The sequence below is a fragment of the Acomys russatus genome, chromosome 3 (genome assembly GCF_903995435.1).
Source record: "Acomys russatus chromosome 3, mAcoRus1.1, whole genome shotgun sequence".
NCBI lineage: Eukaryota > Metazoa > Chordata > Mammalia > Rodentia > Muridae > Acomys > Acomys russatus.
This window is the reverse complement of record NC_067139.1, coordinates 69,347,557-69,480,481: the sequence shown is the minus strand read 5'-3', so window position 1 is coordinate 69,480,481 and position 132,925 is coordinate 69,347,557. Positions and strand designations below refer to the sequence as shown.

At 49.7% G+C, this 132,925-nt stretch overlaps 2 protein-coding genes across 2 annotated transcripts; one reads left to right on the top strand and one right to left on the bottom strand.

Moving 5' to 3' along the window:
* The first annotated feature begins 24,789 nt into the window (after positions 1-24,789).
* Ppif (peptidylprolyl isomerase F) lies at positions 24,790-30,300 on the top strand. Its single transcript, XM_051142459.1, has 6 exons — positions 24,790-25,078; positions 26,203-26,233; positions 26,756-26,844; positions 28,191-28,287; positions 28,740-28,815; positions 29,946-30,300. The coding sequence occupies exons 1-6, from the start codon at positions 24,887-24,889 to the stop codon at positions 30,079-30,081; spliced, it is 621 nt and encodes a 206-aa protein (XP_050998416.1). The 5' UTR covers positions 24,790-24,886; the 3' UTR covers positions 30,082-30,300.
* A 14,076-nt stretch (positions 30,301-44,376) lies between these two features.
* Positions 44,377-94,571, bottom strand: Zcchc24 (zinc finger CCHC-type containing 24). The gene is made up of 4 exons (XM_051142316.1): positions 94,198-94,571; positions 82,938-83,138; positions 48,927-49,091; positions 44,377-45,165 (listed from the first exon to the last, which is right to left on the bottom strand). Exons 1-4 carry the CDS (start codon positions 94,441-94,443, stop codon positions 45,052-45,054), a joined length of 726 nt encoding a protein of 241 aa, XP_050998273.1. The 5' UTR covers positions 94,444-94,571; the 3' UTR covers positions 44,377-45,051.
* Positions 94,572-132,925: the final 38,354 nt, after the last annotated feature.

Genomic DNA, 132,925 nt, shown 5'->3' with positions numbered 1-132,925 from the left:
ATGTATTCAGATGAAACCTGTATATTAGGTGTTCATGTGGTTATTTTGTATTTAAAGATCAAATTATTTGATTATTGCTAGGCATTTCTATACTCTGTTGTAACACTGAGGTATCTCATTTGCTCATGTTAATTTTTTTCTAAATAAATTGACAAAAACGAAGGTTCTGGTGAGTTAGCTATTTTGTGGGTGTTAAGGACTGGTCTGAGGGAACGGGCTCTGGTTTTAAACCACCACCCTATTCTGTTGGTCTGTGCACAAACAGAAGCAATGAATGCTTCGGGTGTTGGCTTGGAAGAATTTTGCCCTAGTGCCCCTATCTGAGGTCCAGGAACCCATGTGAATATAAAGAGCCCCAGGCATTGGTCCCTCCTGCTGTGACCCTATCTCCATCTAGCCCTGCTGAGAGCTTGTGGGACAAAAATCCGTGATGACTGGCTAAATATGGGACCCTAGACAGAGCCAGGTCCTGGAAGGGTGCTACGTCCTTAGGCCATCTGTGAGTCAGGCTGCCTAAGAGCCCTTCCAGAGTCTCTGAAAGACCAGGAACAGGAGCCTGTCCATGTCAAGTCAGAAGTTCTGCCCACAGTATCTAGGCATGGCCATACTTCATAAATGCCTTAATAACCACTCTCCCAGAAGGCTGCAGAGCCCAGCTTGGCCACCTGGCTTCTCCCCACTAGTGGTTTCCCTGCTCTACTGCAAACAGACTTGAGTTTACTTTGTGACTGCGCTTTACATGGGTTCCCACCTCTTCCAGGCCACAGTTCTAACACCCAGCACAGACTGTACTTCTGTGTATGCAACTTAAGTTTTAAGGAAGTAGATCTGATTGGCAGGACCAGTAGCTATCGTTGCCCTTAGCCTCCACACATCCCCCCCACCCCACCCCCTGCAAAGACTGGAAGTGACAGCTCAGCAGGCTCCCCAAATAGATCCACTAGTGTAAATCAGGTGTCTGAGAACGGTGGGGTGGCACGGGTGGGTGTTCACAAAAGCCAGGGAGGCTGAAGGGCTGGCTGGCTGCCTGTGGGGACCTGCGGCGCTAAGAAGCACCACCTCCAAGGAAGACAAGGACTGATAAGGTGGCCAGAGTTTGGGAGATGAGATTAGAAGAGAAAGCCAGGTGTGGTAGCACACCCCTTTAGTCCCAGCACTCGGGAGGCAGAAGCAGGTGGATCTCTGTGAGTTCAAAGCCAGCCTGGTCTACAAAGGGAGTTCAGGACAGCCAAGGCTACACAGAGAAACCCTGTCTCAAAAACAAAAACAAAACAAAACAAAAAAGAACCAAACCAAACCAAACAAACAAAAAAAAACAAAGATTAAAAGAGAGTTGCATTAAAAGTGAAGTCCTAGTTGCTGCTAAGCTGCAGCCTTCTGGCAGCATCTGGCAGCCTTGTCCTTAGCAGCCTGAAATATCTGGAGAGTTTCCTGGGTATAAGGGGAGCTCTGCACCGGGCATCCCTTAGATGCCTTAGATCAGTGACTTTACAAGGAGTTGAGAAATAAGCACATTGGAGCATGACAGGCCCTTTAAATAAAACGGACAAGAAAGAGGGTCCCTACAGGGAAAGAAAGGATGTCAGGCAGCTATGAGGGTGGGGATGGGAGCCTCTGCATACTTGCCTCTTCAGGTTGTGTTAGAGAGATGGCTCAGTGGTTGAGAGCACTTGCTGCTCTTCTTGTGGGTTGTGGTTAAAAACAAAACTTGTGAGCCCTATGGCCTTCATGACAGGAAGTGAGCAGAGAAGTAGGAGACTGCCTTCGCTTTAAAGACAAGACTCGCCTTTTTAGCTTAACAGTCTGCTGTCAGAGACACACAGGCCTGTGGCTTCCCCAAGCCCTCACGGCAGACTTGGCCCAGCCTATGCCTGGGGAGACAGGCAGCCTTCTTGTGGAATGGGAGGCCTAAGAGTGAGGTGAGAAAAATCATCCAAGGCAAAGCTAAAAATAATCAATCTAATGAGGAGGGGAGCAAAAGGGCCAGTCTCTAGCAACAGAGGCTCAACTTCCATTCCCCTTGTGGCCATCCTCCACACACCTAGTCCTAGAGTGGAACTCTTTTTTTTTTTTAAATCCAAAGATAAGCTCTCTCTATGTAGCCCTGGCTAGCCTGAAACTTTCAATGTATGTCAGGCTGGCCTCAAGCTCAGAGATCTGCCTGCACCTGCCTCTTGAGTGTGGGGATGAAGGACTTTGGCCACCATTATTTGGTCTGGTGAGACTTTTAAAAAATTCTTTTATGTCTCTGAGTGTTTTGCCTGCATGTATTTTATATGCACCATGTGTGCTCATGAAAGCCAGAAGATGGCCTTGGATCCCCTGGAACTGGGGTTATAAACAGTTGTAAGCCACTGTGTGTGCCAGGAATTGAACCCAGGTTCTCTGCAAGAGCAACAAGCTCTCCCAACTGCTGAGCCATCTCTCCAGCCCAGTGAGACTTTCGTTACTGTGACCCTCCTGTTCTCCACTGTTGGGAGCCCACCAGGACCCTGTATAGCACAGTCACCCTGTGTAGTACAGACAGGGAGTGCCTGGAGGGTTGCTGCCTTCCATCACCCCACCCGCCCACACCTAGCAACTGACTGCAAAAAGGAACCAAAGGGTGACCCCTCAACAGGGTGAGCTCAGTCCCCCAGCAGACCTTCCTGAGACTCACCAAGGCAGAGCTTCACCAAAACCCTGTGCCTGCTCCCCTCTCCTCTGCCTACTCTGCCTTCCTCCTAGGTGTCTCCCAACTCCCTCCCCCACTCCTTCCTTTTCCCCCCCCCCCCCCCCCCCCCCCCCCGCCCCTGATAAAGCATAAACACCTGTAGGGAGGGAGTGGAGTTCTGAGTGAATGTGTATGGTTTTACGTGAGACAGCCATGTCAACGACCAGGAAATGGACTCAGGAGAAGTAATTAGCCAAGCCTTTTCCCTGGGTCATTTGGAAAGGCAAAGGCTTGTGTTGTTTTACGAGTGTGCATGGAAACTAGCAACTGCCACTTCCTCCTGTCTACAGCCTGAGACTTCAGAGGCCTCCTACTAACACTAGCTAACCCAGCCCTCTGTGCTGTGCATAATAAATGGCTGAGGGTCCCTGTGGTTGGTTGCAGTCGTTAGTGCACTCAGAATGCACATAGCCCACCTGATCCTAGGATTTCTGTATCCATGTGTATCTCATTTCTTTAGTGTCTAGCCTTTCTTCACTCCCTGGCCTCCTCAGTCAGGGTTACAGACCCACCCTTCTCAAGATCTCAGCAAATACCTTCATGTCTGCATAGTGAGATCTTACTATGTTGCCTTGGCACCCATTTAGAATATTAATTCAGCAAGGTGTGGTGGTACACATCTTTAATCCCAGCAGTCAAGAGAGGTAGGCAGATATGTGTGGGTTTGTTTTTTGTTTGTTTGTTTGGTTGGTTTTTTTATTCTTGTTTGGTTTGGGTTTTGGTTTTTTGGTTTGTTTGTTTGTTTGTTTTTGAGACAAGGTTTCTCTGTGTAGTCCTGGCTATCCTGGACTTGCTTTGTAGACCAGGCTGGCCTGGAATTCACAGTGATCTGCCTGCCTCTGCCTCCCAAGTGCTGGGATTAAGGCATGTGCCACCATGCCTGGCTCTGTGTGGATTTGAAGCCAGCCTGGTCTACAAAGTGAGTCCAGGATAGCCAGAGCTACACAAAGAAACCCTGTCTCAAACAAAAGAAAACAAAACAAAAACATACATATATAAATATATATATATATACACACATACATACATACATACATACATACATACATACATACATAAGTTCAGTGCTCATCCTCAAAGTGAGTTCAGTTCCATTTGGAACCATTTCTCGTATTTCACCTCCTCCTCAGACATCAGTGTGATCACCTTATTATACAACACTTTGGGGTGGGGTTTGGCAGGAGGTGGGGGGGGGGATGACAGTAGATAAACCCTGCTGGCCCAATCCACAGGGACTCTGTAGACAGACACAATGGCTCTCGTCTCACAGTCACAGCTTGACCTCCTGGAGCTCTCCCACACTTCTTTTAACCCAACTAGAACTTCCTGAGGGAGACCTGTTTGGGTAATGCCTAGACCCAGTGAAGGAGGCATGCAATCAATGCCATTTCTATTCCCATCTATTTCCTTTTCAGTCAACAAAGGGTGTCCCAACCTAAAGACCGTGAATTAAACACCTGCTTCAGTTCTGCTCCTAGGGGGCCATAGGTAAGAGAGGTGACACTGTGATCGTCCCTCAGAAGCAGGCTCTGATCCCAGAGATGAACCACCAACCCAGTGACAATGAAGACACAGCATCAGTAGCAGATAGAAGTTGGCAGCCCCCAGGCATTGGGTGGCAGCCTGTCCCTGAGGTAAACTGAGATGGAAAGCGGAGCAGCTGCCCCTGCTGCAGCCATGTCCCTACTTATTCCCATTCGTGTCTTCTTCAGTGACAGGAGCCAGTGGTGTCCCTTTTCTATAAACAAGGATGGCCTGAGCCTCTGCCGTAGTCTGTTTCACCCACTGGAGAGACAATTGTACAAATAGACCCCTCATTATTCAGTCAGGCTGAGCCCATGGATGATGCAGTGGTGTCATCCCACCTCAGTAAGAAGGATGAGTTTCCTGGGGCCACCCACGCACTCAAGTAATCCCAGGCCAAATTGAGGAGGGTCTCAGGTCCTGGGACCACAGCAACTATCCCAGGAAAAGAGAGTGTGGAAATCCAGAATCCTGAGATTGACTGGGATGGACAAGTGAATCTCCTATGCTGTCCATCAATCAAGGAGCTCTGGGAGGCAGCAACTGAAAACAGCTGTAATTACCTTGAGGAAAAGAGATATGTGATAGTTAATGAGCTGACAGGCTGTGAAGGAGAATTAGAAAACAAGCTTGGAAAGTAAGCAGGACCCACACAGGCTCAGGACTGGTACAGGAGAGATGAATGTCAGCTCCATCCTTCTACCCCCACTGCACCCCGCAGTACAGTTCTGACCTCACCTCCTACTGAAAGCCATCAATTAGTCTTGTTAAAGGTAAAGATAAAGCTGTTCCCCACCACCATAGACCTCCATCACTGTGGTAAAAAGCAGGCCTACCAGAAGATGCCTCAAGGACCCTCTTGGTGGGTGGCAAGAACCACCACCACCAACAAAAAACGTCTAGGCTCCACATCTAGCCAGATTTCTAGCATTGGCATCCACACATTAGAAATACTTTTTATGGGGGCTGGAAGAATGACGTAGCAGTTAAGAGCCCTGGCTGCTCGCTCTTCCAAAGGTCCTGAGTTCAATTCCCAGCAACCACATGGTGGCTCACAACCATCTGTAATGGGATCTGATCCCTCTTCTGACATTAAGATAGAGCACTTATATGCATAAAAATACATAAACAATTTTTTAAAAAGAAAAAAGTGGTGCTTATGGGGCTGATAAGATGGGCCAGTGGTGAAAGTGCTTGCCTTACAAGCCTGAAGACCAGAGTTCTCAGGCCAGGATGGAGCCCAAGGTAGGGGGAGAAAATCAGCTCCTGAAAATATTCCTCTGACCTCCACAAGCATGCCATGACATGCATTCATACATATATCACACACATGAACATGCAGGCACACACAGAGAAAAACAATAACAAAGGTTTTGCTTTTAAGCTGTTCTGTTATTAATAAGTATATAAGTGCCTATGTAATGCTTTCAATTTGTCCTTTGGCCCATAGGTAAGAACTGACTTCAGAAAGAAAAGGCTACCAGCTCTTGGCTTACGGAGCAGGGCTTGACCACCTGGATACACTGGCCACCAGAAACAGATATGAGAATCAGAAAAGTTCTGAGTGACCGTAATAACAGAGGGGAGTGTGTGTGTGTGTGTGTGTGTGTGTGTGTGTGTGTGTGTGTGTGTGTAGGTACACATATGTATCTTCATACTGAGCTGTCTCTCCATCAGCTGTCACCTAGGAGGAAACCCAAGAATTAAGCAAAGTATTTGTCTAGGATGCGCCCCCTCCCCCCCGTTTCATTTTTTGATTCAAGGGGAAGAGTCCTTACAATTTGATTCAGAGCAGACAGAAGTGGAAATTCTCTAAGCACAGCCACTCAAACTCATCCTCAGAAAAGGGGTTACCCTTGTGTGGAGCGGAGAAAGGAAATGTCTCGTTTTCAGCCCTGCCCCGCCTCAATGTTTAAGTTCAGGTGTCTGAAGCTGTCACGTGGCAAGACCCCAAAGAAAGAGTGTGATGCCTGTGGATCCTGTAGTCTTTTCACTAGCCAAGTGTGAGAGGTCACCTGCGTGTGAGTCACCTGCATATGGCTGATCTCATATGAAACCTCAAAAGAGAGCCACTAGCTGAATCAGTCTCGGTGCCCGGCCACACACGCAGCAGTAGTTACTGCTTGAAGCTCTGACTGCAGAGAAACAAGCCCTTCCCTAGAGGGGAGACCATCTTTGCCATGCTAGATGTGGCAGCAGTCTCAAAAGGGCACAGTTCAAAGAAGTTGGGGGGAACTTCCTCCTGTCCTCCCCTCTCCTCCCCTCCCCTCCCCAGGTACAGTCCAGGTTAGATGCTTGAGCCCAATGGCAGAGTGCATACCCAGAAGGGCACCAGGTTTTGATATGCTTTTGAAGAAAGATGGAATGTCCCAGAAGCAGGCAGGGCATGAGTGGGATGGTGGGAGGAGAAGGTGGCAGGAAGTGGTTGTGGACGCTTTCAGAGACCCCTGGAAGCATGTGATACTTTCCATGGGCTGTGTCTGTTCCCTCTCCTTAACCTACCATCTCTGAGACTACACTGGCATCCACCCTCTCCAGCACAGGGTCTGCACTCAAAGGCAGGTAGGGAAGAGACTGGAGCTTTAGGCTCAGAGAGCTGTCTCCTGCAAGCCAAGCAGGCCTGTTTGACCCATCCATCCCTGGGATGACAAGTGTGCTGTTCAGATTTACATCAACTGGACACAAACTATAGTTGTCTCAGTGGAGTAAACTTCAATTGAGAAAATGCCTCCATATGATTGGGCTGAAGCTCAGGCTATCATGATTGATCAGGGATGGCCAGCCCATTGTGGGTGCCCCACCCCAGGCTGGTGGTCCTGGCTTCTGGAAGAAAGAAGGCTGAGAAGCCAGGCAGTGTTGGTGCACACCTTTATTTGATTCCAGCACTCAGGAGGCAGAGGCAAAGCAGATCTCTCTGAATTCAAGGCTAGCCTGCTCTACAGAGCCAGTTCCAGGACATCCAGGGCTACATAGAGAAATCTTGTCTCAAAACACCAAAAAACCAAACCAAACCAAACCAAACAAACAAACAAAAAACAAAAGTGGACGCTGACCAGACCATGAAGAACGAGCAACAACCCCCCATGACCTCTGCATCAGTTCCTGCCTCCAGGTTCCTGCCGCGCTTGAGTGCCTGCTGTGGTTTCCTTCAATGACTGACTATGTTATGGAAGTGTAAACAAAATAACACTTGCTTTTTGGTCATGGTGCTTTGTCACAGCAATAGAAACTCTAAGACAACCAGCTTTGCAAAGAAAGAGTTTATTCACAAGCAACTGGCTACACAGAGACAGGAGTTCAAGTCTCAAGTCACCGATTGAGGAATGGGGTAGAAAACTCCAGTCCTCAGCTTCCAGAGGGAGCCAGGCTACCGAGAGCTAACTGCCCATGTCAGACAATGAGCTAAGTCATCTTCTTGTCCCAGCTCTTCAGTTCTATGGCCTTGTGGACTCTAGTCATTCTCAAGGCCTCTGAACCTTTCCAGGCAGCCATCATCCTGTGTTCTCAGCTTCTCTCCACGGCTTCAGCACTTGCTGAAGAGGGGAAGTATACAAATAGGTGAACCAGAGCCATGGCAGGGCTCTGTACCTGTGTGGGTTGACATTGCCCCTGCTCTCATGCCCAGGAGACCTGGGCCTGTTCTTACCCCCAGGGAGCCCTCAGCCATGGCACAGAGACCCACTGCTGACTTACACACATCCAGAGGAGGTAGAAAGGAGATAAGATACACACAGAGCCACGTGGGAGAGCGGAGAGACTTGGGTGCCAGGCATGTTACTAAGTATGTAGTCACTATCTGTTCAACGCATCAGTTCATGAGACGCTTAGTCTGTTTTATTTCCTGGTGCCTAAACTAGAACCCAACACGTGGCAGGTGCCTGAAAATTGCGTGTCATCCAAATGAAGCAAGAAGAGAAGGCTGTCAGGGGACTTGGGTCATCAAGTATGAGTCAGAGATGAGGTGAACAGCATTCCTGGAGAAGAAACCATGTGGGCAAGTGCTCGGAGCTATGATGGTACATAGAGTATTTGAAGGTGGCAGGAAGCCTGCTCTGCCTGTAGACGAGGACAATGATGGTGATGAATCCGGCTTGGGGAATCGTTTTGTTTTGTTTTGTTGAGACAGGATTTCACTCTGTATCCTTGGCTGTCCTGGAACTCACTCTGTATACCAGGCTGGCTTCGAACTCACATCGATCCACATGCCTCTGCCTCCCTGAGTACTGGGATTACAGGCATTTGCCACTGACCCTGGCTAAGGGCCCATTTTTGGTTTTTTTAGTAGTACTTACAAACAAGCTAAATTAATCTGTGGGGTGAAAGTCAACACAGAAGTTGTTGAGGGTACAGGGTGCATGCTTAAAAGAGGGCACAGGGCCTCTTCCCTGTCCCAGAAGCAGTCTGGGCTTGGACTGATTGGCCAAGAGTATGCACTTGTTAAAAGCTCCGCTATTAAGCTTTTTACATGTCCCGACTGTCAATTTTCCCTGAACAAAGGAAGGGGGATGATCCCATGAGAGCACTGAGAAGCTAGGGCTGGGTACAGCAAAGGACCTCCTGCAGTCCAATGCGCAGAGCTGGCTGCAACCTGGACTGGTTTGTGGGTGTGATGGGGAGAAAGGATGGACGAGAGGCTGCTGTGGAGGTTTGGGGACAGTATAGGCTCTAGTCTGATCAGCTGAAGAAGGAAGTTGGGGTTCCAAACCTTCCCTCTTAGCACCCATAAAAATCCCTCAGCCAGTCCTTTACTATTGTGGCTTCTTGCCAAAAGAAACCAGGCCCTCTGCTCTTTTAACAGGGAAGTTTTACAGGCTGCCACCTGGGTCAGCATCCTGTGACACAACCTGATTCATGAGAAGAACAGCCCAGGTGGCCTCCATGACATCATCAGAGTTTCCAAGATGTGCCTCCTGCTGGGAGAAGCAGCATGGACTTGCCAGGGCCCTGGGATAACTGATAGTTGGGGTCCCTAGAGCCTGTGAATGGAGCCCCTTGGATCTATGTCTCATCCTTGGCGTCCTAAGACAGCCTGTGGTAGGAGAGAGACACCTGGCCTTTATTCCAACCTGCCGACACAGTAGCCAGCATAGATCTAGAGTCCCAGGAGAGAAGCGGAAGCTCATGAGGCCTCTGGGGCAGGGCAAGGTGGGGCATGAGGTGCCCAGTTCTATGTGCATGCCTCTACAAGTGAGGTGAGCATCCCTGGGGCGTAGACCTCAGGAAAGTCTCAAGTGTGATGACATTTCCCCATCCCATAGGCTTTCCTACAGGACCTTAGCATCTGTCCAGCCCTCTGGCCTCCAACAAAACTCAATCTCTTCTCATACAATAGACCTTGTGTCAAGATGCCCTGGGTTCCTTTCTGAGAACCACAAGTCTTTGGAGGGTAAGAGAGCGTTTAGGCTCCACTATCTTTCCCCCTTTCCACACCACACACTGAATTCCCCTAGGATAAAGGAAGAGTTTGAGGTCTAGTATGAAAATACAGAGAGGACACAGATCTTCAGGGCCAAGTCTGATAAACACATACACACACACACTCCCCAATATGGAGACAATCCCAAGATTCCGGAAGTGTCCCCTGTGACACTTCTAGGCAGCCCCCAACCCATTATTTCTGACTTATGTTGCCACAGGTTAGTGTTTGCTCCTGTACTTCTCAAGATGAACACACAAGTTTTGTTTTGGGGGGGAGGGTTTGTTTGGTTGGTTTGGTTTGGTTTGGTTTGGTTTGGTTTGGTTTTTTTGGTTTTTGGTTTTTCCAGGCAAAGTTTCTCTATGCAGCCCTGGTTGTCCGGGAACTTGCTCTGTAGAGCAGGCTTGCCTGGAACGCACAGAGATCCAACACAGGCTATTTTTTCTTCCCTAATAGTTCTTATATGGATCTCATCCATGCTGCTGTGTCTCAGTGCATCCCTTCTCCTTGCTGAGCAGTAGTCTGTTGTGTGGAAGTGATAGCACCATGCTATTCATGGGCATTTGGGCTGATCCCCGTTTGGGGCTCTTATTAACTTTATGTAGAGACACTTGTCTACATAAAGACACTTCTCTTGATGTGTGCCTAGGAGTGGGATTTCTGGGACTTACATGAGCACATTTTCTGGCTGTACTAGATAACTCTAAGGGTTTCCTATCGTAACTGTACCTGTGCATACTCACACTTATGATGTAGGGTAGTCCCAGCTATACACAGCCCACCAGCATTTGTCCATTCTGGCGGTTGTGCAGGTGTCTAAGGTGACCTCAGTGGGCCTCGCTTTGCTTTGCTTGATGACTAAGGATGCTGTGTGGCTTCCTCCCATGTGTTTAAGAGTCACCTAAGTGCTTTTTGTGAGCAGTCATTAGAGACTCGAGTCTTTCTGCATGGCTCCTTGCTTTTCTTTTTTCTTTTTTCTTTTCTTTTTTTTTTTTTTCTTTTCATATTTTGCTTTGTTTTTCCAGACAGAGTTTCTCTGTGTAACAGCCCTGGATGTCCTGAAATGCACTGTGTAGACCAGGCTGGCCTAAAACTCACAGAGATCTGCCTGCCTCTGCCTCTGGAGTGCTAGCATTAAAGGTGTGTGCCACCACCAACCTGATCTTTTCTTGATACCCTCCTAGTTGATTCATAGTTCTTTATTTATACTGCATAGGCCTTTGGTCGGACAGAAGGATGGATCTTGAATATCCATCTCCTCCCTTGTGGCTTTCTTTCTTAACTTCATTGGTTTCTTCTTCTTCTTCTTCTTCCTCTTCTTCTTCTTCTTCTTCTTCTTCTTCTTCTTCTTCTTCTTCTTCTTCTTCTTCTTTTTATTCATTACCCTAACCCTGACCCCACCTCTAATAGCGTCTCAGGCAACCCAAACTGGCCTCAGACTGCTCCATAGTCAAAAGTGACCTTGCCTCCACCTCCCGAGAGCTAAGATATGCACTACCGTGCCAACTTGTGCGGTGCTGGGGAACAACTCAGGCCTTTGTGCGTACTAGGCAAACGCTCAACAAACTGAGCTACACCCCCAACCCCTAACCTCAGTTTCTGACTGAGTCTTTTGATAATGGAAGTCACTGGTGTCAGGAGTCTAAGCTGCCCATCTTGCCTTTTTTAGTGTCTTTTGCACCCTCAGTAGATAATCTTCGAGAAGCCTAGGCTTTATGTTGGCTAGGTTGACTCTAGTTTCCATCCTTCCTTCCATCCTTTCGTCCTTCCTTCCTTCTTTCTGTACCTGAGACACTTCTTTATCCAAGCTGACCCATGCATCCTTCTGCCCATCAGTTTACCTGCCCACTCATCCATCCACCCCCCCCCATTCCATTCACCTCCATTGCCATCCATCCATCCTTCCATCCATTGGTTTATCTGGCTGTGTATTATATCCCACCCTGAGGTGAATGATGGCCAGAGGTAAGCTCGAGATGGTAGAGGAGTTAGTAAGATAAACACAGCTTCAAGGAGCTTACGACGTACTGGGGGTGAAATACAACATCAACAAAATTCTGGACAGATTTTGATCCTGTCATGTTGTCCTGAAGTCTGTGACTATCAGTCACTACTCTTTGAAAGATCCGTTTATTTGTCCTTGATTTGTGACATTGCTCCCAATATTTGTAAAGTCCAATTCCCACAGGTCTGAGCTTCACACAGAAAAACCGATCCCTACGGCTATCATTTTAGATGCTTAGCCTTTATTGATGTGACCTGAAGTAAGTGGGTAGCACTACCCAAACATTGAGCTAAGCCTGGCTGCGACCAGGCTGTATTTAGAGAAGTATTTCCCAGTGTGGCACAGAGATAGACCACTTGTGAACATTTGAAGGCTGGTCCTGTGGGACCCATTGTAGTAGCAGAAAAGGCTCAGGAGTTTCAGCAAACAAACAGAGAAAGCTGATGAAGGAAACAAGAAGGAGCGGAGAGAACAAATGGGGACCATCTGCCATGAGGGTATGGGGTCTCCTTCCTGGCTAAAAAATAGGGTGTCCTTCTCAGTTCTTTGCTTCTAGTCTCAGGTCATAGTAGATCTTGGAGGCTTGAGAAAGGGCCCTGGGCCCAAGGTGCTACTCCCAGAAGGCTCTGGACACCAATTTGGCAGATACAGCTCAATGGCCCAGCCATAGCCCCTGCCCCCACATTATGACCTCTTCCTAGGGACAGAGGCTTAAAGTCAAGAAACCCATAAATAACACACAGGCCTCATCTTCTACCAGTCAGGTCCTGTTGCCACTCTCGTCTCACCTGGGTGGCACCTGCCCTCTGAGGACACTGGCCCTTTGTTGGAGAGATGGCTTGTGGGAACAGCCCTAGGCAGCAGCTGAACCCAATGGCCAGGCTGGTGCCAAGCAGAACAGGAGTCTTGGTACACAGTGATCAGTGTGACAAGTAGGTGGGGGTAGGGCGGACTGAGCGACAGTCCAACACCTCAGTGCCTTGTGAGATGAGGACAAGTCAACACCGGGGAAGCTGAGCTGGCTGCTTATACCTCAGACTCTACAATTCTTCCCTCTCCCCTTGCCCGGCTATCTACACCAGGAGTGGGATAGGGTGGGGGTGGGGGGGTGGAACAGCTTTCTACATAGGCCCTCTCACTCTGGTCCTGCCAGCTCTGAGCCACATCCACTCATGTCATTGGTGACTGGATGCCTCAAACAAGCAGATCACCTGAGAGTGAGCCCTGCTCACTCTTTCAGAGCATCGGGATAACAAAGCCTCCTTGGCTTGCTGCCAGACCCTTTACAAGTCCATGGCTGACTGAGAGATGTGTTGGACCAGAGCAAGAATCAAGGATCATTCCTAACCTTTCTCTAAACAGGCTTCAAATTGAATGCTTGACTCGTAGCCTCCCCATCACCCCAGCAACCTTAAAAGGATGGCCTGATTCTAGGATGATTAAGGCAATATAAACTGACTCTCAGCAAGTCACCAAGGGAACCAGGAAGGGCCCAGGTGTGCATCAGGCCATCTGATCCCCTAACCCATGCCTTTCCGTGGTCCCTGCAGTGGAAGGACAATATCCAAGAAGGGACCCATCTGCCCCCATCCCACAGATGTGTATCATAGTCACAGGGAGCTAATTGTGTTTTAGGACCATCTTTCTTGATGCAGAGTTTTACCCAAGGGCTGTTCCCACAGGTACAGGGACCACAGAGAAGACTCATCGGATAGTCCAGGTGGCAATCACAGTGGGTGGTCCTGGGGGTCTCACTTCAGGACCTTAGCTTTGTGGTGACCCTTCAGCGTGTCAGGTGAGCTGTCACCCCCACCACAAAAAAACCATACGACCTATCTTCTGGATCCCACAAGGTGCTTCCAACACAATTTATGCTGGGATTGCTGCGGGCAACAGGGGCAGCCCCACTTCCTGTCTCAGCTGTCCTTTCTACCTCACAGACAGCTGCCCCTGCCATTCTCTTGGATTCCCAGCTCAGTCCCAGCCTCTGTTCCCTGCTCCCTGGCATAGAGCCCAAGTACAGCAATAGAGGAGGAAAGGACTAGGACATCAAGGCTAACCTAGGTGACTCAGTTTCTTCATCTTTACAATGGAGCTGGTGAACTTTGGAACTAATTATCTTTTCTACAAATGGGGCACCAGTATTCAGTGAATGGGGAATACCTCAACTGGTGTCTAATTAACACCTTCTGTTATTAGGGTTTAACATCCCTTTAATCAGCACATCCCTCTTGCTTTCACTATAAGCTTTCTGGGAGCAGGGACCTGGCCTGTCTCGCTTAGTGGCATGTGTAGAACCTGGCACAAAGCCTGACACCAAAGAGAGGGGGGAAATGGGCTAGAGTGAGTTGGATGAAGTCTGGTCAGAGAGAGGGAGGAGCCAAAGGCCAAGCCCGGTTTGAGGCTGGACCTGGGCTATGGCAATGCCTTCTTTGTGTCTTGTTTTACCCTTTGATAGAAAAGACCATACATTTCACTTACATTTCACACATTTACAAATGGCATCTTCCCGGGGAGCTAAGGAACCTCCTGAGCAAAGACTTAAGGCCAGACTGGCCCATGAATGAATCTGTCATCAGAAGGAAGGCTACTTCTGAAAGGAGACAAAGACAAATCCCAGGGGCCTGTCTCATGACCAAATAGAGATAAATTAAGAAGAGGAAATTTGGACCTTAGGTCAGGCTGGCATGCAGAAAGAGATGTAAAGAGATACTAGGAGAGACGTTGGGGCAGGGCCCTCACTCCCAGCCCCCCAGCACTGGGCAACAATATGCTTCTGAGGTTTAAACCTCCTCCCATGTGTCACTCAGTTATAGCATTACAGCACTCCAGCAAGACGATCCAGACCTCCAAAGACTGACAGGGAACTCTTCGCAGGCCTGTGGGGGCACCCCAGCAGAGAAGAACCAGCTGGTGCAGGTGGGATGGTGGTGAGGGTGGGGGACAGAGCAGTTTGGGGTGAGCATAAGGCAGGAAGGCTAGCACCTCTCAGGTCAGCAAGTAAGGCAGAACCTGAAATGTCTTTCATATCATGATGCTGCTCACGAGCCAATTCACCGGGGTCCATTTCAGTGTGGCCCTGCCTCTGGCAGGGCCCATTAGGCAAGAATCCCTTGTGAGCAGTAGCCAGGGCTGAGTGGTAGCCAGCCTTCTCCAGGGTCAACCTGAGGGAAATTTACATAAGAGGAAGAGGTAGGTGGGAGAAGGAGAGTTGGGGAGAGGCCAGGCCGTGAGTCAAGGCTGACACTGAGTGGCAGGAATGGGAAGAGAAGGCCAGGGTAGGAGGAAGGAGGAAGGGAAAGAGGAAGAAGCAGGCTCTTCTGCCTGTGGAGCTGATCCTAATCTTCACAGTCCAGAATGTCATAATCTCAGAAATTGAAAGCCTTTGAAATAAAAATGCCTAAATCCCGAGAAACCACAATTCCTGCAGGGAAAGAAAAAGGAGTGGATAAAAGGGCAAAAAAGCTGCATTCTGAGGATGGGGTTGGTTATGCAACAAGGCAACTAAAAAAACTTCAATCTAAAAAATGTACCATCTAGAGGCATGAGAGATTTATCAATTATGAGAGCTTGGCATTCAGGGGTTAAGAGTACTAACTGTTCTTTTGGGGAGGGGGGGAGAGAGCGAGAGACAGAGACAGAGACAGACAGACAGACAGACAGACCGAGACAGAGAGACAGAGAGAGAGATCTTGGTGTTCTTGCAGAGGACCCCACTTCTACTCCCAGAACCTATGTCAGTTTGCTCATAACCACCAGCAACTCCAATTCTGGAGAGTCTTGTGCTTCCTGATCTCTATGGGAAACCAACAATCACATATAAAAACCTACACACAAGCACACACATACATAGAATTTTTTCAATGGCCTTTAAAAGTGCTGTTTGGAGCCAGCATGGTCGCCCACATTTGTAATCCCCAGTACTACAAAAGATTAAGTTCCAGGCCACCCCAGCCTGCATATTAGAGTCTATCTCAAACACCCCACCCCATCCCTGCCCCAAAGTCTCTCTTGTCCTTCCAGCAGATGGAATTCTAGAAGCTTCTGACTGGCTGGAACATAGCCATGTACACAGGCAGTGATGGCACATGTGCCGTGTTCCCTCTGTCAGCAGCAATGCCTCTGCCACCTCTGTGGTCTTCATGTAAGGGCCAGGGCAGGGATGTCCACACGACCTAAACAACATGGCATGGGAGATGGAAAAATGTCACAGAGAATGCTCCTGTCAACGTACGTCAAATCACAGAGGAGTTTCAAAAACAACAGTCACATAGACAGTGAGTGTAAACGTGCCATCTGTGGGGAGTTGAGCCCTAAAACAGTAGTAAAACAACTACCCAGCAATACTACAAAATCTGACCATGAAGTCAGGCAGCTGTCAGCAACTGACTCTACATCTGTTTGTAACTTGTTCCTGTAACGCACTGTGTCATGTGGCTAATTTCCATTTTAGTTTTTTGCTATTTTTATGATTTTGTTTCCCTACTGCTTTAACCATCAACATTCAGTTTCACAAGTCACTATGCTATTTATTTATCTCTGAAGCATTTCTAATACTCAAGTTACAAATTATAGAATGATTTTAGAGAAGTTGATTCATTTTGTTGAAAGGTCATCCATACAGGAAAAAGAAGTTCCTGGTGTAGGCAGCATTTATCAAAGATCTCAGCTCTTTAATGATCCTTTTACACAGTCTACTCAGAGTTTTCTTGGACCATTTGGGAAACTATTCCATCCTCCTCTGCCACACCATGGTGGGGTGTGGGAGCTTGACTGGCCTCCATATTTGAACACTTGGTCCTAGTTGGGGTACTGCTTTTGTTTGTTTGAGGCAGGGTCTCAACTGTCTTAATTCATTGTGTAGACCAGACTGGCTTCAAACTTAGAGAGATCTGCCTGCCTTCCCAGTAATGGGATTAAAGTTGTGCACTATCATACCTGATAGCCTTGTTGGGAAAGCACATCACTAGCGGTGAGCTTTGAGAGTTTAAAACCTTGTGTCACACATCTCTCCTCTCTCTCTCTCTCTCTCTCTCTCTCTCTCTCTCTCTCTCTCTCTCTTTCTCTCTCTCTCTCTCTCTCTCTCTCTCTCTTTCTCTCTCTCTCTCTCTTGCTCTGTGCTTCTGTTAGCAGACAGGAACTCTCTCAGCTTCCTGCTCCTGCTGCTGTGCCTTCTGCTTGGTGTTCTGTGTCCCCACCACATGGCCACTAATCCCTCTGAAAACCCTAAACCCAAATAAAATACACCCCTCCTTTATAAACGGATTCTGATCATGGTGTTTTATCCCCGCGACAAAAAAGTAACGAATACACCAGGGAAGTATTGGATGCCTACATGGCCGGATACACAGGGAAGGGTACGCTGCAACTTTGGCCTACCTAGGATCTGCACAGAAACAAGGCTATGGATGTTTCTGTTTGGGGTTCTCTTGGCACTCTTTCCCATGGGTCAAATGCACTCTCTTCCCTTCCACCCCCTTCTTTCTTCCACCTGAGAGTCTTCTGCAGGTCTAGGGTGGATGAAGATGCAAGTCAGCCAGGAAAGGTGGCCGAGCAATCACAACTAATTTTCAAACCGATTATCTGGATCCTGAAGTTTTATTCAAATCTCAATACTATACACTGGCATCCTTGGCATTGTTCTGAAGGGTGTTGACTCCTAACACGGAGGGACTGGAAAACAAGAAAGAGAGAAACCCAGGTTTGCTCTGCCCCTGCCGTGCCTGTGGCACCTGTTGCAACACAGATGTTTTGAAAAGGTGTGCCACTATTAGGGTTGGGCCTGAAATGTCCCGTACAGCCTGATGGGTTTGAACACTTAGTTACTAGATGGTGACCCTGTTTTGGGGAGGTCCTGGCTGGTGAAAGTAGACACTGAAGGTGACCCTGCTTCCAGTCTTATTCTGTTTTCTGATCAACCAAGATATAAGACTTGCCACCAAGTCTCCTTTTGCCTTGGCCAGCATTGTCCCTGCAGCCATGGCTTCCTGTCATAAAGGGCTGTACCTAGAACAAGCCCCTTTCCCTTAAGCTGTGTCTGTTAGGTGTTCTGCCACAGTTGTGAGACGGGAAACTAACAGTGTCTCCAAACAGCCCCCATGCTTATACCTCATGCTTCGAAAGCACAGGCTCTTTAGAAACCGGCAACTGGACCAGCATCTCCTCCCAGCTTTTATGGTTTCATATTGCCCTTTGTTGGCCAATCTGCCAGTAGAAGGCTTTAAGCACGCACTTGGAGGCCATACTCTGCACTTGATGCTCCTCCAGGGAACCTTCATTGAACTGGAACTTCCCAGATCACCTTGGACCACTCCACACCCTGGACAAGCATCCGATCTGTAGTATTTCTTGCACACCTTCAGCCATGGGGAGCTTACAATTGCAAAGTGCGGCAGTACGGCCAATTGATGCGAAGCTCTTTCAGCTAAATTAATGCAAACTTAATCGTCGGGTCTATGGTGGACCACTGTGGCTCTATCTCCTTGTAGCTCTTGTCTCTCTGGAGGTGGCAGCCCCACCCCCCCCCCCCTTCAGCAAATAGATAAGTGCAGCCTGCTCTCCACACCCGTATTCACAGGGTCCCTGTTTCCTTCCCCTGGGGACTTCGGCTGAAGTATTGGACAGCCCTCATGGAGCTGAGGCCTCTATGTGGTCTCCCGAGGTACCTGGGTGAGCTCAGGACCTGTGATATACACATTCTATCTTAGGAATATAGCCCGTGATAGGTAAATATTAGAGATGTCTGTCACAGAGATTGAGATTCAACTAAAATTCAACACCAACAGCATTAGCAGGAGGAGTAAAGTTCAGGCCCTAGGCAGAACTGGCCTAGACACAGACTGTTAGGAAAAGCCAGTTAGCCTTGGCTGGCTCATGTCAGTCCCATACGTTTTAGAAGCCACATTTAGAAAGCTTGTCATTGCACTAGTATGTGTTCTCTGGGGCCAGGCAGGGGTTGAGAAAAAGTGCAAGTGCTTGTGGTGTACACTTTGTGAAGCTATATACAATGGGCACCTATTATTATTTTTACCCAGACCTTAGCCTGCAGAGCTTATTCTAATTGGAAGAAAAGACAGATACTGGTGGCCAAAGGTGGGTAGTAGTGATTTGAAAGTAGACAATACTCTCCACATTGTGGAGAGAAGGGGGGTTATTCTAGCAGAGTAAGGAAAGGCCTCCAGTGTTGCTATTAGTAAGCTACACTGAGAGGACCAAGCCTGGAGACTGAAGAAAACCGCATGTGCCAGCAGACCATAGGGAGGGAGGGAGGGAGGCTGCAGAATTGCAGGCTGTGGATTTCTGTGGTACTGGGCAGAGCTCAGGCAAATTCTGACGACGTAGCACTGGCAAAGGCCCAAGCCTCATACCTAGGCAACCTGGCAGTGGGACCCTTGTTTTGGGATACCGGTGCACTGAAAGAGAGACTATAAAGCATAAAAAGTAAATAAAGGTAGAGATGTTGCCTGCGAAGAATAAATCTGGGCTGGCTCTTTCTGTTGGCTCTGGGTGTGAACTGTGTGTATCCAGGGCAGCAGGCTTATGTGTTGTGTAGTTGTTGGAGGCCACACGGCAGAGAACTGGTAATATACATTCTCGAGGACAAGAAAGTGTGGCCCTAAGAGGAGCATGCACTGAACTGGGCCTGGGTTCAAGTCTAACCCAACCTCCTGGAACCCCTCATTACAGAGCTATCAAGACTAGTTGGGCTAGGTGTGGTACACAGCTTTTATCCCAGCACTTGGGAGTCAGAGGCAAGTGCATCTCTGTGTGTTTAGTAAGTTTCAAGTAAGTTCCAGGACAATCAGAGCTGCATAGAGAAACCCTGTCCCCCACAACCACCACCACCACTTCCCCCGAAAAGACTAACCGGGACCATGAATCTATGTGACTAAGTTTTGCCAAGCTATATGGAGCAAGGGCATCTGACATCCTGTACCTCAGAGGAGTCACCAGCTCTCCAGAAAGACACGCAATTGAGACAAGCTGGGAAGAACTCCGCTTTCCACTTCATCCCAGTGAGACTTTGAATAAATAGCTAACCCTCTCTGGGCCTCCATTCCTTCACTTGTAGGACAGGGACAGTACTCTCCAAGGCTGTTCTGTGGCTTCGGATGACATCTTGTTCCAAAGCCCAGCATGGTGTCAAGAGATTAGGTCCTACCCCAAACAGTTCAGCTTAGCCTCCTTAAGCCTTCCTGCAGCACTCTCCCTTTCCCCACCCCCTGCTCATTTCCTGTAGAAAAACAAGACAAATGGGCTCCATGCTTTCCCAGAGATAAGCAAGTCTTGTCTTGCTGAGCCTGTGCCCATGTGCTCTCTGTCAAGAGCAGTTGGTGACAGCACCTGCTGAGGTGGCAGGTATGGAGCAATGGGATCCTCCAAGGGCTGTGGCTGGGTAGGATGCTTTGGAGATTAGCTGCCTTCGCTGCAGAGCAAGTGACCTAACACTTGGTGGCTTCAAGTAATAAATATGCTTTATTCCAGTTTCTGCAGCTCACGAGTCCAGCTATGGGTCAGCTGGGGGCTTTCGCTCAGGAGGCTATAGGACAGAGGGCCCTGGGGCTCCAGTGACCCCAAGGCTCTTCTGGAGTGGAGGATCAACTTCCAAACACACATGATAGTTGGAAGGCCGCCGAAGATACAAGGATTGTGTGTAAATCCTGTAAGGCTTTGGCCCCCCTGCGCAGGGCCTCCTGCTAGGGTGCTTTTGTCCACCACCCCATGGGGTGTGTGTGTGTGTGTGTGTGTGTGTGTGTGTGTGTGTGTGTGTGTAAGAGAAAGATACACTCAGAAGGGAGACAGTGAAAGAAGGTGGGTAGGCAAAACACAAGGTCAGAGAAGAAATCACAGATTCACAGATGAACTTGGGTAATCCTTTTCCATAGGCTGTGTTCTGTTCATTACAATTAGGTCATTAGATAAGGCATATGCATTAGATTAGATAAGATATACATTATGCATCATACAATATATATAATATACACTATATATTAAATAAGATATAACAGAGAGATGTGTATATCTCCCAGAGATTAGCCGGACTAGTGATCCGCCTGCCTCTGCCTCCCAAGTGCTGGGCTTAAAGGCGTGCGCCACCATGCCCGGCTAACATCATGTTTTCAAATCCACCTCCTATCCACATGGTGGGACACCCTATGAGTCCAGTGCTCAAGGGACAGGAGGACCATAGGTTTGGAGCTGGCAAGGGCTACATAATGGGATGAGACTCTCAAACACCAAGAAGCAATGAAACCCCACCCTTATCTAATTCTTCCCCTGGCCTGGACAGAAAGGTATTCACTCGTTTACTCATTCATTTCTCACGTATCCCTTCACCGAGCCCCTCATCTGTTCAAGTTCCATTCTCTTTAACAGGGATGATCCTCTGAGATCAGTATTACTAACTCTTCTGTACAGATGAGGAAACGGAGGCTCAAAGGAGCAAAAGCAAGCAAACGCCTCTATGAACATACACAGCCTTCAGGACAAAACCAGACCCTGTGCCCACATCGGGCACCTGTTGCCACCCTAGAGCCTTCTTTCACAGCCTCTCTAGACAACCCCAAGTCATGTGATAGCTGTAGCATTCACCTGTGCCGCACACCCCTGCACACACCGCACTGCACTGCACCTGCCTCATGAATATGTGCTGGCTCCGTTTTTCATGGCTCATTGTGTGTGTAATCTTACTTTAAAATTAATTCTCAAGCTAAGCAAAGTGGCAAACGCCTGAAGTCCCTGTACTTGGGAGGCACAGGCAGGAGAATTTATATATGTTCAAGACCAGCCTGATATACTTAGTGAGTTCTTGGCCATTCAGGACTGTACAGCAGGAACCTGTATGAAATGACCAAAGAAAAAGAAAATAAAGGAAGGAAAAAGAAAATAGTTTCCAACATCCTTAAAAATAGATTTTGAGCCTGGAAATGTGGCTCAATTGTCACAATGTTTGCCTAGCATCCATGAAGCCTGGGTTTGGTCCCCAACACAATTTGAACTAGGTGTGATGGTACATAATTTTAATCCCAACATTGATCAGAGAGACAGGATGGTCTGAAATGCAAGGTCATCATTGGTTACATAGAGCCTGATTCAAAAGGTGAGAGGTTCAGGAGAGATGGCTCAATCATTAAGGGCATTTGCTGTTCTTCCAAAGGACCCAAGTTCAGTTTCCAGCACCTAAATTAGGTTGCTTACAACTGTTGGGGATTTGATGCCCTTTTTTGGTCACTATGGGTACCTGCACTCATATGTGCATGCCACACAGAGATATACACATACATATACATTTTTACTTTTTTTATTTTATTTATTTTTGGTTTTTTGAGACAGGGTTTCTCTGTGTAGCCTTGGCTGTCCTGGACTCACTTTGTAGACCAGGCTATCCTCAAACTCACAGTGATTCACCTACATAAAAAATTTTAAAAAGAGATTTGTTGGAACATGAAATGTTCCGCTCTTCCTGGACAATGTGAAGGCCTAGTTGGCCGTGCTGCTCCCATAGTTCTACCTATGAAGCCTCTTGAGTTGGAGCATGCCTCAGCCACTCGTTTCTTGGTTTTCCCAGCTCCCATTACTCCTGGCTCCCATGGGCACCCGAGTTTGTAACTCTAGAAGACAAATTTGACCCCAGGCTCTCCTGATTGTTTTTTGGCTCCATGAGATCCAAGCATGTTGTTGTTACAGGGTCCCTGGGACCATCAGCTGTCAGCACTCTTGAATAAGAAGCCACTTGGGCAGTCTGGGGAGAAACTTCTAAAGATGGCCTAGTCTATAAGCAACTAGGGAGCCAGCAGAGTATGTCATCTCAGCTGGGCCTATTTTCTTCAGGGCTGGGCATGTCCTTAACCACACCTCAGCTTAGGGACTGCCTCTCCTGATACCACCGAGGGCAGGACAGGCAGGAATGAAATCAGAGCCCAGCCTGTGGTGACAATGGAAGTTTTCTCTGGCACACACAAGGGGAGTGATATGTTTGCCAACGAGTGTGAAGGAGTAGCACAAATGAAAGAAGGTAGAAGTGGGAGCATTGTCCCATCTGGGGCTCTCCAGTGTCACCCACAACATCCAGCCTCAGCCTGGCCTTTAGAGACCTCCACGATTAGCCTCTCATGGCATTTTCAGTTCATGTTTAAGATCACAGCCTTTTCTCAAAGATGCCCTGACTAACCCCAGCCTGGGCTGTTGCTGCCTCATTCCCCCACCCCGGAATGATGTCTTCACGTTCTTGTGCCTCCCCTCTCCCCGCCCCCACCCCCCGCCCCCACTCAGAGGTGGTCATGTCCAGGCTGATCCTCCAAGGTGGAAATCACCTCCCTTGTCCTCTGGGCTTTACAGCTCCTGGTTATCTCATTTTCTGTCTTCCTGCACTGTCCCTCCAAGGCTTCTCTCTCTCCCTGTCCTAGTCTAGCTCCCTGATGACAGTCAGGAGGGCTTGGCATGCAATAACGCTGACCTAGAAGTCACACAGACTGGTCTCAGAGGCCCAACACACTGCCACAGTGTGGGGCCTGGGAAAGGGCTCCTCTTCCCAGGCCGCATGCTAAGCTGGTGGGTGAGGTCTAGGCTGGGGGAGGCTGTGCGAGAGGAAGGAGTCATGCGAATGAAGGCTTGCTCTCTTCTGGGATGGGCTTGTACATACTTTATCACAGTAGGAGATAGATTGAGCCCCATCCCCACCTCTGCAGACTTGAAAGACAACTAGTTTCCATGGTTCCCGTTTTTGTGTGTGTTAAAGGCTATAGGAGTCAATTGGCTACAGGAAGCCTGGGGACTTTAGGATACTGTCTAGCAGGGCAAGTGTGGTGATCCCTCTGCACGCTTTTCAAGTCTAAGTGTGCACTGCTGTTGCCTAGATGTAGGAAATGTGCCAATGACTCAAGCAGAGCAGAGAGCCAGTGCAGAGAACCATGAAGGCAGCTAATATTGATATACACACTGACAAGAAGAGACAGGCACTCTGTGGGGTCGACTGAGGCCCTGCCTAGACTAGGGCCTGGCAAAGAACCCATCAGGTCGGTAGCACAAAGCAGAGGGCTGTGAACCCTCACAAGGGGGGTCAGGCTGGCATGTGTGTGAGGCAGGGAGCATGTTCTGACTTCATGGACTTGCTTGGACCAGCCTGGCTCCTGCACACCTTCCCACACGTTGACTCTTGGATGGGGCAGGCCAGGTTCCCCCATTCCCAAGGCTCAGTTCCTCTCCTCTCCTCTCCTAGGCCTTTGAGACCTTGCAGTGGAAATTCCCCCCCCAGGCCCCTCCCTCCCTCCCCACCCCACCCCCCTTAATACATACCCTCTGCATTCAGTCTAGGTTAGGCCCATCACTGTTGTCCATGGCACATCATTTAACAGTTAACCGTTACCTAGAACAGGTGTGACTAGAAAGCAGGGTATATTGCTCCCTTGATAGAAGTGCGGAGGGACTGGTGCAAGCCAAAGGCAGGGAACTAGGGTTTGCTGTTATGCCCAATAAGCAAAGGGTTAAATGCCTGGCTGTGGCTCTGCTGCAGGCTCCTTGCCTGTGTACTGCCGACTTCCTGGCATCTCTTAAGAATGGTTGCTTAAGACATTTACCTAAGAAGTTGCCTGCAGGTGTGGTGCAGCTGACAAGGAGGCGTATTCCCAGTGAGTGCTAGTGGGTGTAGATCTAGCCCAGCACTTTCCTGGCCTGGCTAGAGATAGTGGGGACAACAAGGGTTGTCAGTGTGGGCCGGGGAGGAGGAGTCACCCTGGGAACGAGGCCTGGCAGATAAATCTGGCAAATTGGGCAAACTGCATTTTCAGTCCTACTGGCCAAAGAGGGTCAGGTCTCAAGCAACAAATGGAGACAGACTCAGGCCAGGAACAGGAGACCTGAGGCCACCTTGTGCGTGTCTTGGAAGGTATCTCTGCTTCTCTGCTCTTTCTGTTATCTCTCCCTTTCTAATCCACCTCATATCCCCCAGTCTTTCAGTGGAGAGGTGCTTTGAAAGGACTTTCCGCTCTGTGTGTTGGAGTAGGGCACAACGCACGAGCTAATTGCTGCCGCCTTCTGCAACCAGCAGGGGACGCTAGCGAACAGGCTCTTAGGGGGCGTGGCGGAGGCGTGGAGTGAAGGCGTGGTCCCGAAGACAGCCTACCAATAAAGGCGGCGGCGCAGGGCCTTCGTAACGCTTCCTGGGTCGTACGACCTTGGTTGTGGCTCCAGTGAGTTCTTCCGCGCGCCCTCGCCCGGACCTGCTACTGCGATGTTGGCTCTGCGTTGTGGCCCCCGCTTGTTCGGTCTACTCACCGGCCCGCGCTCCGCGCCGCTGCTTCTCTCCGCGACCCGCGCCTGCAGCGACGGCGGAGCCCGCGACCCGAACTCATCCTCCCGGAACCCGCTTGTGTACTTGGACGTGGGCGCCGATGGGCAGCCACTCGGCCGCGTGGTTCTGGAGGTGAGGCTTGGGTGTAGGGCATACATGGGACTTACTTTGTGTACTGTGCCTGGCACACCGGGTGACCTTGGGTCTCACACTTCCAAACCTTGGCCCTCAGTTTCCCTGTCTCAGAGAAGGAGCCCCAGCTTGGTGTGTTCCAGGGTTCTTCAAAACCCTGGGGAGTGTGGAAGTGAGAGGGTGGGCTGGTGCGGAGGAAAAGGTCAAGGTCAGATCGCACTGCGTGACAGCCCACAGGGTGGACGGTAGGTTTTCTAGCCCCTCTGGGTCCCAGGCTGTACCCACAGCTCTGAGGTGGGTGTCAAGGTCCAGGTGTTGCCCGGGTGCTCACGTGGTGGCTTGAGCTTGGCCAGTGCACTCCGGATCCGCCCCCAAGGCCTGGCTACATTGGAGGAGAGGTACCAGGGAATGCAAGAGTGAAGGTTCTGGACTGTGAGCCCAACCCTTTCCATACTTTGAGGTTAGGTTGGACACTCAGCACTAGGTACCTGTTCCACCGTTAAAAAGAAAAGCAGGAAACAGTCGCCAAGGTATCAGGGGGGAGGCCCTAGAGTTGCCTTTAGGACCAGTTAGTGTTGATTGACTGATTTATTTAGGGGGCGCTGATATGTATTATTATGCCTCAGTTTCCCCATATGGAAAAAAAGAGGAGCACTCCCCAGCCTCATATGGTGAAGAAGAATTCTTAAGAGAAGCTGAGAGAAAGAGGCAGGCTTAGATGAAGCTGTAAATGTCCCTTAACTGTCTCCTCTTCCCTCCTGTGAGGTTCCTCTGTGCTGAGGAACGTCAGCTGGTTCTGATATAATACTCTTGGCCCCGGGGACTCATACTTAGGGCCTCCAGCTGCCAATTCTGTCCCAGAAGTGGGCCAGGATGACACTGGTCTCTTTTGATAGATAAGAAACTGAGGCAAGCCTTGGGTTCAGGAAGCAGCTGCCAGAAATGATAGCTGCCTTGGCTGCTCCTAGGAGGGTTGGTGGTCACAGGAAAGGAATGGGCCTATGGTTTGTTCTCATGATGCCTTGGCCACTGGGTGGTCATGGTGAGGGAGCTCTTGCCTGTACCTGCTTCCGGACTAACCATCCTTTTTTTTTGTTATTGTTGTTCCTTTTCCTTCCCCGTAGCTAAAGGCAGATGTCGTGCCAAAGACAGCAGGTAAGTAAGGCTGAGGTGGAAAGTGAGCAAGGCTGATGGGCTTAGGGGAGGGAGGGGCAGTTAGAGCTCAGGCTATGACAATGGACGTTTCAACGTAAGCACAGCTGCTGGGTGTCCCAAGACAGCCTTTTGTCCCTCTCTGGACCTTGCTGTCAGCTCTGCTAGCCAGTTTGAGAGTTGCTAGACATCTCAGAACCAGAAGACCCGTGTAAACTCCCAGAGATAGCCGCCTCCTCCTCCTCCTCCTCCTCCTCCTCCTCCTCCTCCTCCTCCTCCTTCACGACAGCACAGCATAGGGCAGGGCAGGTACATAGTCTTTGGGCTCCTAGCCCTGTTATCCTGGCTAGCACAGCTTAGAGCTTGTGTTCTAGTCACAGTGGTTGCTGCTGGCTCAAGGCAGGGAAGCGTGTGCTCAGGAACAGACTCCGGAGGAACGGCAGGGTCATTCCACACACCCCTCACCTGGGGCACTGGCAGGGAGAGGGCTGGCCTACCGTTAACTGCCTCTCCCTCTTTCTTCAGAGAACTTCAGAGCCCTGTGCACTGGTGAGAAGGGCTTCGGCTACAAAGGCTCCACCTTCCACAGGGTGATCCCAGCTTTCATGTGCCAGGTAATAGGAACACAGCCTCCACTGTGAGTGCAGCTAGCAGTGGAGATGAAGGGAGCTTGGGATCACTGATAAGCCTGGCCCTGGGAAGGGGCACAGCAGAGGGCTGCTGGTAGGGTAGGCCTTGAGGCTTTGAAGGGTTGGACAGCCTCTAATCTTGGCATTCTGTGGTGCCCTTGAGTGCTGGGCATAGGACAAGATAGAGTGTGGGGAGAATATAGCTAAGGCAGCGTTACACATGCCCAGACTTTGAAGATGTCTTTTCTTGGCTAAATGAGCATGTTGCTTAGTTCATCTGCTCTTCTTGTTTTATAAACATATAAATATTGCTGTATCCGGTTTGGGGATAGGTTTGGCAATACGAACTTCACATGCAGACTCAAGGTGAGAGGTTGACGTGTGGAAACCAGGAGAGCTACAGGCGGACATAGATGCCATGGTCTCTCTGAAATCTATCTGCCTATTCCCTCCACTGTACCCAAGTAGCAGTGGCTTGGGACTGTGCCTACTGTCACTCTACAGTGCTTGGGTGTGATGATGTGAAGGAGGAGAGGCGGACAGGGCTGTGGCTGAACCCGCCCAAGCCCTGTGACCTTTCTGCTACAGGGGCTCTCAGCTCTACTTGGGGTTGGTAGGTGAGGTAGGGCACTAAGGTGGGCAACTGGGGTCAGGAAGGGGCTTGGAGGTTGGGAAAGCCCATTATGGCTTCGAGTGGTGGCCTCTGGAAGCACAGGCAAGGTGACTGGGGACACCTTATTTGATGTTTTAGCTGGACAGGGCAGTTTGCACCTCTCACTTAAGGGTCCCATCTCAAAGAAACCACAGTGTGGTCATGGCCAGCGCGTCACAGGACTGCTCCTGTACTCTTTTGGGCAGGATCTCCATGCAGCTCCTTCCCAGGCTGCTGGGACCTTGGGCAGGCTCTGAGGAAAGTTCCCAGCCCCTATGAACCCAACCCTTGGGCTTGGAGAGGGTGATGCTGGGGCAAAGAAAGGGAACTGGTCTTCTCCTCCAGCCCAGGCTCTGAGAACAGGAGCCCTGGTCACGTGCTTGTGGCCCCCTTAGGAATTGTGGGTTGAAAATCAGAACACCTCAGGCTTGATTCTTGAGGTTTACCAAAAAACCAGCTCAGGCAAGAAACGTATTGTTCGGAAGCCAGACTCATTATGGCATGGTTCCAGATAAGGGAGCTTGGCTTCAGTTTTGCCCATTTTGTTTCAGTCACTGGATGGCTGTTGGCCCTTTTGCCTGTGGTAGACCTTGAGTGGGTTGGAGGGCTGCCTTCTTAGGGGACTCACTGTCCCTCTGCCAGCCGTCTGGTAACCAGTTACAAGGTATTCTGTGCACAGGCTGGCGACTTCACCAACCACAATGGCACAGGAGGCAAGTCCATCTATGGGAGCCGCTTTCCTGACGAGAACTTCACGCTGAAGCATGTGGGGCCAGGTACGTGAGGCTGAGCCCCTCTCCACTGCTCTCTGCAGTTCCGGGAAGCTGAGGCAAGAGACTCCAAAGGTTAAGGCCATCTTGGGCTACATAGCGACACTTGTCTCCACAAACAAAAACCAGACAGATGTCCCTATGGGGACTTGGTCGGGGAATCCTTAAGCAGAACCCAAGGTGGAGTGTAGGAGAGTCTAGAGACCATAGCTGGGGTTCCAGTCAGCTCCCCCACTGAGATTCCCTGAAGTCCCTTTCACCCCAGCCTCCCTCGTTGAAAGCTACCTGGAAGTGAAGGCACAGGAGCTCCAGGGACTGATGTCAGCACTGGTTCTCTCGGGTCCCAAGATCTGCAGGTTCATCTGTCCTTGATGGAGTGCGAGCCACCTGCTATTCCGAGCAGCCTCTCAGGTGAGATGCCTGCGGAGTGACACAGCTCCCCTCTGCCTGTCTTACAGGTGTCCTGTCCATGGCAAATGCAGGCCCCAACACCAATGGCTCTCAGTTCTTCATCTGCACGATAAAGACAGACTGGTGAGTACTTCCTGGTACAGGACCTCCGAGAACGAAGCTACAGGAAGTCTGTGCGTAGACGGGAGGGCAACATGTAGCTGGATCAGCTGCTCTTGGCCAGCAGCTTTCTTCTTACTGTGTGTCTGTCTGAGAGATAGGGGAAGAATTGGAGGGACAGTTTGAGTTGCTCTGTGGCTCTGTCATACCTTTGCTTCCCAGTGGTGCTGTGGCTAGAATTGGATTGGTGTCGCACCTGCAGGCGCATTTGGGACATGTCTCAGTAGGTGACCCCTGGTGGTCCCAGCAGAAGCTGCTTTGCCTGGCGTAGTGTTTTTGTGGCTCACCTCCACAGAATGTGCTTATAAAGTCCTGGGTATTGCGGCAGGTTTTCCTCACATACCGCTAGCATGGCTGCACATGGCTCCCAGCCCCTTTCCCACAGGCCTGTGTTGTCTAGGAATGCCGCTTCCACTAAGCAGCACCTTTCTCTGCGTAGAGTCCTCAGTGTTCCAGACCTCAGGCCCCTGGAGTTCAGAAGCATCAGCTGATCCTAAGTGATAGGATGACATTTGCTAGCCTCCGTCTTCCAAGCCACACAAAGCTGTCAGGGCTGGGCGTGCGGTTGCTGGCTCCATCTTCTTTGCTCTTTCTGTGGAAGCTTTAATGGACCTTGCGATCTGCCCCCCACCCCCGCTCTCACCCCCGGCCATTGTCATTCTTGGCTTTGCTGGAGCTGAGCTAAGTCTCTTTTGTGTTCTTGGAGCTCACAAATCAGGAGCTGCCCAACACCTTCAGGCTTCCCACACGTGTCCTAGTGCCCAGCCTGCCTGCTGAAGCCTTGTGTCCATTACACAAAAGTCTTGCTTCTTTGAATGTCCATACCTGTCATTTTCCTGGGTAGCGAGAATAGCCCACTTCTCACCAGTAAGGTCACCAAGATTCAGACCAATCTGCCAGGTCTAAGCCCAGGGTGACAGAGCTTGTCTTGGGAGCCAGGCATCCACTGGAGTGCAGTTAGGGAGCTCACAAAGTTTGACTAAGCTTTTGGGGGGTGGGCTATTCCTTTGGGAATTAGTACCTTTGGCAAATACCTCTGTGCTGAGTGGCCAGGGCGCTGGGTGTCTCCTTATTTGGCTCAACTTTCCCCACAGGCTGGATGGCAAGCACGTCGTGTTCGGCCATGTCAAAGAGGGCATGGATGTTGTAAAGAAAATAGAATCTTTCGGCTCAAAAAGTGGAAAGACATCTAAGAAGATTGTCATCATGGACTGTGGCCAGTTAAGCTAACTTACAGCCAAGGTGCTAGGACAGTAGCAGCCAAGCAGCCACCCGTGTGTCAATTCATCCGGGTACTCCAAAGAACTGTTTGTGCCCACACCCCCTTACTGAGTATGAGGAAGGCCACATGGTCCTCCACAGGACCAACTGCTCTCAACTCTCTGTCCTTCCTCAGATCCCATATCTGAGCATCAGTGTGGCCATCGGGCCATGTACCCTCAACAAGTGTCCCTCTATTGCAGTTCATGTGTGCCTTGGACACTGGCATCACTGACCAGTTAGGATCTTGACTTTTCCTAGACCAGTGTGAACAGTGGTTGCTATTTATTGTTGTCTTCCTCGTTGCAATAATTTAATAAGAACTCACAGAAACAAAGCTGTGACACTAACTGCACTGTGTCGTGTGTGACTTGAGTTGGCGCAAGCCACAACCCCCTGAGCCTGGCTTCTGAAACATAACTCAGGGCTCTTGTGAAAGTTCCTCCCGGCTACTGTGAATCCTGCTGGTTGGCTGCTGTGATTTTTGGAGGGAGTCTGAGGAATGGAAACAGCTGGACCTGGGAACAGACCTGTGATCCGGATTTGTCTGCTCAATGTGAATTTCCATGTTGAAAACTTACAGAAACTGCCCATGTCCATGCTGTTCTCAAGAAGAAAGGTTTTGCTTTTTCTGTACGTTGAATAAACCTAATCTATCAATAATATATGCAAAGGATTTCTGGAACAATCCTTTGTGTTCATTTCAAATGTGATAATAAATCCTATTTTCTATTAAAAAAAAAGTTGTCTCTGGTTTTAGAAGGTAATCAGAAACCTAAGTATTTGGGGCTTGTTTGGTTTTTCGTGTTTTGAAACAGGGTCTTGCTGTGGTCTAGACTGGCCTAGAACTTTCTGTGTAGCCTTGGTTAACCTCAATGTCTCCTGATCCTCCTGCTCGTTGCTGGGATTCCAGGTATGCACCATTGTATCCAGTGGGAGCTAACCCCTGAGTCGCCACGTATAAAGTTCTGGGCTTTGAACGATTTGTTTTGTTGTTTTATGGTGTTAGGGCCTTTGTGTATATAAGCCACACCCTCAGCCCTGTGCTAAGGAGTTCCGTGTAGAACATTCTGTGTAGTGATCCCAGCTACTGGATTGGAGACCAGTGAGAGCATCCCGGTTGCCATCTTGTTGGAGGGAGGATCCGGACGCAGCCCCCACAGTCCCCCACCATGAACGCTACCTCCTGGCAGAGTCCCAGTTCTGCCCATCGAACAAGCTTCAGTTTCCCTCAGCTGCAGAATGTGCGCAGACTCATGTCAGGTGCATGGATGTGTCATCATAGCAAGCTCTGGGTAATGACAAGAGGATGACATCTCCCATGTGTCAGAGATCCTTAGGGAAGGGTGCTGGCCTAAGCAAGGAGCTGAGCTCACCAAAGGTTAGGCATGAGTTTCCCTGGCCATTCTTGGACCAGGCCACTGAAACTTGGACTTCTTCATATTGCTGAAGTCTCGGGGAAGGCAGGCTTGGAGCAAGTCCATGACTAAGAGTTTACGTAAGTAGGCAGGGACATGGCAAGTCAGGAGCTCCTGGACGAGGGATTTGGGCTGTGGCTGGGGTGAGTGATGCGTTCATTCATATAGAATCCCTGAGTCAGGTGATGTGCAGTTATGGGTGGGTGTGGTCACTCTGAGGTCATGGTTGCTAGGCTGAGTTCCTCGGAATCATGGAGTTTCCATGAAGTCAACTCAGCTACATGGGTTGGGAGCTTGGCTGGACTAGTAGTTTCAAAGCAATTCTGAGAGTATCAGGCATCCTCAGAACACCTGGATGTGATGGTGTGACCCAAGGCCCATGTCCTCGTGTTGCTCTCCAGTTCTTTCTACGCTGATGCTGCCAGGGGTTCCATTCGAGAAGCAGGTCTCTGCTGAATAATAGCTGATAAATGCTCATGTCACACAGCAGCTGACAGGTGAGTAAAGGGAGGCTGCAGGTTGGATTGTGGCTGCCAGACAGCTGGCAAAGGGCAGAACTCTTGAGTTCTTAGTAGTATAGAAAGTGCACATGAACCTTTTAAAAAATATTTATTTTTTATTATGTATACAGCATTTTGACTGTATGTATGCTTGCAAGCCAGAAGAGGGCACTAGATCTCATTATAGATGGTTGTGAGCCACCATGTGATTTCTGGGGACTGAACTCAGGACTTTTGGAAGAACAGAGGCTCTTAACTTCTGAGCCATCTCTCCAGCCCACACATGGGCTTCTTAGAGGAATTACTACAAAAAGTCTTCAGGTCTCACAGGCACTTTACCACTGACCTGTGACCCCCAATACTCCTCCTCTCCCCTTTCTGTTTATTTTTAGGCTGGGTCTACATTGTCCACAGTGGCCTTGAAGTTGCTCAGGCCAACTTTGAACTTGTGATTCTTCTGCTTCAGCTTCTTGAGTAGCTGGCATTGTAGGTCCGTCTCCAGTCTCCAGCCCCGTTAAGCAATGTACTTTAAAAATACAGTGTTTTTAAAAAACTATCTATTTATTTATTTATAAATCTATGTGTTTACTCACTTTAAAATGTATGGGCTTTTTTCCCTCATACTTTGGAGTGAAGTCCAGGCCTTGCCGATGCTAGGTGGGTGGTCTGTTGCTGAGGCTACTGTTTCCCAGAGCACAGGTCAAAGGTGTGCTGTTGCTGTCTCTAGAGTTGTCTGCTGACCTGGGCCGCCCCAGGTAACCAGTGATGAGTTAAAGGGAAAGCCAGTGCTCCTTGAGCTGTGACCTGCCTGTTGTCAATTTCTGAGCAGTCTCAGAGTTAGAAGATGGGAGAGTTTGTGTTTCCTGAGGATATACGGGCTGTATCTCCATCCAGTGAAATCTAGGGACCTAGCAAGCATACAAGAATTTTCTAAAGCCAGGTGTGGTGGCGCATGCCTTTAATCCCAGCACTCAGGAGGCAGAGGCAGGCGGATCGCTGTGGGTTCGAGGCCAGCCTGGTCTACAAAGCGAGTTCAGGACTGCCAAGATAAAACAGGGGGCAGGAGGCGCGGAGATTTTTCTAGAAACCATTCTCTAAAGGCAAAAGCAAGGTCATCCTCTGCAGTTCTCTTGGCACTCTGCAGAGGTCATGTATGTGTACCTCTGTGTGTATGTGTGTGTGTGTGTGTGTGTGTGTGTGTGTGTGTGTGTGTGTGTGTTACCATTATAAGTAACACAGAAAACCCTGGCTTGTTGCTGGCCGGTAAGCCGTCAGTACCTAATGCATGTATCGAGTAGTGAGCCTGCATGTGATACCTTATGTTTCCCAAAACTCCAAAACATCAGTTTCCTGAGATGCACGGTAGCTTTTCATAATGACTTCACTGAGGTAACATTTGCATAGAGTAAAACTCACACCTTTTAATTGTACCATCAGTGAATTTTGAAGACTACATCTATCCACTGACAAATGAGCATCAGGTAAGACACAAAGCATCACCATCTTTTCAGACCCTAGACATCTAGGTAGCCACTGAGTTCTGTCACCACACAATGACCTTTGCCTGTTTCCAGACTTTGAGTGGAAATGGGTTAAACAGGAGCCTGGCATCTCGAGTACAGTGCAGGTGAGACTCTAACACAGCCTCCTACACCTGTGAGTCACGACCCTTTCACAGGGGTCACATGTCAGATATTTGCATTATGATTCATAACAGTAGGGAAATGTTATGGTTGGGGCTCACTATCACATGAGGAACTGTATTAAAGGGTCACAGCATTTACAAAGGTTGAGAACCACTGCTCTAACACATTTCTGGATTCTTCGGGATTTTGCTCCATGAAAAACCATTTTAGTAAATGTTTCCTAAATGTAACAAAGTTTAAAACCTGTGACTCAGGATCCTGGGAGAGTATGCAGATCCTGAACAGGCTTTCTTTTTCTTTCTTTTCTTTTCCTTTCTTTCTTTCTTTCTTTCTTTCTTTTCTTTCTTTCTTTCTTTCTTTCTTTCTTTCTTTCTTTCTTTCTTTCTTTCTTTCTTTCTTTCTTTCTTTTCCGAGGCTGTCCTGGACTTGCTTTGTAGACCAGGTTGGCCTCGAACTCACAGAGGTCCACTTGCCTCTACTTCCCCAAGTGCTAGGATGGGGTCTCACTCTGTTGCCTCAGCTAGTTTTGAACTCATGCCCTCAGATCAGTTTGCCTCAGCTTTCCAAATAGCAGGGACTATGGGTGCGTGCCATGGGACACAGTAAAAGGCACTTTGCTCTTGAGTCATTTATTTATTTGTGGTGGTGTGTGTGTATTTTGTGGTACTGGGGGTCAAACTCAAGGCCTTATACAAGCATTCTGCCACTGAACTATAACTTAGCCCAGCTGGAGCCTACTAAAGGCAAAACCAACTGTGATTTAACTCAGGGATGCTAAGCTGGCTTAACATCAGAAAGATCAATTAATATTACATTGTATTTTACACACACACACTTGTGTGTGTGTGTATGTGTTTTGCAGGATTTTGACACAACAGAAGAAACACTTGCAAAACACAGAAACATAGTATCAAGCTGCCTTCTAAATACATGTTAGACACATAGACTAGTGCAACCCTCACCCCTCATCAGAGAAGCTTCTTTTTCTTTTTTCAAGACAGGGTTCCTCTGTGTAGCCTTGGCTGTCCTGGACTTGCTTTGTAGACCAGGCTGGCCTCAAACCCACGGAGATCCACTTGCCTCTGCCTCTAGAGTGTTGGGATTAAAGGTGAGCACTGCCACCGCCCGGCTTAGAAGCATCTTTATACAGTCATAAAGGATGTCAGTTAATTCCGACCACAGTTGGTCAAAGCACAGAGACTAGGTGACTGTGGAGCGCTCAGCCTTAAATGGTACATCTGCATTGCACTCCCTCCCCACAAGGCTCAGGGAACAAGTGGAAGATGGGATGGAAGGATTCCAAGAGGCAGAGATGTGTGTGTTGGAATAGGGCATCGTTTGGAGCTCAGAGGGAAACCTGGCTCTGCAGGTGAAGCCTTGTTCTCACACCTGATGATAGTTTGACTCCCTGGGACCTGTATGAAGGAAGGAAAGGACTAACTCCTGAAAGTTGTCTTCTGCCCTCCACACATTTGTGTGCTTATAATACATACATACAACAGATAAATGTTTTTTAAAAAGATATATAAGTGGCCGTAAGCCCATGAGAAGACACGGCACATCATTAGTCATCAGGGAAATGCAATCAAAACTACAATGAGATGCTTCACACCCACTGGGATGGGTAATAGAAAAGGTCAGAGAGTAGCAAGTGTCTGGAAGGATGTGGGTACATTCAGGCACTGATGGTCCCTTGGATGATTAAACAGGGTCATCATTTACCCAAGAGAAATGCCAACCCATACTAAAAGTTGTGTGGATGTTCAGGCACAGTTACTAATTCCAACCAGAAATTGAAGACACCCAAAAATGAGTTCAGCTGTACCTGTTTAGGAAAGATTATCACAGCTGGGCTTGTTGACTGTTGACAGTCTGTTTATAGAAGGAGAGTCAGGGGACCCCTTTCCTGAGTTCCAGTCACTTTCTCTAACTGTGTGAAGCTCCACCCTAAACTGTACATGGCCTTGGGGGGTCTCAGGAAAGGGCTGGGGTATAGGCTGGGGAGGATTAGAAGGAGGGAGTCTCCATCTGTGAAGCCACAGGGAAGCTATCAACCTATGTTAGACACAGACCTTCCAGTGCAGCTCCTTTAGATCCCCCCTACTCCAGCCCATAAGCTCTCTCCTGCACTCTATAAATAACCCTAATAAACTTGCTGGCTCCCCCAGGGGGGGTTCTTTGGTGGAATCAAACTCTGGTTTGTCATTAGGATTATAGAAGGATAGGAGAAGTGAGGTGAGGCATGACTTAGTTATTCCCAGGGCAAAACTTCTCACAACAGCATATAGGGGCTGAGTATCTTCGCAGGCAAAAGAGGGGTGTCAGATCCCCAGCAATTAGAGTTGCATGTGGTTGTGAGCCACCAGACATGGGTGTTGGGAACCGAACTTGGGTCCTCTGCGAGAGCAGCAAGCACAATGAGCTTTCTTTATACAATGTGGGAATGTTCAACAATTAGTTCTTGCATATGACCGTGACCATATTAACAACCATTTGATGTGTGAATTGTATGGAATGTGAACTGTTTCTTACCAAGTCTGCTAAAAATAAGTCTTAGCAGGGTCTTCTAATATTTTTGGTATGCAAAATGCTTCCTCTGGGATCCTTCTGCACTTCTGGAAGATGCTAACTTTTGACCAACTTATGAGCTCTGTGGAGGGTCTTCGGCATCCTCTTTCAAAGTGTCTGGCCCACATAAGTTTATCATGGGATTTTTAGAAAAAGATTTATGTGGTGATGGTGGTAGAACTGTGTGTATGTACGTATATTGTGTGTATGAAATTCCTGCAGAGGCCAGAAGAAGGCATCGGATCCCCCTGGAACTAGAGCTACAAATAGTTGTAAGCTGCATGGTATTGGTGCGGGGAACCGAACCTGGGTTCTCCCCCTGTAAGAGCAGCAAGGGCTCCTAGCTGCTGAGCCATCTCTCCAGCCCTAATTATGGTGTTTTTACACAAAGCAATCGGTTCTCCTCCAACACAGATGAGCAAGGGTGGGACAGGTCCTTGAGAGTTCAGGTTGTTGGTTTTGTTAGGATCCATCCACATGTCCCCATTCCAAAATTCAGGACTCCATTCGTCATGGTCTTTCACATGAAAATCTTGATGAGACCATGACTTCAAAAGGCATCGATGGTTCAGCCACCTACACAGTTACGACTGTGTTTCATGTTTAGTGAAATCAGCCCAGTGTGCACAAGAGAGTCTTTTCCTGTTACAGAAGACTTTGAGTCCTCAGTCTGAAGTTATGCTGAGAACTGAAGGGTAAAAAAATGCTTCCGTTTCTATCAGTAATCAACCAAGCATCCTCAAAAGAACTCACCCATCACAGCCCTTATGGTCATCCTTACTGTCATATGGTCAGCTGCCATAGACAGCTGGCCTCTCAAGGTACATTCTTCTCCTGTCACCTGATCATAGGCGATCCCATGGTTAATTGTGATGTCACTGAGTGCCATGGATTGCTAGCATGCCATTTCCCACTGGCAGGTTAGTCCAGCTATTCCGCCAAGTCCCAGATCCAGTTTCTGGAGGGTTTTCCTGGTACCACTCCTCCTAGTGGTGAGCCTACAAGATGGAACCCCCATCAGGAGGTGGAAAGAGCACAGTTGTTTGCACAGGGAAAGCGATATCTGAGGGGGGAAGTGAATGCTGAAGGTTCTCTCCTGAGGTCCTGTTGATAGAGTAGCTGTCAAAGAGACGCTGCCGGCGGCTAGACGAGTGACATAGATCTGTGTGCTGGGGACAGATAAGGAAGAAGATAATGAGGTTACAAATGAGCCAGTCAGGATCAACCTGTTAGCACTTACCTGCACATGCACACATTTCCCTAAACAAGAGAGGAAATTCCCTTTTGTCTTGTACAGATTAAATTTGCCTGCCAGCAGGAAATGGCAGCTCTTAGATTTAGCCACCAGAGGGCAGCAAAGGACTAGCTAGTTGGTACAAAAGGGGATGGGGGAGAGGGAGGGAGGGAGGGAGAGAGAGAGAGGGGGGGGGGGCTCAACTCCCAAAGCAGGGGAAATTCTGGTCTGGCATGTGTGTGGTGAAAGAGCAAGGAACACATGGAAGTCCCCATGACATGCTGGGCAAAGGTTCTTTGCCAAACACCAACAGGGAAATAGGCAGAAGAATGGAACTAACAGGGTGTGTGCCTGGCGAAGAGAGAACAGCCTGTGGGCCAAAGGGGGCTGACAGGTCCAAGGCTCTTTCTTCCCTGAGCAAGGCAGGAAGTCAGCCTCCCAGTGAACAGGGTGAGTGAAGGAGTGTGGGATCAGGACAGGGTGCAGGGGGCTGGAGGAAGGCCAGTGGAATTCAGGACCACCTGGGAAGAAGCCTTGGGCTCTGCTGTTTCCTGGAGGTAGAGGTGAAGGTGGAGAAACAATTTTGAGAGGTTGTAGAAAGGGGCTTTTCAAGTCCCCCAACCCCTTTGAACCTTAGCTTTTCCACCCCTATCCTCCCCTCCCCCCCCCCCTATCCACAAGTTACTACAAGAACCAAAAGAGATGATATGTATGAATTGGGTAGCCCGGTATCTGGCCCACCTCACTTCCTGCTCCTTGGCCACTTTGGACCTAGTTGGCTTGGCTTGCCTTGGGTTCACCTCTGACCCAGGAATGGCAACAGAGATGGTGAGGACAGCACAACCAACCTGTTACCAGACCGGCTCTGAGTCACTGCCATCTGTTTGCCAGTCTCTTTTCAGAGCTCCCTGGCATCGAAGAACAAGGCAAGGAGTTGTCTCATTTCAGCTAGGACACTCCAGTATCCAGTAGATGTGACCCCAGTGACATCACAGCCTCCCAAAGACGATTCCTTCAACTGTGGAGGAGATTTCTCCCTCTGCTGGGCTCAGGGCCTGGCCCTGGCTTTCCTCCCTATCTCAGATCTTCCACTGCTGCCGAGGGACTTGCAGCCTGTGGGAACAGAGGTAGCTGGGTCCACAGGAAGTTCATTTCCCTTATGCTCCGAAGCTTCCTTACTCCTGAGAGAAAGCATTGGCTAGGAGGGGAAGCGGAAGGCTTGTTTGGGCATACTAGCTGGTAGTCTCCCCCATCAGTTAGAGCCCCGCCACCAGGGAAGCACAGCACCCCAACCCCCACCTCCCAAGGGCTCTCAGACTGTTGCAGGAGGCTAGCTGGCCTGCAGTGTGAGTTTGTGTGCTTATGCACACAAGTGGGGGAGGGGTGAGAGTGAGGGTAGAGGATGGGAGCCAAGACCTCTAACACCTCCCTTGGGATTCCAGCATCAGGATAGATGAAGGGGGAAGTGCTAAGGGGCCCTGAGCCTAGGACAGGCTGTTCCTAGCTGTGGCCAGAGCTCTGAGGGAACAGCCAGAAGGCCTGACTCCTGAGAAGCAAGCCCACCCCCAGCCATCACCCGCCTCCAGCTCAGCCTCTCTTCTACCAGCCAGGGGGGACAGGCTCAGTCACTCTGGCCAGCCAGTAGCTGCTTGGATGCTCAACCCTGGTGCCTCCAGGTCATAAAGAACTGGGTTCAGGATACCTGGACACCAGTGGGTCCTGGCTGCTCATCTTACGGTGGATCCAGCTCAATTCTGGGGTACCAAGCCTGGCCCCAAAGAAGCTGATGATAATTCGAGACCCCACTACAGTTGTAGGCATCAGGACTCTCCAGCCTCAGTTTTTCCACCTGCCCCACTGGCATATTTCCCCCTTTTATGGCACCAGATAGCTGCCAGAACCTGGGAGGGAGGGGACAACTAGAGGGTCAACTCCTGCTTCTGCCACAAGCCCAGTCAGTGTGTGACATCAGGAAGGATTGTCTTTTCTGGGCACCCTAGCTTGTCCTTAGAGCTGAGCTGGCTTCTCACATCCCTCCAAGGCCCCTTCTTTGGTGGCTGCTGCTCTCTTCTAGGCCTGTGGTGGCTGTTGCCTCTGGACATGAACATTAAGTCCAGCCGGAAATCCTTCCTATCCAGGGGAATTATTGGTTTCCACAGCTTCGGAAGTGTCGAAATCCAGCCTGTGTTTGCTTTGGGTTTGTTTTCTTTCCATGGAGCACAAAGCACCCTCGAGTGCATGTATACACAAGTGTGTACACACACACACACACACACACACACACACACACACACACACACACACTCATGCATGTGCACACATGCACATACACATGCTTGAGCACTGAGTGCACTTGCAAATACTCACATACAGACACATACATGGGGCATGGCTGGAACAGATAGGGAGGAGGCTGGGCACCCAGTGAGCAGAAATCACAGGGGTCCTGGGTTCAAGGTTCACTCTCCTTCCCACTCCCTCGTACAGCCTTGAGCTAAATGTTGCTGGCTAAGCTGCAGACAGGGGGGCTGAGAGGTCACCTCCCCTAGGCCTGTCCTGCTGCCTAGCAGCTGTTGGAACTCATGTTCCCTGGCCTCTTTTATCTGCATAGTATGCTGAGGGAGTGGCGCCTCAGAGAGATGGGTGATGGGGGAGACAGGCCTGGCCTAGAAGGCAGCCCTGCAGAGCATAGGGTGCTCTCAGACAGACATCACGTGTGCTCCGCTGGGCACCCCTCTAGGTGCTAGCTGAGGCTCCAGCAGTTGGCAAGTGACGAGCTGCAGAGTTGTTCACACAAGAGTCATTCAGTCCTTTGTTCGCTCTGCACTGTCGGGTCCCCTCCACTTCCCTACATGGCTAAACTGAGCAGACCCCAGCCTGCCTGACATTTACACATCCGAGGATGAGTGGTAATCCTCTTCTTGTCACTCTGAAGAAAAGGCCTTGGGGACTTCCAGGGCTCACCCTACAACCCAAATCAGACAAGGGCCTTGCTTCTGGAGTTAGTTGTCTCTGCTCTTGCTGGTCCTGTCCCCTTGTCTCCTCTGGTTTTCTCAGCTCCCTCTGGAGGCTATGTATAGTCTGGAGGCAGGAGCTTGCCCACACACATGCTCTGTGACCTGTTTAAATTTAGTCATCTGGATACTAAAACTCAGAACTGGGATTTCCAATTTTCCTCCCCAACCCTCTGTGACCACCAGGAAGCAGTAGTCCTAGATGGTGAGTTGCCTCCAACCAGGGACTAGATGCCCCTGCAGCCAGGGATTGGAGGCCCCTCCTCACTAGCCCCTCACTGATAGTACCAAGAGCCCCCCTCCCCCAGGGCCATAAGGGGACGCCTCAAACCAAGCGATGCTCAAGGTGCACAGTGCACCCAGGAAGTCTTTAAGAATCCAAGGACATGTTCAGACCAATTTCTTAGCACTGCTGCCTCTGGGGTGACTAGCGAGCAGCAAAACTGAAGGGCAATACTGGTCCTTGGCCAGGCGACTTCATGGACGGACAAGTTGTCTCTCATGGTGTTGCTTTACACCTACAGAGGCCAACTTGTGACAGCCCTATCCAGCCCTGCCCTTGCTCAATTCCCTCTCCCCTGGAGCCTTCCATTTGCTTGTGCATAATAGCCAGTACCTTAGACCCCAATCCTGGGCTCACATTCAAGCATGCGCAGCTGCTCTGGAGCCCAGGGCTGTGGTCTGAGACGGAGATACTCCTATATATGGTTACCGGGGAGTGAGCGCATCTGAGCTTAAGTGTGACTTAATCTGCTGACAATCTCACCCACTTGGGGCCCCACTTAGGGAGAGCCTTTGCTCTGGAAGGAGTTTTCCCATGAGGGCAAAGGGGCTGGGAGGACTCAGGTCAGTGATGGAGGCAGGACAAAGACAATGTGACCGCCTTGGCACTAAATGCCACCCCAAGTTCTTCCCACCCCTGCCTTGTCTGTGAAAATGCCCAGCTTTCCCCATGCTCCTTGTAAACAAACTCACAAGCCTCCTTCTTTCCAAAGTCTTTTTAATACAGCACGGAAAGGCTATATTTTCACAGGCAAGCTGTATAGAGAGGAATAAGGCACACAACGGAATGCCACCCCGAGGCCGGCCCTTCAGGGAAGTCAGGAACCTTCTCCATGTACCCTCCAGGCGGGGCTCCCGGGTTCTGTTTGTCTTTTTAGCTGAATGCACACACATGAACAGATACAGACATGGACAGGGTAACCACATGGGGGTGCAGGGGTTGGTACAGGGAAGCTAGCCGTGAGAGCAAATAGTGATCCTCACTGCACCACCCCTGACTGCAGTATTAGTTGTTGCACTGGCTACAATGTAGTGAGGTTGGGTTAGACTTTTGTTTAGAGTACATTCAAGTCCGTTAGGTGCTAGAGGGCAGGTGTGAGGGCTCAGGTGGACAGATCCACTTTCAAAGAGGATGAGGCTGTGAGGCAGGGCTCGGGCGAGGAGGAAGCCTGCCTGCTGATTTCGTGTACCTCCTTGGGTCTTGCTGACAAGGCCAGCGGGTGGGCAAACAAAAGGACCTGTTCATCCGACGTGTCTTCCTCTCTAGTCCATTCCCTGCTCCACCCACTAAAGAGTTAACAACACTGTAAGAACAAGATGGCAACACAGAGATGCAAAGCCACCTGTCCACCTGAGGAGTAGGCACAAAGGATCGCTGTTCCCTTTTTACCATGTTGTTCACGATAACTCCCCTTAAAAATGCAATACTTCCAAGATACACAAATGTATAAATACAGGCCAAGAGCATATTAATAATTCTAAACACTTGAATAATATTCTGGTTGCTTAATACTGATATTTTCACCCAAGGAAAACAAAATAGAAAAAACAACAACAACAACAACAACATAGCTTAAAGGATTGCAGAGATTTTTTTCCTCATTAGAATTATGTACCAACTTCACATAATAATTCTATGTAGATAATATTTCCTTCTTAATGTAGTTCAGTTGTATACTTTTTACAGACCAAAGCATAGAAAAAAAAGGAAAAGTCCTCACCATAAATATCTTCTTATAGCTCAACCAGACTTGCAAAATACATCTAAAAATCTGTTTGATACGGATTGCACTTTCAAAAGCACTAACGTTTAAAAAATGCCTTTTTGTTGTTTTCAATTTCAATAATATAAAGCAATCCCATTTTTCTTTTTTTAAAAAAGACCCTCAAATATATACAAACAAAAATCACTATGAAGAATTTGGGGGGGGGGGAGGCTACCAAGTTCTGTATTATATGAAAAACTGGTAACCATGCAGAAATGTTAACACCTATGACTTTTTTCCCAAAATACACACATAGCATTTTTAAAAAAAGAATTCTGTGTCAAGTATAACTCAAAATAAATACAAATTCACAAGTAGAGCTATTGAATACTTCATGTGGGGTAAACACCATTCTCTCTCGACTAGACGGCTACATCTGCTTACTGCAAGCGATTGTCCCTTTTGAATGTACTAAAACCACACACTTTCCTGTCCACTGGGCTCCCAGGCCCTCTGAGCATCAAAGCTTCCAGCACCCAGCCTAGATAGTGGTATCTTCTACCAGCCTCAGAAAGATCACAGGGTCTGCCTGAGGTGAGAAGGCCTGGCTGGGCATGCACATCAGTGCCAGAACGGTCTTTTTAGGCTGATAACACACCTTCTACTGGCCCTGGCTTTCTGAAGACTGTCGCTGAGCTCTTTGCATCTCTGACTCAGTTTACCTAGTCCCAAATTGTCCGCATTTGGGACACAGGTGCAAGGCCCCCTGCTGTGAACATTCTTTTTAGGGGATGCCTGACAGAAAAAGCCTAGTGACAGGAAGCTTGGCACGAGGCAACTCTAGTGCAGGAACAAGACTGGAGAGTGCTTGGCGCTGGGTGCTCACAGTCTGCAGGCCAGCATGCCACCATTCGAGGGCAGCAGGATGGCAGTCAGTAGTCTGGACTGCCACAGACACACCTTTGTCAAGTGCTCAGAGGGTGTGTTCTCCCAAAATCTACCCCACAGCTAGCTGGCTGCAGACACCCATCTCTTCCACTTACTCCCTGGACCCTTGCTTAACACTTCACTGTGATTCCTCAGTCGTACAAAACATTTTCATTTGAAAACAAAGGGCAACTGGGCACCATGTGTAAACACTGAATTTCAGGCCTATTTCATGGTCTGACTTTTTTTTTCTCCATAGAGGCTAGGTATTGGGGTAAAGTCAAGCAACTCAGTCTTGGCAGCTGGTGAAGAGAGAAGAAAGACAAGAGAATTCTGGCTTGTCACAGGGTATGGGATGCACTGCTGACCTTGGTCAGGACAACACCTGCCCCCATCCCAGATTATGTGACATGCCAGGAGATCTCTCTGCCTCCTTAAGAAGTAAGAAATCATTACCCCCAGTTTCCAAAGGAGAGGTTCTGTGGCTCATTTTAGGCTCGCCCAGTGTGAGGGGCTGAGGAGACCTAAGAGAGGAGGGGAATCATCTTCCATCTTCTCGGGTGAATGGGAAGACCAAGCAAAAAGAGGTACAGGAGAGGGCCTGGCACCACTCAGCCTGACTTCCTAAGTGGCTGTGGTGGGCAGGGCATTCCCCTCCCCTCCTCCACCCTCACCCATGACAGTCTGTGTTCCAGAGGCAGCCAGCTTTCTTCTAGAACACCAGAGAGATCACTGGGGCCTCTTGGCTTTCTGGTGGCACTTTGTCACTTAACCAATGGGGACACCGAGGCTGGAGATGACCTGTCCTTGCCCTAGGTGGCATAAAGTGGCTCCAGAACACCAGGGTCTGCATCCTTCAAGCCAGAACAGGCTTTTGTGGGGTGGCTTCCTAGATGTGGGTGAGAGGCTGAGGGTGAAGAGAAAGCATCTGACTGAGCCCAAATCTACAGGACAGTCTTGGGGAGGGAGGTCATGAGAGGTGGTGATGCCTGATGCTCCTAGGAGGTCTTGAAACACTGTTCACTGTTCAGTGTGCCCCCTGCCTCACCCTCTGCCTGCCAGTCTTATTGACAGAAGAAGGCTGTTTTTAGCTACCAGGGGCAATGCAGTGGTGTCAGGGGCTGGGCAGATTTGGGACTCAGTGTGGGCAGGGACAGAGGACCACTCCTCAGCTGCTGCTAGAACAAGTGGCTGCCCACTGTAGCTGCAGACTGGGAACAAATCAGGACTTCCCTAAGTGGTTTTTCATAGGAGGCAAGCTGCAAGGTTCTGGCTGGTCTTGGAGGGGAGGGACGGCTTCTCACAGGCCTCAGGAGTCACAGTTCACCTAGTGTACTTGTGGCAGATACAAGGTCTCTCAGCCCCAAAGACACTCAGGAACTGAGAGCCTGCAGGGGCACCAAGACCTCTGCTGGCCTCTGTCCCCCTACAGAGCCTAGGCCTATGGTGAAGAGTCCCAGGAGCCTCCTGTCTCTGCACCCTGTCCAGGGCATGTCAGGCACTCTGTCAACACATGAGATAAGGCCACGAGCTTCCTCTGCTTAAGCTCACAGGCCTGTGGAGTCTCCTCAAATAGAGGAGACATTCATCCCTTGGGGAAGCACAGGGAGGTGGCAGCTGAGGGGTGCTGCCGTGGTGGCCAAGTTCACTGCACACGACGACAGTAGTAGCCCAGGACCTTGCACTTTTCACAGAGGTGCTGTGGGTGCTCCTTGCTCTGGTCAGACACATCCAGACCATCAGGCTTCTCCAGGGGTCTCTGCAGAAGGAGAGAAGGAGCGGGGGGGGGGGGGGGGCAGGGCAAGAACCTGCAGTTACAGAGCTAGCTCAGCCAATGCTTTGGCACCCACCTTTTGCCTGTTTGCAGACATGTGTGTCCAGGAGGCTCGGGTAAAATACCTGGGCTGGCTAGAGCCACAGCAGGGATCATAGACCCAGAACCATGGGCAGATATGTTGCTTAACCCACGGTCCTCTCAGACAACTGCCCGCTCCCCAGTGAAGCTCAGAGAGCTCCCAAATCTAGCCCAGAAGCAGTGCAGGACAGGGGCGCAAAGACATCTGCCAGATGAAGAAACGAGTGTCCGGCAAGGGAGACCTCAGCTCACACCTGTTCCCATCACTCCAGTGGCCTTGAGAGTCAGTTATCCTGGACATAGCTACAGATTTTCAGCCTAAGAGGCAACAGGACTCTTAGTTCGATGAAGCCAGTGTGGGGTCAGGGGTCAACCCCAGCCTAGCATTTGGCCCAGTTCCTGAGCATTTATTGAGTGACTACATGAACAGAGCCTCGTTGTTTTCTAACAGGGAAACAGGCCCAGAGAAAGGAGGAACTTCCTGGGCCTATTGTGCCACTTAGGTACACCTTCCCCATCTGTAAAGCATGCTGTCACAGTGCTCATTTGCAGTGTTTGAAAGGATGCTGGCTGTTCGTAATCTGGGCAGCATCAGGCACACATAAGTACCTATCTAAAACATTATATGTGGAATGTGTGTGTGTGTGTGTGTGTGTGTGTGTGTGTGTTCAAATGTGTGCAGGTGTGTACAGCATGAGTGTGGACACAGGGCAACTTGTAGGAGTCAGTTCTCTTCTTCCACTATGTAGGTTTGAACTCAGGTCATCAAGCTTGGTAGCAAGGCTCTTCTCCTGAGGCATCTAACCGGCCATCAAGTTTTTTTGTACTTTAGATGGCTTGGGTTTCCCTGCCTGCTCCCACTCCTTGACCTACCCACAGTAGCCAGCAAAGACCTGTAAGCATTATGGAGGTGATGCAGAGTGGCTCCAAAGTGGACAGTACTTCAGTTAGCCATAAAGACTCTGCTCTCCTCCAATCCCAGCATACTAGCCTGTCTTCAGAAGGGTCCTTTGAACAGACTCAGGAACTCTGAGGAAGCTGGTCAGGGTGGGCCAGCTGGGAGCCATCTGCCAAGCAAAGGGCATCAGAAACTATCAGCAGACATGGGATTTGGGGCAGAGACCCTTGGATACCAGCAAAGGGCCCCAGAAGATCAGCAGGCCGCTTTTCTACCTAGTCCAGACCTTGACGTATGCTGACACAGTTGGGCAAATGGAAGAGGGGAGGGGTTCTAAAAGGTGAAAGTTTATGTTGCCAGTAGGCAGGGCTCTACCACTTAGCTGCCCTGGAAGGGGGTGTTACATAACTCAGCCCTCTTAAGCTTTAGCTACAAAGGAATGGCCTGGAAGGAGGAGAGCCTGGCCTTGGAGCTGAGAGCCTTCCAGAGGACTGGCCTCACTGCTCCCATTCTATCCCAGCAGGACAGAGGAACAGCAGGAAGGACTTCCCTGCAAACCAGGTCCCGGATGGCAGCTCAGCCTGTGCAGCCTTGGCCTGGCCACCGACCCCTTCGAGACACCATCTCATCCCCTTCTGTTCTCAGCAAACCCAGTGAAGACAAAGACTAGATAGAAGAATGGTATTGTTTGTACTGGTAAGGACAGAGCCAATGAACAGAGTTGGCTTGGAGAGTGTTCTGGAAAACTGTTCTGCCCATACCTCCACAGTGTGTCCACAGCACATGGTATCACAAGTTAGACAGCCGCTACCCATTGGCTACGCTTCAGCCTACCTTTCTGCAGCTTGGGTTAGGGGTTCATGACAGATGCTATCTTTTTTGGTTTAGCTGTGTGTGTGTATGTGTGTGTTGCATGTATTCTGTGTATTTGTGAGCATGTGAGTACACACATGTGTATATGTGTGTACCTGTGTGTGTGTGTGTGTACATGCATGTGTGTACTAGAGTAAATGACTGTCTTAAGCTACTTTTTAAAAAAGATTTTAAAAAACAGATTTATTTATTATTATATATACAGTGCTCTGCCTGCGTGTACACCTGCAGGACAAAAGAGGGCACCAGATATATTACAGATGGTTGTGAGGCACCGTGTGGTTGCTGGAAATTGAACTCAGGACCTCTGGAAGAGCAGTCAGTGCTTTTAACCTCTGAGCCATCTCTCCAGTCCCAAAGGACTATCTTAAAGGATTCTATAACCACAGAGCTCCACAAAGGCTTCATAATATCTGTGTGGACAGTCAGCAAGTCATTTAGCCTCTCCTTGCATGATTTTCTCCTCAAAAAACAAAAAACAACAACAACAAAAAAAACCATACCTAGTAAAAAAAACCTGTCTCTGGGGTTGTTGTGAAGAGGGTGATTAGATGGCCCCTGGCTCACGTGGAACCTTGTATGCATTGGCCAGTCTTAATACTGAATGTGATCAGTAATGTTTTGAAAGGGCAGGACCATCAGCTGAATCCTTGGGAAATGCTCTTGCCCAACACTTGTCAGCCCTAACCCCAGGTTCCTTTAAACTACTTTTCTCCTTGGCCTTGGTCAGTGCTCTTGGCTGGCTGCTAAGCCTTGCTCCTCAGCCTGCAGCCTTAGGCTGTCAGTGAGGAGCCTGGGGGAGCTGTCAGGATGACTCCCCTCTGTGGAAGGAAACTCCCAGCAGCTGGGAATGATCTGTGAGCACCCGGCCCCTGCCCCCAGCAGGGAGGCAAAGACCATTAGTGTTTTCTTCTCTTGCCGGGAGGGGGCTGGGTTGTCTGGGGTAGACACAGTTGGAACCTGACAGGAAACAGATGTAGTGGGGGCAGGGCTTCTCAGAGGGATGAGGTGGCCCAGGTCAGCCTTGGAGGAGGGGCTTCGTCTCCATGGGGCCTGGGGATGGGCTCCACTGCCTCACTAGGAGGGCAAGGGGGCTGTGCTCACAATTCTCAAGCCACAGAGAGAAGCACAAGGGCCCAGGAACCCCAGAACTTGGCGTGTGTGTGTGTGTGTGTGTGTGTGTGTGTGTGTGTGTGTGTGTTTCAGGGCTGGGAGGTGGAGATTGTTCAAATCCAATTGCCTTTGTGTACTTCAGTTTCCCCAATGCACATATCAGGAGCTCAATATATATTAGCTGGATGATGGTGAGCGGAAGAATGGAGCCTTCAAGCTCTTGAAAGATTCTTCTAGATTGGGGTCCTCTGAGTAGAACCAGGCTAGCAGGCCAGCAGGCTACATTTTGGCTATGCTGGTACGATATGGGCAGAGGGAAGGCAGTGAAAGCCATCAGTGACCAAGGGGTGGCTTGGCAAGACAGGGGGGACCCAGTAAATAGCCAGACACTGGGTTACACAGGAACACTGCTGGGTGTCGGGGGTGGGGGTCGGGTGTCCCTGCCTTGAGTGGTGAGCTGGCTCTGCCTCTCTGCCTAGGTGAGTTCCCCAGACCTACAACCCAGATTCTTGGAACCCAGACACTGGAGGCCTTGTAGATACTGCTGTCCTCTTTGTCCCAAGGCTACCAAGGCCTACTCTTTCTGCCTACCCAACCCACAGGCCTCAGCTTCAGGTTCCATATTATGGAGTCTGTTAAAGCTCTCAGTACAGGGTGGGGATGGCGTGAGAGAACGCCCTATGCCCCGCCCCAAGCCCCACCCTCTGCAGGCTGCCCAAAAGCATCCATGCCTCAGTCCCACACCTATCTCCGCCCCCACGCAGAGGCCCCGCCTACCCACCTGTTTGTGCGGGTACACGTTGATGTGGCACTTAATGCACTCCTGTCCCATGTTGGCCCAGGAGTTCCCACTCATCCATTTTCTCTTGCATTTCGGACACTTGTACTCGCCAAAGCAGCGCTTCTTGCCTTGGTACGGTGTCAGACCCTCACCTTTGGGGCGTGCCTGGAAGGATAGGAAGTAAATACAGGGAAATGAGGCCTCAGTCTTCAGCTCTGCATCATGCCCCTGTGTGCTAGCCCTTTTGTCACCAATCTAGAAAGTAAGCCGGTCGCCTCCAGAGCACACATGAGAATCCGGTAGGAGTCCCCCAGTTATCCCAGGGCAGGGACAGTAGGGTGCAGGGCTTCTGAGGGTTACTTCGTTATCTTAGATGCCACAGGGGCAGCTGGATGGGCACAGGTCCTTTGTCCCACCAAGGATGCGACAACACAAGAACGGAAGCCAGTGCCCAGTGGAAAGGATTGCCTTGGCCGTCCTCTGTTCCAACTTTGGGCTCCCCTAGCTGGAAGCAGTCATTTTTTTTTTTTAGGCTAGTCTTGAACTCAGACCTCCTGCCTCAGCTCCCAGGGTGTTGGAAGGACAGAAAAACAGCCTCTTGTCCAGTCCCTGAGTTATCCCTATGTCCCATGCCACCCCAAAGGTGGCTCCATGTTGACAAACACATTCCGTTCATCCATGTCCAGGCCTCCTGTCACTGCCCAGACAGAAACACATAACACCTTGGCTCATCATGGCCTTGCTGCTTGCTTTTGAAATACAAGGTCTCATGTATCCAGCCCCGCCTCACTCGTGCTGGGATTACAGGCAGGCACCGCTATACGTGCTTTAGGGTATGCTGGGAATCAAACCCGGGCCCTTGTGTGCGCTGGACAAGCACTCTACCAGCTGAGCTACATCTCCAATCCAATTGATCCTCGTGTTTCTCTCACTTCGGTCCCAGTAGCTACCTTATTCTCCTTCACGGCGGCATGGTGGCAGAGTTCACGAAAGCTCAGTGTCTGCTCCCATGAGTGCTTGGCACACGTGTCAGCTTACATGCCTGGGAGTTTATTTGTAGAGTAAATTTCCAGAAGGGAAACTTCTGGAGCAAAGGTTATGCGCACTATGCTTAGTGATAACACCTATTGCTGCCCCCTCCGCTCCCACAATGTTTCACCAGCTTTGGATTCCAGAGTCTCGGGAGCAGAGTTGTTTTTTTGTTTGGTTTGTTTGTTTTTTTGTTTTTTGTGTTTTCCAGGAGCAGAGTTTTAGCTAATGCCCCATTTATTTGCAGCTGCAGTGTTTTCCTCAGTAGTCGTTACCTGTGTTCAGCTGATTGGAGAGTCCCAGAAATAAACAATTCGTAAGCTTTAAGCTGTGCACAATTCTGAGGAACAAGATGAGCGCTCTCTCCACGTGCCTGGGACATCAGTGGTCTCACTGCCCTGTGTCTCCATGCTATATATGCGCCCTGCCCACTAGCTCTTCAGTGCCTACCCATTATCAGAGGAACTGTAGCATCTACTGTGATTATGCTCAAGTGCCCCTCCTTTTACATAGTAATTGACCTAGAGCACAGGAGTAGGGTAGCAGAAAACTCATATGCCAAGGAGAAATTGTACCCAGAAAGGGGGCATCTGCCAATATCATAAAGAAAGAGAAAAAATTCTGAGCTTGCTAAAAAACTTGTGGTGAGAACAAAGCCTCTGCTGGGAAATCAAAGAAAGAGAGAACCCTCATAGTTTTGATCTTTCCATTTCAACCCCTAGTTTACAGCCCCAGAACAGGAGTCCCCCGAGGGTCCTCGAACGCGCCTTTCCACGTTAGGGGAAGCCACAGTGCCACAGTATCACTAGCCTAAAAGGCCCGAGGGTCCTCTCAGAGGAGGTTTGACGTCTTTCAAAATGAGCAAGAGGCATTTTGGCATGTATTTAAGAATGGTTTGCTCATATTCCATGGACTGTTTTCTGTGGGGGTCTATTGTGTGTACGCGCCTGTGACTGTGCATGCAGGTGCCTGCCGCAGTCAGAAGAGGGTGTCGGAGCCTCTGGAGCTGGAGTTACAGGCAGCTGTGAGCCACCGGATGAGAGTGATAAGGACTGTACTCTGGTCCTGGGAAACAGCTGCAGATGCTCTTACCACCGAGCCATCTTCTCAACCTTACCTGTTTTCTTATTGATTTGCAATTGCATTTTATACATGAAAGAAGCGTGTGCTCTCCTGCACAGCTTGATGCCTTTATCGAAACATGATGCAAATAATGCAAACCTCACTCGTTGAAAATGGCCAACTCAGTGGTTCTTAGTACATTCAGACTTGTGCAACCATCAGCACAATCTAATATTTTTTGAGGGGGAGGGGTTGGTTTTTCGAGACAGGGTTTCTCTGTGCAGCCCTGGCTGTCCTGGGCTCACTCTGTAGACCAGGCTAGCCTCTGTCTCATGAGTGCTGGGATTAAAGGCGTGTGCCACCATGCCTGGCTCAGCAAATCTAATTTTAGGACATACTTGTTACCCTCCAAAAGCCACTCTGCACTCACTAATACTTACTCCCTTTCCTACTTATCTGCTCATGTGATGTATTTCCTTCCTGACTCTAGGTTTCCCTGGCTTAGATTTAGCCTTCTGTCTGGCTTCTTTCACTTAACATAATGTTTTTGAGGCTCAGCCATGCTTGAGCACGTGTCCATACTTCACCCTCTCTTGCTGCCAATCAATAACCACTGTACTCCAATGCCATGCCGCAGGGCACTCTGGGCTGCTTCTCAGTTGGGGTTGTCATAAGGAAAGCTGCTGTGAGCCTACAGGTGCACATGGAAACTGGTTTGTAAACGTTGGATTTGTTACCATAGAATTTAAAACTGAGAGACTGCCCACAGCTTCGGACCAGCCTTGGGTTTTCACCAGCTGAGGCCGAGGAGCAGCTGCCTGTCAGAGCCAGCGTTCACTCTCTCCAAGTCACCTCTTCCTGCCACAGCTCCTTCCACGTATCTCAGCTGCTTGGTTTTTACGGGTTTGATTTTGAGAGGCCTGAGCAAGGTTCTGTGTGCCATCGTCAAGTGTGGTACCTAACCTGGCTGGGACCAGATTATCTGACAACGTGTAAGGGATGAAGAATCTTATGTGTGTGTGTCTATGTATGTGTATGGTGCACTGTGTGTATGGTGTGTGTGTGTGTGTATGGTGTACTATGTGTCTGTGTGATGTGTGTGTGGTGTGCTATATGTGTGTGTGGTGTGTGTATATGTGTGTGTGGTGTGCCATATGTGTGTGTGGTGTGTGTATTTGTGTGTGTGGTATACATGCATACCTGTACACATGCATGTGGAAGCTGGAAGTCAAACACAAGTGCCTTCCTCAATGGCTCTCCACTTTTAAAAAAATATTTATTCATTTATTTATTTACTTATTTATTATGTAGACAATGTTCTGCCTTCATGTACACCTGCACGCCAGAAGACGATACCATATCTCATAGATGGTTGTGAGCCACCATCTGGTTGCTGGGAATTGAACTCTGAAATTTTTTAATAACAGCCAAGGCTCTTAACCTCTGAGACATCTCTCCAGCCCTCTTTTAAAGGCAGTTTCTCACTGAACGTGGGGCTGACCAATTTGGCTAGGATGGCTGTCCAGAAAGCTCCTGTGCTCCATCTTCCCTGTGCTGGTCTTACAGACAGGTGCTCCCACACCCAGATTTTTCTGTGGGTGCCAGAGATTAAACTCAGGTCATCAAGTTTGTGCAGCAAGCACTTTACCCATTGAGCCATCTCCCTGGCCCAGAACTTTCATGTTGACAACCTCCACCAGGTTCAGAAAGCTTGGGCTGAGGGATGATCGTTGCCATGGTAACCCCCACCCCCAATGGGTGACTGCCCACTTAGGAAATAGGGTATAGAGGTCAGGTGCAGACTCTGACCCAAATCCTAGCTCTGTGACCTTGGACAAGGCTAGAGAAAGTGACTCCATCTAAGAGTGTTTAGAGCCAGTGAGAGGGCTCAGCATATAAAGGCACTTGCTGCTAACTCTGATGGCCTGAGTTCAAACCTTGGGACCCACATGGTGGAGAGAACTGAATCCTACAAGTTGACCTTTGACCCCCATTTGCATGCTGTGTACACACCTAAGTAATTAATATCTACAATAGAAACTTTAAAAAGAGTATTCTGTCCTGAAATTTGTGGACAAATGGATGGGACTAGAAATGATCATACTGAGTGAGTTAACCCAGAAGCAGAAAGACTCAATGGTATATACTCACTTATAATTGGATACTAGCCCAAGGGGCATGTCCCATGAAAGTCTTCACTTACCAGGAGATTGGGATAGATGTAAGGACATCCCCCTGGGACTCTAGGTAAGAGAAATATAGGAGATGGCAAAAATAGAAGGATCCATAGGGTCCTAGAAACCTACAAGAAGAACATCGTGATGGGTGGATCAGGGCCCAGGGGGGTCTGCTCAAACTATTACACTAACCAAGGACAATAAAAGTAGTAAACATCAAATCCCTACTCTGATCTAGGCAATGAACAGGACATTCTCCACAGTTATGTGGAGAGCAGGGACTGGCTCTGACATGAACTCTGGTGCCCCATATTTGACCACTTCCCTTGGTGGGGAGGCCTGGTAGCACTCAAAGAAAGGATAAGCAGGCTACCAAGATGAGACATGATAGCCTATGACCATATAGGGAGGAGGTCCCCCTCAGTCATAGACCTGGAGGAGGGGAATAGGGTGAAAGGAGGGAGGGAGGAACAGGAGGACACAAGTGATGGGATAACAATTGAGTTGTAATCTGAATAAATTAATTAAATAAAAAAATTACAAAAAGAGCATTCTGAGCACTAAGTGAGGTGACACAGGTAAACCCTGAGAACAGTACCTGGCACACAAGATAAAATAGGATTATTGGCATCACTATTTACTAATGTGAAATAGTATGGATATGTAATATACTGATTTCTATTAACTGTGTATTTGATGTTTTTCTCCCCAGAAGCCACTCACACCAATGGGTGATGGCTAACTAGAGTTATAATAACAAGGGAGGGATGTTCTCAGTGTGAAAATCAAAACTTGGAAAGCAAGCATGACACAGTCCTGAGTTTTGGGTCCCCTGCTTGATATTACTGGACTGGTTAGCAACTGTGATGTCTCAGGGGCAGGTTCAGCAGCATGAGCACTAGGAAGGGCAGAGAAAGGCCATGCTGTGAGAGATGACCCCCTCCCCCCACAGTCAAGACCTGGTGTACTCACTTGGGACAAGAGGGTTTGTCTGAGGCTGAGCTTTTTGGGAATCCAGTTGGCAGGTTTTCTGAATCCTTCTAAGGCCAGTTTCTTCACTGCCATCCAGCACCCAGGACCCCAGCTCTGGGTAGCCTGTGCCATAGGACCTTTGGTTCTGTCATCCCGAAATAAGGTACCATATGCATATGCTCTGTTTCCAAAGGTGAGTCTGACTATGATGTTGAAGGGGCGAGGCGATGGAGCTGAGAGGTGGCTCCACTGATAAAATGCCTGCTCTGTAAGCACACAAACCTAAGTTTGCCCCCCAGAACCCATGTTAGTTAATCTGGTATGGTAGTATATGCTGGTAATCCCAGTAATGGTGAGATGACAGGCGGAGACAGGCAGAGCCCTGGAGGCTCTGGCTCTCTGGTGTACTGGGTGAAGTTCTAGTCCAATTAAAGGCAGCATATCTCAAAAGAAAGGTGGATGACACCTGGCTTGCCTCTGACTTCCACATACTTGCACACCACAATGCATGCACAAAGTCATATGTACATGCACACACACACACACACACACACACACACACACACACACACACATCTTTGCCACAGTTGGCTCTGAGATTTTCCTTAGCTGATGGGGGGACTTGGGGCCTGTCCCCAGCAGGCTGGCTCTGGAGTCTGGTTCTGCAGACCTCTTCCTGCTCAGAGGGCCCTCAAGACCTGGAGCTTGCCTGCCACATCTAGGGCAAGTGACAGAAGGGGGTGGGTTAAATTCATCCCAGCCCATTTGGAGCAAAACATGGGGTCCTAGTCAGGATTAGAAATGAACTGTGAATTTAGGCCCCAGGGTATCTGGTTCAGAACTAGGGGTGCTGGGAGCCCATGCAGGTAATGAGGTGTGGGTTGTAAGCTAAGAGAGAAGACAGACGGTTGGACAGAAGTGAACGAGGATCAGAGCCACAGCTCAGAATTAGAACACAGTCCTTGTGGAGCAGGCTGCCGAGACACAGGGTTGGGGAGCCTGGCCTCCTAGAGGCCCAGATCTCCCACCATGCAATGCTATACTTATAGGCCAGACTCTGGCAATCCCCTGATGCGTCAGTCTCACAGGACAAGCTCAGATTCTGGATTCCAGGCTCGGATTCCTAAAGAACAAGCTGGCTCTGCATGTTGCTACCTGGGGACCCTCAACAAGCCGCTCAGCATTTCTGCCGGTGTCCGCATCTGGACACCAGATGCCGATCAAGGGTCTGAGCTGTAGACCTTATAACCTGATACCCTCGCAGGTGCCTTAGCTCAGTCCAGGCGCACGCAGCCTGCTCTCACTCGGTGACTACTTGTGTGTGGGGTACGGCTCTTCCCTGTGCAGAGGGCAACTCAGATGCCGCAGAGGAAGGGGCTGGGGCCTGGGCAAAAATATGAAGAATATTTTAGAAACGGGATGACAGCCTGGTAGCTGGTGTAGTCCTCTATCTCAAAAAAGGCTAGCAAGGCAAAGAAGAAAGGGAGCGAGGCATCTTCTTCTTCCAGAATATTCTCCCAGAGGGACTTTCAGAAAGTCAAAAGAAGGCTGCGCAAGCTTGGACACGTGCCAGCAGAGGACAAGGAAGGAGGGAAGAGACTAAGCGTTTGGGGGTCACTGCCTGTGTCCTGGGCTTTGTGCTCAGGGTTCACAGCCTGTCAGGCCCCCTTCCCACTCACTACAGAAGGCTGTACAGCAGCTGATGGAACTGGGAGACCGGGTGAGGGGATAAGGCAGGATGCCCAAGAACATCTATGTGAAGGGCCCTCAGCAGGCTCCTCTGCCTGCCACGGCTCTGTAGGGAAGATGCCTCAGCAGAGAGTTCATGAGAAAATTCCTTGGGCCTTCTAGCCAGCTTAGCTGGTGTGGGAGGGTGAAGGGTGGGAGGGGGAGGCAGGTATTCCCGTGCCCTCCTGCAGGGACAGAGGTGGCTTAAAGGGAAAGTTTAAGAAGAAGCAGAGAGAAGGGACACAGGCCAACAGGCGGGCAGCTTCAAGGAGCCACTTCCTGGAAGACTCTGTCCCGACATTGTTTATACTGACCAGTGAGAGCGGGGGCCCGGAGCCCAGAGAGAAGGCGGTTTAACAGAATGCCGCTGCTCCTCGCCTCCTCCCTGCAGCGGCCTGGACTCCTCTCATAAATGTCAACAGACAGCTCTGCGGGGGTTACCACTCAGTCAAGCAGGCTGCCAGGCCCCAGCGGGCTTTCCTGACCCAGGCTACAGACCCCTTTTACCCCACCCCCACCAGGGAATAACATCTGCCCGCAGCCCAGGCATGGCTCACTGGGTCCCAGAAGCTACTCCTGGTAGCACAGATGGAGTCTGGGTACCATAGAAGCTAGGAGATGTGAGGAATCCAGGAATCCAGGATGGAGCTGGGGAAGGAAGGGTGTTCAGACCTGAAGACTGTGGCTAGAAGAATCGCAGAAAGGCAGCCTGACAAGTGTGAGGCTACACGGGCGGGCGTGAGGTGGGAAGGAGCCAGCAAAGCTCGAGGGGAGGAACAAGAGAGGAAGTAGAGGAGGCCCCACCTCTGGATACCCTTCTGAATGAGGTTGTATTGACCTCCCATCAGCTTATGAGAGCTCCTGAGGTTGGCTCGGAGGCGGTGAGTGCTCTGTCCCTAACATGTTGTAAGCAGAGCCTGGGTAAACAACCAGCAGGAAGCTTGCCAAGGGGACCTTTGCCCTGCTCAGGAAGTTGAGCCTGGTAACTCTGAGAGTACTTCCAGCTTTACAGTCCCCTGGACCCTGAGAGCTGGTGAAGGCCGTCGAGGCAGGGGTGAATAGAAATCTGCTGTCAGAAGCCACAGGGCCTGGCCAGGTGTCTCTCCTACTACACTTCTGATGGCTATCTTTAAAAAATGGCCTTACAAAGGAAATGATCAGAGATATGGACCAGAGGCATTTGCAAGGATCTTACTGCCACATTATCTGGGACAATGAAAAACTGGGAATGGGACAACCCACAGCAGGTCCCAGATGCTCCCAGCACATGCATGACAACAGAGCCACTGAGACAGTTATGAAGAACACAGTACTCAATGGGTAGAGGCACTTGCCACCAAGCCTGGGGACTAGAGTTTGCCCTCTGGAAACCACATGTTAGGAGAACAGAACTGATTCCTGCAAGTTGCTCTCTGACCTCCACACACATGCCATGGCACATACAGGAACACACATGTAAACGTAAGTTTTTAAAAGTTACAAGGAGTCTTGTTAGGTGTTTGGGATGGTGCCCGAGAGAAGGGAGGATAGGAGATTGAATACTGTGAAAAGGAAAAAAAAATAATATGAGAAATGGTCCAAGGGAATAGGCTAGCAGGAGTCAGAATTTGCCTGCAGGGTCTGTGGATGGATTTATTTGTATCTAGGCTTTGCCCTAACGACTGTTTGTTCCCCCCAGCAAGCCCGACTTGAAGGAAAAGCAATGTGACTAGTCCTCTTCCCGACCTGCAGTCTCCTCCTGCCCAGCAGGGGGCGCCTGGGGCTTTGCCCAGGCAGTGGGAGCCCTCTGAAATCAAAGGTGGCTTCCTCCACTTTTCTCCCTATCACTGTCCCTGCAGGTGTGGACAATGGAGAAGGGACTGAGTAGCTCTGGTTTCTAGTCTGATGGACATGATCTGCTCCACTGAGCTACTGTACCCAGGCAGGATGTCATCCTTGCCCGAGACCCCATGGCTCCCCTATCTTAAGAAGCCAGTTTTTAAAATCTTTTTTTATTGATAATATTCATATTACATCTCAATTGTTATCCCATCCCTTGTATCCTCCCTTTCCTCCCTCCCTCCCACTTTCACCCTACTCCCCTATGACTGTAACTTAGGGGGACCTCCTCCCCCTGTATATGCTCATAAGGTATCAAGTCTCTTCTTGATAGCCTGAGAAGCCAGTATTTAATACCAGCACTTGGGAGGCAAAGGAAGGCAGATCACTGTGAGTTCGAGGCCAGCCTGTTCTACAAAATGAGTCCAGGAAAGTCAAGGCTACACAGAGAAACCCTGTCTTGAAAAACCAAAAGAAGAAGGGGGAGAGGGAGGAAGAGGAGGAGAAGGGGAAGGAGGAGGAGGAGGAGATGATGATGAAGAACAAGCCAATATTCATTTGTCACAGCCCCACTGGGTCACTCTGCCCTGATGCCTGGAGTCTCTGCAGAGTGAGTCATTCTTGGAGTAAGCTTGGTCCCCTCATGGCCCCTCTTTGCAAAGATGTCGGCTGCAATAGCCATTGGCAGCTTCAGGAGAAGTCTGATAAAAGTGTTGGTCACGGGAGTGGGCAGCAGGGGAGGGTGCCCATTCTGACTTCAGGCTGGATACTTTTCTGAATACTGGGTTCTCTAGCTGTGGGCCTCATCTCCTCCAGCTGCCTAGAAGGACAGACCCTGCCCTGCCAGACCTGGGGTAAATTAGATGGAGTCTATACTCTCGTACCATAGCTCCGAAACCACTGTGAGGCAGGTGTGATAAATCAGAGTTTCGGACAGGAACAGTGTCTAAGGCCATACTGACCAAGTAGTTGAGTCTCACCATCTGCCAGGATGCACTTATGAACTTGCTTGGAATGTGCCAGAACAGCACAAAGAACCTATCATGTCAAGATGGTGAGAAACAGGAAGTGGCTACCACTGTCACGGGGGTCTCTCTGGGCCTCAGTTTCCCTGTTTGCAGAAAGGTAAAATTAGCCTCTGGGGAAGGTCACTCACCTCCCTAGAGGTCCATCACTCAATGTGTACCTGGCAGCCCCTTGGGCACCCTCCTCGTGAAGCCCTGGGTTGGCCCCATGCACCCAGCTGAGCAGCTCCAGCCAGAGCTAGAGGGGCAGGGAGAGGAAATTAAGAACAGATGGGCTTCCAGTCGGCCCTATCCTGCCCAGTCTGTGAGCTCTTGTGCAGCTTGGCTACTAAAGTGGTCCTGGCCTTGGGGGCAGCCAGCCCTGGGTCTCAGGATCTGACATGGACTTCTTATAATCAGACTGACCACAAACTCACCCAGCTGGGGATTCTGGAGGAGGCTGGAACTTCTGAGCCCTTTTTCTCGCTGTCTGCCCGTCTCTCCTGAGCCCTTCAAGCGTTGGGAAGCAGGTGTGATGTTAAGCCCTGGCTCCTCATTTTGTTGTTGTTGTTAGTTAGTTAGTTTGTTTGTTTGTTTGTCTACCCAGTGAGAAAGGCCGGCTTTGGAAGAGCTGGGGACTCTAACCTTCCATGATCATTACTCTGTGCCAATAATTTCTAACTTGCCCCTCCGCCCCTCCATGCTCCCTTCCTGCAGCAAGAGAGCAAATCGTTGCCACGGGTAGCCCAGGCACCTGCACAGGGTCGGGGTGGGGGTCTATTATGGAACCAAGACTTAAGCCCTACTTGCTGACTCCAGCACCTGCATGGGGCGGTGGTGGTGGGGGTGGCCTCTGTTGTGAAACCAACTTGAGTCCTACTCACTGACTCCAATGTGACACTTCCCACACAGTGCCTGACGTTTCCCTAAAATAGCCACACACAAAAAAAACAAAAAACAAGAGAACAATCCTGCTCCAAGTAACAACCCCTCTGACCTGTGACCCTAGGCTGACATATCAACATTCATTCATTCAACTAACATCTACCGTACACCCTCTCTGACCCAGCTTTGTGGAAAATTCCAGGAACACAGAAATAAACAAAGGGGGGGGGGGAGGGATGTCCTGCCGTGACAGAACTCACAAGTCTGGGGCCTTCTAAAGAAGATCCTTTCTGGGGTCGTGGTCCATGCTTGGCCAGAGCCCCTAGGTCAAACCCAAAGAATCATCTCTGTGAGACAACTGATACTATTGTCACCTGGGAATCTCTAACTGATGCAACAGTTGTCTCAAAATCATCATTTGGTCCTCGTGGCAGAGAAAGAAATTGAGGCTTAGGGCAGGATGAGAGGTATCTACCGTCACAGGGTCGTATCTGAGGTCGTCTCCAGCCAGTGCTCAAGACTGCTTTTCCTCCTCTGTACCTCAGGAACCCTCCAACTCTTGTCCCCTAACTCATATGTCTGCACATCGCAGGCAGGCAGGAGGCCCTGAGCCTCGACAGCCCACACCTGGCAGCTGCAGACTTCCGGAAACCATAGAGGAAGCAGCCTGTGGAGGGACAGGTGGGCTGGACACATGCAGCCTGCAGGATGCTGGGACAGAGGCCACGGAGAGAAGCCAGCCTGGCTTCCTCTGCGCCTCAAGGGCCTCCTTGTCTGAATTCAATGTCTGTCCATGTCCCCTTGCCAGCCTCCTCCCTTTTCTTGGTTCCTGTCACAGCCCCATATGAGCCCAGAAGGCCCAGCCCCCGGGCACCCCTCCCATCCCACAAAAATGCCATCCCTAGCCCACAACACTAGGGTCTGTAAGAGTCCAGGGAACAATGGAAGCTTTCACAGTGACAGGAAAGGACCTCAGGAAAACCCTGGGGAGGGGTTTGGGGGCTAAGATAGAGAGGAGACGACAGAGAGGAGGGGAGACCCAGGAGAAGACCAGTTGAAAAGGACATGCCTCTGCAGGGTGACAAGGAAGGGTAGGACAATAGGTGACATCAACCAAGAAGAAAAAGGATACACGTTGGAAATGATAGAACCCGAGAGAGAGACCACAAAGCTCCCCAGGACCCAGAGGTTCAGAGACAACCCCCAGCATGCCACATGCCTTTAGGCTGTGTCATGTACCATAGAAGCAGACCTCTCTCTCTCTCTCCAAATCCCACACCAGGCTGTTGGAAGTAATCTTGGGCAAAACTCTCTGGAACGCTGCTCCTAACTTTCTAACCATGTGCACAGCCACTCCCTGGCTATCTGTTTCCTGCTTCTGGCTTCCCTCCACTGGCCGCAGGGATGGGATTGGAGTTGAGGGCAGGGAGGGGAGGAGGGGCTGGTGTGGAGGGGTGTAATCACAGGCATTGCAAAAGACTCAGGCTCCCTCTTTGCTATGACTTTAGACTTGGGCTCCCCTAAGAGTGTGTGTGTGTGTGTGTGTGTGTGTGTGTGTGTGTGTGTGTGTGTGTGTGTGTGTGTGTGAGATTTGCAGCCACCCTGTAGCTTGCTAGTGACTAGACCACTTCCAGTGAGAGCCCAGGTCCCTGTGTACATTGTTACCTCCTTTCTCATAACAATTCCCTTCTCTTCTGCTGCAGTTAAGATCCCATTTCAGCCAGGCAGTCCCCCAACAAGTACTCCAGTGGCCACCTCAGCCTTGAGGTGTCCAGCACTGCAGGAGGGAGATGATGAGCATGAGACACTGAGGCCCCTTTCCATCTGGCCCCAGCTGACCTAGCCTTAGCTTTTATTAACTTTTTCTGTAAAACTTAGACTCAAATTTTAAAAACAAGAATCAACTTTTTGTCAATAAGAGTACACAGCCACCCCACAAACGCTCTGCTCTTTTGGTACCCTGGAGTACTAATGCTTTTCCAATTTCCTTCAAGGGCCACCCTTCCAAGTCTCCCTGGAGCTAATTGGCCTTCAAGTATTCTCACTCCAGTGTTCCATGTTAGTGGCTAGCTGAGAACCTTCTAGAGAAGACTGTACTCCAAGAGACTGTGTGGTCTGGGTCATGTTTTTCCCTAAGCCCATCTCTAGCATGCCAAACTCAAAGTTCATCTCGAATTTAAAGACATTTTACAAACTTTCCTGGCTCACCATTGTGTGTGTGTGTGTGTGTGTGTGTGTGTGTGTGTGTGTGTGTGTGTGTGTGAGACCGTCCATCCATGCGTGCTCCCTCCCCTGCTTCTCCCATGAGTGGCTGGAGAAGCCCTGGGCATGACATAACAAGCAGAAGTATACTGGTCTCTCAGACAGGAGACCTGGAGAGAGGCTAGGCTGGCCCTGGGCAGGGTACTGCCCACTCCTAAGATGGCTCTCCTTGGCTGTGCTGTCTACTGTGTGCCTTATGAGGTCTTCCCTGGAAGGTCTGCTAGCACATGGTCAGGAAGAGCCTGCCCTGACCTGGGGGGCAGGCAAATGAGTCTATAAGAGGTGGGAAGGCTACAGGGAGATTGGGTGTGAGGACAACAGCCAGCTATGGGAGGAGGGAACAGTGAGCTCAGCTCAAAATAGCAATGGGGGAAGGGTGTGGGGGTGGCCAAGTGCCAAAAAAGAGATCTGCTCCACCCTGGATGGAGAAGGCTGAAGTCAGCTGTTTGGGGGCAATTCTGTCAGCTGCCTGGCTTGCCTTTCCATCCTTAGTTCTAGTCTCCTATCAGTCACCTCCTCACCCGGACAGCTGACAGAAGCAAGCTTCCAGCTTCATACCTGTGAGCACTGGAGTTCTGGGCCCACAGGAGACCCGAGAGCCAAAGGCATGGATGGTACCAAGTCCAGCTGAGGCCGGCTACACACTAGACTTGTAGCTTCATAGTGACTGTTTCCAGGTGTAAAAACAAAGGTCCAGAGAGGGTAAGTCATCTGCCTAAGGTCACTAAGTAAAGGAGAGGCTGGTCTTGAACCCTGATCTCTGACTGCTGTCTGATTCCATCACTGGTGTGTGAGGTCCACTTGTGATGCAAATGGGCAGAGTAGGAGTTAGGAGGCCCCTGTGACCAGCATGCGCAGCACCCGCAGCACCCGCAGCATCCGCAGCTCTTCCCATGATTCCTGAGTACCAGCTGGTGCTGGAAATGAGAAAAGTGGGTGTGGATGTGCCACATGGGTGGAACATCTCAGCGTGTCCCACCTCTTCAGGGAGAGTGCCCTGCAGGTGAAAAGCTTCTCCTGCTCAGGAGGCCACAGCATCCTGCTTCTGCCTCTGAGGGCTGGACCATGGTTGCTGAGCTGACTCTTCTCTACTGTGCCTGGAGAGCAAAGTGCTTGCTCTGCAGGCCAAAGGATAGAGCTCTCCAGATGGCCAGCTCCCTGCTCTGGATGCAGCTATCCAGAGGAATGAAGGAGAGGAACCCCTCACAGAGGTCAGAGCTGGCTGGTGATCTGTCATTCTTACAGTCAGTGCCCACTGCAGTCCCACAACCGGTCACGTTATGACTCCCAGGCAAATCTAGTGGAAGCTGCACTTTCTTCTAGAAAGCTTCCCTGACAGCCCTCTGGTCTCTCACCCCTTATAGAGTCCCTCATTCAGCCCCAGGACTCACTGTAGAGTGCTGAGTCACAGGGGTACACATGCTCTTGCACACACTGTTTGCAGTGCTGTTGATCAGTAGGCCCCTAAGCATAGACCTGTCCTGACATAGTGTCTGTCCCAGAAGATCGGTGGCTTTGTCTTCCCCAGGGCGAGGCCACCCTGCCACACACTGAGGTAAGTATTTTAACCTCCCTTTCTCGCCTGAAGCAAAACCTCTTTTCTTCCCAAAGCCACACATCTTTGGAGTCAGCTCTTGTCTTTCTAACCCCAGGAGTCCTGGCTCAGACTCTGGAGGATCGGCTGGTTGTCTTCGTGCCTGAGCAGCACAGATGCTGCAGGGTAAGAGTGCAGGCCTCACCCCTGGAGTTCCTGAATCTTCATTTCCAGTTCATCCCTGGGGGCTGCTGCTGGCCCAAGGTCCACTTTGGGAAGGGTCCAGAGCACAGTAATGCTGCCCTAGGTGCCCATTCTATAGCCCAGGAAGTGAAGCTAAGAGACAGCAAGCACCTCCTCAAGCCACACAGGAAGAGTGAGAGCCAGGAAGGCAGCCCAGGAGCTGAGCAGGTTGCAGGCTTGATGGCCCAGCTCTGTAGTACAGGACTGGCAGGGATGGCGAGTGGGGGAGGGAGGGCTGGATCCCTGGCCAAGCCCCAAACCTGTGAGTGCATGGCATCTGGAAGCCATCACAGGAACAATGACTGCAGTGCAGACCTGGCTGCCTGGCTCTGCAGCGGTCTGTTCAGAAAGCTGAGGAATGGGACAGCCACACCTCCTGCCCCCACCTCTCCACCAGTGTTTGCCTTGGCACCGGCATATGTGGCTCCCAGTGGGCCCAGCTGTCAGGAGCCGTCAGCCCTGAGCTGCAGACATGGAGGCTGATGGCCAGAGCGGGTGCTACCAGAGTCTGGAAAGAAGCCAGGTGACCCTTGCTCAACTCCTTGCGGGGCCTGCAAAATTGATGGCTTGTGACATAGCTTCCCGGGCCTCAGTTTCTCTGTAGGGTCTGTTGAAGTTCGGCTGGCTGTGTCTGACTACAAAGTGTCTCCAGGTCCCCTGCCTGTCTCTTGTAGGTCAGTAATGGCTAAGGAAGCACCTAGAAAGTGCTAGGCTACAGTCAGTCAATGACTGGGTACGGCATCCCCTGACCCCGCTCTCCGCCAGCCCCATGACACTCTATTCATGCCAGAATGTACAGGGTAGGCCCTGGAACAGGATATGCCCCCAACCCTGTGAACTCACAGCCAGTGGACAAGGAGACAGGGCAAATATCTTATCCGAATAGTTCTGACTGCTCGGAAGGGATAGAGTGCTGGCGTGGAACCCAACAGGGATCTGACCCTGAGTAGAAACCACACTGTAGGGTATTTCAGAGCAACCCAGGCCCTTCCTAGAAGCTGAAATTTCATGACTCCATCTGCTTAAAGGGAGATGCTCCCTAATCCCAACACACTCACCACCATGCTCCATGGTCTGGGGCTTAGTTTCCCCATCTGTCAGCAAGTGTGTGTGTTGGGGGCGGGGAGGTCAGGGGAAGGTCAATCTGCACCTGGGTGTTTACCCCAGGTGCTTTCCACCAGGGATTTGCTAGAATTTGCAGCTGCCCCTGGATGTAGAAGACACTTACAGCAGGATGCCAATGAAGAACCTTCTGGAGCAAATGATGCACCTATAGACAGCACTCAGGATTAAGAAGCAGATGGTTTGGGTCATGGGTGACCCTGGCCATGGCTTCTTTCCTCCTTCTCCTCTTCCTCTTCCTCCTCCTTTTCCTCCTCCTTTCCCTCCTCCTCTTCTCCCTCTTCTTCCTCCTCCTCCTGGCCAGTCAGCCAGTCACTCATGCCAGCTAGCTCTTCTGATGCCTCACGGATGCTGTGCCTTCAAAGCACCACTTTGGCTGTAGACATGCTTTAGAACCACGAGTCTTCCTTCTGGAAACCACCCTATCCCGATCTCAGGGTGCACACCCCTTCCCCTTTGGCCCCCTCCAGCCCTTGCACCTGTGCCTATGTGTAGGCAGTGTGCCCAGGATCCTGTACTTCTTCTTCAGGGACAGCATGGGGCTGGCACAAAGCAGGCAGCACCAGTGCAAAGTGGCCATGGGCATCTACCATCCTCTAAGCTGAGAAGCCAGAGGAGAGAGGGCTGGGGGCGGGGTGGCACAGAAGGGGGCGGGAGCGGCCTGACAACTTCCTGGACAAGCATGCTGGCCAATGTTCCTAGTTCTCAGTGTGGCTATTGTCCCTGCTGGCCCAGAGAGCTGGCTCAATAGGGCCTCTGTCCCTTCCCAAGCAGGCCGTCCTGGCTTGGTGACATCCCACCAGGCAGCTGGGAGGCGAGATCCGACACTTCCTGTCCCAACTGCACATGTTGGGATGGTGGGGGGAGGGAAACTCTCAGACAAGCACCCATCTGTGTTCCCTAGAGAAGAGCTGGCCAGCTTGAGGCAGGGGGACTGAGAGAAGGGACAGTAGCACTAAGAACATTCTTAATTGTGGGCCCCAGTCCCTCCCAAGCAGCCTGAGCTCCCTCTGAGCTGGAGCCATCAGGCTAAGAATCTCCCTGCCTGCATGTCCTTGGGGCCTTTGCATTCACTCTTCCTTCTGCCGGGAATGATCTCACCACAGGTCACCGAACATTTTCTCCCTGACTCATTTGTCTCTAGTCAAGTTGCCGCATCCTCAAAGAGGTAGTCCCTGCCAACCCTGTTTGAACATGACTTATTTCATAGAGTCTCTGTTTCCTTGCTGTCACCCCATAGGAATGTAAACTGCTCTTTCCTTACCTTCCTTGTTCACTCTGGTCCATGCCAGGCACACAGTAGGCACTTAATAAATACACAATGAATGAACAGAGAGGAGAAACCACTTGAGCATTGAACCTATGTTCTGGGGTGATGAGGAAGTGTCAGGGAGGGTGAGGGGGGGAGCCAGAGGAATTCATAGTGAGGAGGGTTCACTGCAGATGGAGCAGAGCTCATTGACAGCAAGCACGATGGTCAAGGCCCTGTAGGGGCAAGAGCTGGGCCTTGGGGGTCCCCAGGACTCCATCACAAGGCTGGATTTTAGCATGGGAGCCGTGGGAAGCCACAGTTTAAGAGTGGTATAGACATTCCAGTGCCCTTCTGAAATCTCTCTGGCCACATGTGGCAGATAGATGGTGGCAGGGAGAGACCACAAGGCCCAGGAAGTCTGAGGGAAGGAGGAGAAGACCCATAATTCTTCCATCTCCCCTGGGAGGAAAAAAGGTTTCTATTTCCCTGCCATGAGATGTTTGAGGCCCCACAAAGAAGTGGCCGGTGCCCATCGAGTGGCCTTCAACCTCTCATCCAACCATGGCAAATGAAAACAGGTCTTTTGATGCACAGCCCCACAGCCCCAGGTTTGAATGCTTATGTCACCGACCAGCAGCAAGAGTTTGAATCTCTCTGAGTCTTAGGTTGTTGGCACCATCCCATCATCAAAGTCGCGGTGGAGGGAAGGCAATGATTGGCTCATTGAAAGCACATGCTTGGCACGTGGTTGGAATTTAGTTTATGGCAGCCATCATCACAATCATGATCTCCACCACCACCACCATCAACACATTACTATCATCAACACCATCATCATCATCATCATCATCATCATCATCATTGTTTATTACCACTACCATTAATGCCATCACCAACACCATTATAACCACTACCACGTCATCACTGTCTTTATCATCATCACCGTCACCATCATCATCACCACCATCATCACCGTCACCATTACCCATGCACCTGGTGCTTCATATATCCTTAGAGTCTTCCTCCTTCCCCTTGATAGCCTTTTAAAAACCCAGGTCTACTGAAAAGCATAGCTTCATTCCTAAAGCGACCATAAGGGTGGCTACATAGTCTCTTTCAGCAAACACAAGCTCTCGCCAAGGCAGGCTTTGTGCCAAGATTGATAAGCTGGCAGGCATGCAGGCAGCCTCTACGCCTTCCCGGTGTGTCAGATTTGTCCTTACAAGATCTTGCTAAATCCTCATGTCACATTCCACTGCCCCTCAGCGTGGAAGAACGCAGAGAGGTGCAGGGACATTTCCAAGGTCACACAGAGAGTGAGGCACAAGGATTGATGTTCTAACATCAGGGGTGTAGTGAGGGGGATGGGCTACAGGTCCTTAGGCATGACTGTGTGGGCTAGCCAGCCTAAAAATGCCCTGCGAATAGAGTCACATGGGACTGAGAGAGTCCTCCTAGGCTTGGTGACATAACTAGGCTACAGACGGTAAGTGTGTCCTCTTGGGGGCAGGGATGATCTCCCTTACCTTAGAGGGACCAAAAGTCATCTGGGTCCTACAGAAATAGGATGGTTCTGTGCAAAAAGCCAGCCCTAGGTAGGGCGAGCGGGTAAGGACTGTGCAGTAATAGCTGAGAGACAGGGCTGGGGGAGACTAAGCAATTCATTTTCTCCTGGGTCTCTCTTCTCCATCTGCAATCAGGGTGTATTTGAGGGGGCCTTTGTATGTGACATTCCCTCATATTGAAGTCTACTCTGCTACCCTGGGCACTGACAGCTCTGCTGCGAGATGTGCTCATACAAAGCATAGCCAAGAGGTGCTGCCGAGGGCCTACCGCACTATCCTTGCTGCGCGGTGGAAGGTGCCCCTGTCTGCACTAGCTTTCACTCCTGCACTGTAGTGTTGGGGGCGGAGCCAGAGTGCAAGGGTTCTATAGGGTCTAGCTCTCCCCACTTTCACTGTCCCCAAGGCAGGGCAGTGAGGCCTGTGTCCAGACAGGCTCACGCAACCCACCACCTTGTCTCAGAAAGTCAAAGGCTAGACAGACGCTTGGCTTCAGTAGCCACTGGCCCAGATGGACTGGCAGACCATTGCAGACTTGCTGAGTGTAGACTCTGACAAAGTGTTAAGCCTCCAGCAGCATCATGTCTTAGGCTAGAATTGAGGATGGTCACATACTGTGCTCAGGCAGGAGACTTTGTCACCAGAATGAGAGCCTGTAAGAACCTGGACCCCTGGAGGAGGCTTAGAATGACGGAACTCAGATCTTGACAGATGAGAGAGCCCCGGCCGGCCATGAAACCACACAACCCACAGCCCAAGAGCCAGAATCATCTGGAAGGAAGCCTGCTTCCAAGTCACAAGCTCTATGGCCACTTGGACCAGGGTTCCAGGATGGAGCGCAGGGATGTAGTACTAGGAAGCCTGGCACTTTCTGCACCCCAGAACCTTAGAAGGATGTGTAGCTTGCTCACCTATGGATCCTCTCATCTGAGCGCCACACCATTTCACACAGGGCGCTATGCTTTTGCCCAGATGCCTGTCACAACTGTCTAAACATCCAGCCCGAATTGTCTGAATCTCTAGGTCCCAGCCTGCTCTACTCGATACTTGCAGCACCCCCCCCCCAAATAAACAAGACAAAACATCCCAGGTACTCCTAAGGGGAAGTCCCAGATGACTGTCATTGATTGGATTCAACCCTCCTTCCTGTTAAAGGGAAACAGAGACTACAAGAAACTGTCCCAAGGACACACAGCAGTGTCCCCCAGACTCTACAGCCAAGCTCAAGTCCCCTAAGTCTCTCCTTGTACCCTCCTTATATCCCTTTGGATCTCAGAATTCAGTTACCTCCTTAGAGGAGCCTCCGCCTTGGGGTGCTGCTAGAATCTTAGGTGCCAAGCCAGAGCAGAGACAGACACATAGGTTTTCTAGGCTACAAGACAGCCTTTGGCCCCACACATGTACAGTGCCTACCAAATGGCCCCCAGGAGGGTCACCATGGTCCTTAACACCAGTCCTCACTCCCAGGAGACTTGTAATAAAGAGAAGCTTTGGGAACAGAACTTCTGCTGTGACAGAGCCAGGCTGTGGACTTAGATAAACTATGTGACCTCTCTTGAGAGCACTGCGTGTGCCCAGCCTGCAACCTGGAAGCTGAACACTCTTCAGGATAGCTCTGAAAGCAGATGAGTACAAAATCATGATTTTATCTACATTAGGAGAGAGTGTATGTGTGTGGTGTAGTGGGGGGATAGTGTGTGTGTTTGTGTGTGTGTGTGTGTGTGATGTAGTGTATATGTGTGTGGTGTAGTGTGTGTGTTTGTGTGTGTGTGTGTGTGGTGTAGTGGGGGGATAGTGTGTGTGTTTGTGTGTGTGTGTGTGTGTGATGTAGTGTATATGTGTGTGGTGTAGTGTGTGTGTTTGTGTGTGTGTGTGTGGTGTAGTGGGGGGGATAGTGTGTGTGTTTGTGTGTGTGTGTGTGTGTGTGGTGTAGTGTGTGTGTGTGTGTGTGTGTGTGGTGTAGTGTGTGTGTTTGTGTGTGTGTGTGTGGTGTAGTGGGGGGGATAGTGTGTGTGTTTGTGTGTGTGTGTGTGTGTGGTGTAGTGTGTGTGTGTGTGTGTGTGTGTGTATATAACTCAGTTCTGTGCACAGTCTTCAGCATGGCTTTCATACTTGACAGTGTTGTGTCATAATGACAAATGACAGGCACACCTGGAACAGTCTCAGACTAGGAGCCTGGACAGAGACCTCTGCTGCCCACTCCCTCGTCTGCTCTGGACCTCACACAGCAAGCCCATTCATTTCAGAAGATGGAAGCCTCAGTGTCCTTACTGGTGTGTCCCTGATGGACTAGAAAGTCATGCCATCCGTCTAACCCAAACACTTCAGCTGTGCTTCGGTCCCTCTGCCCTGTCTGATGAAGATGGTAGTTGCCTGGGCACAAATTCCTTTAGTTTGATCAGAGGAAGCCCAGCTTCATGCACCTACCCTGGGCTGCTCCCCCAAGCCTGCTCTGTCCCAGATCTGGTGACCAATTGGGGTAGCTTCACAGGCACTGTCAGTGCCTTTGGCCCATTTTCCTCCAAGTCTGACAGCCTCTGGATCCTGAGCAGGCTAACAAGGTAGCTTCCTATAACCAGCTGGAGATTCCCAGGCAAGACCTCCCATCAGGCTCTAGGAAGAAGGCCCACTATGCTGACCCCAGGACAAGGAGAGTAGGGGTCACTGTGCTGTGGGAAAGGCGCTCCTGAACTAGTGTAGGCAGGAGTGACCCAGAAGCCTCAAGATCTCATCAACATTGAACCCACATGTGCTGGGCAGGGGCTCTGCCACTGAGCCACACCCTCAACCTAAACTGGCACTTCTAAGCCTCTGGTGCTAAAGCAGCGGCTGGCTCAAGGACCACACTCCAGGCTAGTCTCCTGATGCCCAGAAGCAGCTGCTGCTGTTTAGGCTCCTTGACTTTGCTAATCTGGGTTTCCTTTCATCTGTAGCTGTCAGCCCAGAAGATCCTCACAGAAGCCCTAAGGGACAGGTTGGATGTGTATTCATGGACCCACTATCCAGAAGTGCAAACTGAGGCATAGCAAGAACATGAGACTCTTCCAAGGCCACCTATTAGGCTATCCTGCCTCTAAACTCCCAGACATAGGACAGTGAGCAGCCTCGCATAGCAACCAACTTCCCGTCCTGCCTTCAGCTCAGCAGGGCCTGAGGCCCCCTAGCTCTCCAGCTGATCCTAGAGGACCTGTTGGCCACTGTTCTGGCCTTCTGGGGCTCGAGCTAGTGAGAATCATGAGGGGATCAGGAAGCAGCCCATCCATAAGGCCAGGTTCCCAAAGGCATGGGATGGCTGTTGAGGAGTCCCCAGGGAGGGGGGCTCAAGCTGGGATCTGCAGGGAACAGGAGGGAAGCAACTAAGTTAGGGCAGTGCTAGATAGGGTGCAGCATGAGGCAGGGCTGAGCAGCTTGGAAAACACCAAGTGTGTGCACATGCATAAGTGTGCATGTGTGTGTGCATGTGTGTGTGCATGCATGTGTATGTGCATGTTCTTAGGTGTGTGCGTGTTCTGAGGTGTGTTCGCGCATGTGTGTGCATGTGCATAGGTGTGTGTGCGTGTTCTGAGGTGTGTTCGCGCATGTGTGTGCATGTGCATAGGTGTGTGTGCGTGCACACCTGTGTGCCTGTGTGTGTGTGTGGCTGTTCTGAGGTGTGTGCGCATGTGTGTATGTATGTGCATGTTCTGAGGGGTGTGTGTGTGTGTGTGTGTGTGTGTGTGTCCATAGCACAGACATACAAGAATATAGGGTGAACAGCCATTGGAGACAGGGTGAAGGCTGTGTCTGTTACATCCCAGGAGTCTCACTCCATCCCAGCCTCACTTTACCAGGTGGGTGAGGATCTGGGGCTAAGGGCCTCAAGAGCAACAACTAAGCTCCTAAGAGCAGTTGCACACCAGGTGCCAGAGGAGGCCAAGGGAAGTGGCTTGGACGGCACATCCCACTGCACTCTGCAAGGCAAGCTATACAGTGGGCAAGCCCGGAACTGAAGTCTGAATGCAGTTCAGGGAGGCTCTGCCAGAAGGATGGCCTAGCCAGAACCATGGGCCTTCAAAGCCAGCTCTTCTGTGAACAATCCTGAGATAAACTCCAGCCATGTGAGAAGCATAGGCCAAGAGCCTGGGGCTGGGGTGCCTCCATGGTAACTTCTGGCATTCAGCAGGCACAGCAGGAGAAATCAGAGGAGGCTGACTGGAGGAGGTGACCCAGCCCAAGGATGCTGCCATGGTCTGAATATGGTTTGAGTGTCCCGCAATGGCCCTATGTTGGGAGTTCGGTCCCAGAGGCAGAGGCAGTAGGAAGTGGTGGAAGCCAGGAAGAGGTCCCTAGCTCATTGGGATATACCTGGGTAAGGCATCGCAGTGGTTTTCATGTGACTCTTTGGTAGTTCTCCCAGACAGCGCTTATAAAAGTGGGAGCCAGCCCTTGCGTCGCTCGTGAGCCATCAGGCATGCAGATGTGCAGCCAAGGGGTGGCCCAGCCTGAGCCTGAGCTAAACCACTTGCTGGAACCTCCAGGCTCTATTAATAACTCTTTAGAATGCCAGCTTGTGTCAGACACTTTATGATAGTGACAACACGCTGACCAACACAGGTCGGCTCGCTCTGTTTCAACACTCCGTTCCCGGGGCCTTGCATGTTGTTCAAGGCCAGGGGGGTTGGGCCCTCGGTCCAGGCTCTGCCCTCACCCCCATCCCTCGGGATCCAGGAGATGAAGCACTCACAGTGGAGACTCTCGGGGCTCCTTTGTGCTGTGTATGATGCTTAAAAAGAGAACCACCATCTGAGGATGTGAAACCGGCGCCAAAGCTCCTTCCTGTCACGTGTCCTGCACCGCACCCCTCTTTCTCCACTCTATGCCACCTCTGCAGCTGCCCCCTCTTGTCTGTGTTAAGGAGAGTGAGTCCCCAGCAAGTCCATCCCTCCTGGGGAGCAAGCAGGTGCTGACAGCCCTGCTCCCACCAGCTCATGAGTAGCAGATCTGGGCAGAACAGATCCCCTGACCCTCATCCAGAAAGCCATGAGTCCAAGTACTTGGAACTGTCCCCTGCTCCTCCCAAATCCCCAAGGAAACACAGCCTTGTCACCTGGCCCCCAACAGCCCATCTATTTTGTGGGCAGAAGGTGGGAGGGGAGGCCCAGAACGCTCTGAGGACCTCGCAGCTCAGAGGCACACTACAGAAGTTTTGGGACCATTGTAAACCAGTTGGAAAGGCTAACCTGCTGCCTGAAAATATGGGCATCCACTAACGGACTTAGTGTAAGTGCTCAGAGAGTGCTGGGGGTGGGGTGGGGTAGGGGGGGGGGGGGGGGGGGGAGGGCTTCACACAAACAGCGACTCCTCACTAGAGGAGGAAACAAGACCTGGAAAGACTGGCTCATTTTCCCAGAGGCTCACCCCTGGTAAGAAGCCACACTGGGCCTGAAGCAGCAGGGGGTCTCAGACAGGAGGGAGGGAAGGCTAGGTTACAACCCAGCACCAGGACCCAAGGCCAAGCAGCAGGAACAAGCAGCCCCCAGCCATGTTCCTGAGAACACGAGTTCCTAGGCACTCGTGACATTCCAGAGACTATGACAAATGCTAGAACGGCACAGCTCAGCTCCCCACAGGCAGCGATCCTTGCCTCCAGAGGAGTCCTTCCTACCTGCCCCCAGTCCAGGATTCCCCAGGGAAGTCACAAAATGGTGCTGTTAGCCATCTTCATCCCCTTCTTCCCTCTCCCCTCCTCCTCCTCCTCACTCGCTTTCCCTCCTCTGGCTCTCTTCTTTCTTCCCCCAGCAGATCTTTCCATAAAGTGAGTCTCGTTCAGGTTCCGTGGGAAGCCCTCAGTTTCCCCAACTGCTCACTGGTGGTCCTTTCTGTTTTCAGTTACTGTAATAAAATACCTGAAGCTCATACTTTACAAAGAAAATGGGTTTATGTAACCCACAATTATAGCTAAAAGTCCAAATATAGAGTTCTTCTTTTTTTGTTTTTTTTTTTTTTTGTTGTTGTTTTTTGTTTTTCTAGACAGGGTTTCTCTGTGTAGCCTTGGCTGTCCTGGCCTCACTTTTTAGACCAGGCTGGCCTCAAACTCACAGCGATCCACCTGTCTCTGCTTCCCGAGTGCTGGGATTAAAGGCATGTGCCACAACGCCCGGCCCAAACATAGAGTTCTTTGAAGCTCCCATGGAGAAGGACACCAACGCTAGAAAGACCAAGAGATCACCTGGTAAAGGGAGAAGCTTGCTCTTTCATAATAACCCTTCCCTAAGACATAAAGAGAGTTCTGGAAAAGTTACTGCTTTCCTTCCAATGACTTATCCACCTCCCACCAGGCCCCGCCTCTTAAAGGCCCACTGCCTCTCAGTTCATCCATCAATGCTGTAGGAACCAAGCTTCCTACACATGAACCCTTGAGACACACACTCAAACCAAATCCAAGCCACAGCAGCTCTGGACTGATAGGAGGCCTTAAACTGGTCAGCCTGAGATCGTTCCCTCATCTGTCCCCTCCTACGAGAGGTATCCACAGCAGAAGGAACGGGCTGGACTCAATGAGCAGGCTTACCTCCTTCAGCTCCCATGCCACTCAGCTTGGAGGCTCTAAGAAACTTCTAGTCCCTGCCTGAGTTCTACAGGGAAAACTCCACAGATTCCCCAGTGCCTCCCTGTCTGTCCCCTGACCAGTTCCACCCACCCAGACCCCCAGGGAAAACCCAAACCTACTATGAGATCAGGCCTGGAATGAGTCGGTTGGCAACCCAGACCAGGGTCAGACAAGGCTGGTCAACCCTGCTTGTCTCCTTTGAACACCGAAGCCCTCAGGGACTGACTCCTCTAGCCTGTGGTAGGAGGCAGGGCTGGGATCCAAGGGCAGTGGACACAGGGGAAGCAGAAGGGCCAAGGCCCCTCCCGTAGCAAGACCTGAAACTATTTACATCCTAAGGTTTCAGCTGTGCTGGGAGCTGAGCCCTTCTCTGCTCTGTTTTTCTTTTTCTTTTGCAATCTCCAAGAAACCCGAGCCACCAGCTGGGTGGGGGTGATGATTTTGCTCGGCTGACATCTGGATCGCATTAGCAGCCAGGCATGCTGACTCAGGACCATGCTTCTCTGGGCTCCAGTCCTTAGCCAGACATGAAGGCACAGGTGACAACCCCCCTGGACCTTCCTCAAGACAAGGACCACTACTCATCAGGAAGGTCTTCGGAGCGGGGGAGGTGCAAGGCTTGAGCAGTGGCTGCCAGGCTTGGCATGCTGTGAAGAGAGAGGTCGCTGCATGCTGCCTGATCCTAACACGGCCAACACAGTCAACAGGGGTGCAAGGCCAAACTGCAGATGTGGGAAAATAGCCCAGATAGGTTAGGCAACTTATCCAGTGTTGCACAGCAAGGCAACATACAGAATGATAACTTGAATTTGGCCGTTTAGCTTATACATTCAAGGCTCTTTCCTTTTTCCTAATGGATTACCTTGCCAACATCAGGAACCTTACCAATGATATGCAGACCCCTGAAATCAGCAAGGCCATCCAGTTGCAAGCAGTCCCTCTCAGTGAGTGATACCTGATGACTTTCATGCGGTAGGTAGGTACTTTTTCTTTTGTGTAGCCCTTTCTTTCTTTCTTTTTCTTTTTCTTTTCTTTTCTTTTTTTTTTTTTTTTTTTTTTTGGTTTTTCAAGACAGGGTCTCTCTGTGTTAGCTTTGACTGTCCTGGACTTACTTGGACACGGCTGGCCTCGAACTCACAGCAATCCACTTGCCTCTGCCTCCCGAATGCTGGGATTAAAGGGGGGCACCACTACACCCAGCAAAAGAAATGTTTTTATTCTTTTTATTTTTGTTTGTTTGGTTTGGTTTTGATTTTTTGAAACAGTTTCTCTGTGTAGCCATGGCTGTCCTGGACTCACTTTGTAGACCAGGCTGGCCTCGAACTCACTGAGATCCACCTGCCTCTGCCTCCTGAGTTCTGGGATTAAAGGTATGTGCCACCATGCCTGGCATGTAGCCTTTCTTTTTTTTTCTTTTTCTTTTCTTTTCTTTTTTTTTTTTTTTTTTTGTTTTGTTTTGTTGTTGTTATTGTTTGTTTGTTTTTAAAGATTTGTTTATTATGTATACAGTGCGCATTAGATCACATTATAGATGGTTGTGAGCCACCATGTAGTTGCTGGGAGTTGAACTCAGGACCTCTGGAAGAGCAGTCAGTGCTCTTAACCACTGAGCCATCTCTCCAGCCCCCATGTAAGCCTTTCTTTATAAGTTACTAAAAGTTGTATTTTCTAATTTTGTTAGTGTGGACACCCAAGCTGGATTCTAGTTACATATTTTATTTTTATTATTGTTGTTATATTTGCTTCCTTTTGTGGTCTTAAAACACATAAAAACAGAGACATTACTGTGGATCCCTAAAAAGACCATGGACAACCCTGATGCTGTCCACACTGTGAGGAGGTCACCAGGAGCCGTCTCTTGGCTCTTTGTCACGTGTAATATTTCCTGATGTGGCTTTCATTCCTGTTGTGTTGCAATGTGCCGAGCCTCTGCACCCTAAAGGGCCCTTTCTTCTTTCTTTTGCTGTGTCCTTCCAGGCTGCCTCACTTTTCATCTCTGTTCCGCCTGCCTTTTCTCTGGTCACCTTCTCCCATGCTCACAGCTTGTTTTCTGTGGCCGCCAGGCCTCTTCCTAACTAGTCCCCATCCTGCCCCCAGCGTGATCTTTTAAACTGTTGGCAGGAGCCTGTGACCTGAGCCCAGATGGCTTCCCTGCCCTCAACACTAAGCTCAGGGTTATAGCCTGGCATGCAAGCCCACACCACCTGCTTTGGCCACACCTCCCGCCCCTCCTCTGGGAATGCCAGCTGCAAACAAGGGCATGCAGTGCCCAGAGAGCCTGGGATGCCTTGCCTGCCCAACTGCTCTAGCTCCTCCCCTCTGAAACCTCCCACAGTGGCCCAGGAAGAGTGGGACAAACTTTGGCCACCACCCTAGCTGTACCTATTCTAGAAGCATGGCTGCACCCAAGAGACACTTAGAACGGTTGCTTTCAAAGCTCCCACTCCAAACACACATGGCAAGCATGAAGGATTGGTGGCTCAGATCCTCAGGACCCTGCCCCATTGCACTGCAGATATCAACACCACACACCCAGGTGACCCTGCGGGCATCTAGAAGGTACTGCCTAGGCCTCCCCTGCAGATAACAGGTGTCTATTGCCACCAGAGCTGGTGGTCCAACGCTACCCTGACTTCTCTGCTTTACCAGGCTGCAGACCCCCTGAGGCTGGACCTATTGTGGATTATGAGGCACACCAGCTTATCAGAATGGGCAGGGGTGGCTTCTGGTCCTCTATGTCCTGCAGCCTCTCTTTTAAAGACCTCTGATTTTAAGGACAGTGGATGTAGGACATGAACAAATCAGCCCGGGCCCTGGACTCAGAGGACCTGAGTTCCAAGCATTGTTATTTCCAGCTGTGTGACTATAGGCAAGTCACTTAACGTCCCTGGGCCCTGGTTCTGTAAAAAGGAAACTGAGGAGCATTATCATACCTGCCGAGGAGGAGAAGGGGCTTAGGGGCTACTGGACTGTGACTTTAATATTGTACCTTCAGGTTTCAAAATTGTTCTGTCATCACTGCATATACCCAAGGTCAGGGACCACAAGGCTGTTTTTCTGTTGTTGTTGTTGTTGTTGTTATGTTTTGTTTTTCCTAGAATGAAGTGGCAACACTCTTGGCTGCTAAGTTTTCCTGGACAAGTGCTGACATCGATAGCGATGGGCCTGGCACATGTTCGCCCATGAGAAGTGATATGCATCACCTTCCACCTTTGCTTTGGGAGCCCAAGACTTTTTATAGTTCTCAGTACCCCAGAGTCCTGTGACTGGAACCTTGGTGACTGCTATCCTGTCCTTCTCTTTTAAATAGGGTCTTCTGTACCCCAAGTTGTCCTGGTGCTTGATGTGTAGCAGAGGATGATGTGGGCCGCCTGCCCCTCTTGCCTCCCCTCCCGAGTGCTTGGATTACAGGAGTGAGCCAACCCCCGCCCCCCCCCGGCCTATGAAGTGCTGGCACTGAACCTGGAGTTTGTGCCTCTTAGGCAAGCATTCTACCAGCAGAGCTTCAACCTCAGCCCCTCTATCTTTTTAAGTTGGAAAAGAATCAAGTCACATGCTAGACCAGGGCCACTGGCAGTGAAGGGGTTAGCTGTATGCTACTTACTGCTGCTGTGAAATTCCAGGGCTCATGGGCAACCTCAGGGGACCAGGCAAACTACAGATAATTCTAAGCATATTTACATCATCTAGAAATTCTTCTACAGAACAGAAGATAAAAGAGTAGAAAGAATATATGAAGAAACAATGGGCTAAAATTCTCAAAATCTAAGGAGAGTTTTTTGTTGTTGTTTTTGGAGACAGGGCTTCTCTGTATAGCATTGGCTGTCCTGGAACTCACTCTGTAGAGCAAGCTATCCTCAAACTCATGGAGATCTGCCTGTCTCTGCGTCCTGATTGCTGGGATTTTTTTCCCCCTGAGTGCTGGGATTAAAATTGTACACCACCACAAAACATCTAAGCAGCTCAACAGACTCCATCCATGTAGGATGAACACAGAAACAGACCCAGCACGGTAAACATTTGAAGGTCCAAACCATCAGCTCACAGAGCTGTGCAGGAGTGGTATTTCTGTGGGTGATGGTGACTTAAGATGCATAATGTAAACCATATCCAACAAGTAGATCACTACAGAAAAGCATTAAAGCCATTTTTAAAGATTTAAATGTTATATTAGAAAATTAACTGAGGGCTGGAGAGATGGCTCAGAGGTTAAGAGCACTGTCTGCTCTTCCAAAGATCCTGAGTTCAATTCCCAGCAACCATATGGTGGCTCACAACCATCTACAATGAGATCTGGTGCCCTCTTCTGGCATGCAGGCAAAACACTGTATATGTAATAAATAAATAAATCTTTTTTAAAAAGAAAGGAAGGAAGGAAGGAAATTAACTAAAAGGAAAGAAATAAGAATTAAATAGAGGAATAAAAAGACAAGTAATGTATAAAATAGAAACTCATGGTAGAAGCAAATCAAACTACACTAATAATACTAAAGGTAAATGGAATAAAGAATCCAATCAAAATGCAGGGATGTTTTTAGATTGAGCAGAAAACTCAAGATCCAATCAATTATATGCTACCTCCAGGAGACTCACTTCAGATTCAAATATTTGAATAGATTAAAAGAAATTACTAGAAAGTCAGTTGTACCATTGTTAGAAAAAGCTGACTTTGTGGGTTTGTTTTGGTTTTATTTTATTGTGGTGCCAGGGATTCAACCCAAGATGTGCTTTCAAGTCTTAGGCAGGTTCTCTACCACTGAGCTACATGTCTAAACCAATATAGGCTTTAAAACAAAAATGAGTCTTACTAAAGTTTTTTTTTTTTAAAGAATATTTTATAATGGTAAAAGGATCAACTCATTAGAAAGATATAGCCATAAGAAAGATAGGGCATGACTAATAAGAGAACACCAAAACATGCAAAGAAAAATAGACAACTGAAGACAAAGGAGTAATTCAGTAATAGTAGCTGGAGACGCTGGTATTTGCACTTAATAGGTAGAGAACTGGGCAGAACATCAGCAAGGCACCAGAAGGCGTAAACAGCCCTGTAAGCCAGCATTGCCTAGCAGACAGCCCAGAGCACCCCACCCAAACTTCTCCCAGGACAGTCTCCAGGCCAGCCACATGCTGAGCTCCACAACAGCCACAATACATTTAGAAGGAATGGAACAATACAAAGCATGTTTTCTGACCACAGTGGAATAAATTCAGAAATCATCAAAAGAGATTTGGAATACTCACAAATATGTGGCTATTAAACAACACACTTCTAAATAACCAGTGCATCCAAAAGGAAAACTCAAGAAAATATTAGATGGCATATGAAAGACAGGACACACGGAAACATGGATGTGGCTCACAGAGCAATTCACTTATTACTGTAAACATTTACATAATAAAGGAAAATGTGGGGGCCTAGGAAGGTTGTCAAAGTTCCTGCCTTGCAAGAGTAAGAACCTGAGTTTGGAGCTTCAGAGCACACATAAAAGCCTGGTGTGGCCATGTATACCTATATTTTCTGCACGGAGGAGGCAGAAATAGGATTCCCAGAGCTTGTTGGCCAGCCAATCTAGTTGAACTGGTTAATTCTAGTGAGAGACCTGGTTTAAAAAGCAAGTTGGGAGCCGGGCCTGGTGGTACATGCCTGTAAACCCAGCACTCTGGGAGGCAGAGGCAGGCAGATCTCTGTGAGTTCGAGTCCAGGACAGCCAAGGCTGCACAGAGAACCTTGTCTTGAGAAACCAAAAAAAAAAAAAAAAAAAAAAGCAAGTTGGAGAACTGACTGAAGAATATACCAGATGCCAGCTTCTGACCTCACATAGGAACACACACACACACACACACACACACACGTGAGCACACACATGTACACAAGGATGTGATGGCAGATATGGTGGCACAACTCCAGCATTTGGGCAATGGAAAAATGAAGATCAAGAGTTCAAGGCCTGCTGGGGCTACTTAGCAATTTGGAGGTCAGACTGAGCTATATAAGATCCTGCCTCAAAAAGAAAAGAAAAGAAGCTAAACAAAAATGAAGATGTGGCCAAGTATGGTGGCATATACCTGTGACTCAGTACACGGGTGGCCAAGGCTCGATCGATGATCACAAGCTCGAGGCCAGCTGGACTATATGAGGAGAGCACCTTATGACAAAAAGAAATCAATGAAACAATGAGAGGGCATCCAGTCAGCAACCCAACCTTTGCCTCCATGCCAAGAAACAAGAACAAAGATAAGCTAAGCAGCTCCTCAGAAGGGAACGATAAAGCTCAGAGTGGAGACTCGAAGGCAAGGATTTTCAGGGATACTTGTAAGCTCACGCCCACAGCAGCACAGGCCACCGGCAGTGGCTGGACACAGCCTAGCTATCCACGGAGGAGCAATAAAGGCGTATCAGATCCATAGGAGAGTACTCAGCCTTAGTAAGAAATGGTGACCCAGAAAGGACACGGACAAGCCATAGTGATCTTTGCATCTCAGACTCCCCAGCACAGGGGTGAGTCACCACATCTCACTTACATATTACAGATCTTTGACCTGCTGTATAATGTTTCATTCAAAACATTGGTTTATGAAAGTTTGCTCTCCCTTTTCCTCTCCACATCTGAAAGGATAAGCAGCAGCTCAGCTGGTTTGGGAATCAAGTGGCAAGGGTACAGAGAGGAATATGGCCCAGCAGCTGCTTGTGGTCACTGGAGGGTGGATAGCATCCGGCTAAATTCCAGCCCACCCAAACCCCACTATCCAGCACCCAGTGGGGGTGAGATGGGGGTGCTTTCTTCATGGTGGTGTCCAAGAGAAGAGAACCCGTAACAAGCATTTCCACTGTGCCAGGCTCTGCCAGGCACTTTCCCTGTCTTGTGTCCCCGAACTCTTTGCCTTGTCCCAAGTCTGCCTCCACCACTGGGACAGGCAGGGAGAGATCCCTGGGCCTCTGGAAGTCTCAAATATCATCAGGTTTGTGACTAGACCAGGATAGACAGCCTCAGACAGCTGTAGCTCCACTAGGCTGCACGGAGCAGCCCAGGTCCCAGCTGGGCATGGCCTGGGTGCTCATGGGGGCACCCAGTATCAATTCTGTGTCTTCCTCAGCTCTATAGCTCTCAGAGACTCACTTGTCCCATTGCCAGCTCCTCCCTCATCTGCCACAGAGCTAAGAGATAATGATCAACGTCCAGGAAAACCAGTATCAGCGCTAGGCTGGAAACTGGGGGACCCTCTATTCCGCCCTTCAGAGGACTCTCATGTGCCTGGGTTAAAATCCTGGCTCCTCCCCTAACCAGCTCAACCTCTGCCTGAGTTCCTCCCTTGCTTGGAAGTGCTCATCTCAGCCTCCCAGAAAGATGCTCATGTGAGCCTGGCACACAGGCAGTCAGCATCATCCCATGAAAGGCTGTCAGGGGACATTTGACACAGGGTCTGTCTCCTCCTCGATGTGAGTGGGTCTTGCTTGCCCATTTCCCAAACTGCTCTTGGGTGGGGGTGGTTCTTGAGGTGTCCTGAATGGCTGCATGTGGGAGCACTTAGCCGGGAAGGAGTGGCCAGTTAGTGGGTGATAGGCAGACTGAGTCCTTATCTGTTGCCTGGATCATAGAGCCCTGGGGGAGAGGTGGGCTCAGCCTTTAGTGAAGTCACGTGCTTCCGTGCTTCCGTTGGCCTCCATGGGGGCTGTTCGCTGCCCCCATGGAAAGATGGGGTGTGGAGTGTGAGGGAGGGTGAACCAACGTGTGGGTCTAGGGTGGGCCTATGCTTCTGCTTTTCTACCAAATTTCCTGGAACCATTAACAGAGCTGTGTCAGGGCTAGACTTGAAGAAGCAAGGGCCCAAAGCCTGGCACAGCCCTTCTTGAGAAATGCCTAAGACACAGCAAGTGACAAACCCATTCTGGCTCCCCACCCGGCTCCACTCTGGTTTCCAGCATCTGGAGGGTAATACTGCATGGCTCTTGAGAGTTTATGGGATTCCATTTCCATTACATATATAAAATAAATCCAGCACTGCATTATAAAAAAAAATTGTAAAATGTGAAAAAAAAATAGTGTGCGGGGGGGGGGGGGGGGGGGGGGAATATCACTGATAAGCTCAAACTGCACTGGAAAAAAATGGCTGCTGTCTTCTCCCCAGGATCCTGTATGTATGGGGGAGTCTGTCATCCAGGGAGTAGAATCAGCTGCACAGATGCCTTGCTTCATCACAGCAAAGCACAAAGGACAGAATGGGGGTGCCCCCAACATCCTCCACCTCGCAGTCCTGCGCCCTGAGGGGGATGTCTGACCTCTTGGCACCCGATGCCTTTACCCTGGCATATCTTAGAGCACAAATAGGCCAAGACCCTCATCCTGTTTCATTCTAGGTGGAGGAGGCAGTGGTGGCTCTGAGGGAGGGGGGTGCACATCTGGATTCCTGGCCAGGAGCCCACATTCCTTCCTGGTGAGTGTGAGCAGATGGGGACTCCAGAGAGTTGTGAAGAGGCTGCTGGCTGCCTCCTGTCCCACTATAATGGGACTCACCCTGCAGGAACACTTGTGGGACCCAAAGGGCCAGAACCTCACATAGCAAGGCTGGTTTGGGTCCAGACTCCCCCATGCAGATTGCTGAACAAATGTCATGAGCTCAAGTTGGGTCTGTGCCCTTCCACCTTAGACAGCTTTGTCTCGCTAAACAGTACCAAGGAAACAGAAGGCCAAGGGAGACCATGTGCCCACCTACCCATGGACCCAGCCAGGGAGGAAGTTTGGAGTGCCCAGTTGTGCTGAACTGCCTTACCTGAGGGCAATCCTTAATGTAGTGTCCTTTGTTGAAACACAGGTGGCACAGGTAGTTCGGCGGAGGCCGCTTGCTGGGCTTGCGGGCCTCAGAGGTGAGCGTCAGGTCTGAGAAATGCTCAGTGAGGGAGCTGAGGCCATCTGCGATGTTGTTGAGAGAGCCATAGGGTGAAGCATTCCTGTACACACTGCTGCTCAGCGCCTGTGGGAACAGAGGCTGTTCAGGGTTGTGGCAAAGGAGGCTTTCAGTCAAGCATCCCACAGTGATTTGCACAGAGATTTCAGCCAGCCCCAAAGCCTGAGTTCAAATCTGAACTCTAGCTGTGGGTTTGGCCTCAGGGGCCCTGCTTGTGCTGTGGGAACATGAGAGTGACCTCCTAAGGTTTCTATAAGGGTAAAGTGAGGTCGTGAGTCCAAAGTACTTTGTCACGTGTCTGGGCCAGAGGGCCCCTGGGTACACAGTGATGATGTTAACAGCTGTGAGTGTTGTTACTAGTACCCCTCTTGACACGCTGCACCAGATGTGGAGGTTAATACTATCAACTTGGGAGGATCTAGTATCACTTAGGAGATAAATCTCTCAGCATGTCTGGGAGAGAACTTCCAGATCGGATTAAGCAGTTTGGGAGAAGCCACCCTGAATGTGGGAAGCACCATTCCAGGGGCTGGGGTCCTGCACTCAGTAAAAAGGTACACAGCAGCATTCATTCCCGGCTCTTTCCTGACTGTGCACACGTGACCATCGGCCCTATGCTATACTCCTGATGGCACGACTTCCCTGTCGTGTCGGGCTGTACCCACTGGCTACAGTAGAGCCTTCCTCCTTAAGCTGCTTTTGTCTGGCTGGCACAGAAACAAGAAAAGTAACTAATACAGATGGCGTCAGGGAGAGCCACTTGTCTGGTATAGAGAGAGGGACTTCTGAATAGGTCTGTGTTGACTCTGTTTCCCATCTAGCAAGGAAGAGACTTGGGAGCTTGCAGTATGGCTACCATTTTGCCAACAGACCTGGAGGCCAATGCACAGAGGAGCCCAGCCTGCCTGAGCCACCTCTCTGAGAGCCTAGCGAGGGAAGTGGCTGCCTCTCCCACCTCCACATGACAGGAACCAGACACCCCTTGAGCTCCCAAGCAGACACAGCTCAAGCCCTCCTGGTGTATACAGCCTCTATTTATAGGCATCACAGGCTCCGGGTGGCACGGCCCACTGGAATTCAGTGAAGGTGGGGCCTTTGGTGGGGCTGGCAAGGAAGGGCCAAGGGCTCCCCTTTCTTAGTGAAGGGCCAAGGCTAGAAAGCAGCAGCTTCTCCCCATGAAAGCCAATAGTGAATCTCAGCACAATGGTCAGAGTCCTCTCAGCCCACTGCAAATGCACCAAAAGGCAGGGATGACATCTGGCCTGGGGCTGCAGGGAGAGGAGACTTGCTTTCCAGAGTCCTTATGCTGCTAGAGAGACCAACTCCTTTGCAAAGGAGGGGCCGGCAGGAGCCTAGAGCAGGGGCTGTCCTCTGGCTGTTCAGTGCGGGGGGGGGGGGGGGGGGAGGAGTGAAAAAGAATTGATAGCGTTTGGGCGCGGGGTACACCCTGCCCAACTCCAACAAAAGTAGCTTTTAATCTCCCGGCTCAGGCTCAAGCCCCGACTGGAGTGGCTTCCTAAGAGGCAGTGACCCCCATCCTGAAGGTGGAGAGCTTGCAGGGTCACTCTCTGAAGTACAAGGGGGCAGCTTTGGTGCAAATCAGACAAGGCGGCCATGGGGACAGGCCAAGCCCTAGAAACAGTACACTTGCTTGCAGAGATAGCTGCTTCTCATCACAGCCCTGTGAGTCACGGCCCCTGCTTCACAGATGAAATGAGTTTCCAAACTTGTATTGAATAACCTGGAAACTAGTAACAAAAACAGTTTTCTGGGCTCCACCTCAGAGTCACCACAGCAGTGGCGTGGGACCAAGCACATATTTTGGTGAGTGATCAGATATCCATAATGACAGTTACCAGTTTAACAATTTTAAAGTGTACAGTTCTGTGGCACTGAGCACAGCCACTGCCATTGCCACCCACCTCCAGACTGCTCCACTCTGAGTCCACTGGACAGTAATACCTGAATCTGCTTTTCCAGGCCCCCCTAGAAAATTTGGGCAGCAGCAGTCACTTCACTGCCTCAGAGCACCAACTTCTGGGTCACTCTACATCTTGACGAGGAGACCTGTCCTGTGCTACCAGCTTCGTCATCCCAAACTGGCCTAAGTGAGGCCAGCATAGCCCCGGCCTCTTGGAGAAAAAGTTTATCCAAACAAGAAATCTAAAGCTCCGAACCCCGTGACTCATGCTCACGGCTGGGAAATGCAATTTCGCGAAATAACAACCCTTTTCTCTTTCCCCCCGTTTCCTTTCTTTCATTTTTGCTGGATAGAACTTAAACAAGTCCACATAGACTTCAAGACTGTTCTAAGAAGAAGGGGAAGTTTGGTGGATGCCAAAGTGCGCTAATTACACCCTAAACAGTCCTCTCCCCGGGCTTGTGGCCATGCTTCTCGGCTCATGACAGCCCCTCAGCTCATGACAGCCCCTCAGGCATCCCCAAACAGCCAAGGGCCTCTGAGCACGCCACCCCCTCCCTGGCAGCTCAATAGTTCCAGATGGCACCAATGGTCACTGATATACCTTCCCTTGTAGATCCATGGACAAAGCAAGGCTAAGGTCCCCCTCTCAGAACCCTGGCTTCCACTGTCCCCCAGCCTGTTTACATAACCGCCACAGCTTTGTGCCTCAAGCCCCAGCCCAAGACAAACACCACCCAGAACTAAGAGTCCAAAGAGGAGTCAGTTGATTCAACCACATTCCCATGCTATTAGTAGAGAAACCAAGGTTCTGAGGGCTATTGGAACTCAGAACCAGTTGGAACCAAGAGGCAAGAGTCCAACTTGCCTGGTCAGGGCAGGCTGGGCAGATCAGAAAGCTATTTCCTCTGCAAAGCCCTACCTGAGCTCTGGCCACAGAGGTGAAAGGCAAAGTCCCAGCACTATTTCTGACTTTTTGGGACTGGGCCGAGTATAAGGCTGGGCCTTCCTTCCCTCTTGGAATGGAAGGGAGAGAGACTAAACTTGACTGTCCCTGCAGGTGTACCATTGCTGGGTTCAGACATGCAGGTTCTGAGAGGTCCCTAGGTCCCAGTTTATAAAAGCCATTCACTGCTCTGCAGGGCCAGCAAGCGGAGCACAGATGCGTGCGTTCTAAAGACCCTGGTCTGTCCAAAGGAGGACAGCCGCCCCCCCCCCCATGTGATGGATGTAAGCCTCTGAACTACATCATGGACCTAGATCAGTGACCCCAGAAGCTGATAGGAAGCATGGGATCCTTCCACCATATGTGGGGAGACATAGCATCACACAGTCATTGCTGGAACCTTCTCGAAGGTTCTTAATGACCTGACAGGAAAAAGTAGATGAGAAGCTTCGTTTGTTCTGACCACTAGTCGGTCTGGCATACTCTACATTAGTCTTTTCCTTTTCTTCGTTCCCCTTGACTGCTAAGACACTATCTCATTCTTGGAGAACTGGAAACGGAGACTCAAAGAGACTTAGCAATTTGCCCAAGGCAACACAGTCAAAATGTGTTGGCCAGTTATATATTTCACCTCCACACAGCCTCCGAGGCCTGGCTCCACCTATAAAAAGGGAGCCAGAGGACAATGTCAGGTGTTGACACCATATGTAAAGCCCTTGTGATGCTGAGCAAGACGTGGCTGCAGCTTCTCTGGACTCTGGGAAGGGGTTGGATTCTGGGGAAGGCAGCTCTGCTGTGGACTGTGGAGAACAGAGGCACAGAGTCCCAAGGCTGTGTCCCACCCTCTCAGAGCGGCCTGCCCAGCTGGAAATCTCCTACAGGACTATTAGAGGGTACCACAGGCAAGGGAGGAACTGGCAGGTGCTATGCCAGTAGGCAGACCTTCTGAGAGTGGCCCAGAGAGAGTGGAAGTCTGAACCACAGAGATGGTTCAGGCAGAATCAGTAGGGCCGCAGGTGGAAATGAGACACAACCTCTGCCAGGAAAGGCACAGCCATAAGCAAGGCCAATGGTGAAGGCAGTGTTCAAGGCCGGGCCATAGGCAGGGTACCCAAGGTATCAGGCAGACACAGATGCTCCGTGTCCTGCTCTCTAACTCAAGACAGGTTCAGAGGAAGAAACTTGACTCTAGCCTCTAGTTCTATGGGGTTCCTTTCATCACCCAGACATCTTCTTATTCCTTAAAGCCAACCAACCCCTCCCCTCTGCACCCAACACATAGGCACACAGTGCAGTAAGAAACCATACACAACTCCAATGACTGTACCCCTGCTTCCAATAGATCTGTACTTCTGTCCCTAGGGCCCATCCGGAATGGTGCACCGCTCCATCCTCTACCCACAGACAGGCGAGTGTGTGCTGGGTTGAGGAGTAGGAGACGGTACACACAGGTGAGAAGTGGGCCACAGGAAAATGGAGCACGCCACACTCAGCTCTGCCCACGTTCTTGCTTCCAAGGTATGAACTGACCAAGACAGATCACGAGCCTTTGCCAGTACAGACATTGCTCACACTTCACAGGTAAAAATAGTTCTCCCCACATAGCTGGTGCTCAGTAATGTCTAGTTCTCTTAGATGAAGGAGGTGGGCAGAGAGAAATGAGGACCAGGGCTTGGGGGAGTAGACAATGGATGCTGGGCAGAGCCTAGCAGACCTAGGGATGAGAGAAGACTATCCCCAATCTCAGTTCCTTGGTCCCCACCCTAGGGTCACCGCTCACTTGTTGGTGCTCATGGGTCATGGCTCCTTGCTCACTTCCCAGCTAGCACAATAGCACTGAGGACCCTGTGCCTCACACCTGTGAAGCACAGTTTTCAAGCAAAAGCAGAAAGCATGAATCTGAAAAACCAAAGACTGGGCAGGCAGGACTGTAGCAATGGACAGTCCAGGGTATGGCTGAGGCCATATCTTCTATAGCAGAGGCCTGGAGCTGGGATCCACTGTGAAGTGAGGGCGTTCACGAACCTTGAAGTCATGGGCAGACGTGTGTGCTTGCGCCATATGTACTGGGCTCACACCAGGGACTCCAAATGGCTCGAGATTCTCAAAGAAGCTCATGACCAAACAAGGTAAGGACCATCTGCACATTTAAGCCACGACCAGAACATGGCTAGGGATAGGGCTTCACCATCTCCCAAGTCAGCTCACTGCAATTAATCTAGCCACCAATAAACACTCATTCCTTGAGATAGCACAGGAGGCTGAGACAAGGGAGCCCATCCACTCACTTCATCACAGGGCTGAAGACAGGAGAGAGAGCAGGTTTCAGGGCATCTGCCCCACCCCCACCCACCTAGTAGAATGAGCTGAAGATCCAGTGTGGTCCAAGCACTGACTGATCCTCATCATGTTAAGCTAAGAGAGGCAGGATTCCTCCTCCCAAGTCCAACAGCAGAGCTACGGAGAGACACCACCATTGCATAGTGTGGGACAGCCTGGCTGCCAAGCCTTTTGCCTGCCATAGAGCATGCACACCTCGGCTGCCATGGCCCATGTTGTTGTAGCAGCTCGAGGGAGAGCTGCTCCCTAAGATAGCCACCCAGGAGAGACATCCATTGTACTATAAGGAAACACCTTGCAATCCTTCCATTGGGACAGTTCTGGATACATGAGATTGCTGGGTGCTTCCAGAAATTGCAAGTTAACCAGTGTAGCCAAAGGAAGACAGAGCCATAGAAGATACACATACAGGTGCACACACACACACACACACACACACACACACACACACACACACACACACTGGGATTACAGAACATATTCAATGGCACATGACTGGTTCTGTCCCTAGGTCTCTGAATATACCTTCTTTCTCTGGACAACAGGGCTGCTGCCCTGGGCAGGGACATAAGAATAAAATAGGAAAACATGATTTTTCTCCTCTATGTCTCCTAACCCAGACCAATCACAGAAAGAACATATCAGGAAACCCAGTACCTACCCAAGCGCCCATGACTCTTCAAAAGGGTTGGGGTCCAGGGTGTGGCTGTTGATGGGGTCCTCGCCTAATACGTAGGAAGCCCTGGATTTGATCACCAGCATGACCTAAATGGAACACGATGGCATACCCTCGGAATCCCAGTACTAGTGGAGGCAAGGAGATTAGAACATCAAGGACACCTCAGCTACATAGCAGGCATGGAATCAACCTGGTCTATATGAGACTCTGTCTCAGAGAGAGAGAGAGAGAGATTTGGATGCACAGTGGCTTGATAGGAAGTCCTGGGTGCTTGGCATATATGCTCAGGGGCCCGAGGAAGATGCAGGTAAGAGCTGGCCTGGAAACCAGGTATATTCCATAGGCTACAGAGATAGCGCGAGGCTGGGATGCGGCATTGGTTTAGATCTAGCTCTGCTGAGAGTCATCCAGGCCTTTGCTTTGCTCTATATTCAGTGGAAGTGACAAGGAACGACATTCTAGGGCTTTGCTGTTCAAGGTCCCATTGGAGGTTAGTGGCTCATGCCTGTGTTCCAAGCACTTGGGACACTAAAGCAAGAGAACTGCCCTGGGTTCAAGGCCAGCCTGGGCTAGGGTGAGGCCCTGTCTCAAAAAGTAAAACAAAGCTGCTTGCTGCTTACTGGTGCCCATCTACACCACCTTGGATTTCTGTTGCCACCAGTCATTTATTACTGAGGCCCCCACCCTCTCTCCACCTGACTTACATAGCCAAACCCTCTCCCTCTGAGTCCAGACCTATGCAGTCAACTTAGTTTAAGAGGACAGCCAGAGCCGGGCGGTGGTGGCACACGTTTTGAATCCCAGCACTTGGGAGGCAGAGGCAGGCAGGTCACTGTGAGTTCGAGGCCAGCCTGGTCTACAAAACGAGTCTAGGACAGCCAAGGACACACAGAGAAACTCTGTCTTGAAAACAACAACAACAACAAAGGACTGCCGGGCTGCCTGTGCCAATCCTCCCCAAGTGGCAGCCTCCTTGCCTGAGTTACCATTCAGCACCCAAGAGGAGGGGGTCATATATTTGGGGACTCTTCCCAAGCATACCTCTGGGACATTCCTCCCAAGTTTGGATTGTCTGCCTCCCATCTCAACCAGACCACAGAGACTGCCAGAGGTCCCGTTTAACCCCCTGCTAGGGAGGAGAGTTACTTTGCTCCACATGTCCACACTGGGGCACCTCTGCACACCTGCTGTAGACACAGGTGGTGTTTCATCCAAAGTCCCTACTACTGTCTAGGCTGGGAGTTTTTGTTTGTTTTTATTGTTTACACTTATTTATTATTTATCTGTGTGTGTTTGTGGGCACACACTACAGCATGCATATAGAGGTCAGAGGTCAGAGGACAAGTGGCAGGAGTTGGTTCCCTCCTTCTACCATGTGTGGCCAGGGCATTAAACTCAGGTAGTCAGGCTTGGTGTCAGGAGCCTTTACCCACCCATCCCCCTCACCAGCCCTATCTTGGTTTTCTTGAGACAGGACTTTACTCTAGCCCAGGCTGGCCTTGAACTCACGGCAACCCTCCTATGCTAGAAACATGATATGAGCCACCTCCTCCATCTGGAACCTTGTACAAAACCCTAAAGCTGTTCTCCTAGGTGTTCTCATCATCATCTCTATACTGAAGGGTTGAAGACTCTTGACACCATTAACAAATCTGCAATGGGTGGGCCACAGTGGCAAAAAGTAGAGCCCGTAGCACCATAGAAAGTGATATGAGAACCGGGGAGGGGTCTCCCCGACTTTATGTCACCAAGAAAAGCTTCCTGGAGTTTAGAGCTATGCAACCCAGGAGAGCTCAGAGCTGGCTCCGTGGACCACCCCTGGACCTGGAGATGGCTAGAAGGACACAGGCAGCTATCCTGAGCCAAAACCATCCTTTGGTTGAACGAACTACAGGAGACATTGGGATGAAGAATTGTTAACAAAGTTTAAATTACAGGACTTCTCTGAGCCTTTACCATACTAGCAAGCACTGTGTGAACATATGGACAGCAAGTATGCTATGCTTTGCAAGCCCATTTGAGCCCTCATTTCTCCAAACACACACACACACAAAGGAGGGGTCTTCATTCGACAATGGGGCTGTACTTTACAGCTACATGTATTTTCAGAGGAGAATGGAGATTTGTCCTAAGAATCTGATGGAGGAGAGGACACAGGGCAGCCTCACTTCCCTGGCGTGGTCAGAGTGGGATACAAAGACTGCTAGGATCAGCTCTGAAAACCACTCCAAGGGTCCAAGAGGTAATGCTTAACTTTACTTCTCCAGAAGTGGAATTCGTGGTGGCTGCCCTGCTGAGAATTTAAATTCCAAACAGAATTTGGCAAGGAAGATCCATGCAGTCTCCCCCAACCCACACCTATAAGCCTCACCTCTTCCTGCCGCACCTGAAGGGCTCAGCCAAGCCCCCCCCCCCTCCCTCAACATCCAGCTGTGACCACAGATGTCATTTCTGAAAGCCAGGTTTACCAGGCCTCATTTAAGAACTCAGCTGTGTTTTAAAACTCTACAAAGTGTCTGTGTCTGCCTGAAGGCCACTTCCTGGAGCCTACCGTGCACTTGTATGTAAACTCTGCCACCTTCCTCTCTGCTCTCAGGGCAAGAGGGCCACTCGGGACCCTTGGCTTATCTTCAGCTCCCAGGGCTGCGGTTCCAGGGGCACAATAAAGCTTCTGTGGCCCCGTGTCCTCACCTCCCCCAATGCCAGCTGCATTCATGGTGTTTTGCTATTGTGGAGGGAGCAGGCTGGGGGTGGTGCAGGAGGGGGTGGGCTCTTGGCACAGGGGCTGGTGCAGACGGGCTATGGTCAGCGGTCAGCATGCAAGTCACATCCACAGGCACTGCCACCGGGCCTGCCAGGCCTTGAACAGAATGGCAATGCTTGTGGACCCTGGGTCCCTTCCTAAAATTCCCTCTTGTGACAAAGAGCTCGCTGCTTTTGCACACAGCCCCTTGGTGGTGACATGGACTGGGGTGGGAGGGATTTATCACCTTCTGAGCCATATCAGGTCACCAACTAAGGCCTGGACTCAGGAAAGACCCATCCTCAAGAACACAGCTGGGGTTCTGAGAGGGTTTGGGAGGTGAGGATGGGAGAGTCAGAAGCCAAGAGAACCTTCTGGAAATCAGTAGGCACAGCCCTCCAGCCCTTTAAGTAAGCCATGGGCCTGTAAGTGTGAAAAGTCCCTCTGATACCCCTGGCCCAAGCTGTCTGTTGGCAGACATTATTCTGTTTATGTATGCCTCCAATCCCTAACATACCACCCCAGCTGACAGCAGAGATTCTATTTACTCAGTGGGAAAGCTGAGGCCAGAGAGATGGGTGCTCCCTAGAGTCAGATCACAAGACAATTTTCTCCCATCGTTGCTCCAGCTCCTCCCACACTGGGCCTCTTCCTGGGGGAAACTGAGGAACACGACAATGAAGCAGTAGGAGACAGGCAGGTCTCCCTGAGCCACAGCTGGGATCCTGGAGGCTTGACATTTCCAAAGAGGATCACTGACTGATGGGCAGCATAGCAGAGACCACATGTGAGGAGTACAGTAGTGCTGGGGTGGGAGCAGAGGGAGTCTAGTAAAGGCTCCTTAGGGACCCTGCTGAACCTCTGAGTCATGGTCATCTTCTCCCTAGGTGAAAGATCCTCTCTTGAGTGCACATCCATCCAACTATGAGCACTCCATCCACTATGTCCCCGCCCCCTTAGCCCCTCCGCACTCCTGTCCTTGCATAGAACTCAACATATGTTTGGTAAGAGAATCAACAATGGAAAAGGTCCAGGCAATCAAGAAATACTCCACAAACAGTTCTCCAAAGTCATTGGTCACCTAAAGCCAGCTCCCCCAAGAGACAACAAATTGTCACAAGTAAGGAAGAGCCCAGCCAGAGACCATTCCTCAGGGCAGAGAGCATGTGTTATGGTTTAAAAAGAGCATTAGCATAAAAACACTGCCCCACACCCACCTCGGCTGTCCAGGCACCTTTCCAGCCTTGCAGCTATGCCCAGCCCTCCTGTACTGCTTCTATTTCACAGGTCAGCAAGACAGCTGGGAGGTGCTGGCCTTACACCTATATCTTAGGCGTCTGTGAGTCCTTCAGTAAATTGTGGCCATGTTGAATACATACCTGAGACCAGAAAGAGTGACCTCCTGGCTCCACATCTCAACCCAGCACACCTCAGCATATACTGGCCTTATTCCAAGACCACCTCTAGGTTAGAAGAGAGGTGAAACTGGCCCCTTGTGTGCCCTTCTACCTCCTGCGCCCTTTAACAGAGAGAAACCACAAGGGGGAAAACTGAAAGAGGCACAGAGGGTATCAGCAATTCCCAAACTGGAGTAAATGGGGGTGGTGGGGGGGGGGTTTCGTTGGTAGATGGATTCTGGGAAGGCTCTGGATAAGACTCTGCAAAGGGGCCTGGGAAGTCATGTCCACCTGTGTATTTATCCAGCTGGGGACATGCACTGCCCAGTAGACTTTGTAACTGAATCCATTGAACAGGCAGCCTTTGCAACACATCCCAGGTTTGGGGAGAAGGCATTAGCTGCTGGAGCCCTCTCTCCCATCGCCACAGCCAACTCCCCCCCCCCCCCCCCCCCCCCCACCCCAAGGATTTCCCTTTCATTTCCTTCCAGCCTGGGAAGGCAAGGGACAGAACAGTCTGCTAGGTCAAGCCCTCAAAAACCACTTCCTATGTGGCTGGGGGAGGGCAAGCAGCTGCAGGGTGGATCTAGAGGTTCCTACGTGCTGGAAACAGGAGGAAAAGCCCCTGGAAGAGCCACTGCTTTCAAGGGAGCCCTGGAGGTTGGGGTAGAATTCTTTTAGGCCTTTCCAGAGGAGTTTAGAGCAGGCTCTACCACCCTCTGTCTCAGCTGGCCGCAGCCAGAAAAGTTGATAGGGTTGGGCGAAGGAAAGACTAGGAAGGGACTCCCCGCCCTAGCCGCACCCCGGCAGTCTGAAGAGAATCCGGAGACAATCCTGAGCTTGCTTACTAGGAGCAGGACTCCGGGACTCGGAGAGGGGGCGGGAGGGCCCTGCCCAGGCCTGAGCTGCTCCGAGAGGCTCTGCCGGGAGGTGACGCGCTCCCGGCGCCCCAGGGACTTCGGGCGGTAAGTTTGGCAGAGCTGATCGAAGCCAAGCCAAGCTGAGCCGGGCAATGCGGGGTCGGCCTGGGACAGACCAGGAACAGTAGAACAGATAGAAGAGGGGCCAGAAGCAGTGGGCGCGCGGTTGGGGCACCCACCTCTCCGCGCTGCAGCTGGAAGACGCTGTTAAGATAGCTGGAGTGCAAGGGAGAACCCAGCTGCTCCGGGCGGCCCTTGCCGAAGGCCAGCTCCGGGGGCGCGGCGCCGGCGGGCGGCTCGGGCCGGAAGGCATCGAAGGCACTAGCCTGGTGTGTGTCCTGAAGCGACAGGTAGACCCAGTTGAGTAGCTGGGCCGGCTGGTACACCGAGGCGGTGCTCGTATCGATGGCAGACAGCAGGCTCATTTTGCCTTGGCGGTGCCGGCCCCTCCCCGGCCGCCCGCTCGCGCCCCCCTCCCGGCGGAGGGGCGGGCACCGGGGAGCCTGTGCCCACTGCCAGCCGCCCCGACCCCGACGGCTATCGCCCGGCGTCCTGTGCCCTGCGCCCCGCGCGTTGCCCACAGCCGCCGCCGCTGCCGCCGCCGCCTCCCCGGACTGCAGCAGTGGGCGCGCGCGGGCGGAGGAAGGAGGCAGAGAAAGTTGGGCAGGAAACTTTTGGCCCCGCCCCTCCCGCTGCCCGCCCCACCCCGCCCGGGGATCCGCTATCTGCCTCTGCGCTGACCCCTCCGGGGACTGCTCCTAGGGTGGGGTCCACGGAGACCCCGCCCCACCCCGACCGGTCCAGCCCCGTCCTCATTCCCCCATTGGCTGTCTCATTGAATATGGATGTAGGGGAGGAGCAAAACAAGAATGAAGGCGGGTCCGCACATGCAGCACACCGCCGACCCCCACAGCAGGAACGGCCCCTTCCAAGCCCCCACCCCCCGCAACCGTGGGCTAGCGCAGCTCCCCAGCCCGGAGCTCAGAACCAAATGGGCTCAAACACTCTGCCTGCTCTACTGTAGACTGGTTCCCATCACTTCCCGGGCGCTCTCTCCAGTTACTTCGTTTTCGCACCTTTTCTCCTTCCCTTTCCTCTCTTCTTGCTGTTTGATTGTATTTCTGTGGCTGTCTCGGTAGTCTCTAACGCCTCTTCAAACGCGTCTCGTTTGAAACTTCCTTCTGTCTCCCTCTCCTCCCTCAAATACACGCGCGCGCGCACACACACACACACACACACACACACACACACTCCTCTCGCTATCACCATACGACTCGCTCCCCCTCCCACTTAATTCCTTCCATCTGCGGAATCGCTTTGCGGACAGCCTGCGCGGAGGGGGCCCCCGGGTTCCTGCTCAAGGAAGGGCTCCCCTTCTCCCCGCCTCTCCACCTCTTGCGCTTCTCCTGTTTCTGCTCCAGACTGTCCTCAGCTTTTCTCCCTTCCTCTGCTCCCTGGCTCCATCCTCAGACCTCCATATTCTCCTGAAGGGTTTCCAGGACCCCGGGCTGGCCTAGAAGATCTTGGAAATCCATATCTGTCTGGAGGAGCTGACACTAGCTAGCGGCTTCCCATATCCCGAGGCCTCCTTCACCTCAAGGTACCAAAGTGGTGTGTGCTGCTCCATATGCTGGGACCTAGCAACCAGGCCCAGCCTCTCAGTGGCAACTCAGAGGAACTGACTGCCTTGTGGGGACTCAAGTCACCTCCACCTCCAGTCTGGCCCTGGAGCCATTCAGCCTGGTGTTCAAGTGCCAGCAACGGGACTTCTGAGTCGCCGCCTGACCTCTGCCAACCAGCCTGTGTTCTCTGTAAAAATGGAAATGATCACATTCACACGGACTATCTGCTGAGTGGAAGCATGAGTTTGATAGATAGAAGTTGTTTCAGGAAGGCCACTTGTCCCCAAGCCAGCTACCATGCCAGGGCACCTCCGGCACATCTGTAGATGCTTGAACCAAACAGCTTTCAGTGGTGACAAAGAGTTGCCCAATGTCACCAACCAAGAGCCCCTTTGTTCTCAGATCTCCATGTTTTGAATCAGTTCACGGATTTAACAATTGGCAGTTACTAATTCAAATGACAACTTGCATGCCAATAAAATTTCAATATTTTTCTTCATCAAAGACATATCTATAAGCTGGATGTAGTGGTGCATTACTGAAATCCCAGCATCAGGGAGCTGAAGGCAGGAGGATCAGAAATTCAAGGTCATCCTTGTCTGCATAGAGAGCCTGAGGCTAGCCTGGGCTGCATGAGACCCTGTCTCAAACAAAACAAGACACCCCAGCATCTCTACAATTCTGCAAGAGATTTTGAGCTCCTGAAAATATGGTAAGGATTTGAAACCACACTCCACAGAGTTTATAAAGGCAAATGAGAAGGCTGGAGGGGTGGCTTAACCATTAAGAGCAGATATCGGGGGAAAAAAAAAGGAGCAAGTATGGCTTTTTCAGAAGACCTGAGTTTGGTTCCCAGTGGCCCTGTCTAATGGCTCAAAACCACCAGGAAGACCAGCTCTTCTGGTCTCTTTGGGCACCTGAACTCAACATGCCTATATACCATACTGCCCCCCCACCACCACACACACACATATTCAAAGTGACATAATATGTTTCTACAAAGATGGGCAGTATGCATAGCATAGCAGGGAGTTAGGAGCCCAGAGGAAAGCCAGAGACACCCAGCATCTCTTGCCTTTATTCATCTGCCCGGTTTTCTGGATGAAGTCACCCTGTGGTATCAGAAATACTGACATTTTCCCCTGGTATGACTTGCAGATTCAGACTCCTTTAGAGATCAGAGGTCAGACAGGTAGCATCCAGACACAAGTAGATAGGTGGTGCTGGCCGAACAGGACATGCCTTTCTCGTTCTCACCTTGAGACTATGTGTCTGACACCTGCTTTGAGAGACACTGGTCCCTTCCTGGCCTCCAGAATGATTTCAATACAAGAAGGGTGCTTGGATTTTGTTTGTTTGTTAGTTTGGTTTGGTTTGGTTTTTGAGTGTTTTGTTTGTTTGTTTGTTTTTTGAATTTTTTTGTTTTGGTTTGGTTTGGTTTTCAAGACAGGGTTTCTCTGTGTAGCCTTGGTTGTCCTGGCCTTGCTTTGTAGACCAGGCTGACCCCAAAATCACAGTTGTCTGCCAGTCTCTGCCTCTTGAGCACTGGGATTACAGGCATGAGCCATCATGCTCAGCAAGGGTGCTTGTTTTAAGTGATGACCTCTGCCTCTTTCTCCCATCCCTCTCCTTGCAATTCCTACCCAGAAGAGCCTGGCATGACTAGGGGTTGATGGAGAATGACTTAGTGGGTTGGGAGATAGGCAGGTGAAAGGGGTCAGACTCCCTCAAAGCCTGGGTGGCCTCTGTGGGTTTGCAATGTCTCTCTTTCCCTCTGTCCTTAGCATATTTGCTTAACATGTGGGCTCTGAATCCAGTAAGTGATGGACCTATGGGCAGTTTGTTTGGAGAGCAGCTAGCTGGCCTGAGGTCAGCCCCCAGATGGCTGCTGGGGGTCAAGTACTACAAATGTCCTGAGATAACATGGCCTGTGGGACAAGTTTGTGGGTAAAAGGGACAGGAAGGAACCAAAGGACTGGTACTCGGCCAATAGTCTGGGCCAATCCACCCCTGTGCCTCCCTGCCCAGACACATACTTTAACAAGAGGCAGCATTTGTGGCTCAGGCAAGGAAAGGGACTTGCTGGGGTCACACAGCAATCCCCATTACTAAGTCGCCTGCTCTTAACCATACCCTGACTTTCTTGCTGGTCCCACACTGGCACCTTTGGCCCAGCAGATAAACCTTGGAACTGGAGGTAAAAGAGAGTGCTCATGCAAGGCCCCAGTCTTTGCCTCATTCACACCTGGGATTCTATCCGTTCTATGGTCTACAAGATGGGACAAAGGAGAGAAATCAGGAGTTGAGAAACTTGGTCAGGTTCCTACCCTCTCTTATTCTGTAGGGATTCCTAGCTCCCCCCTACCCACTTCTCCAGGGATAAGTGGAGCTAAGAGAGGGTGTAACCAAAATGTGTTTTGCTAGCTGTTAGCAACCATGTGGGCTGGCTATTCTGATAGCAGTAACATCCACGCTGTCTAGGAAAACGAGGGAAGAGGTAGTGGGGACATCTCTGTCCTGACGTCACCCAGGAAATGGGTCTGAGAAGCCTTAGAAGAGTTTTAGACCAAGAACTCTGATGTCAAAAGAACAGGAGGAACTGGAGGAAGGAGAGGGAGCTGGGCCTTGGGAAGAGAAGCAGTCTTCACTGGGGGCCTGTAAGGCAAAGGAAATGTGTATAGAAGACAGGGCTTTACTCGCCTGCACAAGCCCAGCAGCCAATCTCCCTGCAAAACAGTGTGCGGTGATTTATCTCACAGGGGATCCAGCAACCTGCAGCTTTCTTGGTGTTCCCAAATAACATCAGGAATACAATGAAGTGCCCACACTGGACAAGGCTGAGGCTCTTCTCCCTAGGGCCAGGCGCTTGGGTGCTTTCAGACTGTGTGTTGACACAGAAGGTGTCAGTTTACAGCAGAGAGGGCAAAATGACAAATGCTTTCCTTACTCCTGTTCCTGTCCCATCCCCCGCCAGGATAGCTCTCTCGAGGCGGACGAATCTTCCCAGGCCTGGCTTCAGGTCCCCCTTAATGGCAACACTCTACCTTCCCCTTGGCAAGAAGCTGGCACTGACCGACAAAGTGAAAAATCCCTATGCATTTCAGCTTTCTGTTCCCCTTCTGTGCATGTGAAGGCAACTTCTTACCCAGGGACACAGCCTCTTGTGATCAGGGCACACAGTTAACTAGACACTAGCTAAATTTTGTTCCCCCTGACTCCAGATGTCCTTCGGCAGTGAACAGATGGCAAAGCCATAAGAGCAACCTGGCCACACTGGAGACACCGCCCTCCCCCCGCAAGACTCTTGTCCAGCCTTTAAGAGAGCAGCAAGAAACTAGGCATGTAGCTCAGTAGAAGACTGTTGGCCTAGCATGTGTGAGGCCTTGTATCCTATACAAGAGAGAAAGAGAGGCAGTGGAGGTAGAGGGGGAGGGGAGAGGGGCAAAAGATGAACACATTCTCCAGTCTTGGGCTCAGTCTTCCAGGTTGCAGGTTCTGGTCCCTTAGAGACCAAACTCCCCATCTATGACACGTCACATTGACAAAGTGAGTGTCTCCCCTGAACAGTATCCTGATTTGGAAAGGGGGGTGGGAGGGGATCCTACTGTTGCTATAATCCCTGGACCACTCAGAGAGGGCAGGGTGGCCTGAGGGTCTGCTGCTGGAAGGTCTCAGTGGGTGCCTGCTTGGTCTCAGGGCTGCAGGACAGTGAGAGATGAGCATGAGAGATGCAGCCTGTGGGCCAGAGGCCTGGGCAACCTGCACATATGGTCCAGACGATCTGGAAACTGGAAGTCACAGAGCCAGGCCTAGGAGCATCCTCCAGAAAGTAGTGGGTGGGCAGCAGCCACCCTACTTCACTTCTGACTTCACACCCATTTTCAAGAAACAAAAAGAGGGAAAGGCAACACCAGGGCATGCATTTCATCTTTGGTCTGTCTGCGAGCTTCCACTCTGGAGGGGATCCCAGGACCTCTGGAAGGACAACAGTGTTCTTAACCTCTGAGCTGCCTCCCCGCCGCGCCTCTAGGACAGCCTTCCAAGGGAGTCTTCCTGCAGCATCCAACGCTTCCAGATCAGCTGAAAATTGACTTTTTGTGATGATAGCCCCCACCCTCGCTCCTACCCACGACATAGTGCCCTTCTATTCTTGGCTCTTTGATGTTCCCATGGTGTGACAGGTGTAAAACCCACCCTCCTCTCCCTCCCCACCCAGCCCACCGCTGGACTGCAAGCTGCTTGGCAGCCCTGATCTCCTCTGCTCACTCAGCTCTGCACCAGAGCAAGCCTTCTGCTTACTTAAGGGATGAAGTCATAAACTCAGCGCATCCCTGTGGTTTACAGGCTCAGATATGCAGACTAGTGGGCATGTCGTGGAACAGCTCAGAGACGTGGGGACTGAAAAACGGCAAGAAGCTCCAGCAGGGACTGCAAACTGCCAGCATGTGCTGACCATCTGTGTCCCCGGTTATACTTGAATGCACCCCAAGGTTCATGTCCTGGACATACAGTCCTTCCTCTCAGTGTCTGTGTTGATGTGGCTCTAGAGAAGAATGTTCACGAAGCCCTGGGTTCAATCCCCAGCTTCTCAGAAGGAGAAAGAGATATGTTATGGAGGCTCTGCCTTCTCAGTGGACTAACATCTCTCTGAAGGGACAGGACTTACCATAAATGCCAGTTGTCCCAGTCAGGCTTTCTAAGGCTGCGATGACTTAAAGTAAGCTGGGGGGGGGGGGCGTTTATCTGGCTTATACTTCCATGCTGAAGTCCATCACTGAAGGAAGTCAGGGCAGGAACTCAAGCAGGGCAGAAACCTGGAGGCAGGAGATGGTGCGGAGGCCATGGAGGGGAGCTGCTTACTGGCTTGCTCTTCTTGGCTTCCTCAGCCTGATTTGTTATAGAACCCAGGACCACCAGCCCAGGGATGACATCATTCACAATGGGCTGGGCCCTCACCAATCACTAATTAAGAAAATACTTCAGCCAGATCTTTTTGTTTGGTTGGTTTTTGGTTTTTTTTTGTTTTTGTTTTTTGAGGTTTTTGTTTTGTTTTTTGTTTGTTTGCTTTTTTGTTTTGTTCTGTTTTGAGACAGGGTTTCTCTGTGTAGCCTTGGCTGTCCTAGACTCACTTTGTAGACCAGGCTGGCCTCGAACTAACAGCGATCTGCCTACCTCTGCCTCCTGAGTGCGGAATTAAAGGCATGCGCCACCACCGCCCAGCCTTTTGGTTTTGCTTGTTTTTGAGACAGGGTTTCTCTGTGTAGCCTTGGCTGTCCTAGACTTGCTTTGTTGACCAGGCTGGCCTCGAACTCACAGTGAACGCCTGCCTCTGTCTCCCAAGTGCTGGGATTAAAGGCATGAGCCACCACGCCCAGCTTACAGCCAGATCTTATGGAGGCATTTTTTCAATTGAGGTTCCCTCCTTTCAGATAACTCTAGCTTATGTTGAGTTGACATAGTTTTCATTTTCTGCATCCTTTTTGTATATGTGTATGAGTGTGCATACAATTATATGTAGATGTGTGTGCATGTACGTGTGCTTGCATGTGCAGCATGTGTCTCATTGAGTCACTCTCTACTTTTTTTGGGACCGGGGAGGCAGAGTCTCTCTCTCTCTCATTCTCTCTCTCTCTTCCAAGACAGAGTTTCTCCGTGTAGCCTGGGAATCCTGGACTTCTTTTGTAAACCAGGCTGGCCTCAAATAGAGCAATCTGCCTGCCTCTGCCTCCCGAGTGCTAGGATTAAAGGCGTGTGCCACCATGCCCGGCTGAGCCAGGGTCTCTTACTGAACATGGAAATCATAGAGACTGAGGCAGAGGGATCTCAGTGGTCAGCAATTACCGCAGAGACCAATAAGTGGCCAAAGTGTTAAGAACAGTGAGACTGAGTGCTCAGTACTGAGTAAGTCCTCTATAAAATTTCTGCCTAAGGCTCAGGGATCATCAGGGAAGAAATAGTGGAAAGACAACCCTTCCTACACAGACAACCCTTGCTACACAGTGAGTTTCAGGCATGGGCTAAGAGTGAGACCCACCTTAGTTACACCCCACCCCCCCCACCCCCCACAAAAGTCTACTCAGATGTAGTGTCTGCCATCTGAGTATCCAGTGCCAAAGGGGGCAAGTTCAGCCAGTTAGCCCACCTCCTCTCAAGATGTTAGCTTGACCCATTATGTGTGGCCACAACAAGGTTCTTCCCCACCCCAGCACTCAGCTCCCTGCCACTCTGAGAAGCCCCTCCTAGGACGACACATTGAAAGCAGAATGAAAGACGAAGGAAGAAGGGCCTTGCCCTCCCTCCCACCCTAGCAGAAGTGTCTGCATCTCTGGACCTTGGGGGGAAGATTGTGGAGCAAGTATAAGCAGCCTTTAAAAGGGTCCCAGCTGAACTCAGCTCTGGTGAAAGAGGATTCCCTCAGCTTTGGGGTCCTATGCAGATGACGGTTTGTGCTGCCCGTAATCTTGAGAAGAGATTTTTATCTGCGTTGGTCTTCATTGCACGTGTACAGATGTGTGTATGTGAGCCTCTGTGTGTGCATGCACACATGCATGTGTACATATGCTTTTGTCTTCATAGAGTCTCATGACAGAGTAGACAGACATGACTAACAATAGATGGCCAGATGCCAGGCTGTGGATGGCTTTGAAGACCATCTCCCTATCTGTAGGTGTGTTGGGAAGTGGTAGAGGCTGGAAAGTGTTAAGGGAGGGAGGTCTGATCAGTGTCTTCTGTCAGGACACTGGATTCTGTGTGAGCTTGGTCTGGGAGGAAGAGGAGTTATTCATTCTCCCAAATTCACAGAGTCTCTGCTTTGTGTAGCAAAGCATGTGTGTTCCACGTGCTGGAAATAAGACCACCAATGCAAAATATGAAAGAGTCTTATTGGAGAGTCTTATACCATAAGTAAACAAGTGTGATAAACAGCATATTAGAAAGTGTGGATCCTAATAAAGCCGCATTGCTGAGCATATAACACACTTTGGCTGTAAGACAGAGACACCAAGCTGGAACTGGCTGAGAACTTCCTCCCAGCTGGCTAAACTTCACAGTCCTGAAATGCACTATACACATCACTGGGGGAGAAACGCCATCAATGATATTACCCAGCAGCAAACCCTGCATGCTCCAATATGAACCCATCAGGAAGGATGTACTCACTGGTGCAATAGTTGATGAGATGCTTAGCTAACAGAGTTTCACTGTGCAGCCTTGGCTGTCCTGGACTCGCTTTGTAGACCAGGTTGGCCTCCAACTCACAGGGATCTGCCAGCCTCTGCCTCCCTAGTGCTAGGATTAAAGGCATGCGCCACCATGCCCACCCAGCCCTGTAATATTTTATTTTTTTAAAGATTTATTTATTTATTATGTATACCTGCATGTACACCTGCAGGCCAGAAGAGTGCATCAGATCACATTATAGATGGTTGTGACCCACGATGCGGTTGCTGGGAATTGAACTCATGACCTCTGGAAGAGCAGTCAACGCTCTTCAACGCTGAGCCATCTCTCCAGCCCCAGGCCTGTAATCTTAACACTTGATGAAGGCAAAAAAAATAGAAAGTTCAACATCAGGCCAGGCATGGTGGCACATACCTTTAATCTCAGCACTCAGGAGCTAGAGGCAGGTAGATCACTGTGAGTTCAAGGCCAGCCTGGTCTACAAAATGAGTCCAGGACAGCCAAGGCTACACAGAGAAACCCTGTCTTGAAAAACCAAAAAAATATAAGAAGTTCAAGATCATCCTTAGCAACAAAGTGAGTTGTGTGGCACCTGAAACCATGTCTCCAAAAAAGGAGGAGGAGAAGGAGGAGGTAGAGAAGGAGGAGGAGAGAGAAGAACCCACTTGTACATGATGGCCCTGGCCTTCATCCTAGCTTCTTAGAAGGCTGAAGTAAAAGAATCACAAATTGAAGACCAAGCCAGGAGTGGTGGCACACATCTTACACCTTTAATCTCAGCACTCGGAGGCAGAGGCAGGCAGATCTCTTATGAGATCTTAAGTTTGAGGCCAGCCTGGTCTACAGAGTGAGTTCCAGGACAGTCAACAGCCAGGGCTGCACAGAGAAACCCCGTCTCAAATAAAAAGGTCAAGGCCTGACTGGGCTACCTAGGGAATCACTGTCTCAAACTAAAAGAAAAAAAAAAAAATCAAGTCAAGAATTGTTTTAATGAAGCCACTGAGGATAGCATCTCTGAGACATGACAAATGAAGACCTGAATAAAGGGATGAAGTGCAGTTTGGAAACATCAGGAGAATGATGGTCCATGGCCAGAAATCAGGAAGTTAAAGGTTGCAAGGTGAAACTGTGTTTCAAGTGTCTAGGGAACATAAAGAAGAACCAAGGAGCCCACTGGAGGGTAGAGGACAGTAGGGGAGAAAGAGAGCAGTGCAGAGCTTTGTGGGTCCCGGCAAGGATAGTAGCTCTTACTGAGAGTGGGATGGAGGGACCCTCGAGGGTCCTGAATGGAATGGCATGATCTGAGCGAAACTAAAAACCATCAAGCGAAGGATGGACACTGGGAAGTGGCTACTGCAGAAATCCAGGCAAGGAATGCCAAGGCCTGCTGAGAAGAGCTGTTTGGTGGCTGGGTGGTAAACTGGGGGTGATTCTGGCTATGTTCCTGAAGCAGAGATGACGGAACTAAGCCAAGCAGAGCTTAGGTTCTCAGGCAGAGCATGGCGTCTTGGGCTTACTGGCATACCATGTGAATTCTGAGCCTCCAGAGTCACGAGCACCCACAACCCCCTCCTTTTATCTGCATTTGTTTTCTACCCAATCAGCTGTTTCTCTGGAGCATTCAGAAGCTGTGTGTGCCTTGCCTTGTGTGCTCACACCATTGTCAGCGATGTTGCAGTCACCCCATTCTCTCGGTTGCATGAGTTCTGTTTGTTTGTTTGTTTGTTTGTTTTTCTTCTCTGCGTCAGCTCGGTAAAGCGGCCATCCAACATGACAAACTTGGGCTCTTCCCACAGCCTCAGAGTCAAGCAGGTATGCTGGCCCGGCCAGAGGCACATAGGGAGCCTCTCAGAGTGGAAGGCCTGGAATCTGAGGTTAATATGCTGTGGACCCCTGTGCCCTGGCAAAAGCTTTTCACTGATCTGGAAATGTCCCCCAGCAACCTATAAGCACAGGCTCCAATTTCCAGCTGGCAGAGTATCAGGGACTAGAACCTAAGCAGTGCCCTTCTGAGTTCCCCACCTCCCAAGCCTGGGACAGAGCACTGGGCTCTGGTCCTGTGCAGGCATATCTCTCTCTCTCTCTCTCTCTCTCTCTCTCTCTCTCTCTCTCTCTCTCTCTCTCTCTCTCTCTCTTTTAGAGCAAGAACCTCCATACATCATTATCCCAGCAAAAGCATTGCCCTGAGCTTGATAGGAAGCCAGGATGGACAGTGGTCTTGTTTTAAGTAAGGCAATATCTTTAGGCCCCCTCTACTGTATGCCGGGGTGTCCCCTTTCTCAAGGTTGCCGTCTGCAAAAATAAAATGGATTTATTCTGCAGTGTGAAGCAGACCCAGGGGAGAACTTAGTGACCCTTGGTCATCATCAACAGTCATCATTAAAAGCTTTAATTAATTGCATACTGTTGGCTTGTTTTTTCAGGGTTGGTCACTGGCCCTGGGGGACTTTGTTATCTGAAGCAGATAAACTTGTTCAAGATGTAAGCCGTAGAAGCAAGGCTTGCAAACACAAGGAAGAATCTGGAACTCGGCAGATGGGCAGGATCTGAACAGAGGGAAAACGACTTATGTCCTGGCTATGAAACCAAACGCTCAAGTGGCCACCCAGGAGACAAGCAGGACTTTATGAGAATGAGAATTGTTTGTGTTCCTAAGCACGCTGGCTATCAAGGCAGCGAGATGGCAACCCACAGGACAAAAGAAACACTGTGCAGCTCATGTACCTCAACAGCGACTTACATCCACAGTAGATGAAGAATAATTTCAATTCTTTAGTAAAAAAAAAAAAAAAAACATAGGGGGTGAGGAGATGGCTCCATGGAGAGCATGCTGGCCATGCAAGCATGGGGACATACGTCTGGATCCCTACACTCACAGAAAAGCTGGTGTGGTATTTATGCCTATAGCCCCAATGCTGGAGCAGAGGAGACAGGAAAACCCTTGGGGCTCCACTGGCCAGCTAGTCCAGCTGAGAAGGTTCATCGAGAGACCTTGTCTCAGAAAATAAAGTGAAGGGCTGGAGAAATTGCTCAACAGGTCAAGGTTCCTGCTGCCAAGCCTGATGACCTGAGTTTGACTCAAAGGACCTATATGGTGGAAGAAAAGGACCACAGTCTGCAGCATAGTGTCCTCTGACTTCTACACACACACCAGGCACACACACCCCCTCACAATCAATCTGTCAACCAATGGAATTTTGAAATCAAAAAATAAAGTGGAGGAGAAGACACCTGACATTGACCTCTGGTCTCTACTTATGGATACACAGAAGTGTATAGTGTCATACATATGTACACACACACACACACACACACACTCACACAGTTTAGCTTATAGGATACTTATCTCAGGCCCTCAAAAACCTCAAACCAGGTATGGTATGGTAGTGTACACTTGTTTTTGTTTTTCGAGACAGGGTTTTTCAGTGCAGCCCTGGCTGTCCTGGAACTCTCTTTGTAGAGCAGGCTGGCCTCAAACTCACAAAGATCCACCTGCTTCTGCCTTTCAAGTGCTGGAATTGCCTGAATACACTGACTTTTCATTCTTTCTTTCTTTCTTTTCTTTTCTTTTCTTTTTTTTTTTTTTTTTTTTTTTTTTTTGGTTTGGTTTGGGTTTTCAAGACAGGATTTCTCTGTGTAGCTTTGGGCTGTCCTGGACTTGCTTTGTAGACCAGGCTTGCCTCGAACTCACAAAGATTCATTTGCCTCTGCCTCCCAAGTGCTGAGATTAAAGATGTGTGCCACCACTGCCCGATGCAACTTACTTCTTAATGGACATGGATTTTCATTTGGGCCTGAAAATGATCTGGAGCTTAATGGTACTAACTGTCACCCAGCTTAGGACTATAGTAAGAAACAACCACACATTTTAAGGGGGTCACTCTTCCACATGTGAACCCTAATACCAAAGTAAAAAGAAGGCTGAGCAACTGCCAGGGTCACAACAGGAAGTGCCTCTCCAGCCCCGCCTATTGGTGAGTATAGGCTTTTGCCATCTTGGGCTTTGTTTAAGAATGCAGATAGCTGGGAGAGGCACTAGGGCCCTCTCACATTTCCCTGAGCAAAAGAGAAGAGCTGCTACAAGGCTAGGTGCAATGGTGCCCATGGATGCAGGATAGTCGAGGGAGAGAAAGCTGAAGGGAGGTCACTTGGAGGTACAGCACCCTTCTCCCAACTGGCTCTATTCAAATTTCCCCCAATGTGGCTGCTGCTGTCTTGCAACTATGTCATATTCTCATGCCTGCCTGAAGCTTTCTCTTCCCACTTACAAGCTGAGTATCACCAGATGTTTGAATTGAGTCCCATGCTGGGAGTTCCTAGACCATTCTCCTTGGTCAAGCATCAACCCCAGCTAGCTGGACCTCAGAAAGAGTAGGGAAGGGCTGCTCTTGTCTCTTGCTTGTACCATTCATTAGGCTGTGGGAGAGACAAGGCTTAAAAACACCAGCCGAAGCCAGGCACAGTGGCACACACCTTTAATCCCAGCACTCGGGAGGCAGAGGCAGGCGGATCTCTGTGAGTTCGAGGCCAGCCTGGTATAAAAATCGAGTCCAGGGTAGATAAAGCTACACACAGAGAAACCATGTCTCGAAAAATCAAAATAAGGGGCTGGAGACATGGCTCAGAGGTTAAGAGCACTGACTGCTCTTCCAGAGGTCCTGAGTTCAATTCACAGCAACCACATGGTGGCTCACAACCATCTATAATGTAACCTGATGCCCTCTTCTGGCCTGCGGGTGTACATGTAGACCACTGTATAAATAATCAATAAATAAATCTTTAAAAAAAAAAAAAAAAGAAGCCGGGCGTGGTGGCGCACGCCTTTAATCCCAGCACTCAGGAGGCAGAGGCAGGCGGATCGTTGTGAGTTCGAGGCCAGCCTGGTCTACAAAGTGAGTCCAGGATGGCCAAGGCTACACAGAGAAACCCTGTCTTGAAAAACCAAAAAGAAGAAAAAAAAAGAAAAATCAAAACAAACAAACAAAACACCAGCCAAATCTCCATTTTCTGCTCCTCTGGTGGTCTCACTGCAAACTGAAGAATCTGAAAGGAGAACTCTGTCCCAACCAGCTGTGGAGACACATGGGACACAGGAGAACCTACTATTGTCATTTTCCTATACAGCCTTCAACTGTGTTCTAAATATTTACTACAAGGATCTACAATTAGTCAAAAGGCAAAGAATAAGTGACCATGGGGTGCCCAAACCCAATCCAGACTTCTGCAGAACAACCCTCAATGCCAAAGGCTGAGGAAACATCTTAGAGAAGAAGGGACAGAAAGATTAGATAAGCCAGAGGACCAGGACAACTGCTTTGAGATAAATTCTTCTGGTAATGACAGAGGTCTTCTTACCAGGTCACCAGTTGACAGGCCAACGTGAATGGGAGCAAATCTAACAAGGCTCCACACTTAGAGAAAGAGCTACAGGTAGTCGGTGGCTACTGAGGGAGAAAGAATCAGTCCTTTCCAGAATGATTCCTCTGATAGATCTTCCAATCCTAAGTGGTCAGTCCTAAACACGTGCACATATAGACTATACTAACTGGATTCAGGAGGGTGTGTGTGTGTGTGTGTGTATGTGTGTGTGTGTGTGTGTGTGTGTGTCTATGTGTGTGTGTCTATGTGTGTGTAACAATAATAATTACAGAAGAAGAAATTAATTTGAGAGGGATAAGGAGGCATGGGAATTGAAAGAGGAAGGAAGAGTAAAACGAATGTAAATACAATATACTTGTATATGAAATTATTTTTTAAAAAATGAAACAAAGGCCCTGCCGGGAGGGGGGAAAGAGGGAGAGAGGGATGTCAGGAGAGTTACAAGTAGTGACATGTGTTTCAGGATCAGAAGAATCAATGGGTTCCAACTTCAGTGGAACATCAGGAACATATTCCCAATGCTCTCAACAACCCTCTAGGTGCTGCAGGCTTTCAGGCTCCCATGCACCCCAGGGGTGACTTTCTGTCCCTGTTTTTCCCAGAGGGAGGGATAAAGTCCTGAGAGTCAAAGGAACTTGTCCCAGCAGAGCAAGACTTACTTGAGAATGCTCCAGAAGCTTAGTCCCCTCTCAACGACAACTGTTTCTTTCTTAACCCACCTCTTCGGAGATGGGTGGGTGAGGGTGGGGCTGAGTGCACAGGGCCAGATTGGGACAGCTTAGATTCAGCAATAGATGCCACAGAACACATGGCCACCCCAGGCACTCAAGGTCCTGTGGGAGCTGCTGTAAGAGGTGGCTTAGAGGTCACACCGTCCAAGCAAGCCTCAGAGGAGCTGGGGCTCCTCCCTGTGACGGAGGCCATTTGGTTCTAAGAAGTAAACTGCAGCTGACCTAGAGACTGGCCAGTCCTGCAGAGGACGGAACTCACCGGTTAGCCCTCTCGATCCTTGTAGACTGGCCCAGAGCAGCTCCAGAGCTGGGGAGCAGAGCAGCTGAACCCCAGAGGAAGCCTGTTTCAAGAAGTGAGGCAGGAAGAACAGAGCCAACCTCAGTGGAGCACAGACAGCTCTGAGCCCTTCTCATTGCTCCTCCCAAAACTCCATGGAACGGGATGCCATTTCCTGATTTACAGAGATGGAAACTGAGGCACACAGGAAAGCCGACTGTGTGACATCTCACTGCAACTTCCTGTGTAGACTCTGACTTTCACCGAGGCTGCAACTTGTGCTCCTGAACCCATTCCCATGGACTTTTCACAGCCATAGAACATATTAATGCGAAAATGGTGGGTAGCTGTGATCGTAGAAGGTGTGTGTGCGCTAGAAACTGCGAGTTTACTGGCACAGGCTTGAAGATAGCAGGAACACTGTCGAAACCCCCAGTAATCGGTTAAATAGCTATGGTGTCATCCTAGGAAGCAGATTTTCATCCCCTCCTTCCCATGGGAACGAAATCCCTAGTATGTTTTCCAGAGAAGAAACAAGACAACTCTTGGCCCTGGCAGAAAATGGTTTGGTAATGCAGGAGAAGGAGTGGTGGTTAAAATAAACCCGAAAAAAAGCATGTACAGAGAGATCCAAAGTTGGGCTCTGAAGAGAGTCTTGGACTTGTTCAAAAGCTGTTCCAGTTGGGAATCTCAGCATTCTAGAAGCTGAGGCAGGAGGATTATTGCAAGTTTGAGGCCAGCCTGGTCTACTTAGCCAATTCTAAACCAGCCCGGAATACATACTGAGTCTCAGTTTTAAAACAAAATGCCAAGTTCATGGCTTTAGTCCCAGCATTCAGGAGGCAGAGACAGGACATCTCTGAGGTTAAGGTCAGTCTGGTCTATGTAACGAAACCCTGTCTTAAAAAACAACAACAAAGAAAGAAACAAAAACACCAAAAGAGATTTGGGTTAGAGGGAGATCACAGGGCCCTCCACGTCTGACTCCTGGGAACAAGGATGGTGGCTCATAACAGTAACTCCAGAATCAGAGGCAGGAAGATTGTCTTGAGTTCAAAGTTAGGCTGGGCCACAGGGAAGCAACGACTTGTCTCAAGAAAAGAGGAAGTAGGAGAAGAAGAAAAAACTATTGCCGGCAGGTTGTGGTGGCACACGCCTTTAATCCCAGCACTCGGGAGGCCAAGGCAGGCGGATCGCTGTGAGTTCGAGGCCAGCCTGGTCTACAAAGTGAGTCCAGAACAGCCAAGACTACACAGAGAAACCCTGTTTCGGAGAAAACCAAAAAACCAAAAAACCAAAACCAAAAAACTATTGAGGAGAATGGGAACAGGAAGAAGAGGAGAGGAGAATCAGGAAGAGGAGGACAAGGAAGAGGAGGAGGAGGACAAGGAAGAAAAGGAGGACAAGGAAGAGGAGGAGGACAAGGAAGAGGAGGAGAACAAGGAAGAGGAGGAGGAGGACAAGGAAGAGGAGGAGGACAGGGAGGAGGGCAGCACCCTTTTGGTGTTTTTTGTTTGTTTGTTTGTTATTGTTGTTTTTAATTCAGGGTTTTATTAAGTAGACCAGACTGTCCTTGAACTCGTGGGAAGAGAAGGCAGAAGAGGAGGAGGAGAGGGAGGAAGAGAATGAGGAGGAAATGGAGAAGGAAGAGAAGAAGGAAGAAGAGGAGGAAGAAGAGGAAGAGGAAGAGGAGCAGCAGCCCAGGAAAAAAGAGGCACTTTGTTCTCCCAGCCCCGAGGCATAGACCTGCTTGCTTTCACACAAATTTTGCTGAAATATTTTAACACTTTTTTTGTTTGTTTGTTTGGTTGGTTGGTTGGTTGGTTTTATTTTCCTAGACAGGGTTTCTTTGTGAATCTCTGCCTGTTCTGGAACTCTGTATACCTCACTAGACTCCAACTCACAGTGACCCTCCTGCCTCTGTCCCCCAAGTGCTGGTATTAAAGGTGTGAGCCACCTCCATCCGCCTAACAAAGATATTTTAATGCTATCAAATAAATACATAACAGCTCTCAGAAGCAAGAGAAGATGTGTAAGTGAACTAACCATGCCGAGGAAACCTCAAGAAACCCCAAGCAGATAGACGTGAGCTGAAGAGGGCTCTGTATGAGAGATCTGTGGCTGCGACTACTGTGGTGCACTGCGATTACTGTGGTGTGCTGTCTCCACCCGCAAGTTCTCTCAGGAAGGGAACAGTGGCTGGAGACATCACCAGGACAGTCCTAAGGATGAGGCGCTAGATGAGGAGGCTATGTGGATGGCATGCCTCGCCCCCAGGAGTGGAGTCGTGGTAGAGGGAAAGATGCGAAAGAAAAGAGCAGAGACCAGTAAGGGTGACTAGGGAGGTGGTACCACTTAAAGGCTGAGGCATCATTACCTACTTGTCTCTGCCCCACACATCAAAATCTCTGTCACGTCCCCAGAAGACTGGCCACAAGACACTGTCAGGAAATGTGAATGGTGTGACAAATAGAGACCAGCAAGAGTCAGAGTCATTGATACCTAGCCACACGTTCTTTATGCTTGCACCTGTGTATGTGTGTGTGTGTGTGTGTGTGTATGAGTGTGTGTGTGTGTGAGTGTGTGTGTGTGAGTGTGTAGGTGTGTGTAGGTGGTATTTGTGTGTGTGTTTGTGTGTGTGTGTGTCTGTGTGTGTGATGTGTGTCCTAGGGATTGATCCCAAGATGCTCTCACTGAGCTACACCCATAAATCTATTTATGGTGCTCCTGCTGCACTACACCCCTCCTGTCTTCTCATTTGCATCTATTCCCCATGCTAAGCCATAGCCGGACATCATGCAGAGAGACCTTCAGCTCAGAATGCTGAGTCATGCTCTCTCTGTCGGTCTGGGCCAGCAAAGCCCTAAGCCTGGGTAAAGGTTTGGACCTTGGCCTAGGTGGGGACGGAGGAGGGGTGGAGACTTGTAGGCACAGGATAGTCTTATATGTCTAAGGTCAAAGAACAGGAGATTTCACTAATATCCTGTCTGCCAACTAGGGTTAGGATGCAGTCACTCACACACACACACACACACACACACACACACACACACACACACACGCATGCACACATACACACACACATAAGTATGCACACACTCACAGGATTCACATGCTTGAAGCTTGTACCCCCAGTGTAGTGACAATCTGGTGGCACTGAGGGAGGGTGGAACCTTTAAAACATGGGACATGATTACATCATGGGGTACTTCCCTGGGAAGGGGTTAGTACTGGCTGCTCTGCAGTGCTTTATTATAATATAAAAACACCCTAAGCATCTGGTCTCCTCTGCATACAATTAACCCCTTCTCTACTGTCAGCCACATTGTAACCCAGCCAGAGTCCCTTCCTCCCTATAGGGTGAGCAGATAGGGGTGCCTAGTCTAGAACTTTCAACCTTCAAAGCAGTAAGTTAAGTAAATTGTTGTTGTTGTTATTATTATTACTATTAAAATTGTGGATTATCAGCCAGTTGTGGTGGCACATGCCTGTAATCCCAGCACTCAGGAGGCAGAGGCAGGCAGAGCTCTGTGAGTTCGAGTCCAGCCTGGTCTACAAAGTGAGTTCCAGGATAGCCAGGGCTACACAGAGAAATCCTGACTCAAAAAAAAAAAAAGAAAAAAGAAAAGAAAAAAATTAGATTGCCATACAGAGTAATGGGTTTCATCATAGTAAGTCTTTTTTTCTTTTTAGAATATTCAGCCTTAGGCATTTCTTAATAGCCACAGAAAAAAGCCAAAGATACTTCTTTATCCCTGGGTAGCTCAAATTTGAGCCTTAGGGAATGGAAAGGGAGCCAATACTGACTGAGGTTAGTAAATTGGATGCTAATACTTACTTCCACTCCATCCCAATTAAAGTGACAGCAAGTGACAAAAAACATAAAACTCACTATAATATTGAGAATAAGGTGGGGTGGAGGTGCAATACAACTTCACCAGATGGAAAAGTGATGGAAGAATAAAACTGAATTAGTGAGCTAACTAAAAGAAGGCGGCTGGTGATAAGCAGGCTTCAAAAAGCCACGAAGCAAGCTGACTTGCATTGTGAACTCAACAGCAGGCTTTCTTTCTGATAGAGACAACTACGAAGGCAGAAGTAGAAAAAGAACTGATGGGCCAACAGTCTGCTTAATTTCCCAAATATTGAAAAATTCTACTCAGACAAAATCTGATCCACAAATTGTTTATTGTTGTCCACAACTAGAAACAACCAATGTGTCCTGCAGCGTGTGAAAGGGACAAGCTAACTGTGGTACCTCCGTGCAGTTAAGCAGACCTACCAAGCCTGAGAAGATGTGCATGCCTCTTCGGGGCATGCTGCCAAAGGAGCCAAGTTTGAAAAGGCAAAACTACAGAGAAAGAAGCAAGGTAAGTGATTGCCTGTGGGATGGGAAAGAACAGGCAAACAGGAGGCATTTTAGGGCTGTAGAACTATTTTGCAGGACATTTTTATGGTGCATTTGTCAAAACCCATAGGACATTTCAGCACAAAGAATGAACCTAAATTTATGCAATTTTTAAAAATCATTTAAGATATTAGCAGTAAAAAAAAAAAAAAAAAAAAAGATATTAACAGTGAGTAGGTGTGGTGGTGCACGCCTTTATCCTAGTACTGGGGAGGCTGAGGCAAGTGGATCTCTGTGAGTTCGAGGCTGGCCTAGTCTACAAAATAAGTCCAGGACAACCAGTGCTGTTAAACAGAGAAACCTTGTCTCAAACAAACATATTAGCAGATCTCAGGGTGCAATGAAGATATGACAATATAAATAATCCCTTTCAAGTACTGAAAACTTCCAGAGCCAAAGCTACATAGTGAGATTTGGTCTCAAAGTAAAACAAAGCAGCAGCTGGCGAGATGACTCAGTAGATAAAGATGCTTGCCACCAAGCCTGATGACCTGAGTTCAATCCCAGGTATGCACATGATAGAATAAGAGTGACACCCACACACACACACACACACACACACACACACACACACACCGTAAATAACCAGATAAAATTAAAGAGCTGATGAGATGACTTAGTAGTTTGCCAACAAGCCTGACAACCTGAGTTCAATCCCAGGTTTCCTTCAATAATGGACAGAAATGTTCCATCACAGTAACCAAAACAACAACAACAACAACAACAAAACCCAGAAAAACAAAGCAAAAAAACCTACTAGAATTTTTTTTCTTTTCTTTCTTTCTTTCCCTATCTTGAAAAACCAAAACAAACAAACAAACAAACAAACAAACAAAATCCCAAGAGTAACAAAAATAATATCATCATATTTTTACTATGAGAAGGCTAAAAAGCCGAGGGTGTGGTTCAGTTGATGCCTACCATGCTTGAAGGCCTAGGTTTGCTCCCCAGAGCCACGTAAAGCCAACATATAACCAGGAGTTGTGTCACATGCCTGTAACTTTAGCCCTTGGGGACAGCCCTGATATGGCCCCTCCTTTCACAAGACAGGCCTCCCTCCTCTGCACTGCTCTCAGCATCAACTTCCAAGTTCCGTCAACAGCTTATGGAGCTTTGAACCCTCAGTAGCTTTTCTAGGCCAAAGTTCCATGATCTTCCCTGAAACACACGTTAAGTCTGTCATAGCAGTACCCCACGGCCTGAGGTACTGCTTACTTAGGCTTTCTATTGCTGTGTTGAAACACTACAGCGGAAAGGAAGACAGACAGTAGTTCCCCCTTGATCCTCGGTTTTGTTTTACATAGTTTGTTATTTTTGGTCAGCCACGCTCCAAACATATTAAATGGAAAATTCTAGAATAAATAGTTCATAAATTTGGAATAACTTGCATTATAGTATACTGTTAAAATCTGTGGTTTGGCTGTGAGCCTTTGTTCATCTTATACTGGCCTAATAGAAATTCAACTTTTCCCCAGGTCAGTGAATGTGACAAGAGACATGCGCCCATGTAGAGTTCGGCATTATCTGAGATTTCCAGAACCTGTGGAACCTGCTGGGACCTATTTCCACAAATAAGAGAGGACAAACTAGATAGCAAATAGAAAGGTGCTTAACACCAAAAATTAAAACAGTAATGGCCCACTGCCATGAATCTCCAAGAACGGCAAAAAAAACCCCAAACACCACAGCACCAAATGCTGATGAGCATGTTTTGCTACAGATGCCCCATTCACTGCTGGTGACTGAACAAGGTGGCATTTTGGAAGGTATGCCCACTGTTTCTCACTAAGTTAAACCACATGACTTAAAAATAATGTCAATACAAAAACCTGCACATAAATGTTTCGTAGCCACTTTCTTCATGATTGTACCATGCTAGAGGCAGCCAAGAGTCCTTTGACAGATGATTAGATAAACTGCCATGCATCCAAATAGTGAAATGTTTTACAATGAGTTAAAAAGAACCATACGGTCAAACTCCACCAAAGCATGAAGGAACCCTAAATACTGTCTGAGCCATCTCATCAGCCCTGCGTGGTGGTTTGGATTAAAATGGCCCCAATAGGTGCCTAGGGAGTGGCACTCTTAGGAAGAGTAGCCTTGTTAGAGTTGGTGTGGCTTTGTTGACGTGTGTGTATCTACAAGGAGAGCTTTGAGGTCTCAGAACCTCAAGCCAGGCCTGGTGTCACTCTCTCTTCCTGCTGCCTGCCTATTCAAATGTAGATCTCTCAGCTCCTTCTCCAGCACCGTGTTTATTTGCATGCTGCCATGCTCCCCCCCCCCCCCCCCCCCCCCCCTACCATGATGATAATGGCCTAAACCTCTGAACTGTAAGCCAGCCTCAATTGAGTATTTTTCTTTATGAAAGCTGCTATGTTCATGCTGTCTCTTCCCAGCAATAGAAACCCTAGCTAGCTTAAAATACATAAGAATCTTCTTGCTTTGGCCTTCTGAGTCCTGGGATTACAGGCATAAAGGAGGGAGGGAGGGAGGAAAAGGAGGGAAGGAAGGAAGGAAGGAAGGAAGGAAGGAAGGAAGGAAGGAAGGAAGGAAAAAGAGAGTAGACTGAATAATTATCTAGGAGAAATGAAAACAAGAGTATGGATATGGAAACCAGGGTGAGAGAGCTGAGGCAGAGGGATGCCCACTCAAGGTCCAACGTGGGAGTAGTCATAGCACCAGAGATCAGAGAGAACAATAGAAAGAAAAATAACCCCCAAATAACTCAAGAGCATCTCTTAGAACCAAACAGCGTGTGCTCCCAGGTCAAAGAGTCTTGGCAACGGCTCTGCACAATGGATGAAAATAGACTCATGCCTAGAAGACGACAGGAAGAAATGCTGGGGGCACATGAACAGAAAGGAAGTCCTGAGGATTTTGGAGACACTGCCCTGGCTATAAATAGAAGCAGCCATCAGCACACGGGCACTCAGCTAGAGCCTAGGGTTTTGAAGAGACTCAATCCTAAGCATTCTAGTTTAGTAGAATTTTACTCCGTGCTTAGCTGAGCCTTCAATCATGTGTGAGAGTGGTGGAAAGAATCTTTGACTGTTTGCCTCATTGACTGCAAGAAAGAAAGAAAGAAAGAACGAACACGGGCAGGGGATATGTCCCACCAAAAACGAGGCTGGAAACTGACAAAGAGAAGAGTTGGGATTAGAAAGCAGGAGCCCCAACCCAAGAGAAAAGGGGGACAAAAAACCGAAAGCGGATCCCTGCAGCTGACAGTGCAGAGAGCAAGTGGGACAGCAGCCAGCTGGTGGGAGGGGAGGGACTACAGAGAAGAGGGCTGGATTCCCAGATGTGGCTGGGAGAGGGCAGATTACACAATGTGTGGATGGTGGGGGCTTGGGGGGAGGGGATAACAAGGCAAACCTCACCAAGCAATTCAAAACCCAACTGAGCCAGATCATAACTACTAACTCCACAAGGAAAATAAAATGCTGCTTAGGGGAGAAAAAGCAATCATGGTGAAACTTCTAAGAGGAGGATACTGTTTATGTAATCACAATGGATGTAAATCCTGAAAGTGACTCTTGCCAGCGTTGGGACATAGTCATAATGGGGGTCAAGTACAGGAAGTGTGTGTGTGTGTGTGTGTGTGTGTGTGTGTGTGTGTGTGTGTGCATGTATAAAAGATAGACAGAGGGGCAGATAGAGGGTGACAATGAAGACTTGTATGAAAGCCTCACCCTTCATCTCCCATGGTAAAAAGTCAATTGGGAAGGCTTAAATAGGAAACTTCAATAGCATTAGTTCAAACAAGCTATTTCAAGATATGGAGACAAAAAAAACCAAAAGAATTGCTTTTTTTAATGGTTCAAGAATGGTTGCCTCCTGGCCGGGGTGGGATTGGGGCACCAGGTAGGAAGTCGGGTTTGTTGTAATAAAAGAATGATTTGTAGGGGCTGAAGAGATGGCTCAGTGGTTAAGAGCACTGCCTGCTCTTCCAAAGGACCCGGGTTCAATTCCCAGCACCCACATGGCAGCTCACAACTGTCTGTAACTCCAACATCTGACACCCCCTACACCAATGCACATAAATTAAAATTAAATAAAATAAGAAAAAGAATGATTAGTCTGTCTAATCGTGCATACGCCTCTTCCCCTTTGCCTCACTCAGCCCCATCACAAAGCATGAACCACTATCCATCCATACTGCCCAGGTGAGAAAAGAGGCCCCAGGACTCAGAACCTCCACAGCTAGCGAAGACCACTTCCATCATCGCTTTCCCACATTCCCACCCCTTGGATGGCTCAGGCCAATTCATTGTTTTTCTTTTCGGTCAGTTCTCTGAGGAGGAAGGTCAAGTTTCTTTCTAAAAGTCTTCCTCTAGTCTTGCTGACTGCAGGACATACATCTTTCAGTGATTTAATTCACTCCAGATGGGGGCCTCCATTTGGCTCTTGAGCATGCCTTGGGGAGTGTGGAGATTTGCAGATAAGCCTTGGGGTGAGGGAGGAAAGCAAGGATGGCAGAGTCCATGGGCCGGGGGCAGGAGAGTCCCTTAGGAATGGTTTTGGGCCTAATGGAGCTGCCTCCTTCACAGCTGTCAGGCCTGTGGCCAGGATTTGGTCCTCAGGCCACCAACCCAGCAGCTCAGCATCCTTGGAAGTGTGCATCCTCCACCCAGCCAAAAGCCTGGTGGCCAGTGCTTGGGTGGCCACATGCAGACTTTGCTTTGAGGAGTTTGGTCTGGCAAATAAGATGGTAAGATGGACAGACAACCAAACACTGTGATACTGTTAGACCACAAATTAAACTACATCAAAAGCGGAGCCTCAGGTCATAGGGAGGATGAGGAGAGACATAACCTTGGCTTAACTTTAGGCTACATCATAAAAAATGGGTGGCCAGGCCAGGAAAAAGGAGTTGTGAGGGACCCGCTGGGCAGAGAGAATAGCAGTTACCGAGGCAGAGTGGCCTGAGTGGCAGTGAGTCACAATAGTGGGAGAAGGGCCCTTAGGGTTGTCTGGGGCATCACCTGGCCCTTCCTACTCCAAATTTTGGGCCCTCAGTGTCCTAATCTCAGTTTCTTTGTCTATTTGATAGGAATGAATGATCATTACCAAATCTAAAAACAACATGAAAACAGTACATTTCACTGTATTTCCTTTTTGGTGTGTGGAGGTGGTCCAGGAGTGTGGAGGTCAAAGGTTGGCACAGGCTTTTCCTGAATCAATTTCCACATCTGTACGTTGAGCCAGGATGTCTGTCTTGTCTTATCACAGCTTGGTAATTCAGCTAGTCCGACTACCTTGTTTGTTCAGGAGATCCCCGTCTCTGCTCCCTGAGCACTGGGATTAAAGGCAGGCTGCCTGCCACACCTGCCTGCCAGTTGAATGGTCCTGGCACACCAAATTCCAGGCTGTGTGCTGGCACAAGTGTCGCTCTGTAGTCATCTCCCCAAGTCCCTACAGTGTATTTTCTTTAATTTTTTTTAGTTGCATTTACTTATTTATTCAGTGTGTAAGTGCACACACACAAGTGAAGGTACCCAAGGGCATTTCTTTCTTTCTTTCTTTCTTTCTTTTCTTTTTTTTTTTTTTTTTCTTTCTTTCTTTTTTTTTTTTTTGTGAGACAAAGTTTCTCTGTGTAGCCCTGGCTGGCCTCAAACTCACAGAGTTCCACCTGTCTCTGCCTCCCTGAATGCTGGGACCATTTGTTTTTTGTTTGTTTGTTAGTTTGGTTTTGCTTTTATTTTATGTTATAGAAGAGTTTATTAAATGAGCATGGGGGGGGGGTAGAAGAAAAGGTGGAAGGGGTACCCCAGAGAGAGACAGAGACAGAGGAAAAGAGAAAGGGGGTAAGGGGATAAGACAGAGAGGGTAGAGAGTAGAGCCCATTTTATATTTTTAAGCCAAGAAATGTTATACATTTTCATGATGTTGAACGTGTTTCTTGAGACAAACCTCCCTACTCTTGGTTCACTTTTGCTGGGCAACTTATTTTGACCGTTTGTATTTTTGTTTATTTGGCCATTTAGCCTTTATAAACCGAAATAGAATGCTTACGGATTCAGTTCAAAGGGGGTGGAGTACAGGTCCACTTGCCTGTGTGCGAGCATGTAGTGACCAAAGGTTGACATGCACACAACTTCCTCATTTGTTTCTACACCTTATTTTTTAGGCAGGATCTCTCACTGAACTTGGAGTTGGCCATTTTGAACATACCGGCTTGCTAAGGAGCTAAGATCTTCACCCAGTGCTGGGGTCAAGGATGCACATCACCATACCTAGTTCCCGTGTCCATGGAGATTCCTCTCAAGTCCTCATGCCAGCACAGCAAGCACTCTAACAACAAAGATGTCTCCTCAACTGGATCTGGTCCTTCATTTACCAATTTCAGGAAATGATAGTGAAAGTTTAGCTCATATAAATGCCTTCCTTTTCTCCTCTTTGATCCATCAGGTGTTCTATTACCCATGTATCTGTCTCTTCTCCTCCATCAACTGTATTTGGACATCTCTGCAATATACTTGTATTTCTATTTCCTTTTTTAAAATGATTGTCTTAGGCTGGGCGTGGAGGTGCATGCCTTTAATCCCAGCATGAGGGAGGCAGAGGCAGGTGGATCTCGGTGAGCTCGAGGCCAGCCTGGTCTACAAAGCGAGTCCAGGACAGCCAAGGCTACACAGAGAGACCTTGTCTCAAAAAACCAAAAATAGAAAGAAAAAAAAAAATTGTCTCTTCTCAGCATCTCAGCAACCACTAATGAGAATTATGCTATTAACCCCTTTGCCTTTTTGGTTTTTGTTTGTTTTTTCTTTTTGTTGTTGTTTTTAAAATCTATTTATTTAGCCAAGCTGTGGTGGTGCATACTTTTAACCCCAGCACTCAGTTTTCTGAGTTCTAGGCCAGTCTGGTCTACAGAGCAAGTTCCGGGACAGCCAGGGTTATACACAGAAATCCTGTCTCAAAACCACAAACAAATAAATAAAAACAAACATTTGTTTGTGTGTGTGTGTGTGCGCATTTGGGCATATGTGTGGTTTATATGTGTGTGAAAAGGCAAAAAAAGGGCACAGACTGGCTTTCTTTATTGCTGTCTGCCTGTTAATTTGAGGCTCAGTCTCTCCCTGAACTTGGAGCTTGTGTTTTGGCTAGGCAGGAGGCTAACACGACCCAGAAAGTCTCCGGAGCTGAGATTATAGGCATGAGCAGAATGCCCCACTGTGACACAGGTGCTGGGACCCAAACTCTAGGCTACCTTAGAGTTGCACAACTGCTTAACCACGGAGCCACCTGTTCTTTTTCTTTTTCTTTTTTCTTGTCTTTATGGATTATTCTATTTGTTACAGCTATATTTTTATGTTTGAATATCTCATTAGGTATATACTTAGCTGCTACATTAGTACATTTTATTCTCTAATCATCAATAAGAAGGCTAAGTATCTGTGCTTGTCTAAACATTGCTTCAAAAAGTTGAGAACAGGGGCTGGAGAGATGGCTTAGTGGTTAAGAGCACTGCCTGCTCTTCCAAAGGTCCTGAGTTCAATTCCCAGCAACCACATGGTGGCTCACAACCATCTATAATGAGATCTGATGCCCTTTTCTGGCCTGCAGGTGTACATGCAAACAGAACACTGTATACATAATAATAAATAAATCTTTTTTTAAAAAATTGAGAACAGTTAGGCATGGGGCTGCACATTTGTTTTTTCTTTGGGAGGGAGGTTGTTTTGGGGTTTTATGGGGTTTTTGTTTTTTTGTTTTTTTCGAGACAGGGTTTCATGTGTAGTCCTGGCTGTCCTGGACCTGCTTTGTGGACCAGGCTGGCCTTGAACTCACAGAGATCTACCTGCCTCTACCTCCTGAGTGCTGGGATTAAAGGCGTGCACCATCATGCCCAGCTTTAGAACTCCATTTTGGTAGTGACATTTTTGTCTGTTTTATTCATAGCTGAATGTGCTCAATCTACCATTTTAAATCTGTAGTCTGAATAATTCTTTATCTCCCAAGACTATTTTAAAATTCAGTAATACCAAAAACAACCGATAAGATGTCAAGCACATTACACAGAATTATTTTTTTCATTTTCTTTTTCTGAGACAGGGTTTCTCTGTGTAGCCTTGGTTGGTCTGGACTCACTTGTAGACCAGGCTGGCCTCGAACTCATAGTGATCCACCTGCCTCTGCCTCCTGAGCGCTGGGATTAAAGGCGTACTGATGACTATCCAACCTCTCTGTCCAGTACTAAAACTTTCTTCCACTCCCCATTGGCTCATTTAAAAGTCTCAGAAGAGCAAGCAGCCCCCATCATGGCCTATTCCTTCAAAGACATGAAGATGACATCCTAACCTTCAGACTCACCTCCTGCAGAGAAGCTATCCTTTCTACTGTGTAGATTGCAGCCCTTCAACAACCTGAAGACACTGTTTGAAGGTAGTGCCTATAGCTGCCCACAGGTTCCAGCTTATCCAACCCAGAGCAGGCTGAGTGTGTGTGTGTGTGTGTGTGTGTGTGTGTGTGTGTGTGTGTGTGTCCTGAGGTTCTTATAACTCCTCAACCCTTTAAAGAGTAGGAGGATCAACTATACAGGATAACACCAATGCCACTGCCCTTTCATTTGAAATGTCAGGTCTAGGGGCCAGAGAGATGGCTCAGCAGCTAAGAGCGTACACTGCTCTTGCAGAGGGCCTGGGATCTGATCCCAACACCTCTGTTAGGTTAGGACTCCCATTCTAATGGATCTTGATGCCTCTGAGTTCTCCAGGCACCTGTATAAGCGCGCGTGTGTGTGTGTGTGTTTGTGCATGCACAAACTTTCAAAAATAAAATAAATAAAGATTTTTGGTTTTGGTTTGTTTGGTTGGTTGGTTGGTTTTTCAAGACAGGGTTTCTCTGTGTAGTCGGCTGTCCTGGACTCACTTTGTAGACCAGGCTGGCCTTGAACTCACAGAGACCCTCCTGCCTCTGCCTCCCAAGAGCTGAGATTAAAGGCATGCGCCAGCTTTCACATATTTTAATTGTTAAAGAAAAATATTTATCACGAGGCATGACTTTAATCCCAGCATTCGGGAGGCAGAGGCAGGAGGATCTATGTGAGTTCAAGGCCAGTATGGTCTACAAAGAGAGTTCGGGACATCCAAGGTTACACAGTGAACCTCTGTCTCAGAAAAATAAAAAAGAAAGAAAGAAAGACAAACATTTATCATTACTTACTTTTTGCCTCAAAATGATCTGATAGATTATTCCCATTCAAAGGCTCCAAGAAGCACACTTTGGGAAAACTGTAGAGCAGATAATGTATTAAAGAGTACTTTAGAGCCAGGCGTGGTGGCGCACGCCTTTAATCCCAGCACTCGGGAGGCAGAGGCAGGCGGATCGCTGTGAGTTCGAGTCCAGCCTGGTCTACAAAGCGAGTCCAGGATAGCCAAGGCTACATAGAGAAACCCTGTCTCAAAAAACAAAACAAAACAACAACAACAACAAAAAGAGTACTTTAGCAGGCCAGGTGTGGTGGCGTGCACCTTTAATCCCAGCACTTAGGAGGCAGAGGCAGGCAGATCACTGTGAGTTCGAGGCCAGCCTGGTCTACAAAGCGAGTCCAGGACGTCAAGGCTAACACAGAGAGACCCTGTCTCAAAAAAAACACACAAACAACAACAACAACAACAAAAGAGTACTTTAGCAATACATTAGAAATTTTTAAAACATGGGCCAGTGGTAAGATTCACTGGATAAAACACAGACCTGGTGACCAGAAAGGAGAAAACCAGCCCTCAAAAGCTGTCCTCTGACCTCCATGAGCATGCTCACACTCATACACACACACACACACACACACACACACACACACACGCACACGCACGCACACGCACACACACGCACACACGCACACACACACACACGCACACACAGACAAGCACATGCACACATCATGTATCCACACACATGTGCACACACACAAATGCAGTAATAGTAATAATAATGATAAAAGTGAAAAAAAATTTAATTAAAATAGAAAGTTAGGATACTTATGTGCACTTCATATGGGCCAGATGTACAGTGTGCCTGCAGGCTGCCTCGGTCTGCTTTCTGTTTCTATAAAAGAACAAGTTAATTTATAAAGTATAAGCACATATTTGACTAGCAGCTTTGGAGGTTAGGGAGTCCAGAGCACAGTACTGGAATCTGGTGGGGCCTTGTGATAAGCCCCAACATGGCCAAGTGCATAGTGGTGAGACAGCTCCCATGCTGACATCAGCTCTCTTCTCAACAAGGAAACTTGAACGCCATCCTGAGGCCTTACCCTCATGATCTTGTCTAATCCTGATTGCTTGCTAAATGTCCCATCTCCAAACACCATAATCATGTGACTGAAGACATGAACTTTCAAAGGACACATCCCACCCTTCGGAAGCGCTGTGCTGGCTGATGGTGAGTGGAAAGCCAGGTGGCCCCTGACTAGTTGCAGCAGAGTTTGGTTCCCTCTGAACCCCTGCAGTTCACTCTCAAGATAGGCCCAGGATGGCGAGCAAGCCTGTACTCAGCCTTAGTGTTAATGAGGGGTTGGGGGGGGGGGGGGGAGGGCAGGAATGTGGCACCTGCTGGGGAATGAGCCACAGAGTGGCTTGACTCTTGTGAGGTGGAATGAGTCATGTCTTTTTTGTTCCTCCGAGGGTCTCTTTGGAGGGCTGGGGTTTTTGCTGCACACAAGAACAAAGGGAAAAGAGAAGGCAGGGCCCTTAACCGAGATGGCAGGAACTGGAACATCAAAAGTCACTGAAAGGGACATATAAAGGGAGGACTATCTGAAGCTAGCTGTCCCAAGAAGACCCAGGTAAGATGGACCACTGCGGTCTGGGATGCTTTCCTGAGGGAGCTGAGGGGTACTGAAGCCGAACGATGGGGGACCATGAGGAGTGCCCTGAGGTTGGACCTAAAGGTGGTCACTAGTGTCTCTCCCCGTTGTGTGAGATGTAAGGTGTTAACACGCGAAAATGGGCTTGCTTGTCAAATCATTTGGGGAAATAGCTAGGCTTAAGTGTGCGGTGCAGACTTCTTTACTACAGGGCTTTTAACAGAATGATGTGAGCTAGAAAACATCTGTTTTCCCAAATGACAGACGCTTTACCTGCCATTCATGGAAGTGCCAAGGGCTGAGATCATGGACAGCCTTGACTCTGTTGCCAGGCTAGCCTGTCAGGAGACACACAAATTCTGAGTATTAAATACGCAGATCTCTTTGCAAGAATCCACACCCTGGGAGGCAAGGCATGCAGATGAGAGAGTTCTAGGGAACAGAAGTGGAAGCCTCTGTTCTGACAGCACTTTTGGTCAGGAGCCTCCTGGAAGGTGAAGAGAGCTGAGCTGAGAGCCCAGCACCCTGCCGCCTCCTGCGGCTCAAATGGATTTAAGGTGAAAAGGCCTCGGCCTCGTGGTGGCCCCAGCACAGTCTCTAGTCCTCCCCTAGTGTCCAAAGCCGGTACTGCAGCCCAGCCTCACTGGAGCGCCCTCTGCCTGTAGGGATGTAAATAGACTAGGCTCAGCTCAGCCTGCCTCCTCCCGAAGCTTCCTTAAGTCTCGCCTTTCCTCTGTGCTTCCACAGCCTCCATTTTTGGCCCACACCACATCTTTTGATGTCTCCCAAATGGACTTATTCAAGTTTATGGGAAGAGTCGGGGTATGGACCGTTTTATATCAGAAAGTGAAGAGCCCAGGAACACTGTTCACAATTGCAAGCAGAAAAGTCAGCCAAGTGAAAAGAAGCAAATTGTAGTGACATGGTGGGTAGGAGTGGGGAGGGGTGACTTGCAGTCAGAATCTGCCACAGATATAGCAGTTGGGCCGCACACAAGGTCTTACCGAAAGGCTCCGTTTACATGGCAAAAACTCAGGGGTGTAAATCAGATCAATGACTATCAGGGAAGAACCGAAGATACGCTAAACAAGGTAGCAGCTTTGCAGGTGTCTACAACACGAGGAGAGAGGAAAATCTGGGCATGAGGTGGGTAAAAGGTGAGAAGCTGCAGAGAGAAAGTCCCAACCTCACCAGCCCATGGGGCAGTTGTGCAGAAAAAAATTAGTGTTCTTGGCCAGCAAGCAGATTTCTCCCTGCCTTGCCCTGGCTGCTGACTAATGTTTTAGGCATGTGAGATGCTGAGGAAGGGATGTTGCCAAGGATTCTGGGAGGGGCCAGTCACAGGATCTGGGGTAGAAATGGAAACAACAAAACTATGGGCTTGGAGAGGGTTTGCCAGGTGTAGGGCACAGTGTGTGCATTTATATAGGATCTTGTTTAGTCTGCACAGCAAGCTGCTGGATTTCTCACCCCACATTATGAGAACAGGTGAGAGCCATAGCTGGTAAGTAGAATAGACATAGCAATGGCTATTAAGAAAGAACAGGGGGGCTGGAGAGACGGCTCAGAGGTTAAGAGCACTGACCGCTCTTCCAACGGTCCTGAGTTCAATTCCCAGCAACCACATGGTGCCTCATAAGCATCTACAATGAGATCTGGTACCCTCTTCTGGCCTGCAGGAGTTATATGCAGGTAGAACACTGTATATGCAATAAATAAATAACATTTAAAAAAAGAAAGAAAGAAAAAACAGGGACTGAGCCTGAGTACTTCTGACTTTAAAGACCTCATTTTAACTGTCCAAAGTGACCTTCCTGTGATGCACTCGCCTGCCGTGGCCTATGTGGTGCTGTTGATAGACACTGCTTCCCAAGAAGATCATGCTGAACTGGGCCTCCCGGCTCACCCCACCCCACCCCGTCCCCCATCCCCAGACTTTCCTGTTGTCCCGCCCCTGGCTTTGTGGTAATCACTGCTACTGTCCATCAGACATTCCTATCTGTTCCTGGGCAGTGGCAGGGTGGTGTGTGGGTGTGGGTGTGGTTGTATGTGTGTGCACTTATGTTCAGCATGAAGTTAGATATTCCCCCGGCTGTGGTTTTGGTAAGTGATAATGACTGTTGGCAATATTGGGAGGTGGTGGGGTTTTTAATTGGCGAGGTCTAGTTGAAAGTCCCATTGGGGTATATGGTAGCCTGAGTGAAATGGCCCCCATAGACTCACAGGGAGTAATAGTATTGGAGATATGGCCTTGTTGGAGGAAGTGTGTCACTGGTGGGCGGGTTTTGAGGTTTCAGAAGCATAAGCTTGGCCCAGTGTCCCTCTCTCTTCCTGTTGCCTGCGGATGAAGAACTCTCAGTTCCTTCTCCAGCACCGTGCCTGCCTGCACGCTGCCGTGCTTCCCGCCATGACTACCATGGACTAAACCTCTGAAACTGTAAGGCAGCCCCAATTAAATGCCATGGTCACAGTGTCCCTTCACAGCAACAGAAACCCTAACTAAGATAAGGCATGATCCTGAAGAAGGTATTGGGGCCGTGGTCCTTTCTTTCAGCTGAGGTGAGGTGGTAGTGTGCTCCTCTTCAGCATTCTTCTGCCGTGGTGCGACCTCGACCCAGGCCCCAAAGCAATGACACCAACCACCCAGAAGCAAAACAAACAAACAAACATACAAACAAACAAAACCTGTTCTCTAAGTTGGTTGTATCAGATGTTTTCCCAGTGAATGAAAGCTGGCTAACACAGTGTGACTTTCTTTGACTGGTGAAAGTTGGGCAGAAGTTTTAAAAGCCAATGTACAGTTTTATCCCTGCCAAATTGTGGGGGAGACTGAATGGAGCTTAACTTAGCCTGAATCCATGAGCCAGCAGGATGCACAGGACCAACCCCACCCCACTCCCTGTGTTCACCTGTGCAGAATGAACAGCAGGAGCAGGAAACAAAGAGTTGTGGGAGCCAATGAGATGCGAGGACTGCTTGTTATTACAGCAAAACCTAACCTATTCTGGCTAAACTAGGTCCCCATGCAAGTAAGTGTGTTCCAGGCCAGCAACAATCCTTCCTCCTCAAAGACTTCTCTAAGCCAAATTGCCTCTGTTTTTTCCCCAGCATGAGCTTTCTACTTGTTAATTTCTCATTTGATCTATTCTCCCAGATCCATTGCATAGAAAGAACTGGACAGGGTCATCCAGCCACCTTTGCGAAACCTCTCTCCTCAGCATGCCACCACAGAGATGTAGCCAGGGTCACTGGAAGCTGTCAGTCAGCAAACAGGACCACCTGTTACCTCCTTCTGATTCTTTAGATTCCAAATGGGCTTCAAGATTCAGAAGCTGCTTTGAACCTGAATTTTTATCTTGACACTTGCACTAGGTTACTCTGGGCAAGTTCCTTGACCCCTCTGCCATTGCAACGAACGATGCTGACCCTGAGACAGTTGTAAGAATGAGGCAAAGTGTCCAGCGAGCCTTTGTGCCTGATGGGCTACACAAGTGTCATATATCTCTCCCTCTCTCTCTCTCTCTCTCTCTCTCTCTCTCTCTCTCTCTCTCTCTCCCCCCCCCCCCCCCCCATCTAAGCTCCTCTGAGCTCATAAGCAAGGGAAAGGGTAAGCCTTCCTGGAATGAGACCAGACATCTCCAATGCCATCAATGCCATTGCTGGGCCCTAGTCTCTGAGTCCTAGACTCTAAGACACAGCTGTCACTGTCTCCTTCACCCCCATGGACCTGGGAGATAGGGACACAGACTGGGGTCTGCAGATGTCCAGGGCTCATGGAAAGCTGGTGAGCTACTCCTGGGACTGCTGGGGAGGCTGAGCTGGAGCTCAGCAGTCTATGGCCACCTGTGGCTGAGCTCAAATTTCCCAGGCCCCCAGCTCAGGAACAGCTGTTGGCTTCCCTTCTCACCCATTCTCTCTCCCTCCCCCATTTTCCTCTGTTCCCCCAACATGAGTATCAGAGGCAGCACAGCAGGGGTCTGGAAAGAATCCTGAGGTTGTGGCCACTCAACCCAGGCTGTCGTGAACCCTGGGGTCTCAGATATCTGGGGTTCCACTGGACTTTCAGGCTGCAGGTCTCTCCTGCTGCTTGCCACTTGGCCAAAACCCTTGGGCCCAGCTCTAATTTGTGGCATTCTGCCAACCTCATCCTCCCTTGACTGGCTGGGCCTCCCAGGATGGCTTCTAGCCAGCACAGTGGGGCAAGACCTGGCTCTGAGGTGGAAGCCTCTTGGTCTAAGCAGAGCCCCACCTATGAGCTTTCTCAGCTTCCTCTGGCCCATAGGTTGCAAGTGTTCCTCTGGTCTCTCCTAAGGGACTGACATCTGACTGTCCTCTCTTTGTCCCCATTACACTCCTACCCCAGAGGTGTGTGTGTGAGAGAGAGAGAGTATGTATGTGTCTCTGTGTGTTTAAGTGCACAAGCATATGCTCTTGCACTCACTGCTGTGTCCTGAATGCCTGTGACAGGAGAAGCATATTTCATTCTTTCCTGAAGCATCTTGTTTGCTGTTTGACAAACAAGATCCTGTTAAGTCAGAAGATAAAGCAAGAAGCTTGATTTATGCAGTGAAATGGGACACATTTTATTCAAAGCCAAGATGGGGCCACCACCTAGGTGACCTCTGAGCCTGCGTTCTTTCTCCACTCACTACTCAGAAACAGTGGGCAGCTGTGCAACTCCCAGTTGAACCCTGAGCTCAGTGAGACAGAGAAACAGAGGCAGAGAGAGAAACAGAGAGGCAGAGACAGAGGGTCAGACAGAGACAGAAGGACAATATAAGCATGACAGCTACTACCAGGACATTTACCCACTGCCCTAACTTCCCTCTGCTTCACATGGACAAGTTTCTACATACAATGTAAGACCATGGTTATCTGGCTTCCCCTACTTGGGGATGTTCCCAAGGTCCACACCTTATTCCTTTTTAGGGCTATAAAATGTGCCATTATGCGTATAGGCCACATCTTTCAATAAACCCTTTTTTATTTTTTACTTTTTTGCATTTATCTATCTACTGGGGATGGGGCATGCACGACACAGACTGTGTATCAAGGTCAGAAGATGACTTGTGGGACTTGATTCTCTCCTTCCACTGTGTGGGTCCCAGGGATCCAACTCAGGTTGCCAGCGTGGGAGGCAAGCAGCGTCCCCCTCTCCCTCCCACCCCACCCCTGAGCCTTTTTGCTTGCCCTTGGCCACATCTTGTCCTGTCTCTTGCAGATGAACACTGGCATTGTCCCTGTTCTGAAGTGAAAGTCTGAGAATCTAGACTTTATTGTTAAGTGTCGGCCTCTGATGGGGTCTGTGCAGGCAGCTGCCGTGGCTGCTGTGGGGTTTACTGAAGCAGCTGCCTGGAGGTAGCCTTGAAGAGTCTCTGGGCTGTCTTTTATTCTGCCTCCAAGGCCCAGGACAGAAGTGAAAAGAAAGGGAAGGCAGGGGAAGAGCAAGCTCCCCAGAAGCTTCTGGAAGCTCCTGACTGATGGTAGACTCTGATGATGAGTCCAAGGCTCTGGATGCCATCAGCTGGACAGGCTTGTCTAGATGGAGAAACTGAGTCCCAAGGAATGGTGGTGGTTTGCACAATATGCCACAGAGTGGAGAATCAAGCCCTGGTACTCTGGTTCCGGCATGGATTTCCTTTTTCCTGAAATCGACGTGGGCCTGGAGTCAGCTCCAAGCGGCTATATGGCCCCTAAGTGGTCTCATTAACCCTTCTGCAGGAAGTGGACTTCTACCAGCTATGTGCAGAGTGTGAGGGGAGGGCTGGTGCTGGCCCTGGGTGCCAACAGCTGCTCCTGCAGGTCTTTCTGCCTCCCTCTCCTCACCTATAAAATACTCATCTACCTTCCCCCACAGACATGAGATCATCCCCATGAAAGGCCTTGCAGGCTGTGAAATGCTAAAGCCGAAGGAAAATGAACTCACCAACCCTTTTGGCTCTTTGAGTCCAGTCAGATGACTCCAGCCCTTTCCCTCTCCTGAGAAGAAAGCTGCTCAGTCCCAAGAGTGTGTTTAACTCCCACTCGGGGCCTGGCCCAGGCCCCTTTGGCCAGCAATCCAAGTCAGGCAAATCCTGGCTCCCAGCCTCACCTGAGGAAAGGGCTGCACCTGATCTGTATTACTCTGCCCTGACCTAGCCAGACTTGGACTAAATTAAGTGCCTCTCTGGCTGGCCGCTCTGTCCCCACAAACTGCACACTCTTTCATCCTGTGCCCCTCCAGCCCACAGCTGTGTCTTCCTGTCAGGCAGAGGAAAGTTGACAGGCCCTCCCATGCTCAGTCACCAGTGCTTTCCCTGGCTCTGCCTGGCCTTTAGGCAGTAGAGAGCCACAGGGTGCCTGGGCCTGTGGGAATCTGCTGCTAGGTCCCTCCTGTCCTTGCACATAGTCTTTGGCTCCTCTAATCCCACACACTCTTCCAGGCACATGGAGGAGCAGAGGGAAGGTCTTCCCTTCTAGTGTTTGCACTCTAGTGAGAGGAGAGAAATGCAGCATTCTCAGAGGAGGTGAATCCTTCAGAATGCCAGAAGGTACTAAGTGCTAGGAAAGAGAGAAGCGGGCCAAGGAGGTAGCCCAGTGGGTAAAGGCACTTATAGCCAAGCCTGATAACCAGTGTTTGATCCCCCGATCCCACAGGGTGGCAGGAGAGAACTGACTTCCAGGAGTTGTTTTCTGGTATCACATGCATCACACTCTCCTACAAACACAAGCACAAATAAATGAATAACGATTTACAAGGAGAGCCGGGCATGATAGCGCACACCTTTAATCCCAGCACCCGGGAGACAGAGGCAGGTGGATTGCTGTGAGTTCAAGGCCAGCCTGGTCTACAAAGCAAGTCCAGGACAGCCAAGGCTAACATAGAGAGACCCTGTCTCAAAAAATAAAATATAAAAATTTTTCTTTTTTTTTTAAAGGAGGCCGAGACTATAATTGAATGGTAAGGTGCTTGCCGAGCGTGTGCATGTGGCTCCTCTGGATTCAACCTCAGTAAACAAGTAAATCTCAGTCGAACAGTGTGGGGCTCCAGGAGTGTGACAGGCAGAGAGGAAGCATGGTACCGGAAGAGGAAGAGGCGGATCCAGAAGAGGCATTCCTGACAGAATGGCAGCTGGGGAAACCTCCAGAGCTCCCTCACCCAAGGACTGGTATTCTTAAAGAACTGGTACTCAGTATTCCTTTGCATTTCTCCAGAAACTAGAGAAGTCAACAGGCCCTTGGCAGGGCTCCCCAGAGCCAGGCAAGGAGATGGTGCCCTTCCTTCCTGTGTGGGAAGGGGCTTTCTATGAGTGGAAGTCCTGTCAGGGCTCAGGGAGCGGCTATGGCTTTGAAGGGGTCGGCAGCTAGAGGCTGGGCAACGTAAGTGCACACTGAAGCCAAGCATGTGGCTCTCCTCTATAGCAAAGATGCCCACTAGTAAATTGAAACGGGCCTCAGCCAGAAATAGAAGCAACCCAGGGGAGGGCTCATGGGGCCCTGCTTGCTCCCCCTGGGAATTTGTGTGCTTTATGAAGGAGCTCAGGCTACAAGTATGGCTAGCAGCATGGATGTCAAATCCTATCTCCCTCAATCCCAAACCTGTACACACACACACACACACGCGCGCGCGCGCGCGCACGCCATACTACACAGACTCATTGCACACCCACATATACATCCTTTCACATCCAAGAACATGCTCAAACACACACAAGCATGTAAAACATACACTACACACACACACACACACACACACACACTCACGCAATACATACATACTATCCTACACATTCACCTGTCACTCATTTACCTGCCTGTAGAGGAATTTTAATTCAAATCATGTCTGTTCTGGCACGAGATCACATCCAAAGACTGTGTGATCTGGCTGGAATACAAGCACGTCTTTAATCCAGGAGACAGAGGCAGATCTGAGTTCAACGCCAGCCTAGTACAGAGCCAAGTTTCAGGTAAAGAAAAACTTAGGTCCAGGTGTGGTGATACACAGCTTTAATCCCAAACAATAAAGGTAAAGTTAGTTTGTAGAAGGAAGCTCCCATGTTTGAGGGTGACATCTATTGCGTGGCAGGAAAAGTGACAAAACAGAGAAAGATTTGACAGAATAGGATGCACTCAACTCTCAGGAGAAGAGAGAGGAAAAGGAAGCTAGTTAAGGAGCAATGCAGAGAAGCTGAGGGGCAGGAGAGTGATGGAGAGACAGGTTGCAGAGAGAGGACTCATGGGAAGACCAAATGAGCCAGAGGATGAGAGGGAACCAGGAGATTAGAGCAGATTGCTGGGGTTAGTTTGAGGCCAGGCAGAGCAACCCAAAGCCTATAGAAAACCAGATCGAATAAGTCAGCTGGCATAGGAATTTGAGCCAGAACAGCTGAGTTGAACCAACCATCCCAGAGCTCAGAAAGAACAAGAAAGGGTGAGCTTATTAAGCAGTAAGTCTCAGAGGCTGAAAACATTCAAGGCCTAAGTTAGATTGTACAGAGGCTAGAAGTTTCCAGGACTAGGCCGAG

Excerpts from the sequence above, each read along its gene's own strand:
- Zcchc24 (XM_051142316.1), bottom strand. The coding sequence starts at position 94,443 with ATGAGCCTGCTGTCTGCCATCGATACGAGCACCGCCTCGGTGTACCAG. Across the intron at positions 83,139-94,197 it reads TCCAGCTGCAGCGCGGAGAG|GCGCTGAGCAGCAGTGTGTA; the intron begins GTGGGTGCCCCA and ends CTGTTCCCACAG. Across the intron at positions 45,166-48,926 it reads ACGTGTACCCGCACAAACAG|AGACCCCTGGAGAAGCCTGA; the intron begins GTGGGTAGGCGG and ends CTCCTTCTGCAG.
- Ppif (XM_051142459.1), top strand. The coding sequence starts at position 24,887 with ATGTTGGCTCTGCGTTGTGGCCCCCGCTTGTTCGGTCTACTCACCGGC. Across the intron at positions 25,079-26,202 it reads TCGGCCGCGTGGTTCTGGAG|CTAAAGGCAGATGTCGTGCC; the intron begins GTGAGGCTTGGG and ends CCTTCCCCGTAG. Across the intron at positions 26,234-26,755 it reads TGTCGTGCCAAAGACAGCAG|AGAACTTCAGAGCCCTGTGC; the intron begins GTAAGTAAGGCT and ends CTCTTTCTTCAG.